This window comes from Pseudorca crassidens, chromosome 10 (assembly GCF_039906515.1).
Source record: "Pseudorca crassidens isolate mPseCra1 chromosome 10, mPseCra1.hap1, whole genome shotgun sequence".
Lineage (NCBI taxonomy): Eukaryota > Metazoa > Chordata > Mammalia > Artiodactyla > Delphinidae > Pseudorca > Pseudorca crassidens.
In genome coordinates, this window is record NC_090305.1 from 21,159,067 (window position 1) to 21,281,929 (window position 122,863).

The window sequence follows — 122,863 nt, forward strand, 5'->3', positions numbered from 1 at the left end:
TAGACCCCATAAATGTCAATTACAAATAGTGGAAAGGCCTTCTTTTCACCAGGATCTCTCTGTTTGGAAAACAGGGGTGGGAGGTCCACCCTCCCACTAGCCCAAAACCATGAATGTTGAGATGGAAAGGCCAGCACAGTCCAGTACAGATCATGTTCACTCCCTCCACAGCAGGTTTTCCTTCCTTGTTGTAATACAATGACAAAGAGTATTGGTCAAAGACTGAGTCTGTGCTGTCTTCTGTGTGAAATATGAACTTATAAATTGTCATTTTTAAAGGCAATCCAATATTTCCTGGAGTTGGGTTCAGGGGAGAAGCTCTGAGGACTCAGGTGCCTGTGGAGAAGGAATGAAGGAACAAAACTGGGGAAAATAGATATCTTTCTCACTAGCTCCCAGTGCCAAGAAGGCTTTGTAACATTCAACCTAATTCCCATGCTCTAACCCTCTTGTTGACCTGGGGTCATTCTAGACATGTGCCCTAACCAGTTGTATGGGTCTAACCTGCTGCCACAAGGTTATTTCATTTCCACCAAAGAGGACCTGAGAGCAAAAGCACAATGAAAAACTACTGTTTCTATTAAGGAGTGGGGTGGGGGAAGTGAGATCTATAGTATTTCATCATGGGAATGATCTAACTCTGAACCCATTTCACTCTTTTGAATTGCCAGAAAGCAAGTAAAGGTCCCAGCTGGGTAGGGTGCCCAGCTGGAATTGCGGGGCTGTCTCACATGTCATGTATTTCTCTATAAAACAGAGTTGTGATTGTTAGAGATTTTGGAAATATGGCCACCTAGGAGGAGGAGAGGAGGGGCGGCTTCTGCAGCCCTCTCACCTGCACAATTAAGCCCTCCCAACGTGGCCCAGGTTGCTGGGTAGGGCTTCATCCCTCCTCCTGTCTTCCAGAGAAAGATAGGATTGGCATAGTAAGACACTAGGATCCTGGACAAGGATGAGGTAGCAGAGGGAAGAGGAAGAATTTTCAAGAGAACATTGGAAACTGGAAATCAGGGCTTTTACTCAGTCTTTAATTTGAAAGAAATGAAGGAATGGTCAGGAAATATCAACACAAAATCAAGAAAAAACTGCTCAAACAAGAAAAGTTCAACAAAAAACACTGATGCTCCACAGGTCAGAATCCCTTCTCATCCTAAATATCTGTCAGATATTTTGAGTTTTCTAGTCACAATTTTAGTCAGATATAATGGTAAAGATTTAGGGGTTTGATTTTGTTTTTTTTCATCATGAAAGAAACAAAGTTTCTTTTGTTTGTTTCATTCCTAAGGTCAGTAGACAACAGGTCTGTTGCATTTGCCTTTCAAATTGCGGATATGAAACCAAGATTGTTTCTCTCCACCGTGGACGTTCTGCAGATCGGCTGCTTAAGCGTCCAGACATCCTGAGCAGTCACCAGTAGGCTGAGACCCAGCTTGCGATCAGACTGGAAAGCATCCTGCTTTTCCCAGGGAACATTCATTTTTTCAAACTCATTTAGGGCTCTTTCCTTACCCAGGGACTAAGGGAAACCTTAGCCTGTTCTTTCCAAGAAGAGAACGTTAGTGGGTTTTAATCTCAATCTGTAAATCCATTCTTCAAGCCTCTAATGAGCGCCCATAGTACAAACTCAGTGAGTAAGGACAGCACTCCACAGGCAAAAGCAGTAGCTAACGCTTGCTAATCGTTTCCTATTGTTCTGACCCTGCACCAGTTGCTGTGAACCACCTAGAGAATTCTGGAGGTCTCATCTTCCACGTGAAGAAACATGTGAAGGATGTATCAGGTACCACTATTTATCCAGCGAAGTCCACCTGCCTTATGTGCAAAAAGCTCTTGTAACCCCCGCTTGCCTGGACAGGTAAAACTGACTCTACTGACAGTGTTAGAAAAATTGGGGCGCAAGGATTTCAGCAAGCAAGAAGGAAGAAGAGACTAAAACGTATCTCAAGGTGACAACTTTCCTGAAAGCTGAACCTCCACTCTCCCAACCCCCTGATGGCCTAATGATTACCCCGCAGCAGACATCTTCTCACCTAGCTTATTATGCAGTTTTCTTATTTGCGTCTTGTCTGTGTCTCCTACGCCTCTTAACTGGGATGTAGCTCTGTAAGGGAGGCAAGTTTGAGGTTTTATTCACTCTTGAATCACTGCACCTAGAGGGGTCCACTAATAAGAAATATTTGTTGCATGATTAAGAGAATAAATGATTTTACACCTCCCCATTCCTTAACTGCCAATGGCTGACCTTCCAGGCCCAAATTTGGAAGAGAACTCTCCCCTGCTTCTTCCATCAGATGGAGAGGAAGATCAAAAGTGTGATATAACTTGTGTTTTCTGGTATAATCGAAGTGTTTTCACCAATGATTTTACTGAAGTTACTGGGAAGTGCAACAAACTCGAAATCTAATTTCACCCTTTTAAGCAAAGGCTGGCTCATTTTTCAAAAGACTATGGAAAGATAATGACCTGCCTGCCCTCTCTGAGGCTCGAACTCAGGACCTTCAGATTATGAAACTGATGCGAGGGCAGATAGCTCGAGTTTTACTCATTGAGAATAAAATAGGAGACAGTACTTTCCAACCACCACTATTTTATCAGCTGCTAGCTTTTAATAAATACAATCAATGGTACTTGAAAATCATTCCAATAAGCCAATGCCCCAAATCAGGAATGATGCAGTCTATGCCTTTCCGGAATTCACCTACAGATAAGATCATCTGGGTTTCTTGACTGGAGACAATGTGCTGTCTTTTGTTAGTCTTGTGTTCCAGTTATGTGCTTTTTCCTGCCCTCAGAGATCTCAGTCAATCTTACACCTTTCATCACCTCCTTTGTTGAAAGAAACATAGGAGCTGCCCAGTTAATATTATTTCACTGAGTGAATCAATAGTCCTCAAATTTGTCTACAGTCTGTACTTCTCTGTCTTACTCTACATCTCCATTTGTAGCTATATGACTGGAGACATTCTCCCTACAAAAACCACAAACTGAACTTAACAAAAAGCCACCTTGTTGTTTCAACCTTATGTGCTAAATCGTACTAAGAGATTTATGGAGATTATTTCATGTAGTCCAGTTGAATTTTGGCAACAAAACTCTGTATCGTATTTTGCACTTTCCAGATAAAATGGAGGCTCAGAGAAGTTAGGTAGTTTTTCTAAGGTCCCAGAGCTGCTAAACAGCAAAGTATGAACGGAGAAAAATTATTAGATTCCAAACTGTGAGCTCTTTCTCAGCTCCAGCTCACGATCTCTCTGTCTGTTCTTCTCCACAGTAGCCCATTCATCCACACACCACCTGTCTAATTCCCAATCTCTGTGCTGGACTTCTGGGCTTAGACTTCCAAGTCAACTTTGGCTTATTCTCCTCCTTCAAAACCTACATCAAATGACTTGCCAAATACTGAACATTATTCTTGTGCAGCTTTTTTGACTCCATCACCTCCTTTCCATTCATTCAGTGCATATTCGTTGGGAAGCTGCTCTGTGCCAGGCACTGCAGTAGGCTCAAGCCACTGAGAATGAATCTGACCACCCATACCTCAGGAGCAGGGAGGATAAATATGGACACGGAATGATCCACTTCCGGTTTCACCACTTTCAGTCTCCCTGGCCTTGGTAGCTAAGTAACTCTTTCTGAAATACTAGTTTTCTGCTTCACGCTGACCATTTTTGATTTCCTAATTTGGATATGATTTTGCTTTTCTCTCAACTTCTTCTACCCACATTGCAATTTTACTTAATAAGGTGATTTAGATCCAGTGGTGGTTAGTGTTTTGTCCCTTGATGTATTCCCTGATTTGTTATCTACTAGGCCCATCAGTGAAAGAGACAGGATTGTTGACATCTGCAACAATAATTGTGGATTTTTCTACTTCTCTTTTCAGTTTCATTAGCTATTGTTTATGGGTTTTGAAGCTCTGTGGTCAGAGGCATACACTTTTAGGATAGTTATTTTGTTAGTGAGCAATTTTCTTTGCTTTCAAAATCCACTTTGTCTTATATTAATATATCCACTTTATCTTTTTTGATTAATGCTCGTGTGGGGTCTCTTTTCCCATTCTTTTAATCTCCTATATCTCCTTTACTCTTGAATATAGCTTTTAATCTCACATTTAACTATATTTGAAATGGGTTTCCTATAATCAGCATATTTATTTTTAATACACTGACAAACTGTGATTTTTAATTGATATATCTGGATTGCCAGAATATATTAAAAATAAATATGCTGACTATAAGAAACTCACATCATATTATTATTAATAAGTTTGCATTTACTATTTAATAATTTATTAATGATTTGTTCCCTTTGTTTTTCATATTTCTTTGTTCCTCTTCCTTCCTACCTTCACTTGACTTATTTAAACATTGTTAGTAACTGGTCTAGTGATTACCATACACATCCTTAATATTTCACAGTATACTTAGAATCAATAAATTACCATTCAAGTTGAGTATAGAAACCTCACCACCATTTAGTCCCTTTACCATAACCCCTTTATGTTATGTATATAATACATATAGATACAATGAAAACTCCACCAGATAATGTAATAATTTTCACTTTCAAGCAACAAATATACTTTAAAGAACTGAAGAGTAACATAAGAGTCTATTATATTTACCCAGTTATTTGCTTCTTTGTTATGGTTCTGATGACAAACTGAAATCATAATGGAGTAATCATAGTTCAGGCATATAAAAATAGGGTGATGGCCACTGAGGATGTGGTCTTAGACCAGTCCCTACATCACCGAGAATTTGAACTTTGAACTGTACCAAACCCAAAGACACCAGCAGCCATATCTGGAGCAACTTCCACAAGCTGCAAACTTATAGTCTCAAGGTCCACTTGTAACTATGTAACCATTGTAGACCCTAACCAATTCTTGCTTAACAAGCAGTCTTGCTTCTTGCCAGTTCCAATTATAATTATGGACAAACAACTTAGGTAACTAACTGTGTGGCCTTGCAGTTTTTCCCTTTAATAAGCTTCCTTCATTTTGTAGTCCAGTGGAACACGACTCATGTGCTTCTTGAATCTGTGTCTCCCAGGCTGCAGTCCCAATAAACATCATTTTATTTCAAACAGGTTTCTATTTCTGAAATTTTGGTTAACTGTTCCTTCATTTATGTTCTTCTGTTTCCTTCTGGTATCATTTTTTTCTTGTCTCACGACATTACTCTTTTCTAGCACTTCTGTTAGCAATGAATTCCCTCAGTTTACCTCAAATGAGAATGTGTTTCTTTCACCTTTATGTCTGAAGGGTATTTTTGTTATATTTAGCTACTGGAGTGACAGGTCTTTTCTTTCAGCATTTAATAAAAGTCATGTCATTTCTTTATGGTTCTTACGGTTTCTGATGAGAAATCCACAATCATTCAGATTGCAGTTTCCCTTTCATTTTCTTCTGTTGCTTTCAAGCATTTTTTTCCTCTTTTGTTTACAGCAGTTTAATTGTCATATGTCTGGGTGTAGATTTATTTGGTTTTATGCTGCTATAGTGCTGCTGAATGTTTTTATTCTGGTTTGTATCTTTTGCCAAATTTGGGGAGTTTTCAACCATTAATATTTCCAGTGTTCCCCCCACCGCCTCTTTTCAAAGACCTCTTTCCCTTCCTCTGCTGGGTTTCCAATGATGTGAATGTAAGAACTTTGCTATTTTCCTATTTGTCCCTAAGGCTCCGTCCATCTTTTAAAATACACTTTTCTCTATGTCATTTTGATTGAGTAGTTACTATTGTTCTATCTATACATTCACTGACTTTTTCCAGTCATCTCCTTCTCCTATTGAGACAATCCAGTGAGATGTTCTTTATAATTTTGGTTAATATATTTTTTCAGTTCTGAAGTTGCAATTTGGATGTATATCTTCCTATTTTTTGCTAAGACTTCCTAACATTACATTCATTTCAAAGAGTTCTCACCCCTAGTTCTCACAGCATTGAAAGTATTTGTCAGAGGATTCCAATATTTGTGTCATCTCAGTATTGGTATCTGTTGATTCTCTTTTCAAGCAAATTAAGATTTTTCTTGGTTCTTCATATGCTGAATAATTTTGGATTATAACCTGGCCATTTTTGTATTACATTGTAAGGCTTTATGTCTTGTTCAAAGCTTATGGGGAATATTGCCAATCTTGCTTTTGCAGGCACCTGACTGCCTTGTGTTCAAATTCCAGGTACCGAACAGCCTTCTGTGTGTTGTGGTTTCATAGTCCAATCCATTTCCAAAGCCTTTCTGATGCTATTTGGAGATCTCTGGAGTGTGTGCAATCCAGTGACCAGTGTGGACTTGGGCAGTGCGCTATCACTTCAGTTCTCAAAGTCCATGGTAGGTTGTTTAGGATCAGAGCCACTTAGTCACAGCTCGCAGGTGCAACCAGAAGTTCACTAATAACTTCACGTGTTTGCTTTCTACGGTGTCTTTCCTGATATTTTCTGGTTACTTGGGGTACTCGGTTTCAGTCCCCGACAAGAAAGCTGGGGCTTTATTGACCCAGCTCTGCCCTGTGCTTCTCAGGACTGTACCACCTTGTGGCTAAGTAGCAGGAAGAAAGAGGAATAAAAAGGAATTGGGCATATCCCTTGAGATGACCAGCTATTCTGAAAAAACAGAGAATAAATTATAGGCTGATAGTAAAGGTACATACCAAAGGCCAGTGAGCCAGCGCTGCTCTGTCATGTCCTTGCCCAGAGCTGGGTGCAACGTGTCTAATTTTCTCATTTCTTTCTGCAGGTTAGAAGATCTGCAGTTATCAGCCAGAGCTCCTCGACTGAGAGCAAAAGCTGGAGAATGTGGGCATCGATCCCACTACCTCTCACATGCTATGCGAGCGCTCTACCACTTGAGCTAATCCCCCACACTTCACTTGCCTTTTTCCCTGAGTTTTTCAGAGTCCCATCCCCATCATTCACTTGAAACCCTGACTCTGCTAAGGGCAAGTCTTCTCAAAGATGCCCTGAGGCAAGAGCACGGTTGGTACCCATTCCTCTTCTAAGGAAAAGGAGGCGGGGAGTACCCATGGGAAAAGCTTGGCATCCCAAAATTTCACGTTTCAGATTTTCCGGGATAGAAGGGAAAACTTCCCAGTTGGGAGGAGTCACCCAGAACGGCCGGCTAACTCAACAGGTCTATCTCAGGATGTTTATGTTTCTTAAAAACGAAATGAAAACGACAAACCAACAGGAGTGGGATGACCACTGGTTCCCTTTAAGGGAGGCGGAGGGCTGATTTTCCCCGCACGATGGAAGGCAAAAAAAGCATCAGTTGTTTCCGCTCGGTTTCGAACCGAGGACCTCTCGCGTGTTAGGCGAGTGTGATAACCACTACACTACGGAAACTCACGTTTTGTGCTGTTTTAAGATATTTCTCTGTTGTTACTGAGGCAGGTCATGAGGATTTGCATATCTACACCGTAGGGTAGAACAATAAAAAATACAAGATATTACAGACAAGAGCCATCGGAAATAAGACGCGAGAGCATATCATAGTGAAGGAAAAAATACGGACATTTAGGGGTGAAGATGGAGGGAACAGCGTGCACAGGGTGGAAGGAACAGGCTTGGAGGAATTCCTGTGTTCAGAAATATACCTGTTCAATTGGAGTGCTTGTGTGTGTGTGTGTGTGTGTGTGTGTGTGTGTGTGTGTGTGTAAAATAGACATGGAGGGAAAGTGATTGAAAAGCCTGTACACATGAAGATACACTGGGGAGAAAACTGTGGAGGCTTAAAAACCTTTGAAAAAAATCCAGGCACAAGGCTTACATAATCAAGGTAACATTTTATGAAGGGTGGGGGAAACCAGAATTGAAGAGAACGAAAAAGAAGTTATAAAATATTAAGGGATTGAGGTTTATTCTTTTAGCTCCTGGGATTAGCAGTAGCATGAGTCTTTCTGCATCTCCAGCCCAGTACACTGTCTGGTACAGAATACATTTTCCATAAACATAGAATGGATAAAGGCATAGATGCATGGGTTAGCTGCAATGCTAAATCAAACAAGTTGCATAAATTAATAAAATTTTAGTACAATTTCTAGCACATGGTTCTGAAAGAGGATTTATTTCATTCCTTTTTAATCTTTCTTCACCTGTATCCCAAGTTCCCACTCCCTAAGAGAAAATCACGGAGAAATAGTTGGGATCCTACAAACTATAATCATATATGTCGTCATTTTGTCATTGGTCCCACAAAAAATAAACTGTTTTCAAGACACTTGATTACCCTGAGAAGTCTGCTACACTGTCTACATTGTCATCATTCCGAACATGACTACCGTCTCCTCTTCTTCCCTGCAGCCTCTAAGTTGCGCAATGTCAAAGATTTGTGGTCTACCTGTATAAGAATTCTCACAAGCCTCCAAATCCTCAAGCTCTCTTCATCCTGACACCTAGAAGAAGAGACAAGGGAACATTTTTGGGCTTCACTGTTGAAGAGAGAAAGAAAGTGGAAATTAAGAACCTGTGTAGAAGAAAATGTTTGGAGGAAATACATGCAAAAGGAAATAGGCTTTAAATTCAGTTCTAGTTTTCACCCAACTTCAAGCTGTTATCAGTTGTGACTGTTTTATAACAGGAGTCTTAAACATCTGTGGTCCCTTACACCTTTATTTGTTATTCACTAATTAGAAGGTAGAAAATTCTGTCTGGGAAAAATTAAAATTATGCATTATAAATAAACTGCCATTCATCAATAAAATTCAAAACATCAAATAAGTCATAAAGAAAGAGCAAAATGAATTGGAAGATGCAGGGATTAACATTTTGGAAGTTAATAAAATGATTTATTAAATTATTAACTTGTATTTGATCTGCCTATTAACTCCATTTACCTATTACTTCCATTTCAAGACAGATGCCATATTTATGCCTTAACTCCAGGCACTGAGGACACAGTGATTTGAGCCTAAAGATCTTTATATTCTAGAGGAGAGACAAGAAATTTAAAAAGAAAAATTTCATAAGACACTTTCTAAAACTTCAGAAGACACTTTCTAAAGCACTTCATAAGACACTTTGTGAGGAAGGTGGCATAAGTTGATATAATAGATTGAAATCACAATAAGAGTCATTAGCTATGGGGGTGCTGTCAGTAGTAAAGTGACATGTGATTCAGGGACTGAGTACCTAGAAGTAGATACCTTATTACTAAGTCTGATTCAAAATGAGAAGATGTATTAGTCAGGAGCTGAGAGGTGAAGAAAGGTCCTCTGTGGGCAACTGGGAAACTAGCCCAGACAGAGCCTGGTTACCAAATACCTACAACAGAGTCAAAATGTAAGACATTTTCTATCTTATTGCAAGACTGTGTGCCACTGACTTAAGCAAAAGTTGGGTTTGCTGAAGGCCCACCTATTCACAGAAGTTCTCGAAGAACTTCACCCAAAGGATTCTTTGTGTCTGAAGAAGCTTAAGCTCAAGTTGAGGGAAAGGGAAGTCTCTCAGTGAAAAGCAAAGTGCAAGGGCTGTTCACAGCTTAGCATGGCAGAATCATGATCCTCTCTTTTCTCAGTTTTTTTGGACCTCATCAGGATCTGATCACTAATGCTGATTAATATATTTCCTGCATTACCTCCTGGGATCCGCCCCCCCTCACACACACACATTTTAAACCATACTTAAGCTGCCTGTGCAAAGAGGAAAAATTCTATCTGGGGTTGTTTTTGTGGAAATTAAATACAACCTGATTGTTTCATTTTTTTTTGGAGATATTTCTGAAGGTGTTGATTTGGACTGTGATGGTTGGGTTGGGACAGATGGGTAAGAAACCTTCTTAAGGAAGAGCTACCCAAAGATCCTACTCCTATTCTTCTTTCATGAGTTTTCCCAAGAATTCCTCTGGTTTCACAATTTTTTTTTTTTTCTTGTTGTTGCTGTTTTTGTTGTTTGACCGTCTGGGTCTTTCTGATTCTCTTGCAGACCCAGGCTACTCAGACTTCAGAAGGACAAATTCTGCCGTATGCCTTGTCTCTCTAGGTGCCCCTCAACAGCCTTCCTTCTTTCCTCAGGCCAACTGCCCCATAAAATTCAAGTACAAAATAGTGGAAAGACCTTGTTTTCACCAGGATCTCTCTGTTCGGAAACAGAGGTGAGAGGTCCACCCTCCCGCTAGCCAAAAACCATGAATGTTGAGATGGAAAGGCCAGCACTGTCCAGTACAGACCATGTTCACTCCCTCACAGCTTTTTTCAGGTTTTCCTTCCTTGTCTATAAACCAATGACACGGAGGATTCATTCCCTGAAGACTGAAACTGAGCTGAATTAGAAAAACTTCGGGCACAAGGATTTCAGCAAGCATGAAAGGAGAGACTAAAAGGCATCTTCAACACAATATCTTTCCTGACTCTTCCGCTGAAAGCTGAACGTGCCACCTCCATAATCCCAAGCCCCTTTACTGCCTAATGATTACACCCCAGCACACATTTCCTCATGTGCTTATGATGCATTTTTTCTTACTTACTTCTTGTTCAGTTTTTCCCACTCCTCCCGACTGGGGTGTAGCTCCACGAGGAAGGGACTATAAGGAGATATTTGTTGTTGTTGCTTGGTAAAAGATGAAAACACCTGCCCTCTCTGAGGCTCGAACTCAGGACCTTCAGATTATGAGACTGACGCGCTGCCTACTGCGCTAAGAGGGCAGACATCTCTTGTTTTTTCCTTTGAAAATAAAATATGAAATTTTATTTTCCAGGCATGTCCATCAGTTTCCAGCATTTGAAGAATGTAATCAATGTTACTTGTAAATCGTTCCATTTAAACCAAAGCTGCACCCGAAGTGTTCCACATCCAGGAATTGTGGAGTCCACACCTTTCCAGTATACACCCAGCAATTGGACACTCTGGCTTGCTGTACCCAAGAATTGTACAGGTCTTTTGCAGCTCTTTTTCCCTCTTGGGTTCCAGTGATCTGCCTCTTCCCACCTTCAGAGATCTCAGTCACTCTTATACTTTCCTTGGTACCTTATGTTCAAAAGAAACTTTTGCACAGTGCCCAGTTAATATTAGTTCACTGACTGACTGAGTGAATGAATACTCCTCACATTTTTCTACAGTCCATATTTCTCTGTCTCACTCTAAATCTCCACTTGCATATACATGACTGGAGACATTATCCTTACAAAAAACACAAACTGAACTTAATAAAAAACCTCCTTGTTGGGCTTCCCTGGTGGCGCAGTGGTTGAGAATCCGCCTGCCGATGCAGGGGACACGGAATCGTGCCCCGGTCCGGGAGGATCCCACATGCCACAAAAAAATCTCCTCGTTTGTTTCAGCCTTACAATTATACTAAGAAATGTATGGAGATGAGTTCATATATTCAAATTGAATTTTGGTAACAAAAGTATGTATCATGATTTGCATTTCTCAGATATAATGGAGGCTCAGAAAAGTTAAGTAATGTTTCAAAGGTCCCAGAGCTGCTAAGCAGCAAAGTATGAATTGAGAAACAGACTTTTAGATTCCAAATTGGGATCTTTTTTCCTGCTCTAGCTCGTGATCTCACTGTCTGTTCTTCTCCACAATAGCTCATTCATCCACACTCTATCTAATTCCCAACCTCCTCTGTGCTGGCCTTTTGGGCTTAGACTTGCAAGTCAATTTTGGCTCATCCTCCTCCTTCAAAGTCCACATCCACTGCCCTGCCAAATACTGAACATTATTCTTGTGACGCCCTCTTGAATCTATCCCTTCCTTTCCATTCAGTCAGTACATATTCATTGGGGAGCTGCTCTGTGCTGGGCAGTAGGCTCAGGTGATTCAGAACGAATCTGACCACACAGATCTCTGGAGCCAGAAGGATAAATATGGACAAGGAATGATCCTCTTCCAGTTTCACTACTTTCAGTCTCGCTGGCATTTGCAGCTAAATAATGCTTTTGAAAATATTTATTTTCATAATGTCCCTCTGCTTCACTCTGACCATTTTTGATTTCTTAAGTTTTGATATGATCTTGCTTTTCTTTCAACTCTTTGGTAGAACCTCATTGTGATTTTCCTTTATAAGGTCAATTCCACCCATTGGTGCATGGTGTTACATTTTCAATGTGTTTTTTGATTTTTTTAATCTACTTGATTTATCATTAATGAGACATGTACATACCAAAGGCCAGCAGAGCCAGCATTGCCCCGTTTTGTCCTTGCCCAGAGAAGGGTCCAAAGTGTATCGTTTTTTCATTTCTTTCTGTACTTTGGAAGATTTGCGGTTATCAACAAGAGCTCCTCAGTTGAACCGATAAAAGGCTGGAGAATGTGGGCATCGATCCCACTACCTCTCACATGCTAAGCGAGCGCTCTACCACTTGAGCTAATTCCCCACCTCCAACCTTTTCCCTTTCCTCCCATTTTTCAGGGGACCATCTCCATCCACGTCATTCCTTCTTTTGGGGCCGGCCAGAATGTCAGGAAAAGTCAAGGCCATTAGGCTGGAGTAAGGGCACATCCTCTCAAAGATACTCTGAGGCAAGCGCACGGTTGGTACCTATTCCTCTGGTAAGGAAGGGAGAAAGTCGCCTTGGGAAAAGTCTGGCCGCAAAAGTACAGGTTTCAGATTTTCCGGGACGGAAGAGATCACGTCCCAGTTGAGAGGACTCACGCAGAACACCAGGCTAATGCGGGAGGAGTATCTCAGGTTGATTACCTGTCTCTTAAGCACGAAACTAAAGCAGCAAAGGAACATAAGTGGGAGGATCACTGGTTCCTTTTAGGGGAGGCGGTGGGCTGAATTTTCCCGATGGTGGAAAGCAAAAGGCAGCACTTGTTTCCGCTCGCTTTCGAGCCAAGGACCTCTCGCGTGTCAGGCGAGCGTGATAACCACTACACCACGGAAACCTCCACCTAGCATTGTTTCTGAGATAGTTAATTGGATTCTTGCTGAGTTGGGTCTTGAGAAGTTACATATTTACACTATATGCAAGAACAAAAATACATACTGTTACATACAAGAGCCATAGGAATTTAGAGGCGAGGCGTATCAGAGCGAAGGAAAAATATATGGACATTGAAGTGTACAGATGAAGAGTGAACACAGGATGGAAGGAACAGGCATGGAGGTAGGGATCCTGTGTTCAGAAATATACCGGTTCGGTTGGAGGGGGTGTACGTGCGTGTGCGTGTGTGTAAAATAGACATGGAGGGAAACAGTGATTGAAAAGCCTGGACACATGAAGATACATTGGAGAAAACATTGTGGAGGCTTAAGAACCCTTGAAAAAATTCCACGCAGATGGCTTACATGATCAAGGTAACATTTTATGAAAGGTTTTTAATTTTGAATGCCAAATAGGTAGGAAATAGGGAAACCAGAATTGAAGAGAATGACAAAGGAGTTATAAGATATTAAGGGATTGAATGAGGTTTATTTTTTTAGCTCCTGAGATTAGCAATAGCATGAGTCTTTCTGCATCTCCAGCCCAGTACACTGTCTGGCACAGAATACATTCTCCATAAACATTATAGAATGGATGAAGGCATAGATGAATGAGAAGAAAGAGAAAGACTCTGGAGAGCGTGTGCAGGAAAGATCTACAGTATTTGACAATGTCTCAGGACACTGCATGTAGAGATTTGAGGGAGAAGAAGGAGTCAAGGACAATTAGAAGTCTTGAACCTGGGTGTCAGACACAGAAGTGATTTTGAATTAATGTCTGATGAATGGAAAAATGAATCCACTCATTTAAAAATATTTGTTCTATGAATGTATGAAGGAAGAAAGGAAGTGGTATGGAGAAAAACTGCTTATGAGACTATACCTTAAATTAAAAGAGAACCTCACATATTTTCATACAGAAAAAAAACAACTTTTCATGTCTGGTTTTGCTCCTTGGGGCTATTAGACCTGAGAAAAATGGTTCAACTCCTCTGAAATTCAATTTCATCTTTCAAATAGAAATAATGATATTTGGGTTAGCTGCAAGGCTAAATCAAATGATTTGCATAAAAGTAATAAACTTTTAGTACAATTTCTAGAATGTGAGGTCTACAGAAGTTACCCCACTTCCTCCTCATATGTGTCATATTTCCAAAATCTCGTAACAACCACAGCTGTTTTTATAGAGAAATAAACGATGTGTGGAAGAGCTCCAAATTTCTAACTGCACCCAGAACAGTGCATTAACAAGAAATATTTGTTACATAATTAAAAGAATAAATGATTTGTGGTTGGATGACATTTAGAGCACGAATTTAGGAAAGAAAATTCCCCTGCTTCTTCCATTGGGTGGAGAGGAAGACCAAAAATATGGTATAGATTTTGTTTTCTGGTGTAATCTAAATTTCTTGTCTACTTCACTCAAACCACTGAGAGGTGCAACAAACCAGAAAGCTGATTTCATCCTCTTGAGCAAATACAGAATATTGAAACATTTATCAAATGCTTATCTGGCAGCATTTGCTAATTTTCCTTTGTGTTGATTTCTTTAAGCACAGATGACACATGCTTTGCCAGGCGGACTGTGAAAAGACTTAACGCTGCCCTCTCTGAGGCTTGAACTCAGGACCTTCAGATTATGAGACTGACGCGCTGCCCACTGCGCTAAGAGGGCAGGTACCCCATGCTTTTCGTTTTGAAAGTAAAATATGAAATAGTATTTTCCAAGAACATCTGCTTTACCTGTTTCCAGCTTTTAAAGAGTGTATGTACTCAATGTTACTTGAAAATCACTCCGTTTAAACCAATGTTACCCGGGTAAGATTCCACACCTATGAAAGGTGGAGTCCATGTCTTTCCGATATTCACCCTAAGATAGGACCATCTGGACCTCAGCACTAGGGACACTTCATTGTGTCTGTCTTTTGCTGGTCTTGTGTTGGAATGACATCGTATTTCCTGCCCTCAGAGATCTCAGTGGATCTTACACCTTTCATGATCTCCTTTGTTGAAAGAAAAGTAGGAGGTGCCCAGTTAACATTAGTTCACTGACTGAATGAATCAATAGCCCTCAAATTTGTCTACAGTCCATACTTCTCTGTCTTAGTCTACATCTCCACTTGCATCTACATGACTGGAGACATTCTTCCCTACAAAAACTTAAACTGAACTTAATGAAAAGTCTCCCTGCTTTTTTTTTTTCAGCCGTATGTGCCATTCATCACGCTAAGAGATTTATGGAGATTATTTCATGTAGTCTAATTGAATTTTGGAAACAAAACTATTTATCATAATGTTACCAAACCAAACTTGGGGCCAATGGCCCCAGTGCAGCACAGCCAGTCTGCTGACATCAGGTTGTGGTGAAGGAAAGTACAGCATTTATTGCAGGGTGCCAAGCAAGGAGAACTGGCTCAAAAGACGCAAACGCCCCAAAAGCTTTCAGAGAAGGGTTTTTAAACACAGTCTGAGGGAGACATTCACAGGATATATAATCAGCCAATGCGAAATTCCCTGATTAACTGATGGTGAGGTAACAGGGTGGTATTTCGGGAAACTCAATTATCAATTTTCTGGCTCCGACAAGTCTGGGATCTACACACTACTGGTCAGCATGCAGTCAACTTTTTCCATCTGGTGGGAGTTTTAGTATCTGCAAAATAACTGAAGGATATGGCTCAGAATATTATCCATAGCCCTTAAGGAGGAACTAAATGCTCTTGAGTTTTTTTATGGTTAAACTATCAAGATTATTATTTGTCTTGTTTGACAGCTTTTCTTTGTGTCTTCATTTTCTCACTTCTCTGATTAAATTTGCTCTTTGAACTGGGGGAAGGCCTAGGATGCTAAAGCTTTTCTACAAACAAGAGGCAGGCAGGGGATACGGGGGATGGGGGTGGGGGGAAATCTGTCCCCGGGAAGGCCCTGCAGGGTCCTGTTCGGTTTCAATAATTTGCACTTTCCAGATATAATGGAAGCTCAGAGAAGTTATGTTCATAAGGTTCTAGAGCTGCTAAATGGCAAAGCCTGAATTGAGAACCAGATTATTAGATTGCAAAACATGAGCTCTTTCTCTACTCCAGCTCACGATATCACTGTCAGTTCTTCTCCACAGTAGTCCATTCATCCACACACCAGCTATCCAATTCCCAATCTCCTCTGTACTGGCCTTTTGGGCTTAGACTTCCAAGTCAACTTTGACTCATTCTCCTCCTTCAAACCCATATCCAATGACTTGCCAAATATTGAATGTTATTCTTGTGCAGCTCTTTTGAACCTGGCACTTCCTTTCCATTCATTTGGTACATAATTCACTGCGGAGCTGCACTTTGTCAGACACTGCAGTAGATTCTGGGGTTCTGAAGGGATCATACTACCGTGACCTCAAGAGATAGCAGAAAAAAAAACGTGGATGTGGGATGCTCAACTTCCAGATTCTCCAATTGAATCTCCAGGTATTTACAGCTAAGAAACTCTTTCTAAAATATGAGTTTCATGATACCATTCTTTTATTCTCTAACCATTCTTGATTCCTTAATTCTAATATGATCTTGTCTCTCTCTCAATCACTGATCCTTGTTTCTACTTGCATTGTGATCTTGATCAACTAGATCCATTTTTTGATGGCATTGTTCAGTTCTTCAATCTCTTTGATGATTTTTTTGTCTACTAGATCTATTAATTATTGAAAGAGAATGGTTTTGAAGCTCTGTGGCCAGGGACTACACTTTTAGGATTGTTGTGTCTTCTTGGTCAATTGACCCTTTATAATTGTGTAACATTTTTCATTACTGCTGGTAAATTTCTTTGCTTTGAAGTCTACTTTGGCTGATACCAATACATTCACTTAAGCTTTCTTTTGATTAGTGATTTCATGTTGTATCTTTTCCTATTCTCTCATTTTAAACCTACTTCTATCATTACATTTGAAGTGAGTTTCTTATGGCCACTGTTTATATTTAATCCATTCTGACAATTTGTGATTTTTAATTGATGTATTTAGACCATTTACCTTTAAGGTAATTATTGCGATTTTTGAATAGAGGTCTACCATTTTATAATTTGTTTTCTGTTTGTTTCCTCTCTTTTCATTCTTCTATTTTCCTCCTCCTCCAATTCTGTACCCTGTTGGAATGGTACTGAAATGCAAATTTAGTTACCGCCCAGCCTAAATTCATTTACCAGCAAACTTTGCTTACAGAAAGTGTCCAAATACGTGCTCTAGGGATTTCCATATAAACACTTAAATTTTCACAGTGTATTTAGAATAAATATTTTATAATTCAAGTGAAATGTGGAAACCTTATCACCATTTAGGCTCTTTTACCCTAACCCCTGCTCATCACACTGAGCAGATGACATCTGAACTTTCCAGCTGTAAAGTTTCATAGTGACCAAGGTTTCAAGTTGATAATAAAAAGATGATAAAGTCTTCCAATCTTCCTAATGAATTTGAAGGGAGGAAAATACTGGAACGTGGTTTATTATTCACTTTTCTGGGAAACACTTGAGAGATCTGATTAGGGTGTTCGTTTACTTATGGTTCTGTTGGTTACAGCCTGCGGTTAACAGCCATTACCTTGTCAGTAATCTGGATAACCTAAATAGCCATTACCTTGTTAGAAATCCCCGAAACAGAGTGAAGCATAACTACAAGGTGTGTGTGGGGGTGGGGGGGGGCGGTGTCAGTACCAATGAGTTTGAAAGTAGGAAGGGAATGAGAATGCAAATTCGTAAAGACTTGTCTCCTACACGGCACACACAATTGCTATTAATAGTGGTTGTCATTGGCTCAGCAAGACGGGCAGTGGTATTGGTGGCGTCTGCCTTTTGACTCCACAATTGTATCTCCTATTCCAAGCTTTTAAAGAAAAGGTTTGAGCTGGATTATCCTAAAAGGCCACAACTCAGCAGGGATGAAAGGAGCTGCTCTCCTTCTTTTCTCTTCTTTGCTTGTCGCCCGAATTCCATCAGCCGCCTCCCACGCTCTTTCAACGTGGGTCTCAGTAGACAAGGATGGAAAAACTCGTCCATTTACTGCCCTTCTTCTGTCAGCGGACCCGGATGCTGTGCATCCTTGACCTTCACGAGAAGGTTCTTCTCGAGGGCAGAGACCACAGGAACTCCTCACCTTTGAGCCGCGAAGCTTGGGCTGCGCTTGATGCACGCCATGCGCGGCATTGGATTGATGTTCTGCAGATACCTGCGGGCAGGTAAACTTGCTGCTAGCTCTTCCCAGCAGATCCCAAACCTATCTCAGTCACTTCATAGACACAAGATCCACATCGTTCACGTTTACTGTGTGAAGGTCTCATCGCTTATGAGCGGCTTCTCCTCACTCGTGGTTCCTTTAACACCTGACTGCTGATTCCCTCCTTACTTAACGTTTCTCTCTGTTGTTTATGACATCGCTGTAGTTTGTTTCGGTGTGAACTTGGACAGCTGAACACTGGAGAAAATTTAGCAGGATTCGTCGAGGATTCTATTCACACTAACTCTCAAGAGAGCACTGTGTTCTCAAGAGGCAAGTGTTCTGAAAAGGGAGAGTTTTTCATGCAAGACGGGTGGGTACAGAAGATTTGTGCAAGATTCTTGTCCTATTCTTTGGTATATCTTTTCTAGTCCTGCCCCGCCACAGCCCCATCTTCCCTCCATTCTTCTCGGTTGTGTGGTGATCGAAGAATAACATCACAGGTTTTATAAGGACCTCCTCATAATAAAACAGCCTGAAGTGGTTTGTAAATAACTCAGTACACACCTTCCCCGAGAAGAGGGAACAACAGCACCGAGCCAGCCAGGAGTCGAACCTGGAACCTTCTGATCCGTAGTCAGACGCGTTATCCATTGCGCCACTGGCCCTGCTTTCGCCAGATTTCTTTAAACCATTATTAATTAGCCTTTACGAGGTTTTTTGCATTTTCATACCATCGAATTTCTGGATGTGGCTTGATGTGCACTGTCCTTCTGATTTGTCTGCCCTCTTCTCTCCCAGATGATAGAAAGATTCGCGGTCTACTTTGAAGCCTCATTATAGCAATAACCTGCCAGCCTCATGTCCTTGACCTCGTGGTGAGGGACCTGGAAGTAGCAAATGATGGAGTTTTTAGGGCTTTGCTAATGAAGGAAGGAAACCAGGAAACAGGGACCAGAGTAAACAAACGGAATAGGGGAAATACTCGCAAACCTAATCGAGTTATTAATTCTTCCCCAGTTTAGATGGTGTTCTTTCCTGTACTCCTAGGGTGCAGAACACACCCCTCATTTTGGCATTTATCACAGTGTTGTGAACAGCTGTTTGCTCAGCGGTCCTCCCCACTCTATTTTATATTCCTTAAGGGCAGCACGCTCGGTATCTACAATGACTAATCTTACATTAAAAGTCTGCATGCGAGAATGAAGAGTTGAGTGAGAAAAATGCCAGTGAGCAACAGAAAACAATTTAATTTATGGTACACGTAGGCATCACGAGTCTGTGATTCCATGTTATCTCAACCCGGGTGTTTAATTGGAAGAGCAGTGGAGTGCCGTATACAGCAGCAGAATCCTAGTTTCCCGAATATAGTTTTGTGGCTCACAGTGTCTGTTTATGTGCTCAGGGGCTGAGGCTGGGCATGTGTCCATTAAGTCTAAAGCCAGCTACAATCAGACGGTAGGGCTGGGCTGGAGCTAGTGGCTGAGATGTAGGCTTTCTAAGTGAAGAGAATGTCTAGTCTGCTGATATAAAAGAAACAGCTTAGTGAACCAAGTGCGCACCAGACTGATATATTTAATACCACTTAGTGGTTGGCTTCGAGTTTTTCATGATACCAGTCATCAGGAGGACTTACAACACAATGCTTATAAAACTATAAGACATCTAGCCCAAAGATCCCTCCCCAATCAAGGAAACTTTCAGTAATAGCTCTACAACAATTCAAACAACAGCATGCAATTGGCTTAAACAAAGTGGATTTATTATCGCACTTAACAAGTCTGGAAGGTAGAGAGGCTACGTGCCTCGTTAACTCGGTGGCTCCATGATGTCATCAGGACCCAGTTTTTTTGAATCTTTGTGTTCTGTCATTCTCGATATATGGATCTCATACTCCAGCTGGTTTCCTTGCAGTACCTCAAACTCTCACAATATCAAGGTAAAGTCTAGAAAAAAAACCAGACTTCTTTACTGTATCTCTTATTGAGAACAATTTCTCTGATATGCTCCCCAGTGGATTTCCCCCACATTGGCTAAATTTGTATCATATATTCTCACCTAATCCAAGTACTGCCAAGAATGTGACCGCTGTGATTAATTAGATCAATCATAATTCTGCCTCAGGAGCTGAGAATTGGGCCCACCTCCTGCAAAGCCAAGGCAGTATAGAGAAGGTTATGTGAATAAAATCATGTTTCTGTTGGAAAGGAGGAATGGGGGCACTGGTGTTGGTGACTGGTGGTGGAATAGGCAAGCAGTATTAGCTGCTATACCCTACACCATCCCCATGTTTGGAATAAAATGAAATACTTTTAAAAAGCATTTTTAAGAGCTCCATTCCTTACATTATTAACTCACATTAGACATATATAAATTTCCAGATCTAACCACCATAAAAGGCATTTGATATACAGCTTATATTCAGTATTTGTATTCAGAGCAAGTACATTAATTTTGCATGATGACATATTGACTTATAAATCAGAACTGTGTTAAGTTTGGCCATTAATAATGCCATACATCACCTATCTTCATGACTGCATAGTAAAATGACACTACAATTTCTGAATTTGGAGTGTCAGAGGCTAATACATGTATAATAGTGTAAAGATCTGAAGCTCAACCTTAAATAGTTCCAGGACAGGGCAGGAATCTTAAGTTCCTAACTCTGGAAATCAGTAGTTTATGCTACCTAAACTTGTCTGTAAGGTATATAACACTCACTGGTCCCAGGATTATTTTTGCAGCTTTTTAAATAACAGTTGGCAGTTTAAGTTTATTTCTTCATCACAATCTGTTCATTTCCAGGATAAGCATAGTTTAACATTTTCTGTCTTAATGTTTACTCTCTATTCGTATCACTGTTCACGTAGAAGAAACTTGATATGGAAAAAAAAAGAGCAGACTTAGAGAGAGACTCTGCCTTTTGCTGGAATATGTGAATTTGGACAAATCACTTTACTTTTTAGTCACCCCACTACCTTATCTGCAAAATGGGATGATACTTACTTTGCAGGTTTGTGGTGAGATTAAATTACACAAAGCAGGTAAAGTCCTGGCAACTATTTAGGCTGTCAATAAAAAGTAGCCGTCATTGATAGCAATGTCCAACTGCTTCCCAATCTCTTCTAAAGCTTAATCTTGATAACTCAAAAAGCATATATTGAATATTCATTTACCAAGCAAAATGTGAAAATCTAAGGATTCACAGGTAAAGCTTAATCCAAATTCCTCAAAAAACTAACATCAAGTCAGAGAGACAAATCTAAATTCATCATTACAATACAACAAGAGAAATGCTACTCCAGAAATAAGTGTGCCAGCAGCATGGAAGTACAGCAATTAACTCTGGAAGGGAAGTCAGGGGAAGCTCTTCATGACATCGCATTTCAACTTAATCTTGAAGGAGAAACAAATTTGACTTTGTGAAGAAGGAGGAAATAAAGGGCCAGAGGGTTCCGTACTTGTATGACTAAAAGTCACAAAAGAGGAGGTCGGAGTCTCCCGAGTGTCTGCACTTTTCGCGGTCGTCTTGAAAGTATCCGCCCCCGTTTCCGCAGAGCACCCTCCGCGTCTTCAGGATTGGTGGCCGAGTGGGGTCTGCAGCTGACCACAGTCCGCCTTTGTGCGCAAGATGCAGTTGCGGGACTCCGGGAAGGATGGAGGCACTTGTACCTTTGCGACCGGAGAAAAACTGAATATTCCTGCATAGGCGATGTAATGGGTGACCGAAAAGAAATATAGGAGCTCCAGTGGCGCAATTGGACAGCGCGCGGTACTTATATGGCAGTATGTGTGCGAGTGATGCCGAGGTTGTGAGTTCAATCCTCACCTGGAGCAGTATTTTCCAATCGGAGATTAGCATCCCTTGAAGAGACCCTTTCCCCTTTGCTTTCCTGTCTACTATACCATCTTCGATGTGTTTCTTTGAATTTGTCCTATAGCATTTATTCTTACCGCTCCCTTAGCGCCAATTAGCGTCAAGCAATTACCGACTGAATGAATCTTTTGTGCTGCCGTGGGTTAGCTTCTCTAATTCTTTATCCCCACCTTGTCTTGCAAGCTGATCTCAAATAAAGAACATTTCCTGACACCCCCTCCACCACCCCGTCTCACTTTGCTCTTATGACCATCATTCCTCAGGGATCCCCTGGTGCGTACTTAGAAATAGCTAAGTAACTTCCCCGAGGTGATAAGCATTGAACTCCATTAGAGGGAATCAAAAGTGGGAACTTGCATGGAGTTCCTGCTTGATTAAAGCTCTGGTTTGGGGGGAAAATAAAATACTGTTTTCTGAAAAGAGAGTCCCCTGTAGTATTTTTCCCACATTTAATTTCACCCTGATGAACTAACCACCATGCAGCTTTTATCAACTGAGAAACAAAACCTGGCATCCTCAAATGATCCAACTGTCTGGGCCTGGAAAAGGATTAGTGATAATGAGGCCCAGAAACCAGAAATCTGTAGAACAACATTACAGGAAAAAGCATATTGTTGTGAGTGGTGTAGGTAGTGATTTTGACTTAAAAATATACTCCCCCTTCCACAATGACACAAGGAGTATGCCTGGTCATACATCTTATCACATGCCTCCCTACTTCACCCCAAGAGGGTGATTTGAACTAAATAATTTAGAGTACTTTTCCTAGCTGCAAATATTATCCCATACTTGAAAGCATGTATGTCCCACCCAGGACAGGTCACAGAAGGTGCATGTAATAAAGCTGGGTCCAGAGAACTCTCTCTTGAGGTCTGGATTCCTAAATATGTCCTGCATGTGCCAGGACATTGTCCAGTCACAGAGTCATCTCCCTGGGAAAGATAGGGAGGTCCCATCCAGAAAAGCACCAGATAATAAAGTGGATACCTTATCACTTCATAGCTCCTGCTAAGCCACGAGAGTATCTTGGAAGCTGTCAAAGTATATATTTAGGTTATATGCAGTATTTTGTATCATACTAGACATTTTGTTTTATTTAATATGATTTTAATTCCTTAGATTTAAAAACTTAACCATTGCACCCATTGAAACATAAACTGAAGCACATTAAAATTTATAAGGGTTTATTTGAGCAAGCAGCCATTCAAATTAGGGAGTGCCAAACAAAAAGTGGTTAGGAGGCTCTGCAGGCAGAAGCTAGAGGCAAGACTTTTGTAGAGATGTCAGAAGCAAAGCAAAGCAATTATTTGATTGGCTATAGCTTAAGACTGCTTTATGTGGGAAAGCCTAGTTGGCTCATTGTGATAAGCTGTTCTTAAATTTCATTTTCTCAGATTCCAGTCTTGGTTTGCTTACCTAAGCTACCAAGGCATTTAGAGCCACCTCAGTCTAATGGTCTCCTTGTTTAATTACTTTAACAAAGCCCTACCAAATTGTGCTTTCCTTTTACAGAATAGTATTAAAACATACAGTAAACATACATTGTAAACTTAGTAAGATAAAATTGGGCTTTATAAAGTTAGAAACTTTCATGAGAAGAGTAAATATGGTGTCTCAGTTGGTTTGGGCTGCTATAACAGAAATACATAGACTGGGTGGCTTGTAAAAAAAAACAACATTTATTTCTCACAGTGCTGGAGACTGGAAAGACCAAGATTAATACACCCGCTGATCAGGTGTCTGGTGAGAGCCTTCTGGTTTTGCTGACTTCCTACATAGTGGAAGGGGCAAGCAAGCTCTCTGGGGCCTTTAAAAAATTTTTTTTATTGGGGTGTAGTTGATTTACAGTGTTGTGTTAGTTTCTGCTGTACAGTGAAATGAATCAGTTATACTCTGGGGCCTTGTAAATGAAGGCACAAATACCATGCATGAAGGCTCTGCCCTCATTAGCTAATCATCTCCTAAAGACCTCACCTCCTAATACCATCACCCTGACCATTAGATTTTCAAAATATAAATTATAGGGGGGCACAAATATTCAGACCGTAGCACCTAGAAAACAAAGTAGTTCTACTAATATATATTTTCAAATGCTTTTTTTTTTGAGAAAAAAGAAAAATGTAGTCAGAGCATAATATAGTCATAAAATAATGAAAATGAGATATCTTAAAGTTTATATGATTCTGTCAAGGCTCCACTTAGGTTTCAATTCTAATCCTTAAAAGCTTCTATAATTACAGAGAATAAAATAAATATATGCACCACGGCCTTCTTTTTTTCCTCATTAAGTGTCATCACTTGCTCTGAATTTGTTCCCCACAACTGTGCCCTTGTCTTGGGTGTTGTAGAATGGTAAACAACCTCATAGAGAAAAAACATGAATGTTTTAACTACTTCCCTTTAACACATCCAATTATTCCTGGCTTTGAATCTGCCTCATAAGCCGCTGACCCAAAAACTGGAGAATGGGGGTATCGATCCCACTACCCCTCGCACGCAAAGCAAGTGCTCTTCCACTTGAGCTAATTTCCCTTCCCCTGTGAGTTGACGTCATCGATGTCATCACTATATCCATATGTCTTTCGGGCCCTCTAGGATCCGTTGGTAATTTTATGCCCACCAAGGCCAAACTGTACGGAATGGAGTTGAGACAATTCATAAGCAGCCTCGTGCAGGAATCCCCGACCACCGAGCAAAGGAGAGTGAAAAACAGCTAGACCTGGAAGGTCGCTCTAGGAAAGCTCTAGCTTCGCCCTATTTTAACTTCCTGGACCTCTCCGCAGAGGAAGAGGAAGCCCTGAGCAGGACCACCAACTCATCACTTAGCTCTCTCCAAATGCTCTGCCTTCCTCTTTTGTAATAAAGGGAGAGCTATCACTGAATAGAGAAGTTTAGAGACTTCTGCAGGTGTAAAGAAGAGAAAAGCTCCAGCACAGCCTCACAGTCCAGGCTTTTCCATATGTGGCTTCTGAAAAAACATGAGCTACTCTCACACATTTTCCCCACAGAAGGTATTTTGATTTTCCCCAAATACATCGCTACCAAATACAGAATGCAGCCAGAGTGTGAGTGGAAGAGTGCAGGGGAGGCTGGTGAGAGAGGGCAGAGGTCTATCGCCAGGGTGTAGGTCATCGATAGTTATTAAAGGGTTTTAATCAGGCTTATAGTATGCTCAAGGTGCCAGTTTACTGTCTTGATGTCTGGGTAGACAGTGGGCTGGAGCTGGCATTCTGATTACTTAACCAGGAGACCGCTGACATCCACAGAGCATGGCCAGAGAGTGAGATAACTCAGTCAGGTTTTGAGAGTCAAGTCCCCATGAGAATAGTTGGACTGGATGCCTAAAGAGGGGAGAGATGGACGAAGGCAATGAGTAGCAACTTTAGTCTTGATTTTAAAATGCAGGAGTGGAAGAGAGCGGCAGGGCAGACTATTAGGAAGGTAGTAGTCTTGAACTTGCAAGCTTATGTTACTCAAGCCTTGCACTTTTGTAGAAATCTACTGAGAATAATTTTGCTTCTTGTTTTACACATAGACCATCTCATTTTAAACAGTGAAATCTAGAAGCATTCCTACTTTGTAGACTCTTAATGGCAATAGAAAATAAATGGAAACACAAGTAATAAACAATAGCATCATAAACAAACAAAAACTGTTGTTCTCTCCACAGCTGTTCCTGAAAATAGTGGCAGAATTGGCTGATTGAAAACTATTTATTCAACAAATTATACTGATAACTTCTAGAATTTTGAAGATGAATGAACGCCCTCTTTATCTATTAAAGATTCTTATTGAACAGATGAAAGGAAACACAAAATAATATAATGCCTGAGATTAACCTCACAATAATATGGAAAACCAGTTTGGCAAAATGTTGATGATTGTTGAAGCATATGTGATGCGTACTTGGAGATACTTGACTCTTTCCTATTCTCGCAACAATTTCTTTTGGGACTATGATTAGATATATGGTAGAACTTCTCTCCTAGCCTTCATTTTTCCTATTCCTCTTTCCTAATTTCCAACTACCTGTATCAGTGGATAGTATTTTACATAGTTCCCTCAAATCTAACTTCCAGTTTCCTAATTCTCCCTTCTGCTCTATCTAATCTGCCATCTAATAAATCTGTTTAAGTATATGTTTTCAGTGTTTTAATTTTCAAATTCCTCTTTAATAATTTCAAATACATGAGAGTTAGTGTATTACTTTCCCAATGATTCACCGTCCCTTCCTGTGAAAGGCCTATTTTTGACAATTTTCCTGTTAATTATACTGTCCTTCCTTGTGAAAGTAATATAATTCCTTTACCCTTTGCTATCAGAACTGACAACAGAATGATTCATATGATTGCTTTGTATGCCTCCTTGCCTTTGCTCAGGCCCTCTCCTCAGTCTGGGACAAACTCATTCTTCACCACCCCTAGAAAACTTGCTCGTCAAGACTCACCTTCAATGTTACCCTCTTTTCCTGGGCATTTATTATCAAACTGATTAGTCAGAATTAGTTCCTATTCTTGTTCGTTCATCTGTTCGTTGTGTTCATGCTTATGAAACAACGAGATGGAGCTGAACACTCTTTTTTCCCCTCTTTCTTCCTTCGAATTATTTTCTCGCTGGTGTTGAGTTTCTTGACGTTTTCAGTACCAGAAGGCTTGGAAAACCTAGTGAAAGTTGGACAAACTCTCCCTAGAAAACACACAGGTATCTGGTGGAGCGCGGGGGCCGTGGAGGAATCAGAATTCGTGGTTCCTCCGATGCGGATCACCCGGGAGGAGAGCCCCACGAAGTTAAAGATTCTTCTCTATGTAATGTCACCCGAAAGTATTGTAGAAGCGGCAATGACACGGAATAGAAATTGAGCCCTATTCAGATCCGTCGTCTAATTTTCCAGACTGTCTTATTAACCACGAATTAGGAGTCCACATTCGCCAGCTCCCCTGACAGCGACTCCAGTGGAACCGGCTCTGGGAACCTCTGCCCGGCTGCGCTCTCGGGCCGCGGGCCCAGGCTCCCCTGACGAGGGACGGTGACAGCAAACTGGCTCAGCCCAGGTTGGCCGCGTCACGCCCACCGCCTGCCAGGACTTGACGCTCAGGCGTCTCCTGCCGTGGACCAGGCAGCCCGAGAAAGGGGAGTGAAAGCCCAGGCAGATGTGTTTCTACCACGTCTCAACCAATTTTACGACTCCTGGGAAAGCTAAGCCCGTTTTTTGCCCCCGTCGCAGCTTTTCCATCCCAGTTCTTTGTCCATTCGTGTGAAAGCTAGCCACCTCCACGTCTCCCAGACGTCTCTAAGCCGTCTCCTAAGCGTCTTTCTCTCCGGGATAGCCAGCGAGTTCCCTAATATAAACTTTGAAATAAAGCACGCCAAAAGGTTACCGTAAGTGGACGAGGTGGCCGAGTGGTTAAGGCGATGGATTGCTAATCCATTGTGCTCTGCACGCGTGGGTTCGAATCCCACCCTCGTCGGGTGTGTGCTTTTGGTGTGAAGAATTGGGGTGCGAGTGTTTTCGAAACTTTACTAGCATTTCCAGTTATGCTCTCTTTAAGTATTTGGTCAGTATTCTGAGTTTGGCCTAATGAGGTCTGCCTTCCTCTCCACTTTCTATGAGCTCTGTCATGTTTTCCTCGCCTCTGTAAGTGTGCACGCTCTTGCATTTAAGGTGCTGACTTCTTATAACAGGTTTTGCAGATTATTCTTCAACTCTACCATGACATATTGTTCTCTTGATATTTAACAGACTTCTTGAAGGAGCTTTTGTTTTCAAGCAACTCGTATCTAGGAGAATTAATTGTTAAGGGCTTTGAACTCTATGGATCTTTTTAACAATCGACCAATTTTGTTTCCAAATTTTTTGTTTCTTTTTCCAACACCTTCACTTATACTTGAGTAAGCCAGATTCTTCAGTACAAAGGACAATCTAGTTTCACAATGATTTTAGTATTTTATATTTATATAACAATAGAGTATAGGTTACGTATGTATAAATGTCTGAGGTCTATCCAATTAGGAGAATGACTGGAGGATTTTTTCCCTCCTCAAATTTCAATTACATTATCTTACGTCGTTTTTCCAATTACCTTATCTTCTCTTTTAAAATTATTATCTTAAAGATTATTTAGTAAAAATATTTTTCCAAACTCTTCCTTTTTGAAAAAAAAAAGTAAAAACATTTTATTTTGGCAATTTTAAAACATATTGAAAATTAGACATAATGTAAAAAGTATCTGCAAACTCATCTCAGAGCTTCAGTTATCCCCTCTATTGCCTGGACTCGCCTATGAGTCTCCTCCTGGTCTGTTTTTCCCAATTCCTCTCTTTGGGAAATTAACCTCTCATCAGGAAACTGAAACTTGGCAGCCCCTCTTCCACATCCCCTAGAGCAGTTACCACCTACAAACTTCATTAGGCTTGCTTGCAAACCTACTTAGAGTCTTTGGTAATTTATGAAGAAGAGAAAAAGAAACTGCATTAATGGGAAAGGAAATCTGAATATATGACTCTTTGATGAAACACTTGGCTTCACAGAAGCAAGTGCTCTGTGGAAAGCCAATCTGAAGTAAACCTTTTTCTTTTAAATAAAAGTACTCCAGTGTATAGTATCATTTTTGGTGAAAATCATATCCAGGTTGTGGTTTATAGCAGTGCAATAAGGCAGTGTGTTTTTATACTTAAAGATGGTGGTTTCTGGCTGACTGCAATGCACCTTTCCAAACTTCTCATTTTTTTTTAAATCTTTCCTCCCTCATCTTCATACTCCAAATGATTCTTTATCCTTGTCATTTCTCTCTACAAACATTTTTAATGCTTGTCCCAAAGAGTAACTGGAAGAGAACTTTATCTTACATTACTTAGCAACCCTGTATGATATATATTTTAACTCATTCTCACATTCACTCAATAATTACTTCTTCAAGGTGGGGGATTGGGCCCTGGTGATGATGGGATGAACCAAGTGCTCCTGCCCTCACCAATCTCAAGGGCTCTAAATCTAAACCTAAAACAAGTCATTGGAAGTGTTAGGGGAAAAAAGAAAGAAAGAAAGACAAAGTGTTAGGAGGGTTTACAGAGGCATTGGAAGAGCAGAGGGTTGGGTAATATTGGAAAGTATCCAAGGAGCGAACAAGTTGGCTTCTTTAAGGTAAGGAGAGCAAGGAAGGAAGGGGTGGAAGTAAGATTTGCTGAAGGTCATTTGAACCCTGAGAGGAAAATATCCAACACATACGGGCTTTCTGAACATGGACCTACTGCTACCTCAGTGTCTTCCTTTATGACTCATAGACATTAATTTGAAGAACTGATTAAAACCCTCATCTTCCTGTGTTCTACATTGACCTGAGAAAAACCAGAAGCTTATAAAATATTCCCCTCTCTACAAGCCGCACGTGGTTCCTGCTTTTTACACTGCCTACACACTACGTTCTGTAACAGGAGGAGGTCAGTGTCCAACTCAGGTTCTGCTGCTCACTGCCAGAAAGGCTAATATTGGAGAGACAAGTGTTGGTGGAAAAGGAAAAGTTGCTTTATTCAGGAGGCCAGCAACCTGGGGAGATTGTGGACCATCTCAGGACAAAGGTTAGAGGACAAAGGTTTTAGAAGGGAGTGTCAGGGGTGCACAGGTCGGGGAACTAGGTGCCGAAGAGCACAGTCAGCTCTGATAATCATCTCGAAACTTGTCGTGGGGTGGTCTGATCAGCATCCTCTGATGGTTTTATGTGCAATTAATCTTCTATTCCAAGTTCGGCCATCTTCCACCTCTTTAAGGCCAGTCCCTGGAATTCTTAAACACGCAAGATTAATTCTCACCTAGTTAACTAGTCATTATCTAAGACATGTCAGGGTCAGCAAGAAAGGAAAACATATGTAAGTTAAAAAAATCCGTGCTGCTCAAGATAGAGCATCTTATGCTATGGCTACAGTTCTATAAAGAGCCCACAACACACCTACCACAAGAAGAGAAACTTTGGGGAACATGGGTATTGATCCTCCTGTTTCGTGCCCGCTGGCGTCTACCGTTTGAACTATTCCTTCCGAGTACCAGTTGTATCCCTTAATTTCAGAGCATTAGATGCCACGTCCCACCAGAACTTTCCAGGCAAACTCCCTCCCTTGGAAGCCTTTGCCTGACGTGGGTTCAGTCTCAGTACCATACAAACCCATCTGGACTTAAGGGGGCTTTAAGTCTTTAAAAAGGAGGTCTCGGCCAAGGCCAAGGCGACCCTTCATTGCTCAGCACTTAGCAAAGTGAAGGTGGCGGCGGGAAAGCTCTGATTCGCTAGTTTCAAGATCCTGAATTGTAAGGAGGAGCAGAGAGCAAACAGGTTCCAGCTATGGAAGACCTTGCTGGTTACTTCCGGGCTAAATAGTGCTGCAGACCCCAAAGGCTCTATTTACAATTTACAATAATATTTATAATATTATAATATTTACAATTGTAGTTGTAATGTGATTATGGCCAATGTGTCCAGAGGGTGGAGGCGGTGGCTCTGTGACTTCCTGTCGCTTCTGTCTTCCAGTTCCTCAGTCTCCAGGAGACTCTGCTCCCCTGCCAGGTCAGACCCAAACTCCCCTGCCAGGTCCCGGCAGGCTTGGGAGAGCTGTAGAGCCCCCTCAATCCTCAGCCTTCCAGAATGTGGCCCTTGAGCCTTTATATTTAATATAAAAAATGTGAAACATACACTCAAATACAGAAGAATGTAATGACTTACGACGACCATGGGCCCATCCCTCAGCATCCATCAGTAACATAATGGCAGTCCTTTTCAAGTATCCTGTCTCTTTTTTCCCTACCATGCTAGAATATTTTAAAGTAAATTCAGGATATTATTTTATTCCATAGTAAATACTTCAGGATTCATTGCTAATACATACTACAAAATAATACAATGCCAATATCACACCCAACAATTATACTAATTCTTTAATAACACCTAATACGAAGCAGACCTTCAGTAATCTTTGTAACTATATTGTTGTCATTAGTAGCAGTAGTCATATGATTTATTTGAAACAAGACTCCAGAAAGATCCAACACTGTGTTCTTTTCAATTGTCTCTTAAGTCTCTTTAACAAGTGTCTGTAAAATTTTCACTCCTCTTTTTAAATTTCATATCATTTACTTTTTTCTGAAACCAGGACTGTTGTGCAACAGAACTTTTGACATCTGAATATTATTCATTCCCATGGTGTCATTACATATGCTGTCATCCCCCATATTTCCTATAACTTCAAAACTAGATGTATAAACGTGATTGGATTCAGTGTGATGTTTTGGTTTGGGTCAGGCCCAGACATGAAGGAGGCAGATTTTCCATTAGCGGCTTATGAGATAGGTGATCTAGTTATGATCAACATGACTATGGCAGTTCAGGATGCTCTTTGGAAACATGAAAATCCTGGAACAGGTTTTAGAGCAAAGCCATCTGCAATGCAGAAACTAATTCAGAAACAGTTCCCAGATTGCTCGTGATTCCAGCTAGAGATATGCACGTGGGAATGGATCTTAAGGGTGCAGGATCAAGCTGAAAGTAATATAAAGTTAGATCAGGTAAAATGTATTGATATGGGACTACTGAGCAGAGATTATGAATTCAAAATTTTAACTTGAGGGCCTAGGAATGACTCTAAAATTAGTCTATGTTTGTTGATTAAAAAATAGACCCACATATGGCCTACACTAAATGAAGTTGAAATCTCAGGACCTTCTTACTATACTGTAGAGGGAAGTACCCAAAGTCTTAGGGATGCTGGAGACAATGTTTGTGTTGGTTCTGTTCATCCAAACCAAGGGGTTCCAGAGGAATGCCTTTCACCATGGCTGTGACTAGTAAATTCATGAGGATAGCCCCAGCATAAAAGAAGAGCTTTATCGTGGGTCTTCCCTATTGTACTGGAATCCCTAAACATAAGGGTGATGACTGGAGCTCAAGGTGACAGGGGCCAGTGGTAGCACTTAATCATCGAAGACAAAGTGGGTACAATTACAGATGTTAATCAGAATAGGCTGACTGACATAAATCTTTGGTAATGACTGGTTGATCATGGTGTCTGTAGAGCTGAAGCATATGAGAGGTCTACTGAAGTCTTACTTGAACTGTATAAGGAGAAAAGCCTCAGATCTGGTAAACAGAAATCTGACATGTATCACTAAAACAGATCATCAATCAATTCCCAGACTTGAGCCAATTCACAGATCTGGAACGCCTGGGATGAAGAAGACTGGAACCCATCCCTGCTACACTGCCAAAATTGTATACTGTTAATCTACCTCTCAGCCTTCCCCAGAAGGACCTGCAGTCATTACTAGAGCACTATGTAATGGGAAAGGAAATGTAATCAGTATTTTCAGAGATTAATAGACACTGGCTCTGAATTGACAATAATTCCTGAAGATCCATAGTGTCATTGTGGACCACCAGTTAGAGTAAGGGATTTTATAGGATCAGGTGATCAATGGAGTTTTGTCTCAGGTCCATCATTTCTTGTAAGAAATTCACTGTCATTTGAGAATTTTTGTTCCCTTATAGGTAAAAGTATTGCTTCTCTTGGGCCATTTACAAGATTTTTTCTATGTTTTAATTTTTACAAACTTGATTATGATTGGTCTGAGTATAAACAGTTTTGAGTTCTCTGAGATTTTTTATATCTGGAGCTTTATGTCTTTCACCAAATTTGAGATTTTTCAGCCATTATTTCCTTTGATTTCATGTGCGATTTCACAGGAAAAATTGATGCAGAGTTCATCGTCTTACTTCTTTCCTACTGGTAACAAAAATTAAAAATACATGAAAGGTAAGAGGCAGTTGACATGTCAACCAGCCATAGCTGTGCGTTCTAAAATTATTATCAGTTTCTGCCTCCTACCTGACACTCCTTTAGATATGTAACAATTTAGTCATGTGTTCTTCTATTTTAAATTATTTTCTTTTTAAGATTCTAGAGTTAATTTAAATTTCTAAATTCAATTCGAATTTTTAAGAGATAAGCACAGAATAGCACTTATTTGGAGAACTCAAATTTCAATTTACCATTAACCATTTTGTGCCAGCAATCACACAACATCTCCTTATTTATATAGATACTTCCTGTCTGTTCTTAGTGCTCAATAATCTTTTCTTCATGATTAAATTTTAAAATGATGCTCTTAATTTCTTCCAGGCTCTTATATCCCTTGCTTTTCTGACAATTACCAATGACCAAGTTGGAGAGTGTTTTTTCTTGTTCTCCATGCTAGATATTAGGAAAAGGTTGTGAAACTTTCACAGGAAAGCTATGAAACTAAGGTAAATAACATAGCCCTTGCCTTCAAGCAAGCCACAGTAATGTGAGGAAAATAAGCTCTTAAACAAATTTACTATAACATAGTAATATAGCTGAGTTATTCAAAAACTGTGTGGACATGTTATAATGAAGCCAAAAAGTAGGCACTTACCAATGTTAGAACAGGGATAAAAAACCTTAGTGTATAAGCACAATAATGGAATACGGTAGAGAGAGTCTTCAAAATGGAGTAAAGCCTGCTTATATCAATTCTAAGATTTTGTACCATAAATATGTGTAACAAATTTAAAAGCATCAAATATTTTTTCCAAATGGATTCGTCAGATATCTTAATGCCAGAACTATGCATTGTACCAAATACCTATATTTAATGGTTCCAATTTAAGAAATCCTTCAGTTAAATTAAGGTAGAACCGGATTACTTTGTAGCTCTTTGATAACAAAAAGGCTGATTGTATTGTAGGGAGTACCAGGGAACTATCAAATGATGTCTAAAAACCCCCCACTATTTTCAAATTATTTATTCATTAAAACAAGATACAATCATTCTCTTCAATAAGTGGTGTTGGGAAAGATGGAGAGCTGCATGTAAATCAATGAAATTAGAACACTCCCTCACACCATACACAAAAATAAACTCAAAATGATTTAAATACCTAAATATAAGACATGACACCATTGGACTCCTAGAAGAGAACATAGGCAAAATATTCTTGGACATAAATCATAGCGATATTTTCTTAAATCAGTCTCCAAAGGCAAAATAAAATAAAGGCAAAAATAAACAAATGCGACCTAATCAGACTTAAAAGCTTTTGCCCAGCAAAGGAAACCGTGAACAAAATGAAAAGACAACCTATGGAATGGGAGAAAATATTTGCAACCAATGTGACTGACAAGGGGTTAATATCCAAAAATATACAAACAGCTCATACAGCTCAACATCTAAAAAACAAACAACCCAGTCAAAAAATGGGCAGAAGACCTAAATAGACATTTCTCCAAAGAAGATATACAGATGGCCAACAGGCACATGAAAAAATGCTTCCTATTAATTTTGCAGCCTGCTTTATCTGTATATGTTCTCCCAGCTGGGTGAATGGCAGTGTTTGGGTTTTTTTTTTCCTTTTTCAGTATGAGCTGATTTTTTACTCTTTCAATCCAGACAAGCTTTACTCTTTCAAACATCAAACACTTATACAATGCTTCCTATATATTAAAATTTTAATTTCACTATCATCAATTTACTGGTGAGAAAGCACAAAGTAATTTTCCCAAGGTCTCAGAGCTAGCAATTAGTGGCATCAAACTCAGGAAAGGTAATTCTAGAGGCCATAGATCAAACCATTATTCTTTTCTGCCTGTGAATATTATATTATATTATATCATATCGTATTATATTATATTATATAAAACTAGATATTAAGTGCTTCTATTTTCCATTTTCAAGAGACCTATCCAACACATAATGAGAGATTAGGTTGACAATAAAATTATGGAATAAGATATCTTGACTAATACCAAACAATAAGAATGTTGGAGAACCCATATTAATACAAGGCAAAGTAGTTAAGATAAAAGAGCATTATTGTGATCAGAGAGGGTTTCTATATAATGGCAGTAAACTTTTAATAGAAATAAACATACAAGGAAGTACATAAATCATAAGTGAACATCTCAATTAGTTGTGTGAACTGATTCATATGCATATATCCAGCACCCAGATCAAGAACCCAGCATTCCAGAAGTTTCCTCTTTTGCTGTCTTCTAGATACTACCTATCATGGGTATCCAGTATCCTTCTTCTAACACTGGATGATTTTTCATTATCAATGAAGAGGATAGTTATAAATTTTTTTTAAATGACCACTTCTGACTCTCAGATGTTTCTTCCAGATTGTTCCTGAGCTTTGGTGGTGAGTGGAGGGCATGGCAGGAGGCTGCAGTAAAGTCTAGGAAACCTGAATCTCTCAGGGAGCTGTGCAGTGGTAACTACTCATCCTCACAGTGCCTCCTACTCATTACTGTCCACTGACTATAACTGGCTTTGGAATGTTTCTGGGCTCAGCAAATTATGGAGCATTAAGGAGAGGATAGAGATGTGCCCCAGGGATCAACACTGTGCAGAAGCTCTTTACCCCTTGTGAAGGCAAAACTTATGATGTTGACATCTTGACAACAGTGAGAGTTAGGCATGAGTACTGGGACTTTGGGAAATATAAACAGGGCCTGGCTGGCGCTGCTCTGCCAGGACACCACCCAGTGCTGCACAGAGCCACCAAAGTGAGTACACCTGACACCCGTGGATTGGGACAGCCTTTGGCTTTGGAAGAGAGACCATTGGAGCAGGGCTGGTGAGGGGCAGGCTGTAAGAGAGAAGACTCTGAGCTCTTTTGTCCCTTATGGAAGAAGAAGCTGCCAGGATCCAGAGCAAAAACAGCTGATCATTTCCCAGCTGCCATCCAGAAACATCTGGGTTTTCTTTAGTCCATGAGGGAGCTGATCCATTATGTACTTCGGGATAGTATCTGAGTCTAACCCATTTTGAAAGTCTCAAATCAGAAAAATGCTTACTAGTGAGATAGATAAATAGATAGAGATATATAGATGATGATAAATGAAGACTTTAGGTCAGAATCAGAAGATAAGTTGGGGTTTATATGTACCATGATTAAATGTTTAAAACTTCTGGAAATTCTCCTTCTTGATACTGGACCCATGTTCGTTAATTATAGGCTTGAAAAATAGTCTCACTATTGAAGCTACATCGGCAGAGGTTTAAACATCACTAGGCCTCATGGCCAGATATCTCTTCACGGTTATGCTGGTCCTCACGTAGAAAGCCTCTGCCAACAAACTCCAGGAGGAGTATACCGTGTTTGCAGATTGCCTTTAGTTGATCCTTAAATGATGGCTGTAAATGCCTTGCAAAGGTTTTTTAGAAATTTATGTAACCTCTCACCCCTCCCAGTAGCCAGAGTAGATATAAAAGTAACACCTGCTCAGTCCATTTTTCATCCTCTTGTGAATAGCGAAGAAAAAATTCTCATTCCAAAAACTGCTCTGGGTGTCTTAGAGTGGTGTGTCTGTCAAGTAACAACTATTTAATCAGAAGCAGTGAAAGGCTAAGTGTAAATTTGTCAGATTTTACTGTCCCTTGAAAGATGGCACGTGTGTCTTACTGGAGCTGATAACATTAATGGGAGCCTTGAAGTTCAAACCCACCTATTTATCTGAGGAGACACTGAGGTTCCCAATAAACGTGTCACCCAACATAGATTGACTTGAGTTCTCCAGGTCATCGACTTTTTAGATTCATAAAGAAAAAGAATCTCCTCAAGTCCCTCTCCTAATTGGCCCCTAACTTCATCTGTCATTAACATGTACTTTTACAACCATAACTCCATGCCTCATTTTGATTGTTGATTTTTTAACAGTTTATTTAATATTATTTTGCAGATACAGAGCCTGGTAATTTAGATACTAGGTGGAGAGTAAGTTAACCGTGTAGCTTACAAGTGGAGGAAGAAAAGAGAGAAGCAACAGCATCGCAGTTCAATGAATTTAGTGAGGGCTTATTAGGCAAAGGAAGTCTAAGCTGGTGTCTTAGTCTGCTCAGGCTGCTATAACAAAATACTGGAGGCCGGATGGTTTAAACAATAGAAATTTATTTACCACAGTTCTGGAGGCTGGGAAGTCCAAGATCAAGGTCCAGTTGATTCAGTGTTTGGTGAAGTCCACTTCCTAGTTTGTAGGCATCATATTGCTGTTGCTCACATGATTTCTTCTTTGGGGGTGTGGGAGAGAGAGGGGGCTATGGTCTTTTCTTATAAGGGCACTAATCCCATCATGAAGGCTCCACCTTCATGACTTCATTTAGACTTAATTACCTCCCAAAGGCCCCACTTCCTAATACCATCACATTAGGGGTTAGGATTTCAACATATGAATCTGGAGGGACACAAACATTCATAATGGCTGGTTTATGATGAACGAACAGGAGTTAGCTATGAGGTTTAGGCTATGATTATGAGGTGTCATAAGGATGTGACATAAACAGGGAAAAAGAACCATCTTTCAAAGGAGCTGGCATTTCAGATTCCTCTCTCAATCCTTACTGAAAAGCCAAAACCTTCTTCTAAAGCTAAAGAGATATACAAGAGGGAGCCAAACTAAGCATTCATCTGCCAGCATTGCCATTTTTCAGAGAAGTCTTATGAGAAACTCAGCAAGCAGGGATGCCAATCTACAAAGAATTTGAAGACAACTGCTTGCCCTGAAGAGAAGGTCTTTGCAAGCTGTTTTCTAAAGTGTTAAATCTTTGAAGGATTCTGTTCTCAGTCCTAGCAGAATATAGAGATTTCAAAGTCATAAAACAGACGCAATAATAATGACCTGTACTTGGGGTACAATCCTGTTTTAGGGGACCACATGTTGAAATAATATCTTGACAAAAATGCTTACTTATGAAAAAGCAAGTTTTAGGGGACTTGTCAAAGAAAATGTCAGAAAATTTCCGCTATGAAAGTAAAGTATAGAAAACTAACATGAATGTCACTCAAATTATTTGTCACACCACGAAGTATCAATACATAATGAAATTGGGAATATGTACTTCTTTAGATAAAAATATGGATCAAGCCTGAAACTAACATAATATTGTACTCAACTATATTTAAAAATAAGGATGAAAAATAGAGTACTGCCCTAATGTAACCTTTATTATGTAATCTTGTCAATTAAATCACAGATTAGTCTACTGATGGAATTCACTTAGGAGTGGTTATTACACAACTGACCGGAGGAAGGATGAAAAATTTAGTAACTTGAGCCTAAGCTAAGAGGTCATCATAAGGCCCCAAAATGTATATTAGTTGCAATTTAAATACAGTTATATTGATTAAATAGTCGGGAAAATTGGGGCTCATCCTTCTGACTCAAAGTGTGGAAAAAGAAATCTGATTCTAATTCTCTTTATATTAAGTATGGGCGTGCTTTTTATTTTGCAGAGGTGGCTCGTTGGTCTAGGGGTATGATTCTCGCTTCGGGTGCGAGAGGTCCCGGGTTCAAATCCCGGACGAGCCCACCTCCTTTTCGACCAATTGGAATAAGGAATCAGAAAAAGTATTTTCTCTAATACTATTGCCAGAAAGATGGACTTTCATTACATTGACAGCAGGATTGCCTTCGGAGAAGCTGGGTGCTTAATTCCAGATCTCCTTGACTGGGAGGTATCAGGAGTGTTGATGCGAGTTTGCTGGCGCCGGCCCAGTTCCAGTTCTCCAGTGGATCCCTTCCCGAAAGTCAAGAAGGAAGGCCTTGGGCATCTAGTCTGTGCGTACGTGTGTACGTGCATACGTACGTGCGTGTGCGTACTTGACTGAGTAGGGCGGGGAAGCGTGAATTATGGTCAACATGTACCTTCCTTCGTCTCGTAGAGACGTGAATATTCATTTCCGCTGCTACGTCCAGCTTGAGTGATCATTTTCGGAATCGCAGCATTTACTGCTACCGCACTGACTAAAGTAAGTCACCCCAGCTGCTGCTGCCGCGGCTCCCACTGTAATCGACCGTTTACATTTAATCCCACTGTAATCTACCTCTTTCTTTTCCTGCGTTGCCCCACGGACCTGCATTCCCTGGTCAAAGTTCATTCACTTTTTCACTCAACGAATCGATATTCAGTGAATACTGCGTGTCAGCCTCTGCTGGATGCCAGGAATGCGATGGAGGACCAGGAATTAAAAATTATAATAAAAGGTTTTGTTTCAATGGAATTTAATATCACAAGTAACTAAATGTTTACAATTATCATGCGTCCTATGAAGAAGTGTAGAATTCTCACAGAAGCACATAGCACCAGAGCCTACCTGTAGATTCCGGGGAATATTGCCGGCCAGAGTTTTTCCCCCCGGAGAGAAAAACCACGAGGAGCAATCGCTAATACTGGAAGTTCAAGGTCTTCCCCACCCCAAACGTGGAAACTTACCAGTAGCCTTATCCTTGGCCCCAGGAAAAGCTCTCACTTTGGAATTGTTGAAAACGCTCAGGTGAACTGATTAGTATGGAAATTTGGAAGATGAAAAATAGATGGAGAGGAAGGTATTAATCCAGTTACTTTGCTCATGCTAGCTAAATTATTTCCTCAGAATAACCGTGTGGTTATGTGGCCCAAACTGAAAGTGGACACACACACCACCGCAGTTTCTTCCTTGCTCTATGACACCACAGAGGCTCACCTGGCCCTGCTCATCTTGGTGTTCTGAAATAGTATGGATCTTTTTACCTTTCATTGTTCTGTTTTATCTTTCCTTGATCAGCTCTGGGAACCTATTAAGTATGAAGACACAGGTCCTTATTCAGAAGTGGTGTGTAATATATTGTCTCTTTGTATATACAAATATAAATTTATAATTTATTTGTAATTTAACTTTATAATTTGGAGTAGATGGTGTCATTCATTAAGCTTGAGATTCAAAAAGAATTTCCTCCAACTCCTGTCCTTTAAGAATTTTCTCAGAATTCAAGAAGTCAGTTTTATGCCATCTAAGCAGATTGAATGAATGATCCTTCTTCAAAGGATTTTACTATCCCAAGAAGGATGAGTTAAACATATTGTCTGATAGTAAATGGCACAGGCAGATCACTTCATCATATAGCCCACAATCAATAAACTGGACTCATAATCTCATTTTCAGTTATTTGTAGGGCCTAATTATATCTATAGATCAGGAACCAAAGATCACTAGACATCTAAAGTTAATGTCTAATATGAAAGACAGAGATAAAAGTGAACTAAAAAATAGAGGAAAATGTAATGCAGAGAGGAGAAAACATCTCAGGAAAGTTATTATAACTATTCGTGTTTTTTAAAGAGAATGCTGGGTAACTCTTAAGTACAGATGTCTCTTAAAATTGAAGTTGTGAGAGTAGATATGAAAAACGTAATGGAGTAATTGGAATAAAATGTAAAAGACATCCTCAAGAATGTGGAGTAAAAATATAAAGGCAACTCCAGCAGTCATGCTCCTTGGTATATACCCAAATGAGTTGAAAACTTATGTCCACAAAAAAACCTGCACATGAATATTTATAGCAGCTTTATTGATAACTGTCAATACTTGGAAACAACCAAAATGTCCTTCAGTAAATGAATGGCTAAACAAACCGTGGTCCATCGTACAATGGACTATTACTCAGTAATAAGAAGAAATTAGCTATCAAGCCACAAAAGGACATGAAGGAAACTTAAAAGCATATTACTAAGTGAAAGAAGCCAATTTGAAAGGCTCCATATTGTATGATTCCAACTATACGACATTCTGGAAAAAGTAAAAGTATAGAAACAAAATGTCAGGAGTTCTCAGGGTTATGGAGGCTGTAGGGATGAAGACGTGGAGCACAGGGCAGCGTAACTATTCTGTACGATGCAGTAATGATGGGTACGTGTCATTATACATTTGTCAAAATGCATAGACTGTCTAAAGGGAAGAGTAAACCCTAACATGAATCATGTTAATAATAATATTGGTTCATCAGTTGTAACAAATGTACCAAAATAATATAAGATGTAAATAATAGGAGAGGCTGTGAGGGATGGGAGGAGGTATGTGTGAACTCTGTACTTTTTTTTTTTTTGAACTCTGTACTTTTGAATTAATTTTTCTGTAAACCTGAAACTACCAAAAAAAATAGAGTCTATTTAAAAAGTATAAACAGAATGTAACTAGGAGAGAATAATAATTTTTTTTAAAAAAAGTAGTGGAGACATCCTGGAGGTTTAAAATCCAAGAATAAGAAACTCCAGAAAAAAGGTAAAGCAAGAAAATAGAGAACACATAAATGAGAAAATTAGAAACAAAAAATTCAAGCTAATTTCTCAAACTGAAATACATGATTTTCCAAATTTAATGATGTAATGGAGGTCCCAGAACAGTGAATGAAAATAGAAACATACAAAGGCATATCTTTCAGACATTTCAGAGCATTGAGGACAAAGAAATCATCCTGAAAGAGAGAAAAATTAATTGCAAATGAAGCATAGTAATTAGAATGACTTTGTAATTCTCAAAAGCAATACTGGAAGCTAGAAGAAAGAAAATATTCCCCAGCCTAGCATTCCATACCCAACCAAGTATTCAATCAAGTGTTAGAGAAACTTGAAAGATATTCTCCAATACCCAAATATTCCAAAGTCTTATCTCCAATAAACTCTTTCTCAGGAAGCTACTTACTTGGGAAATGGGGTCTCCAGAGGAAGAAAGTATGCAGATGATGGTGAAGGAAGACCTCAGGATGAAAACCGTATAGCAAGTATAAAAAACACCCAATTTCTTTTGTCAAAAATTTATGGTTATTTGTGGTAATTTGAGAAAAAAACTAATGTTCAGGAGACAAAACATCATGAGAGATCAGTGAATGATATTTGCCAATCATAATATAGGAACAGTGATACTAATTCAATACACATTATGATATAATTATATTTGGAAGAAACTTTGATAGGAAGAGTATCTGTATCTGTATATGGTGGTGTTTAAGGTGAGAAAAGAGAAGTGAATCTTCTTTTTGTATAAGGGGTAATCAATAGAAAATACTAAACTTAAAAAATCAAAAAGTAGAAATAAAAGCGTCAATATTAATTAGAATACAGTTTTGTCTTTGTAACAAAGACCCCAATGAACAGTAGCTTAAAGAAAGCAGAAGTTTACTGATCTCTCATGCAATAGTTTGAAGGTATAATCAAGAGCAGGGTGATACTTTGGCTCCAGGATGTTGGTTCCATTCTTCTATCTCATGGATCCCTCCTTTCTATGGGTTGCTGGGTCCAATCTCTTTATATTTCAGGACACCTTCATTCCTATGATGTTGCCTTTTCCAGCAAGCAGATACAGTAGGAAGAGAGAAGTGAATGGTATTTCTTTCCTCTTCTGGACATAACCTGGAAGTTTTACATCCACTTTCTCTTTAATGCCCTAGTTTAGAAATTGGCCACATGACCATACATCAAGGAAAGTTGTGCATTGTAATCTTCCCATGGGTGGCTATGAACTCTACTAAATTTCCATTTCTTGGAAGGAAAGCACAAATATTGATGGCAACTAGCCATCTCTGCCATAGCATGATATTTGGAGACATGTTGGTAAAAACAGAAACAACAACACAAACAAAAAGCCAAATGGCTGAAAATCTTTGCCTCTACCAAAGAGGGAGAGGAACGCTTTTTTACATACACATATTTCTGAATTACTTGATATTTTTAAACATGTGTGGTTAACTTTGGTTTTAAATTTTTAATTAAAAAAATAAGCTTTAGGGGCTTCCCTGGTGGCGCAGTGGTTGGGAGTCCGCCTGCCGATGCAGGGGACGTGGGTTCGTGCCCCGGTCCGGGAGGATCCCACATGCTGCGGAGCAGCTGGGCCCGTGAGCCATGGCCGCTGAGCCTGCGCGTCCGGAGCCTGTGCTCTGCAATGGGGGAGGCCACTGCAGTGAGGGGCCCTCGTAACAAAAAAAAAAAAAAAAAAGCTTTAAACTGAGAACCAGGTATGGATAAAAAAATTTATCCGGGTTAAAATGAAAAAGGTCGAGAGCACCCCGTGAGGGAAATAGGCTTGTCAGAAGAGACAGGAAATAGATTCTTGATACAAAATCATAAATTGGACTAAGCATGGAAAACAAGGTGGAGGGAAGTGGGTTAAATTGAGGTTGAAGATCCAGGCAGGACAATGCAACAAACACTAAAATATAAGGACTTTTCCAGGTTAAGAAGAGAGATTAATTCTTTGGGACAAGCAAAGGGTTGTCTTCACTCAAGAAGATGTTACAGCAACCTAAGGTAGTGTCCCCACGCTTAGAGTGTGAAAATGCCGCAAGGATCCGTTCCTACAGGATTTCCCCTGTGTTTCCTGTTGTTCATCCTGTTGTGGTTGATTTGCTTGGGCTTCAAAAGAAAAATCTTCATGACCACCTTCCATTCTCAGATTTAGTGATGTTTCCTGATCAGCCACTCACGTGCTTCAACGCTCCAGCCACAGTGATTTCCAACAGTTTTCTAGATACTACTCACCTTTGATCACGTGCTTTCCTCAGTCTGGGACACCCTCATTTTTTGCACCTCTAGAAAATTTGCTCTTCAAGACTCATCTTCGATATTACCTTCTTTTGTCAGGCATTTATGATTCATTATGATTAGTCAGAATTAGTCCCTACTCCTCGTTCCTTCATGTGCATTTTATTCATTCCATGAAACAAACGAATCAAAAACCAAAAAAAAAAGCAGCTAAAATAGCTTTTTTCACCCTTTCCCAGAATCATTTTCTCACTAGAAGTGAGTCTCAACATTTTTAGCATCTCATCCCTTGGAATATAGAATGAAAGTTGGGAAACATTTCCCCTAGAAAGCCACTCAATAACACATAGGAATTTGGAAGGAAAACAGAATTCATGGTTCCTCAGATGCGGATGACCCGGGAGGAGAGCCCCACGAAGTTAAAGATTCTTCTCTATGCAATGTCACCCGAAAGTATTGTAGAAGCGGCAATGACACGGAATAGAAATTGAGCCCTATTCAGATCCGTCGTCTAATTTTCCAAACTGTCTTATTAACCACGAATTAGGAGTCCACATTCGCCAGCTCCCCTGACAGCGACTCCAGTGGAACCGGCTCTGGGAAACTCTGCCCCTGCGGACAGCCGGCCGCGCTCTCGGGCCGCGGGCCCAGGCTCCCCTGACGAGGGACGGTGACAGCAAACTGGCTCAGCCCAGGTTGGGAGTGAAAGCCCAGGCAGATGTGTTTCTATCACGTCTCAACCAATTTTATGACTCCTGGGAAAGCTAAGCCCGTTTTTTGCCCCCGTCGCAGCTTTTCCATCCCAGTTCTTTGTCCATTCGTGTGGAAGCTAGCCACCTCCACGTCTCCCAGACGTCTCTAAGCCGTCTCCTAAGCGTCTTTCTCTCCGGGATAGCCAGCGAGTTCCCTAATATAAACTCTGAAATAAAGCATGCCAAGCGGTCATTGTAAGTGGACGAGGTGGCCGAGTGGTAAAGGCGATGGATTGCTAATCCATTGTGCTCTGCACGCGTGGGTTCGAATCCCACCCTCGTCGGCTTGGCCCTTTGTTAAGGAGAAAAGAAACCCGTCTGTCCAGATCTGAACTTTGAATCCACCTAAGAGAAACCTGTCCTCCCTTCCCTACTCCCAACTGTTATATGTGTGGTTTTTCCCATTGATGGTTCCCAGTGATAGCTGATTGGCTTCTGATATTTGATAAAGTTTCTTCATATAGGTGGAGGAGGAGAAGAAAGTGAAAGACAGATGAAGCTGGTAGAAACTGGAGTCTGATCTCTCTAGTCCCTCATTTTAGAAGTCATTACTACAATTAGCATTAAAATAAATTCATCAAAAAGATATTCAACAGGACAAACACACCAAGGTAGAATTTCAATTACTTAGATTCTCAAGAACAAATCTACTGACCAAAATTGAAGAAATATATAGCACTGAAGAGAGGAGTACACGAGTTTTTTAAACATTAAGAAATTCAGAGGTGAGTTAGTTTCAAGTGACAACCACACAAACCTCTTTCCAAGAGGCCACAGGCAGGATGCAGCTTAAGGATGGAACCAAGAACCTGTTGCTGAAGATTGATTGGGTTGGACATTCCCAGACTGTACCCCTGAGGACTTGAAAATGAAGATGCCCCATGTAAGGGCCACATGGAAAGGAGAAGCATGGTTTAGAGAGATTCAGAGGAACACAGTGTCCCAGGATTTGGTAGGGGAGATGATCGGAAAGTCTGGGAAGAGTGACTTGTAGGACCCTATCTGAGCCCAACTTTAAAGAACTGAAGGTTGAATCAATAAGAAACAATAAAGCAATATTTTACCCCATTCTGAGATTAATATTTGTTCTTTTGGGTAATAGATGCTACATACATGCTCTTCACTCTACCACGTTGCCACTAAAGTACCCCAAACTGAAAGAAAGCGTGTCCTCTTTCCCTGAGGTACACATATTTAATGTTCTTAGCCTGCTAGGAAGTGACATCCTTGACTATACAAAGGGTGGGACTCTCACAAGCCACCAAGTGGACACCAGACAAATTTTCCTGGGAGCACTTCGCAGGTTCTAATGCATTTCCACTTGTGAACTAGAGTTCTTGTTCCTTACTTGTAGGCTTTTCATAACTAATTTTAAGAAAGTATATTGCAAATTTTCCTTTTCTTATTATATTTTAAGTTGACCAAAGAATTGAGTTTTTGCTTTTATTTTAAAAAACAGCTTTATTAAAGTATAATTGGCATATGATGAACTGCATATATTTAAAGAGTACATTTTAATGAATTTTGACATATGTATACACATGAAACCATGATCCCAATCAAGATAGTGAACTTATCTATCAGCCCTAAAATCTCATTGTCCCCCCTTTTTTTTTTTTGTGGTACACGGGCCTTTCACTGTTGTGGCCTCTCCCGTTGTGGCTCCGGACGTGCAGGCTCAGCAGCCATGGCTTACGGGCCCAGCCGCTCCGCGGCATGTGGTATCTTCCCGGACCAGGGCACAAACCCGTGTCCCCTGCATTGGCAGGTGGACTCTCAACCACTGCGCCATTGTCCCCTTCTGTAATTCTTTTCTCCTGCCCCCTCTGTCCCCAATCCCCACAGGACAACTGATCTGCATTTTGTCACTATAGATTAACTCGCTTTTTCTAAAGTTTTGTATAAATATAGTTCAGTATGTACTTTACTTTGATTGACTCCTTTCATTCAGCCTAATTATTCTGAGATTTATCCATTTTATGTGTGTGGTGGACAGACCCCTCCCATGAGCCCCACATCCAGGTGTTTGGGCTTTTGTCTATGTCCTCCCCTTGAGTGAGAGTTGGACCTGGGACCTACTTTAACTAATAGAATATGGCAAAGATGATTGGATCATTCCTGTGATTATACTGAGCTATATAAGACTCATTCTTGCTAGCTGATTCACTCTAAAGAGTATCCTTGCTGGCTTCATGATGTAAATGGTCAAGGAGGGAAAGCCTACTTGGCAAGGAGCTTCAGGCACCTCTCGGAAGTGCAGGTAGCCCCTGAGAACTGAAAGATACTTCCAGCTAACAACCGGCAAGAAGCCTGTGCCCTCAGTCCTAAAGCTGCAAGGAAATAAATTCTGCCAACAACCTGAGGGGGCTTGGAAGCAGATTCTTCCCTAGCCAATGGAAGGGCAGCAGAATACGCCACCCCAAAATATGCCTCTTTGGCATAAGGATTGTTTTGAGCTGATTATTTTTGAGAAGAAAACACAGGAGATGCACTAAAAAACAGTAGACTTTACCCTTTTAAAAGGGAACTTAACATTTATAAGGGAAGTCTCCACCTGTAAGGGTGAATCCCTACCAGGAAGAGAAACTCTTATCAATGGAGAAAGTACCCGACTTAAATGTGCATAAGGACATTACCCTCGCGCACTGTGTTTTTCCTGGTAACCTCCTGTAGCTGACGTCCCCAGCCACCACCACCTTTCTTTTGTCTTTAGCTGAAGATGGCACTTAATGTAGTGGCTCGGGGCATTTCAGGGAGTTGTACTCAGTTTTCCTGGATATCTCCCATGTATATACAAGGTAAACATGTTGTAGGGGAGCCAAATTTGCCAGCCCAAGTGCATCCCTTTGGCATGAGGATTCCTTTAGGCTGATTATTTTTAAGACACAAGACTCCAGGAGTTTTCCTTGTTGCCTCTTCCTTAACTGCCTAAAAGAATTTAGATAAAAGGCCTGTTCCAGACTAGAGCTATCACCAGAGGTATCTACAGAAAAATCTGGGCTAGTTGTGGCAGTGGGAAACTTGGCAGGGCATAGAGATCAGAGCTCACTCTATTTCCCATTGTCTCTGCCTGGCCTAGCGAACATTTGTTTACCAAGCATATGTTTTCCCACCTCCATGTTAACTGCCTCCCTCCCTGCTGAAGTACCAAACCACTACCCCAACATCCTCTTTTGTCTTTAGCTGAGAATGGTATTTAAGATGAGGATTTTGACCATTTTGTCAAGTTACTCAGTTTTCCTGGGTCTCTCCCACATATACGTGTTATTAAAGTTTGGTTTGATCTTCTCTTGTTAAGCTGTCTCAAGTCCATTTAATCCTTAGACCAGCCAGAATGTTACTGGCTGGAGCCGGAACAGAACTCATATTTGGCTGCTCATCGCTCAAAAGTCAATGTTCAAGACACAGGCATTGGTGCAAAAAGAAAGATGCTTTATTTAGGAAGCCGGCAACCTGGGGAGATGGCAGACTCGCCTCGCAAAAAACCATCTCCAAGTCGCCAGTTAGAGGAAAAGCGTTCTATGGGGAAAAACTGGAAAGTTTCAGGGGTGGACTTCCTTTCCGATTTAGATGACTCTTTCTCTTTCCCATTCTCTCTCTCTTCTCCTCCCTTTCCCTCCCTCTCTCTCTCTCTCTCTGTCTCTCTCCCCTAAATAAAACAAATGAGACAATCCAGGCAACAGTTTTGTGGAAAGAAATGAGTATCAGGCAGTACTAGGCAATGCAAAAACAAAATCCTGTACAGATTCGAAGCCAACACCTTTTGCTTACCAGTAGAATGCACAACAAACAATCCCTATATTGTATTAAAATTAATTTATTTGATATGCATCATATGGACAACTTTTAAGAGCATGCCAGTAGAATTTTAGAATTTGTCATTAAGTCACATATTGTTTGGAGCAGGAAACATATCAAGACAAAGCTCCTTGGTACAAAACACTGTCAAGGCCTGAACACAGGAAGCTGTCAATTGTGGAAAAGGAAAGATACAAATTGTCTGTTTTTCATTTCCTATCTTGACATCTATAAAAAGTTGTTCTAAAACAACAACAAAAACAACAACAACAACAAAAAAAACACAGATCTTTCCACTCTCCAGGACAAATCAACAAATACTGAAGTTTACAAGCTAGGTGTTGAAAATGTGCTAGGTTACAGTGTGATAGTTACTGCTCTTGGGGAGATGGAGATGTTCAGAAAAGAAGCCACACGCACCCCCTAAAAAATATATGGTGGGAAAGTAAAAACACAAAACAAGTATAAATAAAAAAGCTGTGGGAGTTTAGAGAATAACAATATATCAGATCAAAGGAATCAAGAATGGGCATTAAAGAATAAAACTGAGGCAAGAAAAGAGTGTAGAGGCCGCAGGCATGGAAATGGGAACTTCTCTCTGAGGAAAGAAGAACTTGTTTAATTGGGTATAAAACATTCATGCCGGATAGAAATGAATTTTTAGTGAGCTCGAAAATTGTACATAATGTTGACTAATGGTTTGAAATTCAGATTAAGGGGATGGAAGATCCTTTGAAGAACTTTGAGCAGAGGAGTTACATTTCAAACTGAGTTTTGAAGTACACTTCTTTAGCTGTGTCAGAAAGATTACAAGATGGTGTGACTAGAGGTGAAGAAACCAGAAGCTATTCAAACACGGAAGGGCCCCAGATGCTGGGCCATGTTCCTTCCATCAGCCTCTGAAGTAAGAGGTGGCCTATATGGGACACAGCATTTCCTCTACAGTACTATGTACCACGAATGGCTGAAGGAATGAGTGAAAAGAAAAAGAATGTGCAGGAATAATCTACAAGATCTGGCAAGCCCTCGGAGGTGGGGATATCTCTTTAACTGGTGAAGGAATCCTCAAACTTGTAAATATGTGTTAAGAGAACTTGCAAGGACACATGGAGAAGGAACACGGAGAGAACATGAGCTGAGATGGAAGAAAGAACACACATTTTAGAGTCAAAAAAATTTGCTTTCCAGTACTGGCTTTGCCACTTACCAGCCATGTGACTTGAATTAATTTTCCCCTGAGCCTCAGCTTCACGTCTAAAAAGGGGGTAATGATATATGTTCATGAATAAATTAAATTAGATTAAATAAAACAATGTGAGTAATTCGATTTTTATCTTTCTGTGGTACACAGCACTGAATAGATAGTGGCGATTATTGCTATGAGGTCCTTTTGATGGTATTTTGAAGAGGATCTCAGGCCACGTGGTTCCAAGTGTAGATTTAAAGGCGTTTAGGCTGGAGGCAAGTTTGGCAGTAATTCGTCCCTTCATTGGTTGGACTAGATAGAATACTCCATCTACTATGGCCAGAGAGGAGACGATGGGCAGTGAAACAGTGATTGAAATTTCGGAAGGCAAGGGAGTTTGAGAAAATCGGAGCAGGTGAAGAAAAAAGACTAGCCAAATGCGAACACAACTGTCTCCACTCAGAAGTCCACAGGGTCCTACCGCTGGATGAGCAGCGAATGGCATCGACAGCACCGCCCTCTAGTGCTCGGTCCCTCTAACTGCAGGGGTGAAATGGGAGCCTTGGCACATGTGGAGAAGTCCTTAGACACCAGTGTTTCTCTACTGGGAGAAATGTTAATTCAGAAAACAGTACTTTGAGGAGAGGGAGATTTGTCATTTCCTGTTAACCGCTACCCCTGAAACCAACCAGGCTGCATGTCTTTCCTGACAGAATGACGCTAAGTTTGAAATTCAGAGAGGGCAGACTATCTTGATGTGACACAATGTGTCACTTGCCTTATTTGGCATATAAAAATAAAATAAAATAATGTATGTACCAATAATCATTAATGAAAAAAATTTATGAAGAAGCAGCAATCCGAGTTTTAACAAAAGCAAAGGTTTTTGCAGGGGAGAGAAAACTGGGAGTCACCAGAAGGAGCCCTCAGAGAATGGCAGGAAGTGAAGACAATTTGTCTTTGATCTGCTGAATCCCAAGGAAGGATTTCTTTTTTTCAGCAGGTGAAACAATTTTATTTCACAGTTGTCTTTAAAGCCACAAAGACAATATATTCTTCATATAAAAACGTTAGTTCAGATAACTATACTTTCTAGAAAATGATTATAGAGACGCTCTTAAAGAAAATGCACCCCAGGGCTTTCCTGTTGGCGCAGTGTTTGAGAGTCCGCCTGTTGAGGCAGGGGACACGGGTTCGTGCCCCGGTCCGGGAATATACCACATGCCGCGGAGCGGCTAGGCTCGTGAGCCATGGCCGCTGAGCCTGCGCGTCCGGAGCCTGTGCTCCGCAACGGGAGAGGCCACAACAGTGAGAGGGCTGCGTACAGAAAGAAAAAAAAAAATGCACCCCATTATATGGTTTTGGTGAAGTTGCTTGGAAAAAACTCACATCTGGACTGATTCCTAAAACATACCATTCCACCATTCTGCATCTTTTGGTTCAAAGTATATGTTATTGTCATCAATACATGTTCCTGCATTCTTACATGTATGATAATACATATATATACTGGTTTTTCTTTACTTTCTTTACACCCAAGGAAGTAAAGAAAATTCTTTGAGGGTCTCCCATAACAGCAGTGGAGCCAAGGAATATTACTTTATCCAGATATACTTTGTGCCAGGCACCGTTCTAGAAGCTTGGGGATACAGTAGTGATCAAAGTAGACCGAAGCAGAAAAATACATCTCTCAAGGGACTTACATTCTAGTGAAGAGGGCAGTATGGTGAAGATTATAAGCAAAAGAATAAGTAGAGTATATAGCATGCCAGATCTTGATACGTATTATGAAGAAAAATATAGTAATACGGATAGGAAATTTGCATGGGGTGGCTTAATTATTAAAGATGACAGTCAAAGAAGGCCTCACTGACAAGATGAATACTTGCATCAGGACCTCAATGTCCCTTATTACAAAGCATGGAAGTCCTATCTCAGGAAGGGAACAGGAATTCAGCCACCCCAGAGCTTTCTGTACCAGGTTCATCGAAGAGTCCCAGGCTTCCTCTCAAATAAGCATCAGGCTTATTTTCAGGGAAGATGCAGCCAGTGTAGGAAAACGTTTGGCCTCAGGTTACCCTCCTAGGGTCACTGGCTCAGGTGCACTTGCTGAGAAGTTTCACCCACTCTACTTACTAATAGGAAAGAGCTCCAAGCTAGATAATGAGAAAAGCAAGGGGCAGAACCATGAGAAGAATATAGCCATTGGCCATTTATGTTAATGGGGACAGAATAGAATCCACGCTTACATATATGTGTTTGTATAAAGAAATTCCAGATGGGTACACAGGAAACTAATAAACGTGGTTCTTTGTTATTGATGGGGGAACTGGGCAGATGAGGACTGTGTTTGAAATAGGATTGTTTATTGTATTATTTATATATGCAATTATTAAACCCTAGCAATGGACTGCCTAGTAGAAACCACAAAAAAATATTAGCTACATTTTCTTAAAGGGCCACAAGATGGCAATAGCGTTTCTTGTTTGTCGAGCCTGGGAGATGGGAGGAGGGGACCGCTGCAGCTCTGAGCTCCTCCCTTGTGCAAATGGCCTTCTTGTTCCCTTAGTTCAGTTGCCGGAATTTCTCTTTGCCAGCACTTGATTCCTCTCATTGTCACCCCTTGTTGACTGAAAGAGAATTATCTTCGTTAATTGGGCCAGCTTTTTTGAAAGCTTTTTTTTTTTGAGGGGGGGGGGTAAGGGGGAAGGAAGCGGGGAAAGGATTATGGACGTCTTGAAGTATACCCCAAAGTACACGAAAACGTACCTCCAGGTGTCCATCAGACATGCTTCAACAATTACCAACATCTGCTTTGTTTCATTATCCAGGTGTACATTGTGGGAGAGGGTAGCAGTGTAAAGAAATCATAAACATATTTTTTTCAATCATGAATATTTTCACAAACATCCTACGGATACAGAGTTAAATAAAATACAAGATTTTCTCACCTAAGAAAAATTTTAAATGATTTTTAACATCATCCAATATCTAGTACTAAAAAAAAAAATCCTCAATGGCCTCAAATATTTTTTTACAATGATTTTGTCTGAATGGTATTCCATTAGATCTACAAATGGTATTTGGTTACTGTGTCTTTTAAATCTATTTTAATTCATGACGTTTAACCAAATCTGAGTTTGCTCTTTGGAAAAGGAGTTGAGAAACTATAATCTGGGTGATGGGAATGCTCATTGTCCATGGGTGGTCATTGCTTGCAGACCTTTTCTCTGAAAAGTGATGGGGGAAATAAGGGTTTTCTTAAAAGGAAAAAAAAAAAAAAGATCATACTGATATTTTCCATTCAAATTTAAGTCAAAAGCGTTTTTTACTTAACATTTTAAAATAGATTTTATTGGAGTATAATTGCTTCACAATACTGTGTTAGTTACTGTTGTACAACAAAGTGAATCAGCCATATGCATACACATATCCCCATATCCCCTCCCTCTTGAGCCTCCCACCCACCCTCCCTATCTCACCCCTCTAGGTCATCGCGAAGCACCGAGCTGATCTCCCTGTGCTATGCTGCCGCTTTCCACTAGCTCACTATTTTACATTTTTTAATGTATATATGTCAATGCTACTCTCACTTCGCCCCAACTTCCCCCTCCCCACTGTGTCCTCAAGTCCATTCTCTATGTCTACGTCTTTATTCCTGCCCTGCCACTAGGTTCATCAGTACCATTTTTTTTAAACTTAACATCTTTAAGGTTATAATTGAAATTCTTTTATTCTGAAAATCTTAGTTTCTTATATGATAAAAAAAATGACTTGTTTTCTCTATAGACAAAATAAGAAAAGACATCTTAACACTTTAATTATTCTGAATTAGAAAGTAGAATGAAGAGAAGAAAGGTTTGAACCTACTAAAATCTGACCTTGAGTGAGGTCAAGGTCAGATTTTAGTAGAAATAGACTTTTCAACTCTTTCCTCATTTAAAATTGATATTCACTAATATTCTGTCCTTCCCAAATTAAGAAAGAACATAGAAGTCTTGATGCTGCAAAATAATTTAAAAAGAAAATGCCTCCTCTAATGAAGTGTAACATAACACTCTTATCTTCATGGTTAGAACTTTTGTTTCTTGTTTAAGAAATCCTTTGGTACTGTGAGATATTTTCTTAGCTTACCTTCTAAAAAGGCTTAATGGTTTTCCTTTTACATTTAAGGGTCTTTTTTCCTCTGTGGGTATCCAATTTTCCTGATAAATTTTTGAACAGCTTATCTTTTCCTCACTTACCTCACCATTTTCATTTCTAAAGATTCAACAAAAAATTAGATACGATCTTTGCCTTTCTATCTAATTCAGCTGGTAAATGGGTCCATTTCTGTGCAATACCACCCAGTATTATAGCTATATGACTCTTTTTTTATCACTAAATCATATTCTACCTCATCAGGAGTTTCTTGGATTTTCTTTTTTTACCCTTTTGATCCTCAAATAAATGTTAGAATTAACTTCCAAATTCCAAAACTAGGATTTTGACTGAAATTACCTGATTTTGTCAGTCCTCCTTTGGATACTAAAACTTCTTAAAAAAAAAAAAGTAAAATAAACACAGCAGAGATGCAAGGATGGAAAGTAAAACTTTTTCAAGTTGGTAATTAAGTAAGTGTAATAGCAGTGGTACCACTCCATTTCTACCTCTTAGTTTTGTTTTGTTTTGTTTTAAAGAAGATGTTGGGGGTAGGAGTTAATTAATTAATTAATTAATTTTGCTGTATTGCGTCTTCATTTCTGTGCGAGGGCTTTCTCTAGTTGTGGCAAGTGGGGGCCACTCTTCATCGCGGTGCACGGGCCTCTCACTATCGCGGGCTTTTGTTGCGGAGCACAGGCTCCAGACACGCAGGCTCAGTAGTTGTGGCTCACGGGCCTAGTTGCTCCACGGCATGTGGGATCTTCCCAGACCAGGGCTCGAACCCATGTTCCCTGCATTGGCAGGCAGATTCTTGACCACTGTGCCACCAGGGAAGCCCTACCTCTTAGTTCTTTAACAAATGTGTTTTGACAAGGGGAGAAATTACACCAATTCTTTGTCACTATTCAGCACACATACAGTATCCAGTTGAACAGGACTCCAGTAAAACTGCTAGGTGCCACTTTGAGTCTCCCAATAATTGATTAGGCTGCTTCTTTATCAACGAAGGATGTGGTACACATTAAGACTGCAGTAAAATAGGAACATACATATTGATAATTACCTTAAATGTAACTGGATTAAATGCTCCAACCAAAAGACATAGATTGGCTGAATGGATACAGAAACAAGAGCTGTATATACGCTGTCTACAAGAGACCGACTTCAGACCTAGGGACACATACAGATTGAAAGTGAGGAGATGGAAAAAGATATTCCATGCAAATGGAAATCAAAAGAAAGCTGGAGTAGCAATTCTCATATCAGACAAAATAGACTTTAAAACAAAGACTATTACAAGAGACAAAGAAGGACACTACATAATGATCAATGGATCGATCCAAGAAGGAGATATAACAATCATAAATATTTATGGACCCAACATAGGAGCACCTCAATACATAAGGCAAATACTAACAGCCATAAAATGGGAAATCGACAGTAACACAATCATAGTAGGGGACTTTAACACCCCACTTTCACCAATGGAAAGATCATCCAAAATGAAAATAAATAAGGAAACACAAGCTTTAAATGATACATTAAACAAGATGGACTTAATTGATATTTATAGGACATTCCATCCAAAAGCAACAGAATACACTTTCTTCTCAAGTGCTCATGGAACATTCTCCAGGACAGACCATACCCTGGGTCACAAATGAAGCCTTGGTAAATTTAAGAAAATTGAAATCATATCAAGTATCTTTTCTGACCACAACGCTATGAGACTAGACATCAATAACAGGAAAAAATCTGTAAGAAATACAGGCTAAACAATACACTACTTAATAACCAAGAGATCACTGAAGAAATCAAAGAGGAAATCAAAAAATACCTAGAAACAAATGACAATGAAAACATGACGACCCAAAACCTATGGGATGCAGCAAAAGCATTTTGAAGAGGGAACTTTGTAGCAATACAATCCTACCTTAACAAGAAACACCTCAGATAAACAACCTACCTTGCACCTAAAGCAATTAGAGAAAGAAGAACAAAAAAACCGCAAAGTTAGCAGAAGGAAAGAAATCATATAGATCAGATCAGAAATAAATGAAAAAGAAATGAAGGAAACGATAGCAAAGATCAATAAAACTAAAAGCTGGTTCTTTGAGAAGATAAACAAAATTGATAAACCATTAGCCAGAGTTATCAAGAAAAAAAGGGAGAAGACTCAAATCAATAGAATTAGAAATGAAAAAGGAGAAGTAACAACTGCCACGACAGAAATACAAAGGATCATAAGAGATTACTACAAGCAAATATATGCCAATAAAATGGACAATCTGGAAGAAATGGACCAATTCTTAGAAAAGCACAACATTCCGAGACTGAACCAGGAAGAAATAGAAAATATGAACAGACCAATCACAAGCACTGAAATTGAAACTGTGATTTAAAATCTTCCAACAAACAAAAACCCCGGACCAGATGGCTTCACAGGCGAATTCTATCAAACATTTAGAGAACAGCTAACACCTATTCTTCTCAAACTCTTCCAAAATATAGCAGAGGGAGGAACACTCCCAAACTCATTCTATGAGGCCACCATCACTCTGATATCAAAACCAGACAAAGATGTCACAAAGAAAGAAAACTACAGGCCAATATCACTGATGAACATAGATGCAAAAATCCTCAACAAAATACTAGCAAACAGAACCCAACAGCACATTAAAAGGATCATACACTATGATCAAGTGGGGTTTATCCCAGGAATGCAAGGATACTTCAATATGCACAAATCAATCAATGTGATAAACCATATTAACAAACTGAAGGAGAAAAACCATATGATCATCTCAGTAGATGCAGGGAAAGCTTTCGACAAAATTCAACACCCATTTATAATAAAAACTCTCCAGAAAGTAGGCACAGAGGGAAATTACCTCAACATAATAAAGGCCATATATGACAAACCCACAGCCAACATCGTCCTCAATGGTGAAAAACTGAAACCATTTCCACTAAGATCAGGAAAAAGACAAGGTTGCCCACACTCACCACTATTATTCAACATAGTTTTGGAAGTTTTAGCCACAGCAATCAGAGAAGAAAAAGAAATAAAAGGAATCCAAATTGGAAAAGAAGAAGTAGAGCTGTCACAGTTTGCAGATGACATGATACTATACATAGAGAATCCTAAAGATGCTACCAGAAAACTACTAGAGCTAATCAATCAACTTGGTAAAGTAGCAGGATACAAAATTAATGCACAGAAATCTCTTGCATTCCTATACACTAATGATGAAAAATCTGAAAGTGAAATTAAGAAAACATTCCCATTTACCATTGAAACAAAAAGAATAAAATATTTAGGAATAAACCTACCTAAGGAGACAAAAGACCTGTATGCAGAAAATTATAAGACACTGATGAAAGAAATTAAAGATGATACAAATAGATGGAGAGATATACCATGTTCTTGGATTGGAAGAATCAAGACAGTATGGTACTGGCATAGAAACAGAAATATAGATCAATGGAACAGGATAGAAAGCCCAGAGATAAGCCCACGCACATATGGTCACCTTATCTGTGATAAAGGAGGCAAGAATATACAGTGGAGAAAAGACAGCCTCTTCAATAAGTGGTGCTGGGAAAACTGGACAGCTACATGTGATAGAATGAAATTAGAACACTCCCTAACACCATACACAAAAATAAACTCAAAATGGATTAAAGACCTAAATGTAAGGCCAGACACCATCAAATTCTTAGAGGAAAACATAGGGAGAACACTCTATGACATAAATCACAGCAAGATCCTTTTTGACACACCTCCTAGAGAAATAGAAATAAAAATAAAAATAAAAATAAACCTAATGAAACTTAAAAGCTTTTGCACAGCAAAGGAAACCATAAACAAGACGAAAAGACAACCTTCAGAATGGGAGAAAATATTTGCAAATGAAGCAACTGACAAAGGATTAATCTCCAAAATTTACAAGCAGCTCATGCAGCTCAACATTAAAAAAACAAACAAACAAAAAAACCCAACCCAATCCAAAAATGGGCAGAAGACCTAAATAGACATTTCTCCAAAGAAGATATACAGATTGCCAACAGACACATGAAAGAATGCTCAACATCATTAATCATTAGAGATTTGCAAATCAAAAGTACAATGAGATACCATCTCATAACGGTCAGAATGGCCATCATCAAAAAATCTACAAACAATAAATGCTAGAGAGGGTGTGGAGAAAAGGGAACCCTCTTGCACTGTTGGTGAGAATGTAAATTGATACAGCCACTATGGAGAACAGTATGGACATTCCTTAAAAAACTAAAAATAGAACTACGATATGACCCAGCAATCCCACTACTGGGCATATACCCTGAGAAAACCATAATTCAAAAGAAGTCATGTACCAAAATGTTTATTACCGCTATATTTACAATAGCCAGGACATGGAAGCAACAGAAGTGTCCATCAACAGATGAATGGATAAAGGTGATGTGGAACATATATAAAATAGAATATTACTCAGCCATAAAAAAGAACGAAACTGAGTTATTTGTAGTGAGGTGGATGGACATAGACACTGCCATACAGAGTGAAGTAAGTCAGAAAGAGAAAAACAAATACCGTATGCTAACACATATATATGAAATCTAAAAAAAAAAAAAAAAAAAAAAAAAATGGTCATGAAGAACCTAGGGGCAAGATGGGAATAAAGATGCAGACCTACTAGAGAATGGACTTGAGGATATAGGGAGGGGGAAGTTGGGACAAAGTGAGAGTGGCATGGACATATATACACTATCAAACATAAAATAGATAGCTAGTGGGAAGCAGCCGCATAGCACAGGGAGATCAGCATGGTGCTTTGTGACCACCTAGAGGGGTGGGATAGGGAGGGTGGGAGGGAGGGAGACGCAAGAGGGAAGAGATATGGGGACATATGTATATGTATAACTGATTCACTTTGTTATAAAGCAGAAACCTAACACACCATTGTAAAGCAATTATACTCCAATAAAGATGTTAAAAAAAAAAGCCTGCAGTAAGTCTCATTGCCATTTGCACATTGCCTTACTTTTTCTCTATAATGTATTGAGATCAGTTAAAAAAATTCTGTGAGATGTGAGGTATAAAGTATTCATTAAGTCCACAGATAGTCTTGCTAGCAACAACATAAGAGAAAGTGAAGCACATCCAAATCTAGAATAAGTGTCTACCTCATTGAAGACAAATCCCTGCCTCATCCAGGACAAAATTTATTGAAATCAATGGATAGTTTGTAAATGTAGTTATTACTAATTGAGTATTTTCCATATATCATCAACAATTGAAAATAAAATTAACAGAAATTTGTATTATAATGAAATTAACTTTAACGTAACAAAGATAAAGTTATAATTGAAGAACAGATATCTGCATGGCATCTACATATAGAGCCACTAATCTTTTGACAGACTCTGTCAGTGTGTCTCTATTAACTTCTGAGGGAATGGGTGCCTTGATTTCAATAAGCGTTGTAGATTAGTTTAGAAAGAAATATGTGTACAGTAGAAAAGGAAATATAATCATTTAATGTACCTTGAAAAAAAGTCCTTTACAGCCAGCTGGTTCATCTAAGGCAATAGTCAAGGCGTCATCCTGATTTGTGACCTCTGGGGAAGACCTGGCAGTTAGTTCTAAGTATTGTGAGCAACAAATGTCTATTTCTTTTGTGATAAGATACACCACAACGTACATTTTTTCAAATGACATACTGTGTTAGTTTAGACTTGAACGATGAGATAAACTGATAGCATTTGGTTTTTCAAGCAAAGGAGTAAATCCTCCCCTTACTCATAAGGGAATTCCATCAAGGTGCAAACAGGCCCAAAGATGAAGATTTGATTTATTTACCTGGTTTATATATCTCTTAGGCAGTTTAATTTTCTGCGTAATAGGAGAATTGGCTGGGACTTTTCAACTTTATAGTTTTCAAAAATTTAGTCTTTATGAATTTTCATCTGGGGATAAAGGATGACTCACCTTTTATTCCAATCCCTCTCCTTCTTCCACAGATTTTATTCTGATTGCTATATACTAAAAGACAAAGAAACAACCAAAAAAGTATTTAGCTTGGAAATTATCATCTAATTATTTGGATTAATGGAGAAGATGGGAGGCTCACGTGACACATGACACAACAAGAAACAAAAATCATTTATGTTCTGTTTATTTACAGGACTCGGTTACCATGAGTGTGGGATGGAGATGGTGAAAGAAAATAACTTTTTTTCTTTCTTCCTTTCTTTATTTTTCATGTCATGATGAGTGTACATTCTCTATATGGAAACACACAACAAGCCAGTTAGTAGCAACTCAAATAGATATATGAGACACTAAGGAGGCAGTTTCCAAATTCTGGACAAGCTGTTAGAAAAAGCTCAAAAAAGGGAAGAAATTTCAGAGGGCAGGCAAGGCTGAAGTGGGCGTTGAAACATGGGTAGGCTTTGGGTCAACAAAGGGGAAGAGTACATTTGACAGTGGATTTAACAAACATTAATTGCTTTTAGACATTATTACTATACTAAATTTAGATCCATTTTAGATAAATTAGGTAACTTATTTACGTAAATTAAATTCATTGAAAATCACAACCTAAATAAAAAATCAGCCATAGTGGAAGCTTCCAAACTTTATAGATAATGGCTTTTGACCTAAAAGAGACACGTAAGCATTGTTGAGTGCCTGGTTCTCATTTATGACAACCTGAACGACGCGGAATTTGGTTTTCTTCACTGGTTCCAGGCAAAGTTAAAATAGCATTAAAAATACCAACCAAAGCAACTTTAAAATAGAAACAGATTTTTTTTCAGAAAAAAGTTTGAGATAAACGCCCTCAAGCTTCTCGCCTTCATCGGACCCCAAATAGTCATGTTTAGTCTTGCAATGTTTCCAATTATATGGATATAGGGCAAAACGAAAGCAATATTCTAATTAGAAATAAAGCGCTGGTATTTCTCAGGCTGAAAATCACATCCACCAAGTTCCCTTCTTTCTAAAGAAAATTTTGATTTTTAATTAAATCTCATTCTCGAAAGGGAAAAAGCACTAAGAAAAAGACAAAAATGAAAAAAGCAAGAACTACCCGAAAATGTTTATTAAAGAGCTTCTGTGTGCTAGACTGAGAAGCAGGAAGTAGATTCCTCCCGCGTACCGAAAGCCCCGGTCTCTTCCTGGATGCCGGCAACCAATCAGGCCGTGGAGGGAAAGAGCGGGCACCCAGGCAAATTTAAACTGCCCGCGCAATCTCTGCACCCCGCAGGAATCCAATTCTTTGTCCCAGAGCCATGAGTATTTGGATTTACTACGAATTTAAAAATTAACTCCTCCCTCGTTACTTAACCCTAAATGGTAACAGAATTGGTATCTGAACCCTTTTAAATATACGAAGTACCTAAACGACAATGAAAAGGCCAGGGCAGGGTTACAAGGAGTTCCAGAGCTTTGCCAGGGTCAGGTAACATTTGAGGTTAGCGTATCTCAAGCTTACCGTGACAGTAAAGTCCTAAAGGACTGTTCAGTAATTGCTCTACTTCGCAGACTAAGTACTGTAATGAGCTACGAAGGCCCAGCGCAGAAACAAAACCAGCACCAGCTCTCTCTATTGAGCATATGGTGGCTCTTAAAAGAGCCGTTAAATTGTTTGCAGCCAACTCACTGTTTACTTGGCGCTGGTGTACTTGGTAACAGCCTTGGTGCCCTCGGACACGGCGTGCTTGGCCAGCTCCCCGGGCAGCAGCAAGCGCACGGCCGTCTGGATCTCCCTGGACGTGATGGTCGAACGCTTGTTGTAATGCGCCAGGCGCGACGCCTCGCCCGCGATGCGCTCGAAAATGTCGTTGACAAACGAGTTCATGATGCCCATGGCCTTAGACGAGATACCGGTGTCCGGGTGGACCTGCTTCAGCACCTTGTACACATAGATGGAATAACTCTCCTTGCGGCTGCGTTTGCGCTTCTTACCATCTTTCTTCTGCGCCTTAGTTACCGCCTTCTTGGAGCCCTTTTTCGGAGCAGGAGCAGATTTAGCTGCTTCCGGCATGATGAAAAACTCAAAAGAATTTAAGAGAAAGAGAAATAGCGTGGTAAAAGATACGATGTGTCTCTTTTATATAGAAACTCTTATGCAAATAAGGTGATAAGTTAAAGTCTTGTGTCTCATTGGTGGCTGTTTAAGAAGCCGTAAGATATTAGTTCTACCCAATCACAACGCAAGAATCCTAATGCCGCCTTTCCATTGGTTAAAATGAAGCCACAATCCTAACCAATGACATACCTCTTTTATCGCGCCCAATAAGGGTTATAAGAAGTGCTGCCCCTACGCTTTCGTTCTGAAAGACTTCTGACGTGTTGTCGTTGGTTTCATGATGTCTGGACGAGGCAAGCAAGGCGGGAAAGCTCGTGCCAAGGCCAAGACCCGCTCTTCACGGGCGGGGCTGCAGTTTCCTGTGGGCCGAGTGCACCGCCTGCTCCGCAAGGGCAACTACGCCGAGCGTGTCGGGGCCGGCGCGCCGGTGTACCTGGCGGCGGTGCTGGAGTACCTGACTGCGGAGATCCTGGAGCTGGCGGGCAACGCGGCCCGCGACAACAAGAAGACGCGTATTATTCCGCGTCATCTGCAGCTGGCCATCCGTAACGACGAGGAGCTTAACAAGCTGTTAGGCAAAGTCACCATCGCTCAGGGTGGCGTACTGCCCAATATCCAGGCCGTGCTGCTGCCCAAAAAGACCGAGAGCCACCACAAGGCCAAGGGCAAGTAATTGCCTAGATTATAGCAACTCGGATAAATTCAAACCAAAGGCTCTTTTCAGGGCCACCCATATTTTCTGTAAAAGAGTTTTAACATTTGTTACGTTGGACGATGAAAAGGGGTAGTGAGATTCAATAAAAGCCTGAGTCCCTTTCCCATCCTCTGCTTTGTTGAAAGCAAAGTAAGAAAAACATTTTATCACGTTTTAAAGAAAGTTCGCTGCAGTGATTATCTACGGACTTAGGACTTTATCGCTAATCCTTAATAAGTGTGCGTCCACGGGTAACCATTAGCATCAGTTTCTGAGATATTTTGGTACAAAAGAAGCACTACCCTGACTCGAATTTAGCAGACGGTGCAGCAAGGGCCTGACCAGGCGGCCTAAGGCAGCGCGCCGGCCACGGGCGGCGTGAAGAAGCCGCACCGCTACCGGCCCGGCACGGTGGCCCTGCGCGAGATCCGCCGCTACCAGAAGTCCACGGAGCTGCTGATCCGCAAGCTGCCGTTCCAGCGCCTGGTGCGCGAGATCGCGCAGGACTTCAAGACCGACCTGCGCTTCCAGAGCTCGGCCGTGATGGCGCTGCAGGAGGCGTGCGAGGCCTACCTGGTGGGGCTCTTCGAGGACACCAACTTGTGTGTCATCACGCCAAGCGCGTCACCATCATGCCCAAGGACATCCAGTTCCCCTACAGATCAACGGAGAGCTTCGTGGCACGATAGTCTCCCTCACTCAAATACTGTCAGCCACATACGTTTTCCCTAACAGTACATGTGCCACGAGGCAATGTTGCTACGTTAAAATATTGGGATTACATCTGTAGATGTGACACCACTCTGGAGCACGAGAAAGGTTTCTCATATTTGGGTTGCGGCCTAAATCTCAAATGCTGTTGCCTCAGGAGAACTTGACAGGTTAGTTATTTCTAACAAACTTTAAACCTATCAAGACATTTGAGGAAATGTTTTCCATAACTATTGCTATTGAAATGTAAAGTGTTGCCAATCACGCAGACTTAAAACTTCTGCCTCGTAGACTTAAAGTAAGTGTGGGGTAAGGAAAATAATATAGAGGATTATGATATGGTTCGACAAAGTAGTTGGTAAGTAGTGGAGAAATGTAGTGTGTTGTGGGCTCCTGACAGAAACCAAGTCAGCAAAGCTGATAGGGTTACCTTTGAAAGAGTTACTTGATGTGACATGACAAGTAACTTCTGTTGCTGTAACCAAATAAGGAATACCCCTGCCAATGGTTTTTACTGCCTAGGTCGCAGAATCTAGCCTCTTACTCTCCACTCACTGAACTCTTTGAATTGATGTCATCTCAAAATAAAAGACGTTAACTTTTTTTTTCTTGAATATCATGAACACCTTTGGCTGTGTGGTGACTAAGTGGAAACTTCTCAGAATAATGTTTTAAGTGTACAAAATGCAAAAAAAATTTATTACATTACAGTTATCAAAGTATTTTTAAAAGTAAATTTGATAGAGTGACATATGCACTTATATAATTAACACAGTACATAACACAATCTTTTGGGGAGCCTAACTGCCATCAGTAATAAGATAAGTATAAAAGATGGTTTAAGATAACGCAGCAATTGTTATGAAAAATGAAACATTTGTGATTTCCACTGGGTAACAAAGTAACAGGTACTGAGGTTTGAGGCCTAAATTCATAATAAGGTGAAATGCCAATGTTCAGTTAAAGGTTAATTAAAATATATATTTTTCTCCTTCTAAACTCATGGACTTCCCCCCTCACCACTACCGCCACCGCCCCATCCACATTCTGCTGATTTTTATCCTCAGAGGCATTGTGGCATATATGGATCCCAGGTGAAAAACCGTTGCTGTAAGATTTGGTCAATCTAACCCATTCTTTTGCAACTTAATTATGATTTTTCACTGAAACTGCCTCTTCATAGCTGGAATTTCTTTAGCACTTAAGTCTTCTAATATCTCATATAATTATTCATACCCTTTTATTGTCTTTGTTTTTTGTACTTAAAATAGAACTTCTTCCAATCCTAGTATAAATAAGACTTCTTGAAATAAAAAGAAATGCCAACAACAATATCTAACAATGCTAGACACTCAAATGACCCATCAAAAAACAGTAAAATATTTGACTTTTCATAGGCTTTTTAGAAGTTATGTAACCCAAATGATTTCATTCATTATTCAATTGTTCTGTCTTTAAATATGTCTTCCAATTGTAGGGAAAAAACATACTTTTTCCACCACCCTTCCGAGTTTTTGGCTGAGAGTCTGTAGGCAGATAGGTTAGGGGGTCCCCGCACCTGACCAGGGATTGAACCCGGGCTCTTGGCAGTGAAAGCGTGGAATCCTAACCACTGGACCACCGGGTAATTCCCAGGAATGGCTTTATTTACATAAGAGAAGCCATTTTGGCCTAAGCCATTTTGTGATCTAAGCGTGATCTAATGCTTGCCCTTGAACGTGTCTCAGTAATCAATGATCTTAAGGAAAGTAAGGGAGTGCAGGAACAAAGGAAAAGCAGTCAAGAAACAATAGTTCAACAATAAAAGCCCTAGTTCCTCCTCAAGGGATATAGATAAAAATCTGATACAGTCTTTGAGTTCTGCAGGAACTAAGGCCCCCACCTAGGTGGAGAATGGAATGATAATTTTGCCCCTTCATGAATATGCATGTACCCTTAGCTTAAAACTTCCCCAGTTTTGCTGTTCAGGGAGACACTGCTTTGGGAAGATCCCCGGTGTTCTCCTTACTTGCTGCAAGTAGTAATAAATTCTTTCTTCCTTCTCCTGATCTTTGGCTTGGTTCTGTCTTTTGGTGCGACATCCACCAAGAGGCGAACCCAGTTTTCGGGTAACAAGCCCTGTAATAAAAGCCAAATTCGAAAGAGAAAAACAAGTTTCTTAACAACTATACCTCATCTATACATGGGAGAAACCCAGGGAAAAATGAGTACCTCTAGAGGTGCCTTAGAATTCCAGGGAATTCCCTGGTGGCTTTCACTGCCAAGATCTCGAGTTCAATCCCTGGTCAGGGAATTAAGATCCCGCAAGCTGTGAGGTGCGGCCAAAAAACAAAACAAAACAAATAAAAAGAACTCCAGCTTAAATACCATCTGCCGCTAAAGATGGAGATGTAGGGAGGTCAGGTACGGGGAGGTTACCAGGGAAACAAGGGTAAACTTTGTTAGGCATATTTAAATTGATGCCTTCTCCATTGATAAGGGCCTAAAGTTGTTTACTAGGTTTAACCTTTGTTCTTCCTGGGAAAGAGGAGGAGGGACATCTCTGTAAATCTGTGTCCTGCTTTTAGGGAAACAGAAGGAAAGCAAGAAGATTTTCTTGGATCTGCTTCATCTCAAACGCCTCAGTTCAGCGAAATAATCCTTATGCTAAATGGTGTATTTTGGGGTGGCCTAGTCTGCTCCCCTTCAACACCAAATACTAATATTTTGTTGATGTGTACTGTTGTCTGTATTAATATAAAAAATCTGAACTCATGCATTATATTTTAAATGATACACAGAGAATATTTCTAAACAAAAGTTTTAAAGCAAATTAAAACTCTCGCATTACAATTCTTTTAAGGGTTTTTTTTTTAATTTAAATCCAATGTTGTGGGTTAATAATGTAATTGAACATTTTTTTCTTATATTTGTAGACATTTGTATATCCATTACAGTCAGTTTGGGCATCTATTCTGCCCAAACTATTTGGGCATTTGCCCATCTATTTGGGCATTTTGAGATAGAAAGTTAAAGATCAAGTTTAAGATCAAGAATATTTAAGGAAGATCAAGAGCAGAGAAAGCAAGGGTAGAAAGTGAGTTCACAGAGATAGGCAGAGGTCAGATCATGTAGGGCTTTATGATCATGTAGGGTTTTATATGCCATGCTGTAAGTTTCTGCAAATCATTCTAAGAGTTTTGAACAGAGGAATGGCATAACCTGATTTACATTTCTTGTGAAAGTTCACTAAGGCAACTGTATGGTGAATACAAAGTTTAGAAGTAATGATATAAATTAGGAAGCTATTGCAGTGGTCTTTTTGAGAGATAATGGTGATTTGGCTTAAATTGGGGTAATAGACAATGGTTAGGTATAGGATATATTTCACAAGTGTAACCAATAGTTTGCTGCTGGATTTGATTTGTACTGTGTAGGAAAAAGAAATTTCCTTTTGAATTCTTGGCTGAGACTACCTAGAATAAAAGACAAATTAAAAAGAGAAAAACCACCAAAATTATATTAACATGTAAACCTCATGTATACAGGAGAGACACAGGAAAAATGAGTAAACTCCTCAAGATGGCCCAAGCCACCACCTTACACACCGTCTTTAGCTAAAGACAAAAGAAAGTTGTGTAGGGGAGGGGGGACACATTATCAGAAAAACGCATAATAAACAAGGGTTTGTTATGCAGGTTAAAGTGGGTGCCTTCTCCCATAAGATCTTTTTCATGATTTCGGATCATCCTTCTCTTCATAGTATACAGAGGGAGACACAAATGTAGCTTTCCTCTATACATATGTGTCTCTAACAAAAAGGTAACTTCTGTTTTCAGAGATTCACCTGTCTATGCTGTTTCTCAAAAATAATTAGTTCAAAATAACCCTTATGACAAAGAGGCATACTTTGGGGTGACATATTCAGCTGCCCTTCAACAGTGAAAGAACATAAAGCCACAAAGAAAATATTTGATTTGAACTGTTCATCTCGACATATTAAGTCAGTTACTATGTTAGAAAACGGCCCGAAGAGCATTGTATTTTTATAAAATAATATATTGTATGTTTATAGAACAATAAACCTTTGCTTATCAATTTCAGAAATTATAAAGAATCTGACAAACTTTTCAGATATCCATCCATTGCTAGTCTTATAATCACTAGTTGTTATGCAAAAACTCATGAAATCAGATAGGAAGGGAGGCTAGTAGTTGGTGGGCATTTTACCCATTTTTAAAGTAGAGAAGGGGGCCTCCCCTGTTGGTCCAGTGGTTAAGACTCCACGCTCACAATGCAAAGGGCCTGGGTTCCAGCCCTGCATGCCGCAGCTAAAGACCCCGCAGGCTGCAACGAAGGTCTGCATAAGACCTGGCTCAGCCAAATAAATAAATAAATATTTTTTTTAAAAAGTAGAGAAGGGTTTGTAAAATATATTCCAGTTAACTAATGTTGGGGAAATATAATGTAAAACAAAAGAAGAGAAAGTTTAGTATTGAATAAGCTTAATGCTTATTCAAAATATTATGCTCTACACGGGTAATCTTTTAAAGAGATTGCAAAGATAGAGAAAAAAAATCTCACTCTTTTATATAGGTAAGTAGATACTACCCATTACATTAGGTAGGTTTTGCAATCTGGAGTCAGGAAACTGGGAAAAAGAGTACTATTTTCCTTGATGATTAAAGAGAGGACTCTAAGCTCCTTGAGGAAACTTTCCTGAGTTAAGAGGCTGGCAAAGGGCTTTTTTAGCCATTTTACGTACATTTGGAAAGGACAGAGAAAGAAATTTTGAAAGAGAAAAAGGAAAGGAAAGGGACCCTCGAGGAGAATTAAGCCTCTTATTTTCAACTTGTATTTGCCCTTAAATTAACTTGTTAAATTATGCTGGATATATACCCATCTCTGTAACATATACTGAATTTTGTTCCTGTTGGTTGAATCAGTTTCGTTTTTGCAAAGGTTTTTATTTATTTTATGAAATTTATAGTTTATAGGAGTACTTTGAAAATACTGTATTGCAACCTTGCTAAAAGTAACTCTCATTGAAATAAAGGAAAGTGAAAGAAAATCATTGAATAACAATGGGATTATATGCTAATGCTGAAAGAAGGGATTAAAATTTCTCAGAATTTAAGCAATAGTAAAATAGTATATATTTTTTAAATTAAGTATATACATCCAAGAATGTTTGAAATATATAATCATTCGTTTAATAAAGGCTTTCTTAGAAAGACAAAGATAGACTTTCTTTTCTCTGCATTTGAATTTTCTACTTGTTCACTAATGACAAATTAACTGCTCTTCTAATTAATGAAAGTTAAAAAAAATTTTAATTATATGTTACCTAGAAAAAAAATCTACTGAGACATTTAAAGACCCAGATTCAGTATTTTGCAGGTTAGGACACAGTACTTCAAAAATAACAAATTTACCCTAATAAATTGTATAGATTTAATACAGTTAAGAGTACTAAAATAACTACTTTGTTGCAGCTAGATAAAATGATTTATTTTTCTATAATAGTAGAAATTAATTTGAAATAAATAATTATGAGGTATGAATTCACTGGCAAATACTTATTTTTCAACATTACAAATAATTAAATGCTAGAGCACTATACATAGACTGATCAGCAGAATAAAAACTCAAGAAATAATTTTAAGTGAAATATTCAATAAACGATCAATTAAGTTCCTCAAATAAGTGGAGAAAATATTTACTATGTTATACTGATGAGCCAGCTGGTTAATTTTTTAAAAGTTAATTCTCTATACAAGAAACCAAATCTGGATTATTATAGAGTTAAATTTTTTTAATGATTCTACCCATTATCAGTAAAATAATAATAGGAATTTATATTAAAAATGGAAATTGACACACATTTGGTGGAAGAGAATTTAGCAATATACCTGGAAGATCTTGAAATTCTCTATTTTATTAGCCCATCTTGCTCTATTTCTAGGTAGTATATTTCCCCCATATATTAGGAGAAAAACTTCACAAAATGGTATTAACCGTATGCAAATACTGGTAGAGAAAGAAGACACATGTATATAGGTAGAGATAAAAGCAGAATATTTTCTTCTCTGTGCTATTTTATGTATCATCTACAATGTTAAAGTTTTGTTGCTTAACGAGGATGAGGAGCGAAACAAATTAAATGAGAAAAGGGGAGAAAAATAGCCTAGGTCTTGAGGAATCAAAAGAATTGACTGAAAGAGAACAAACGGGAGTAGTACGGCCGGCTTGTTCCTATAGGTCTTTAGGTCCCCTCCCCCAACCCAGAGGGATTCCCGCCACAGCTCGTTTGGTTTTCACTCTGGTCCGCAGAGGTTACTTTTTAAAAGGAGCTGCGACAAGTTGAGTGCAGTTTTCTGTTCATTTCCTGAGAATGTCCGGACGTGGTAAGGGGGGGAAAGGTTTGGGGAAAGGGGGCGCCAAGCGCCACCGCAAAGTTCTGCGCGATAATATCCAGGGCATCACCAAGCCCGCCATCCGCCGCCTGGCCCGGCGTGGAGGTGTCAAGCGCATCTCTGGTCTCATCTACGAGGAGACCCGTGGGGTGCTGAAGGTGTTCTTGGAGAACGTGATCCGGGACGCCGTCACCTACACCGAGCACGCCAAGCGCAAGACGGTCACGGCCATGGACGTAGTGTACGCGCTCAAGCGCCAAGGACGCACCCTCTACGGCTTCGGCGGCTAAAAGAAAAAAGTTTAATCCTGTTTGTTTATTAAAAAGGCCCTTTTTAGGGCCCCCACGTTTTCAAGGAAAGGGCTAAAGTAATCCGTCTGTACGCTGGTGTCTTAAACCATTTAAAGTGGATCGCTCAAGGCAGTTCACATAGTTAACTCTAGGGTGTGGGAAATGGACTGAGCACAGTAGTGATCGCGGGGCAAGATTACCCCGGGCACGGGTGGGGCCTCCAACTAGCTTCTCGGCTGCGGGTTGGATTTGTCTGGAGGCCTGAGTTTTATGAGACCAGAGGCCTGGACTCAGGCTCAACTCTAAAATCTCCCTCCAGTCCTTTATATTTCTTAATGTCGGGTGAGGGATATGACCTTATTTTTCCCCATTTTACCACCCATCTGTTACTTGTTTCTCTAGCCGTATGTTTTTTAAAAACTAGTAAATTGGCCACATAAGATCTTTTTTGTGAGCCCTCATATTACATACCTTTACTCTGAAGACATGTTTCTCTTTGCCTTGCAGACTTTGTTCCTCCTGGCTGGGGGTGAGGGTGGGGGGTGCGGGGGGGCGGGGAGGGCGGCGCAGAGTTCTAGCATTGTCCTGACCCCAAATGGGCTGGACGAGGTAACTGCTGAGTTAAAAGGCTGCATTTTAGGTCATTGGAGACCAAGTTTACTAACACATAAATGCACATTAGAACACTAGTGGTGGAGAAAAAAAGGACACGTGACAGAGGCTGTTAAGGCTTAAACAGGAAGCCACTGCACTTCACACAGAAGACCCCCGAAACAAGAATGATTCTCTTTGTGTTCACGTGTTAACTTACCAGATCTAAGGGCCGTGTTACTGAAGCACTTGGTAGTATAATTGGTTTCCTTCTATTCAGAGACAATTTACGACCACAGTACGTGTGATTCAGTACAATGGAATTCTCAATACCTCACGTTATCGCTAGAACTTTATAAATTCAGAGTTCGTATTTTCAGCTCTAATACTGACAACTTAGTGGCTCTTAAAAGAGCCTTTGGGGTTAATCTAAAAATAACTTGACAAATTTACTTGGCGCTGGTGTACTTGGTGACAGCCTTGGTACCCTCGGACACGGCGTGCTTGGCCAACTCCCCGGGCAGCAGCAGGCGCACGGCCGTCTGAATCTCCCTGGACGTGATGGTCGAGCGCTTGTTGTAATGCGCCAGGCGCGACGCCTCGCCCGCGATACGCTCGAAAATGTCGTTGACGAACGAGTTCATGATGCCCATAGCCTTGGACGAGATGCCAGTGTCCGGGTGGACCTGCTTCAGCACCTTGTACACGTACACGGAGTAGCTCTCCTTGCGGCTGCGCTTCCGTTTCTTGCCATCCTTCTTCTGCGCTTTGGTCACCGCCTTCTTAGAGCCTTTCTTCGGGGCCAGAGCGGACTTCGCCAGCTCAGGCATGATCTGCAAAAACAAGCAACGTACAGCGACAAAAAACACTAAATGCGCAAAGTACCTCATTTATATAGAACCTCTTATGCAAATAAGGTAAGTCGAAGTCCTATGTCTGATTGGTGGCTGTTCAAGAAACCTTCAGAAATTAGTTCTGCCCAATCAGAACGCAAGAATCCCAATTTCACCTTTCCATTGGTTAAAATGAAGCCACATCCTAACCAATGACATACCTTCTTTTTCGCGCCCAATAAGGGTTATAAAAAGCGCTGTACTTGCACTTTCCGTTTAGTAGCTACTTGAGGTGACGTTGCTGAGGTCGTTATGTCTGGACGAGGCAAACAAGGAGGTAAGGCTCGCGCTAAGGCTAAGACTCGGTCTTCGCGGGCCGGGCTTCAGTTCCCCGTGGGCCGAGTGCACCGCCTGCTTCGTAAGGGTAACTACGCCGAGCGGGTCGGGGCCGGGGCGCCGGTGTACCTGGCGGCGGTGCTGGAGTACCTGACGGCCGAGATCCTGGAGCTGGCAGGCAACGCGGCCCGCGACAACAAAAAGACGCGTATCATCCCGCGCCACTTGCAGCTGGCCATCCGCAACGACGAGGAGCTCAACAAGCTGCTCGGCAAAGTCACCATCGCGCAGGGCGGCGTCTTGCCCAACATCCAGGCCGTGCTGCTGCCTAAGAAGACCGAGAGCCATCATAAGACCAAATAAGTAACAAGGTGAGAAAAGCTGAAATACAAAGGCTCTTTTCAGAGCCACCTACACTGTCAAAGAGAAAGCTGGTACACACAATCTTGTGTTTTGAGTGATAAGATTATAAAGTGATTCTGTCCTCTTGAGGGGGTGGAGCGCAACTCCCAATAGCAATTCGGCACGTGGTCTGAACTGAAAGGACTACTTGCAGATTCACATGGACTAGTATGTGCAGGAGAGGCTTGTTCAGAAGTTGGGAGATGAATCCGATAGGCAAGTACCTGAAGTCCAGTTAATAAAAACTAATGTTATCTAGAAGCAGTGTCCTTAGGCAGCCAAAATACGGCTGCACTGATTACTTTTAGGAAACTTAGCAATTCTGAATGTACTGTTTAGAAAAGTCCTTTGAAAGAGCATCCTGGTTAAGTGACCTAACTAAAGGATAGTTTCATCAGATGATGAAATTCTTAAAATTCCACTCAGCAGCCGTTTACATTTTCTTTAGGATTTAATTCTAATGGGAACTAGAGTTTGTCGATTAAAAATATTAAGAACTTATTTAATCCCATATTAGTAAATCCTTGGTCCTATTTCTTTGGGACTCATGTGTTCATTTAATGCACTCTTGTAGTAACTGAGGATACAGCAGTCAATTCAAACCTAGAAAATCTACCTCCCTGGAATTTACTCTAGGTGAGGGAGCCATAAATAAACATGTGAATATATAATATGTAAGATGATACACATCCTGTGAAAACCATAGGGAGGAGATAAGCCATAGAGCATTATGGGGACTCATTTTAGATAGGGGGTAAATGGAGATTACCTCTTAAAAGTATTACTTGCTCAGAGACCTACATAAATTAAAAAAACGAGACAGTCAGATACTAGAGGAAGAGTATTTCAAGTAGAGGGAACTGAAAATGCAAAAGCCTTAGGACAGAAAATGTGTTTTTCTTGGGCACAGCCAGAAGGCCCATTAGGCGTTGAACTTAAAGGGGGGTGGGGGGGAGGACACCATAATATAGGACTTCGGGTGTGTAAATTAATGTGTATAAGTAATCAAAAGCAATAGCAACCCTGATCTCTGAGATAATAAATTTGATAATACAGATTAGCTAGATAGAAAAAGCTGTGGAATCCAACCCACTTTTTAAAAAAGACACCATAAAAACAGTATTGACTGGGTGGGGGGGTCATGAATTGGGAGATTAGGATTGACATATATACACTATTGATACTACGTATAAAATAGATAACTAATGAGAACCTACAGTATAGCTCAGGGAACTCTACTCAATTCTCTGGTGACCTAAATGGGAAGGAAATGCAAAAAAGAGTGGATATACGTATGCGTACAGATGATTCACTTTGCTGTACAGTAGAAACTGACACAACATTGTAAAGCAACTACACTCCAATAAAAATTAATTTAAAAAATAATATCGAGTTTATTATGAAAGATTGAGAACATAGTTTATAATTCAATACAGGATTTATTTGCTACTCCTAGTCTTTGCTTGCAGAGCCCTGTCGAATGAAGTGATAATAAAATGCAAGACACCCAGGAAAAAAATTATGGTGATATAGTGATGTAGGTTGAGTTTTCTGGAAGCAGATGCTGAGATGGAGTTTGGGGTGCAAGATGTTTATTAGGGACCAACATCTGTGAAGGGAGGAAGGAACTAGGATTAGACAGAGAATGTCAAACTGTGATACAGGCCAGACAAACATGTGGGGAGCATTGGAGCCTGTACTGCCTGTCAGAGTTGCCCCACACTGGGTGAAAATGTCTCTGGATCAGGCTTTACTTCTGCCACTGATGACTGCCCTGAGGAAGGGCGTGCCTTGAGTTGGGTGGAGATCTGCAACTCTGGGGAACCCTGGAGATAAGAGCTGCTGCCTATCTACTAAGCGCACTCTGCAGTTGGGCAGCAAGTCTTTCCTTGGTGGGGGATCTGGATACTGCATCTCCATGTCTATGACATACATTAACATGAATATAAATATCAGTGTTGAGTAATGTCTGTGATGGTATTTGTAAAACTGACTTTAGCATACATAGTTTCTTTACCTTCATCGGGGAATTTAAAAGGGATGTGTTTTCTTTTTAGAGAAATGAGAAAACTTACTTTCTAAAAACCTTTACTAATTTCATATACTCCTGTAAGAGTTTTAGACGCCACAATCATTGCAAATGGAAGGTGATATAAAACAATAAGGAATAAGAGAGAATCTTCCACTGGCCTTTTCTCCGTCCTCCAGATCCAATAATCACTTCACTTATCCAGTCCTGGGTTCCAGTTTTGTACCATAATGTGAAGGCTTCAAAGTGAATAGTTGAGGCCCCCAAAGAGAAGAGAATGAGGCTTTAAAGAAAACATGGAAGAGATATTCAGTACAGACCATTTATGGGCTACATATGTAACATGAATGCACTTGAGGTGGGTATCGTTCCAGTTACAATTTAGAAAAGAAATGCTATGGGACTGAATGTTTGAGCCCCCTGCCCCACTTTCATATATTGAAATCCTAACCCCGCAATGTGATGGTATTTGTTGGTGGGGGCTTGGGAGGTAAATGGCTTTAGATGAGGTCATGAAGGTAGAATCTTCATGGTGGGATTAGCACTGTTGTAAGAAGAAGAAGAGACCAGAGCTCCCCACCCACTCCTGGAGCCCACAAAGAAGAAATCACATGAGCACACAGAGAGGTGGCAGCACCCGCAAACCAGGAAGCAGGTCTTCACCAGACATGGAATCTGTTGGCACCTTGCTCTTGGACTTCCCAGATTCCAGAACTATGAGAAATAAATGTTTGTTGTTTAAGCCACCCATCCTATAATATTTGTCATAGCGGCCCCAACTGAGTAAGACAAGAAAGCACAATGTAATTTATTCAATCAGATTCTCAATTTGTAAGAGATAAAGCTATAAATCAAGATATTAGCTACCTCAACACAGAACCCACACATAACTGCCTTCTCTTAACTATCTGGTCTTATACACTTTGGTCTAAGGTATGAGTAGGAATGTTAAAGAGAGATGTTGAAAAATTTGTACATGGACAATTTTGCAATCATTGATTGGTTGGGGAAAGAGATTGACTGATATCCACAGGATAGATCATCATTTCTACCCCATTCTTAAGAGCCTCCTTCACGGTGAAAGCCCTCTGGTGGTCATTTTGGGGTAACTCATATACTGACTGTGTCCTTGTACATTACACTCCACAAGACCTTCATGATAATAATTTTCTAGTCATGTTTTCCATGTCCTTGATTAGCTGGATAACTCACCAGTCACTGTCTATAAATTAGTAAAGATACATATAGACTCGCTTTTCCTGCATCAGGCCAGATTCCCTACCATAAGAAGTGGACAACCAGATGTACCACCCAATATTCTGCTGACAGGGGGATTTCTTTTCACTACTCTCTCTCAAGACCTCCCATCTCTAAGTGGAAGCATATCTTGTAGTGCACAGATATCCAATTCTACTAGTGCTAAAATGCTCTGCAAAGCCGCTCTAACAGGGCCATGATTGTTAATCCTTTGTTAACTGGTCATAGGGGGTTTACAAAGAGGTTATAAAAAAGAGTTGAAGGAGAGGTAGCAAAGCAAGAGAAACAGCACAGGAGTCTGAGCATTATACATCTTGCTCAGACCATCACAGATCTGGTCTTGTCTATAGAATTTCCTTTTAAAATGAAATGCTACTGTGATATCCATCTTTATAATTTGGTAGACCATAGGACACCCAGTTCCTGGTGAATATTTTGGGGCGCATATTTGCTTTATGTCCCACTGTCAGGCATTCAGTAATTAAAATGGCTCAGTAGATGCTAGAAGCTACTTTTCAAATAAATGATAGTTGTCATCAGAGTAAGACTTGGCCTTATTCTAAATCCCCAGGTGTGATACTCTTCATGAGTTTTGCAAGAGTCTCCTTAGAGCGTTTCTGTCTGCCATGCATAACTCCAGACCAATGACTCTTATGCATCATAAAGCCTAAGTGGCAGGAAATGGGGCCTACTGAAAACCAGCAGGCTTACAAACTATCTGATAGCTGGTGAGGGGAGCATATCCAGATATGGTACATGTCACTTTGGGGAAATAATAATGTTAGTAGCTCAAAGGGTAGCAAGAGAACATTTCAGATGAAAGGAATAAAAGCTGGTAGGAAAGATCCTACAGAGGTTATTATTATTATTACTATTACTATTATGATTTGGCCACACCACATGGCATCTTAGTTCCCCAACCAGGGATTGAACCTGGGCCCAAGGCAGTGAAAGCGTGGAGTCCTAACCATTGAACCATCAGGGAACTCCCCCTACAGAGATTTTTAAAAAATAATATAGGAAAGAGAGGGAAGGGTTGCTGGAGCTATGCCCCTGAGTAAGAGAGAATTTTAAATTTATTTTTAATAGAAAATTTAGGAAAGTCGGAAGTAGAAAAGTCCATGGCATTGATAAACATAGAGCTAGCAGGTTGGATTAGGCCACCCTGTCTCTTATCCTACTCAGAATCACTGTAGTAAAAGTGTCAGGCAAAATCCTCAGAAAGGCTTTCAAAAATAAAAAGCACAAGAAGAGAGGCCATTTTCTAGGCCTGTGCCACACCAAGGACTAACACACAGGATTGGCTTTTCTCTCTTCTTATAGAGAAGCACATGCAAATCAGTCCAATTGCCAAAACACCCCAGCAGAAAATGCAGAAAAGCACTTGTGTCCATAAATAGGGTGCTTTCTAAATAGGGTGAGAGGAAGTCCCTGAGGGAAAGAAAGGAAGGAGAAGTCCAACTCAAACAGGCCTGAGACAAAAGCAGCCTGCATTCCCTGTACAGGCAGCATTTCCTTTCCTTCAGCTAGACTGAGCTCATTTCCTTGAGACAGAAAATCCCTAGCTCTCTTCCCTGATCAAATTAATACTGGGAAGCAGGTAATTCTTCAGCAAACCTGCCAGTAATTAGGGTGGCTTTGTGTGATCTAGAAGAAAGGAGATAAAGAAAACCTCAGAAAATTAAAGACATCATTTTGGCTCTGCTGAGAAGCTTTATATGGTCAGCTGCTGAGGTAATTCTGAACTCCTTTGCCTTCATTTTCTAACGATATTTCCTACCCACAGCCTCTGCACACAATAAAGCCATTTGCCTGGCCACATACTGTTGGGAGAAGTTGCCTCCATAAAGGATTGGACTGGAATCTCTGTGCATTCATTCATTCATTGTGCGCCCGAGCAATATTCGTAAAGAGCTTACTAAATGTGGAACCCTGGCGATAGACTATTGAACACGACAGTTATCTCCCCTTGGAGCACAGTTGGGGAGGGGACGGAGGGAGGGAGGAGACTGACATTAATTTAAAATAACTCCAGTAACTAATACATCATAAGAAACTGATATGGGAACACTGACAGAAAAATAAAAAAAGGGTCATGGAACAGAGAAAATAAATTTGACTTAGACGGAGAGGAATGTGTTGTGTGGAGAGGGGAGCTCAGGAAAAGCTTCCCCAGTGAATTCAGTGGAGAGCTGAAGCATGAATGGAATTTAACCAGGTAAAGAGAAGAAAGGAAATCATTCTGTACCAAGGAAAGAGCATGTCCAGGACCCTGACTCTACAGTGCGCAGGCAGAGTTGTCTGTGACGGGGTGCGGGCGGCCCGTAGAGCTTCCAGGCCATACAAGAAGTACTGTTCCCTCTCCCCCTCGGGCAACTGGCAAAACTGGGAGAAACAAGTTTCAGTGAGATGTAAGCACTCTGAGACACTGAACATTTTCTCAGTTGGGCAGGCTGAGTCCAGGGGCGCGCCAGATTCACAGGTGTATGGGTCAGGATGGAGCCATATCCCTTCCTTTGAACTCACTCTTGGAACCTGATATGATGCCAGATTCTATGCCAAGCACCTGGAGATTCTGACTAGTTTGGCCAAAAATGGGACCCAGTAAGGTTCAATTCGAAGCAACACCCTCTGCATTCTATCGCTGGAGGTCTGAGGACCACGCTTTCTAAAACTAAGCAAGAGACCTGCATGGGCTGGAAGTGGAAGTGAGAATAGTCAGTCCGCAAGTGTTAGCAACCCCAGAGAGGAGCCATCATGTTTGGAAAATTCCATGTAGTGAAACTTAATTTTATTCCTTTTGGTTTGTTTGCCAGGAGCAACATACTGTATTAGCAAGTGGAGGAGCAGAATAGGGCAATAAACTGAGAAGGCATTTCTAAATAAAGACGGAAAACAAAGTGTATGTTTCTTTAGATGACAGAAATAGACGTTCCTGAGGAAAGAGCAGAGGTAGAGCTCTAAAGCAGATGCTTCCTGGTGCTGTGCTGTGATCATACAGTGGTTAGTACTCTGCGTTGTGGCTGCAGTAAGCTCGGTTTGAATCTGAGTCACAGCAGGATCTTTATTCCTCATATATGCATCACCGATTTCTTTCAACACTGCCATGGAGACAGCCTCTCTAAAACCTTTGCAAAATTGAAACAAATGTTCAGCATCCTGCCCCCACTGGCCAGCCAAACAGAAAGTATCCATGGTTTTGGGGGGTTTTTATGTTTTTTGGTTTTTTTCTCCAATTCTTCTCTTCCCAACCATACCCATGTCCAACACTCCTGCTGGCATTGGCTGGAAGTCCCAATGAAGAAGTTGAGGTAATAACAATAAAAATAGAAAACTTCCTTTTAAACACGATGAAATGACTGTTTAAATGCAGATCCGGTTTATTGTGGCAATCTTTTCTTGCACACAAAGGACTGATTATGAATCACACATTTCTATTTTTCTTCTTTTGGATGCATTTTATTGTTTTTTGATTTTTATTTTAGCATAGTTGATTTACAATGTTGTGTTAGTTTCTCCTGTACAGCAAAGTGAATCAGTTATACATATACATATATCCACTCTTTTTAAGATTCTTTTCCCATATAGGTCATTACAGAGTATTGAGCAGAGTTCCCTGTGCTATATATACAGTAGGTCCTTATTAGTTATCTATTTTATATATAGTAGGGTGTATAAGTATCGTGGTTAGGTCAGTGCTGAGAAACTAAACTTTGATAATCTGGGAAAAATTAGAGGAACTTTTAGGGGGTGGGATCATGACTCAGAAGAATAGCCACTATCTCTAGCCTCTTCAGTTTCTTGAGTGAGTTAGAAAGAGGCAAGTGGACTGGGTAAGGTGGGAGTGGAAGAGCGTTGGTCTGAAGTGGGGAGGTGGCTGGAAAGCAGAAGCAGTAGATGCTACCTGGGGACCACAGTGAGACGACTAAAAAGAAGCAGCTCCCCAGAGGAGCGGGGACTTCACTTTTCATAGCACAGTGCTCTGAGATACACATGGCACCTCATCTCCCTGGGCCTTATAAATTTTCAGTGCTCAAAAAAATACTGTCTTCTTTCTCATATTTTTAGCAGCTTATTAGAAGTTTCAGCATGAAGGTATCTTCTTCGATTTCCTAAAGCCTTCCCTTCATAGGACTAAAACAGCCCCCACTTCTTACCCAAGTGTCCACCTGACACGGATTCTGAAACTCGACCCAACAAAGCTTCAGAGATATTGTAATTAAGCTGAAATGTCTTATATTTTCGGTGTCATCCCTTCAGCAGCCCAGGTTTGAGGCTGCTTCCCAGTAGTCTAACAATATTCCCAGTAGTCACAATGACCATCCATGTTCATTTGGATCACATCTTCTTCAATTTTCTCTTTTGTGTGTGTTATTTCTACTCAATTTTATAAGGGTGAGTTCAGGGATCAAGTATGTATTAACCCAGACTGGCTCCTATCAATTTTTTTTCCCCACCAGTGAGTGAGGCAACTCAGATTTAGAACAGAGACAAACATCTTGATCTTTCAATTCTCTAGAACATACTCTCTCCAGCAGTTATTGGCCTGAGTAGCGGAAATGCATGTACTATGGCCCAGAGGCTACTTCTTGGTAAGAGGGTTAGGGTCCTAAATCTGGCGCAGAATTAACTTGTAGTGCCAGGCTAGTAATGGGTTAAAGAAGACCTACACTTGGTGATTTGCTCAGAAAGTAGAGAGCTTGCTTGGCATGCACCACGTGATACTTAGTGCCAATACATTTCTACTAGACATGTCAGTTTCTCTGGTTCACAGTTATATTGTGTAGCTTTGCATGACATCACTAGCAAATCGGATATAAACTGACCAGGGGAATTACAAGATTAAAAATTTGTATTTTCCAGGTGTCCTTTTATGATTGCTTGAATATTGGTTGGGAACATCATTCACAACCTGCCAATCACATTTGCAGAGGGAAAACTGCCCTCCTCTACCTATGGCACTCATGGTCTGCTTTTTAATTTCTCTGTGCCTCCTCATCCTCATCTTTCAATGGAAGTTAATGAGAGTTACCACTTTCTACAATTGTTCTAAAGATTTAAGGACATAATATGCATGGGGCACTAGCTCAGTGAGGTACAAACCAAAAACATGACAAAATAAGCCATTGTTGTTATTGTTAAATAAGTAAATAAATAGGATTGCTATCTGTGCCTTTGTAGTAGTAATGTAAACACTGATACCGAACTCAGCATCTACTTAAAGTGACTACAGTCCTCAGCTATTTTGATGGTGATAAGCTAATTCCAGCCATGGCTGGAAGAGTTTTGTCTGTCCTCAGAATTAAGGTTCACTTCAAGATTTCAGCTAGGCTATTTATTAGCCCCATGCCTGCCAAAATGTTTGCCATAGGGCTTCCCTGGTTGCGCAGTGGTTGAGAGTCCGCCTGCTGATGCAGGGGACACGGGTTCGTGCCCCGGTCCGGGAGGATCCCACATGCCGCGGAGGGGCTGGGCCCGTGAGCCATGGCTGCTGAGCCTACGCGTCCGGAGCCTGTGCTCCGCAACGCGAGAGGCCGCAACAGTGAGAGGCCCGCGTACCGCCAAAAAAAAAAAAAAAAAAAGTTTGCCATAGTGTTACCAAGGCTGTTTCCCCAGAATCATACCCCTGCCCCCTCCCTCGAATAGAAACCAACTACTCGTATCTAAGTTGCAGGAGGAAGCTGCAAAGAGAAAAAAATACAAGAACTGGTTAGAACCAACTACACGCAAGATGGCGGAAGATTTGACTTCCAGTAGACCTTGAGCCTCATTATATGTTTATTAGAATACATTAGTATGCTAAATGACACACCCACCAGCACCTTGACAGTTGACAGTTACCATGACAACAATGGGACAAGCTCGTACAAGGACTGAAAAGGAGGATTGCATCAGTTCTGGGCCTAAACCACACCGGTGTTCTCAGATGAGTCATGAATATTCCACCCACTCTTTCCAATTCCCTCCCTTCTACCTCCATTCTCCTATATACGTATTTGTTTCATTATTTGCCTTGTTCTATACTGTGCTATCTATTCTGTTCCATTGGTTTATTTATCTATCTCTGCAAAAATACCACACACATTAATTACTATCCTTTAAAATACATCTGACGTTAGAAAAGAAAGCACCACTAACATTCTTTTCTTCTCTTTTAAATTAATTTAGTTTGCTAAAGCTCTCTAGTTCTTCCAAGTATTAGAATCTGTTGGAATTTTGATTGAAATCTCATTGTATATATATAATTTTAAAGAAATTTTGTATTTTTATTTTATAGAACTTTTGCTCTCATTAATATGTTGTATCACTGCATTTATTTAGGTAGTTTTTTATCTTTCCATAATATTTTATAACTTTCCCTGTGAAAGTACTGTACATAATTTATCAGATTTATTCTTAGGTATAATTTTTAAAACCTTATTTTCTATGTATTTCTGAATTAAAATTATGAACAGTTATCTAGCAAATGTGCTAAACTCATTTATTGATTTTAAACATTTATTGATTCTCCAGTTTTCTCTGTAGATATCATCTGCAACTAATGATTACTTATTTATTCCTTTTCACTCCTTATACATATTTTCTAATTTTAAACCAGCCTAACGAACTATTATTACTCCTCCCACATGGAATAAGTAATCATATTTTTATTTGCACAATTTTCAATAGGTCTTATTATTTCAACCCCAAATCCATCCACCAGTTATTTAAATCTCTTTTCAGGGTGTTTATCCACATCCAGGTTTCTCTCAACTTCATCTCCTTGAAGAATTCTTCCCCAAACGTTTCTGAACTCTTACAGTCTGGTCTTGCTTCCCTTAACACTCCACATATATGATATTCTCGTCATCCTGGACTATCCCTTCACTTATCTCCTATGTTGCACTTGCATCTCATACTTTCTGTATCCCAAGTCTTCCTACTTCTTAACCCACACTTTCATTTTGGTAGAACGTATCCTCCCATGGATCCCAAGAAAGGAAGTACTGAAGGTAAATTATACAAGGATGTGTATATTTGAAAATATACAAATATATTTGTATATATATCTCTTTTACACTCATACTTGATGGATACTTGGGTTTCATATCGGATTCTAGGGTGGATTTCATTTCCTTTCAGATTTGAATCCATTGCTTTATTGTCATCTAGCTTCTGGTGCCAATTTTGAAAAGTCAGCTACTCTGTTAATTTATCCTTTCTGTGACTTTTCAAAAATCCCTTTTACTGACTACTCAGTGATCCCTGCCTGTCTAGATTTTTTTTAGCGTTGTGATATGTACCTAATTTTTTGAGGTTTATCATCCTTGCATTTTCCCTATTCTTTATATCAGGAAGTAATTCTACTTAGATATTGCACATCCTAGAATTTTCCTCTAATAAACTTATTATTTTCTCTGTATCACTAACTTTTTTGCTTGATATTCCAGGATATTATCACACTTTATGATCTGTTTATTAAATTTTCATTTCTAATAATATATTTTTATCTTACAAAAGCCTCTTTCCTTGTGTAAATACACTTATCTTTATTTCAGTATTCAGTGTTGTCTCCCATCTCTCTGAGTATATTAATATTGGTTTATTCTCAGCATTGTTCTACCTATGTAGCCTTTGTTCATACGTTGCTCTTTGTTTCTGTTTTTGTTATATTTCTTTAATACATTCTTCAGAAATATCATGATTCTGACTTTCTATTCATGGTTTAGAGCAGGATATGTGAAAGGCTATTGCCAGCTCTGACCCGTTGGATGGGTCGAAGAGGGTTGGGAAGATCACTGGGTAAGGTCAAGGTTTTCATAGATGTCTCTTGTCTTTAGTCTGGAACCTCAGCCATCAAACACATCAAATGCCTCTCAGGACAGCGATCTCTGTTTTATCCTTTTAGGAGCATAAACCTGGAGGCTTCTTCCTGAGACTTCCAGGCAGGAGCTAGGAAAGCTTGACTTTCTAGGAGAGAAAACCTGAGTCCTCTGAGGAATTGAGAAATGCTGGAGGGGTCAGCCTCTGTTGAGCCCCGTCCACACATTTCTCTGGCACTGTTCCCAATCTGAGGCCCAGGTTACACCCTTTTGACCTAAAATCGGATCCTCGCCCCTCCGCCCAGTTTTACAATTTTAGAAATTCTTGCTGATTAGGCTCTCTCACTCTTGAGGTGAGAAAATGTTTATTGTCCCCAGCGCTCAGGCCTCATTGAAATCTATTTCTGCTTGACTTTTATGATGACTGGAGATAACAGAAGTAACAAGACTATTTCTTGGTGACAACCCGATGCTCCACACTGCCTCAGAGAGCTAAGCAGTGTATGAAAGTGGAGCTCCCAAAGAAAAGTCGGGAAAGAATCTGCAATTCTGTTTCATAAACAGCTCTCAGAAGCCTAATCTACAAAAACAAAAACGAAAGCGAAAAGCCCACTGTGTTAGCGTTGGAGTGAGAGAAGGAAAAGGAAGAAAAAAAAAAAAAAAATGTTTACGAGTTGGTTCTACTGGGGATCGAACCCAGGACCTTCTGCGTGTAAAGCAGACGTGCTAACCACTACACTATGGAACCACAAGTGTGCAGATTTCCTGTCCCCAGACACAAAAGTTTCTAGAAAAATACATCAGAAACTACAGCTATTTGATTCAAAGATAGATGACTTGGAACACAGGAATTTTTGGAGCTTAATTACATTTCTAGTGCATCTCACTCACACACAAGCTTGAAATATGTCCTCAAGTTGCATCATCTGTGAACACATGATTCTTGATTTGTGCCCCTTTGTACACTTCTAAACTAATCTATATTTGTCCAGTCACTCAAAGAGTATTTATTTTGAGCTATGTGCCAAGCACTTGTCGAAGTGCTGCAGATAGAGAAGTGCAACAATTAAAACCCCTGTGTGTACGCATCTTTTGCTGTAGTTCCTAGCAAATAACCGGGGCTGAATAAACATATCTTTATTTCAAGGGAATTATAAAAGAAGTTAGCAGCACTCACATGACCTCCCTTTTTTTGCAGCTGGGTTAGAGCTGGCCAGTTGGGGACTGTTCATAAGTTAAACTTGGGATATTTGTGCATTAAGATGGGATGCAAAAAAAATGTTTTCAATTGTAGGGGTTCAGAGCATGCCACCCCAAAATATGCCTCTCTGGTATGTTGATTATCTTAAGCTAAAGACACTTGAAAAACAGCAGATGCAAGAAGGGCACTCTTACCTTCCTTTTTCTTTCCAAAAGCAGGAGATAAAATACCCATATGCCCTCTCTGTACCAGAGGAAGGAAGCATTCTTATCACCAGAGACTGGGGAGTCCAAGCAGAGAGAAATCTGTACCAAGAAACCTCCTTATCTTCCTAGTCCCTTTTCCACATAATTGCCCTAGTCCAAACCCTTTCGTCTTGGCATGTTTTCACAACGTTTGTCCAACCCAGTCCATAAGCGTTGGGCTCTGATTGCTTCTTTGAGTCTTCATTTTTCTTGTGAGGGCTCCCACGTACATGTAAAATTTACTTAATAAAATTTGTATGTTTTTCTCCTATTAATCTGTTTTATGCTAGTTTACTTCTCAGGCCCAGCCAGAAACCCTAAGAATAGAGGAGAAATTTTACTTCCCGTTCACAATCTCTCTCTCTTCCCTCCCTCCTTCCTTGTGATATAATATTGGTCCAACACATCTCCTTCAAACTCTGGGCCCTGATTTCCAGAGCCTTGTTGACGAGTTGGGAGCCTTCTGGAAATCGAGTCACTGGTGAGGGCCACCAGACTGAGGAGGTTGTTTGCAGGTCACATAATCCTAGTTGTTCAAGGTCTTCTCAGTTTTCATTTCTCTTTAGAATCAATTTACTTAAAAACTGTTGGGCTTGGAGTGGTTATACCAAACTGATGGTAGGCAAGGACCACAGTGGAAAGATTCAACCATGTACCTATTAAACACTGCCTACTTGGATTTTTTTTCTATGCTCTGGAGGTAAGGGGTAGGATTATAGGAGAGCGAAAAATAACCAAATAGCCTGAGCACAAAAGAGAAACTCATAAGTTTTCTGGAACAAACGTGAGGGGTTTCCAGTTCTTATCGAAAAGGACAAATTAGAAAATAAGTTCATGTGCCAGAAGCAAGGATTGAACCCAAGCAGATATGCAATTTATAAACTTTAAGTTCAAAACTTTCCCACTCACCAATCACAGCAACATAGGATTCTTGTTCTCATATCTTTTCTTATAAGAAACCAAAAAGTATTTGTTTACAATCTGGGGAGTCTAGGATTGACCTCATAGGTCCATGAAACATTGGCCCAGGCTTACAAGAATATAAACAAAAAACAAATCTTTGGAAGGTTCTTTGACGGGAAATTCATAAAACATAATTCAAACAATTATTTTCATTAAATTTACTATTTACGTGCTATGACTTGTGCTGGGTTGTTAGACTCTCCCTGACCTTGCAGACATATATTTTAACAGAAAAAGCACACAATTTTACTAAATACATAATTTCATGAAAATGTGAGGAGGCTAAGTAAAGGAAGTGTAGGATGCTACATGACCACCAACACATCCTGGAGACCCTTACTAAACCAAAGCTTAGGACACTAGAAGACACAACCCCAATAGACTATCATATAAAAACCCAGTACACTTCTCTAGATATTTAGACAGATCATGTCTCAAACATAAAAAAGAAACTCTATATTTTTTAAAAGAGAGAATATTTTTTAACCTAGTAGCAGAGAAAGACCCTTTAAGCATAACCTCAAAAGTACAAACCAGTAGGGGAAAAAACGATAAATCCTTAATAAAATCAAGGCTCTGCCATGAAGTTCTGTCAAAGTCAACAGACAGGTAACATAACAGTAGACAATACTGCAAGGTCTAAAATTCACAATAGACTAATGACTACAATATACAATGTACCCCAGGTATATCAACATGAAAAATACACCAACCTCTATACGAATATGGACAAATGATAAGAAAAGTATCACTGTACATAAGATGCAATTCGAATGACTAACAAACATATAGACAGATGCTCAAAATCTTTAGAAAACATAAATAAAATTTTAAAGAAAACAATGATGAGATGTATCACTCTACACATATTAGATTACAGAGTAGAAAGCTGAATAATGTTAAGCCTGGGCAGGGATAAAGGGATATGCAGTGCTGGTGGGAGTGTAGACTGACAAAAATAAGCTGGGATTAATTAGTATACATATATATATACACTAATCCGTGTGTGTGTGTGTATATATATATATATATATATATATATACACACACTCGCACAAGTACATAAAGGGAGATGGATGAGGAAGTGATGTTATATGGAGTGGGGGGACAATGGAGGCAACCTGTGAGCGCATCACTGGGACAGAAGAGAGGAAATACAGTGCCCATTATGGGATCTTACATAGCAATTAGAAGCAATGATTTAAGTGCACACAGAGCAACTTTGATGGATCTTAAAGTCAATGTTCTTTTAAAGGCATAAGAATATATATCATTTATATAAATTTATAATATATGTGCACAAAACAAAAATGTCAATTTTGCAAATATATATATATGATCAAAGTGATACACAATAAACAAATTAGAAAAGTTGTTTATGTAAGGAGAGGAATGGCAGCAGGACATAGGGACAAAGGGAATGAATAAATCTTGTTGTAAGAAAGGGCAAGTAGATTCGGCACAGGCTAGACAGGCAGGGAAGAGCCGAGGGGTGCCTAGAGGAAATCGGGTGTGTAGATCTGTCACAGGATCTCCTAAGTGATTTCTGTTTTCTCCAAGGTCTTGCATTTTGTGGATGTTCAGTGAATACATAAGCCCTCGTCCTTTCCCATAAAGCACAAGGCACAAGGCGGTTATTTAAACATTTCAGAATGGTGGTCTCATCTATTCTTCCCCCACGCTAAGCTGTATTCGGCCAACATGCCACAACCCCTTCTGCAATCATCAACCTGACCTGGAAACTGAGAAGAGAGGTCATGTGACTCTGCTAAGACGCGCCCTGCATCTTGCCCAAGTTAGAGGCTCCCACGGCATCCTGCGGGAGTTATTTACCACATTGTACCCTAACTTTCTCTTTAATTCTCTGCATCCTCCACTCATTTTTACAACCTATTAAGACAGGAACCAAGTCAGTTTTAACTCAACGGTGCCATGAGCAGAATCTCCTGTGCATCAGAGTGTCCTTATCTTTGCTTGCTTTCTTATGCCAGGTTAGATAAAATAGAAGGAAGCATGATAGTCTTGCTCACGTGCAGTGAATTAGCTCAGAAAGTAGCACCGTGGGCTCTTTAACCTTGCAGAATTAGTGCTTACATCTCTCGTTGTTTGGGGGGGGGAGGGTTGGAGGGAGAAATTTTTAAAACTTGCTTTATTTTCCTGCTTCTAGAATACAAATCCTATAGATGAAGACGTTTTCGTTTGGTTGGCTCTCTGCTTTATCTCCAGTACCTAGAAAACTACCTGAAATACAGTAGTGACCACATTTGTTGACAAAATGAATTAACGGAGAAAAATTTTAAATGTGTTGCAATACCAATATTTCCTCTAGAGGGCGATAGTCACCATGAAATAGGAATTTCACTTCAATTTAAAATAATTTTTAAAACCTCGCGCTGAAGAATGCATTTTTATTTTTTAATGTTGAAGTTTCTGCTTTAGTGTAGAAATATAGTTCAGAAATACAGGTGCGTTCTCTTTGTCACAAAATCAAGTACGTTTCTGGCAAAATGCTACATTTCACAGAAAATGTTACAAATGTGATATAATCGAAGCATAGTTTGAGATGGGGCCCTGTGGCTTAGCTGGTCAAAGCGCCTGTCTAGTAAACAGGAGATCCTGGGTTCGAATCCCAGCGGGGCCTTTCCCTTTCCCTTTCGGTTTTTGTATTTCAACAGTGTAGTTGCCACTAAACATGCTGGAGATGCATTGAGGAATTTATATTACTGGTAAAGTCTGTATTGAATTGTTATTCCAATTGTGGAGAGTCTTCTTCCAGATAATACCTTCACAATATGAAGAGTTGTGATGAAGGGAAAAGTGAATAAGTTTCCTGTAATTCATAGAAAGTGATGGATTTGCTAATGATTGGTATATGAATTGAGCACAAATTATCTTCCAGTACCTGATAGAGAGTAAGATTTCAAATTCTGTCTTGGAAGTTCAGTCTCAGCTCTCTTAAACTGTGACATCCAACATAGTCAGCTAAATGATGGAGTTTGGTTATCAGTGTCAGGCAAAGAATTAATAAGCCACGACATTTAGTTGGAATCAGACTCATTTTTATTTTTGAGAACAAGAGAGCAATGTCAAATGTAGACCCTCATCATTTTGGTTTTGTGCAGCCCTAGGAACTGTATTTGTTTGTGCATCAGGAGAACTTACTGAGTGCACAGGGGGAAAATTGGAGCTCAATGACATTTTGAGGAAATAAATCACAAGTAGATTACCACTTTCTTGAATCTTAAGTGACATTGTAGTTTATAGCTAAAATGTACACTGTGTAGCACTGGCCTATACATTGGGCTTTTCCCTTTTATCTAGAGAAATTTCAAAGATTATGACTGGAGTTCCACCAGAGTCACTGTCTTTTCACTTTAGTAGAAATAGTCCTGCACTATGCCTGAAATCCTGTTTATACTTCACTGGAAACCTGGTTTCATTTTCCTCAGTTTATCCATAGAGTTCTTCCCCATCTACTTCCCAAGGAATGTGAGCAAAAAAGGTAGTCATGAAGGGTAGCAGACTATGCCACCCTAAAATATACCACTTTGGCATAAGGACTATTGTGAGCTGAAGACAAAAGAGAAGAAGCAGATACAAGAAAAGCTCACTTCACTTTCCCTATTTGCCTATAAAGTGGGACATACAAAGGACATAATACATTTTAAAAGTCCCCCCCCCACCAGGAAGGGCAAAGATTAATCCCCAGAGACAACTTTAGACCCTATCAGCCTGGAATCTAAATAACAAATTTTACTAACTAGCCTTTCTGAAGTGAAAGATCTGATGAGAGTTTATAACAAGACTAATGCCACTAACAAGGAATTTTGGAAAAAGAATAGCAAGGAATAACAGAGCCATTCCAAAATAAATTTTAGGCAAAAATCTCTGTAGACATAACAATCAACCATATTTTCAAAGAAGACAGAAAACAGTGCATCTAATTTATAAATGTGAATGAACATAATCTTTACAGAGAAAAAAATCTTGATACATAACATATAATAATTCTGAGACACAATATGCCATGAATATCCAAACCATGTAATAAGAATATATAAACAATATATCAACAATATCAAGCAGAGAGATTCAATAAGTCTGGAGTAGGTCCTACACATTTATATATTAATAAGGTTTCACAGGTAAGTAATGTAAATCCTCAACTGAAAGCCAGTTGCCTAGATGTTAGATTCAAAGTGTACCAAGTTAACATTCAGAAAGATAACTGAAATTATGGCTCATTGTATTCTACTGATGTTGTCTAATATCAGGCAAAACAACACCAGGACTCTGACAAATAGAAATATGTTATGAACAGTGGGTACTGATAAATCTCTAGGAATTTCCCATTCCTTGAAGGCTGTCAGCTAGCGGTCATTCTCAGTTTCTAGTGAATGTCCACATTCCATGGCTGGTGGCTGCCTTCATCTTCAAAGTTAGCAATAACCTGTCGAGGCCTTCTCATACTTAAAATCTGTAAGTATATTATTTAATATGCAATGAAACAGTGGATGCCCTTTATTAATTAAAAACATTTTTTCAGGCGCTGGCTTTGAGCCAGTCACAGTACTTGACATGAAGGATGCAGCACTGACCAAAGCACAGCAAGGCCTTACCTTCTTGGATTTATTGAGCACTCACTATGTCCCTGGCACTGTGCTTGAGACATTACTTATGTCATTATTTAATCAATATCGTGTATGTCATTTTCAAAGTAACCCCGTACATTTAAACGAGAGAAAGAGTAAAAATATGCTGGGAGTCTGAGGGACAGTGCAAGGGTCGAGGGGAGAAACGGGAGGAGGCTCGTGCTGGGCACACGGAGACCCAGGCGCCAGACTTGAAGAAAAGGACAGACAGGGAGAGTGAGGTACTTAGACTGACAGCGGCCCCAGGGGCTCTTGCCCTCCTATCCCCCACTGCGCACCCCGTTTTCATTTTGGATTCAAATCTTAAATCCAACGCTTTTATGATAAACGTTTGAAAAAAATTTAGACGAGCTGTAAATGGCTTCTTAACTTGCAGCACCGAGGTAACGGTCAAATAAACCCAAAGTCTCACCATTGCTCCATTTTACCGCAGAGCATTCGCGGTTGCTGGTCTGAGGCTACGCCACAAGCCTGAGATATTCCCACATTGAGAAGAAGAAAACCGAAATACCACGAGGCATATACTTCAAGAGGAATCGAATCAGCGACCTTGACATTATAAAAACAATAAATACCCTAACCAAGTGAGCAACTTGCCATGAAGAGGAATGATGTTTTTACATTTCAGAAGTATAAACTATATCAAAGCATTATTGCCTGAAGTTTTTTCCAGAATGATGCAAGACATTTTCTCATTCTCCCAGTTTCCTCTTCCCCTAAATACATCCACCTTACCTCATTCAATTTTCTTTAAAAGCTCTCTATCCTGACTCTGGTACTTTATTTCTTTAAAAAGAAATACACACAATCAAATCGTTCAGTGGTAGTGATATTAGGACTGTCTGTAATTGGATGTACGGGTGCAATTTCCACCGGTCATATGGCCTATAGGTAGGACGGGGACAAGAAAATGAACGTGAAGGGTATTGGCCCGTACGGGGATCGAACCCGCGACCTTGGCGTTATTAGCACCACGCTCTAACCAACTGAGCTAACCGGCCACCCCGAGGCACGCGCCTTTACTAACGTGTTTTAAAGTTATACCTAATTAAAGTCGGCGGTCTTTGTAAAATGTTTTTAAAAATGTTCTTTTTTCTATCAAAAAGGAAAAGACAAATCCCAGTTGCCTGCACGGATGAACCGTGCTTCTCCCCAGGAAAACTCAGTCTTTCTCAAACCGACCGAGGAAGACTCAGATCAATGTCCGGGAGCAACTACCTCCTTGAAACTATTCCCAGAAGGCCTCGGGAAACGTGAAGCCCCTGCAAGCCTGAGATGGTGGCGGGCGGATCACGGAGCACAGAGCAGGGCTTGGTGGACTCGGCTTCCGCGCACGGGGTGCGGATTCTCGGCTCTTGGAGGTCATACCGGGTGGGTCATCTCTTCCCAGAGGCCTTTAGCCGCTTGGCTTCAGGGTGGTTCCGCAGTCGCCTTTAAGCTAAATCTGTAGCCGTTCGTCCGGAGCGGAGTAAGACAGGGACCTTACGCTGCAATGTCAGCCATAGACCACTTGGTGGCGCCCGAGTGCAGGGCTGAGGACTGAGGTAAAAGGACTGTGAAGACCGCCCCCCTCCTGAACCTCTGACCCCTCCCCATGCCCCCCAGATCACCAAATCTATGACAAGGGAAGTCGAGACCACAGCGAGTCCGGAGTCAGGGCCTTGTTCCGGACCAGGGAGAAACACCGGAATCTGAGAGGAGTAGGGGAACTGAAGCCAAGGTCAGGCAACTCAGAGGAAGGAGTTGGGAAACCTTTGCCCTTTTGAGCCTGCAAGCTCAACCTGCAAGCGGGTGTCAACGATGTCAGGGACCAGTAGAGCAGCGAATTTCTGCTTGCTTTCTTTTCTCTGTTGGACCCTACAACCCTCTCTCTCTCTCTCTCTTTTTTTCTATTTTTTCTGCATCTGAAGTTAATTGACTCGTTTTATATATATATAGTATATCGAGTAAGATTTGAAAGACTATTCGAAAGAGAGCTATTTCTTTTAATGAGGCAAGTTAACTATTCATTTACTTGTTTTACATTATGCAATTTATAAATTTTGTTTTTAATTGTTTAAAAAGCTGTAAGATGGTATTTCTTATCTTTAGTACATTTCTTTAACTTTGTATCAGCATCCACCATATGAACTAGTAGCTGTCTTCATTTTCTTTGTCCTCTAGTAAAAATTCGGTGGAAAGTGTGTGGAAAAACCAATTTTTAAAATTTAATTGTATGTATTTATTTATTTTTATTAAAAAAATTTTTTTACTACAGTACTTTATCTGTAGTCTTTCCCCCTCCCTTTGTGTTTTACTGCCACTCTCCCGGATTTCCAAACCTTGAGAAACCTCTCTCTGCTTAACAGCCAGAATGTCAGCTGTTTGGGTGACTGGGCATTCTCTTTTCTCTCCTGTCGTCCCCCAGGTTTCTTTGGCTGTGAGATCTCTCTCCATTCAGTAAGCCTTGGAGAGATTTCTCTCAGCTCTCCAGTCCTGGCTGTTGGCAGCTGAAACACAAAGTGCTGTTTGCTCTTAGTTTTCCTGCCGTGCTCCCCAACTTCAGAATGTTTTGAACTTGAGAGTGCCTCAGTGGGTATTTCCACTTTCTAGCCTTTTCCCTCACCCCCTTTTGACCTACTCTCCTCATCAGAGACAATCAGAACTGGTTTTGGCTACTTGAAATTCTGTTTGGGTCAAGCAAGCCCACAAGCAAACCTTAAAAATGTCTAAGTTTCTTCTGGTTTCTCCTAATCTGGTCTTCACAGGTTTTTCCTCCTCTGTGCCCGCTGCCCATCTGCCAGGAATAAGGACAGCCAGAGGCTTCTTTTCTCCTCTGAAGGCCTCTTTCTAGAATTTAGTTTATGTTGATTCTTTAGTATCCTCAGCTCCTGGTGGGTTCAGAAAATCTACTCCCCTTAAGCTTATGGCTTTGCTTTAGTTAGTAGGTTGAGAGGGACACACACTTGCAACTTCCTACAACTTAACCAAAATGGAACTCAGTGCTTTGTATTTTTAAAATATTTCCAAATGTCTGTGCCAAAAGTACTTTTGTCATTCCTTGAAACTATTTCCTTTAAAATGTATAGCAACAGACTAATCTCTCTCAATAAGGAAATTAACCATGTTGCCAGTTGCTTTTCATATTGTTTCAGGTAATCCTTATATCACATGTCATTTATTCAACTGACATTTTAAAATAGCCAGTTTTGTTCTTATATTGAAGTTGGAAGAAGTGAGATATAATATCCATACGATACCGTGAAAACTTCAAGAAGTGAAACGAGTGACCACCTGCAGGTATGTAGCCAGATTTTACTTAGACTTCCAGGTGATACTGCTGGGCACGTGCAGGGCAAAAGAATGTCACATGGAATTTGGATACATTTCAGAAAGTTACCTCGAATATTGTCCCCTGATTTGACAAATGTTTATTGAGAACTACCAATATAATGGTCCCAAAGCCACACATGATACCTTCCTCATCTTCCCAGAGCTTAAAATCCAATACCACCATGACTTCTGATTAGTTGTCTAACAGTGGAGATGGTCTTCTCCACAGAAGCGGTATCTTCATTTTACTTTAAGAAAGATCTTCTTCAGTCTTTTGCATCTGATGCAGGTGTATTTTCTACACAAATGATTAGGACAGATTAGCAACATTATCTGGTGAAAGCACTTATACTATGCGCCATGGAAAACTTCCATATATGGGCACGTATCTTCCATATGTCAGCACATCTGCTTAAACAGAATATCCTGTTTGGAATCCTATCTCTTGCTTTTTGTAATTTTGGAGAATAATATCACCAGCAATGTTGAAGACAGCTTGATAAAGCAGAGATTTTTAGAAGTTAAATGATGGAGAAAATTGTGAACCTGTTGTCAGCTAGGAAATGAGGATCCTGAGGTCAGGAGATGACAGTGGGGTGTTTTGTATAGAAATGCTGAGGTGGAAGGATTCGTTCATATAAAAGACTGCATGAAAAATCACTCCCAGTGGGGCCTCAAAAGGGTACCTTAAATTCTGTCTTGGAAACTGTAGGCTGCAGAATTCTCATTCCGTAACACCAGCATATTATGGAGAGAAGTGGAGTCTGAATGCAAGCATCAGAGCTTTAAAAAACAAACAAAAAAAAGTAAAATAAAACAAACAAACAAACAACAACAAACTCATATCCTTAATTCACCAAAAAAAAAAAAATTCTCCAGGATGCTGCCTTAGCTTTCCAAGCCTGGAATTTATTCAAGAATTGGGATTATGAAAGGTTTTTGTTTTTGTTTTCATAAATGGAGGAAAGGGGAGAGAAATGTTTTGCAACAATGAATATTTCTTCAAAAGGCATGAAGTGAGTAAACCCGGGCTATACAGGCAAAACTGAGTATACATACTCACTTATGTATAAGGGCTGGAGCAACAGTTAGCAGGTGTTTCTGTGGTGTAGTGGTTATCACGTTCGCTTCACACGCGAGAGGTCCCCGGTTCAAAACCGGGCGGAAACAAGTTTTTTTTCCTGATTATCTTATGTACTTCTACTTGATTTCAACTTGCTTATATTAAAAAATAACAAACCCCACAAATCTTCGCACTTACCCTTTGTTTGAAGGAAGAAATTATCCTGAGAGTCCCGCGCCGATGCATGGTTTCGCTGTTCACACGGGGCAGTTTTTCCCTTTCTCCCTTCTCTCCTCTGCTGGGTTCCGACGAGGCCTGTGAGGGTCCCTGGGAAAATATCAGAGGAGATGAGCCGGCGCCGCGGAAATGGTTGCTCTCTTCGGAATTTGGATTTCTACGAAAAGAGGCTTCTCCAGGAACTGACCCTGACGGCAGCTTGATCTTGGACCTGATCTGTAGCAGAAAAGTCTCCCAGACTCAAGCCAGTTTTGAATGCAGAGAATTCTGTTTCCCCTTGAGAAAGTCCACCGGCACATTGCCAAAAACGTATAATGTTATTCTTCCTCCTAGCCTTTCCTAAAGGGACCTGCGCTCATGTACCAAAGTGATTGTGCATTAGGGAAAAGGAAAAAATCAGACTTTTCAGGAATTACTAGACAATGGCTCGGAACCGGCATTACTTGCTAGAGATAAAAAACATCATTGCTGTCCGCCAGGCAGTAGGTACTCATGAAGGTCAGGCAACCAATGAAGTTTTGCCTCCTGTCCATTTCACTGTGGACACAGTGGATCCCTGAGCCCACCCTGTGGTTACTTTCCCAATTCCAGAGAGAATCTCTATATCATTTCCATGACTAATGGAGTGAAGGCCAATTAGAGGCCACCAGAAATTCCTCTGTGAAAATAATTACACAAAACACAATACTGTTATTCCTGGACCGATTTTAGAGGTTAGTGCCAACATCGAAAACTTGAAAGATACAGGGACAGAGATTCACCAAATTTCTATTCAACTCACTTACTCAACTGTAGAAGGTAAATGGGTTGTGGAAAATGACAGTTATTGTAGATCTAGTCAAGTGATTATTTCCATTGCATCTGCTATTCCAGATGTTCTTTTATTAATGGAGAAAATTAACACATGCCCTGGCCCTGGTATGCAGCTCCTGATATGGTTAGTGCTATTTTCTCTGTACCCAGTCAGAAAGACCATCAGAAGCAGTGAGCCTTCAGCTGGCTGATCCAACAGTACATCTTACCTACCCTACCTCAGGGGTATATCAGCTTTTCAATCATATGTTATAAATTAGTCTACAGAGACCTTCACCACCTTACCATATGTTCTAAAGTTGAAAGCTGATTTTTGTTGTTTTAAATATGAACACTGTAGGCAAATGTATATTGTGCAAACTGATCACAAGTGAATGGGCCTACCTTTCCAGAACTGGCTCAGTCCTGTGCGCCTCATTTGCATCTCTATCCCAGTTTTAGTCCATATGGGCTGCTGTAACAAAAATACCATAGACCAGGTGGCTTAAAGGACAAACATTTATTTCTCACGGTTCCGGAGACTAGTGTCGATTCTCAGTCTGGTGAAAGTTTGCTTCCTGGCTCCCTGTCTCATAGACAACAGTCTTCTCACTGTCCTCAGATGAAGGAAAGGGTGAAAGAGCTCTCTGACATCTCTTTTATGAGGACCTAATCCCACTCATGAGGACTCCATCCTCATGACCTAAAGCCCCCACCTCCAAATACCATCTCATTGGGGACTGAGATGGTCTCAATGTAATTTGGGGGAGAGAGGCACGTTCAGTCTATAGCAATCACCAAAACATCCATTTCCTTTTCTGACTTCAACTATGTTTAGTCAAGTATAAGTTGATATTGACTTTTTGTGCAGGGAGGCCAGTGGCCAATGGGTGATGTTGAAACCAATTATTAAAACATTTTGAAAGGAAATTATCCTGAACTGATCCTTCACATCCAGAAGTGCTGCCCCACCATACAGTCCTGACTGTCAGTTGAGTCTGAAAGAGTCTTCGTAGCCATCAAAGGAGGCATTTTCTAAGATATCTTTCTACCTCCCATTTCTTCCTGAAATTGAGAAAGGAAGTTGACTGAGAAAGACGCTTGGACAAATTTTAAAATCAAAGATGCTTTAAAGAAAATACCAGTCCGCAGGCGTCAATCCAGGAGGAAAGAGAAAGAACATCTCCTGGGGGAATGTTGATGTGTAGAAGAATGTGGTACCATTTAGAACTGAAAAGAATCCCTGACAAAAGTTAAACTCCCAAGGTGGACACAGGGAGGACGGGATGAACAGTGACTGCTTTTGGACGACGTTATTTTAAACAACCTCCTTTTTCTGTCCCCACCTCTACTTGGGGGTGAATTCCTTAGTAGTGTAGAAGTACTAGGAAGAAAATCAAGATCTAGCTGAGAAAAAAACACAAAAATTTCAAAAGAGCTTTTTCATTTGTAAGTGGATTTCACAGTCTTCACCCCAAGATTATTTAATTCTCCAAAGTGTTCTGTTGGAAGAGCTATAAAACCTCCAGAACTGTGCACTGTTTACATGACAAAACTGGGGACAGGAAACTGGAGATTTATAGAGTCACTTCACTCACTTATGAAGTGAGTGAAGGATTTCCCGTGAAAACAACTCCTGGGCACTGTCCGCTGTAAGAACTACACTCTGGTCAAGACAGAAAATAAAAAGAGAGCTATGCTCTTTTCTCTGCAAAAAACAAATCAACAAAACAAGACACACACAAAAACAACTTTTAAAGTTGTATTTCTAGACCCAAAGGAGGAAGTTTAAGCTATTTAAATTCTGCTAATTCTTCCACTTCCTTCAGAACATCCTAGAGCAAATCAAGGGCTTTGAAGTCAGGGTGTGAAGATGGTGGGTCTGACCTACTGAGCTGGTCCTGGTTGCTCACAAATGGAAGATCCAATTCAGTGTCTGAAGAACATTCCAGAATCGTTTGATCTTGGATCAGGTGATTCTCCTAGAGACTCCCAGGTCTCCCGTGCCCTGTGTGTCCAGGGCTAGACTTGGACAGCATTCCAGAACCTTCTTGCCTTTTTGCCTCAGGCTTCCTGAGTGGCTTCAAATCTTATTTGTGTGATTAGCTCCTTCTGAGGCTCGAAGTGAGGCCTCCTTCAGAGTGCTGACTATTGCTGAGTTCCAGAAAGGAAGGGCTAGTCACCATTCCAGAGGAGAACTCTGGTAAGAAAACTTTTCTCCTCCACTTCCTCATTTATACTGTTTTCTTGAGCCTTTATTTGATTTTTTAAATAGGTAACATCTAAAGTCTAATGTGACATGCAGTAAATTTCTTCCTCCTGCTTCCAAAGAATTCCACCTCCTTAGTCTCCAGCCCCTCAACTGGGAACTTTGTTGTGAGTTTACTGATTATCCTTGAGAGTTTTTTTTTTTTTTTTTGCTTTGTTTTGTTTTTGTAAAATGCATATACAATCTAACACAAATATATCTCCAATAGTATCATTCTATAGAGATTGCTCTGAACCTTGCTTCTACTTTATAGCATATGTATGTACATAGTGATCTTTATCAATTTGTTTTAAATATGCATAGCATTTCACTGTGTAGTTGTGCCATAATTTATCTAATTAATAGTTCTGACTAACTAGGTTTTTCTCAATCTTACCATTACAGTTAATCCTGCAGAGAATAAGTTAGAACACAATATAATTTCTCATGTGTTCAAGTCTATGTTTTACATTTGTGGAAATGCTGTATCAAAGAGTATATGCATTTGAAATATTGGTAGATCCTGCCACATTGTCCTCCTAGCAGTAAGGCATAGTGTATTTGTGGAGAACACAAATGAGCAGAATCGTAGACACACTTAATACAACTCTTACTTCATTCAATGCCAAGTATGAAGCTAAACCAGGCAATCCATGAAGACTGTAGAAAATTTTAGAAAATCAAGGATTCTTGTGTTGCTGGAATATTGCCTTCTCTCAAGGAGGTGAGATTTCGCAGCCTGGAGCCTGGCAGGATGGGGACAAGTTGGATGAGGCTGAGCGGAGAGATCTGATGAGGGGACTTGAGAAGTGATCTCCTTTCACGTACTGCTTAAAGTAAACATGCCAAATAAGCAAGGATGGCCAGAATTGGTAAGCAGGATTATAAATCAGGGACCTGTATGGTCTTTTTAGATTCCTAAATAGGGGATAGGGATTCAAGCTGTGATGGCCGAGTGGTTAAGGCGTTGGACTCGAAATCCAATGGGGTTATCCCCGCGCAGGTTCAAATCCTGCTCACAGCGTTTCTCAGTGCTTTTCCACTCAAATTACGAAATGACTTTCTCAGTGTGCTTCTCAATCTTCGTCTTATTACATAAACAAACTGAGGAGTAAGAAGGCAGTTTTCCGTCTCGTCCCTAGTACACTCTCAGTATTTTGGCTCTTCCATCCTCCCCCAAACTGGGCGGGCACCTGTGAATCACTTGAGCGCGGGGGCGGGGCTTCCTTCAGCCCAACTATCTGCAGCTACCCCTCAGTACCCGGGAAGCCTGAGACTTAGTGAACGCTCAAAACAGCTGCTTGTTTTGTATCCATTCTGTTAAATCTAAAAGTAGCAGCAGGTCCCAAAGGCAAAGAGAAACAAGAAATTCTGTTTTAAAAAATCTGTAATAAAATTCCCCGCTCTGTTAATGGCGATGCAGGTAGCTTCCTTAAAGAGTTCTCTGGTATTTAAACAAAACAAAACAGTCTAGTGAGAACCATGAAGGTCTAGGATCATAAATATCTCTGTGTGTGTGTGTGTGTGTGTGTGTGTGTGTGTGTGAGCGCTCTTTAAAACATTGTACTATAGAAATGAGGAAACCGAGGCAAAGAGAAGATGCACAACTTGCGCCAACGCAATAAATCTAACGAGGGAAGAGTACGGATAAAGGCTGTGGGCACCGTGACTGCACTCGGACCCAAACTATTGTACTTCTCGCTCAAAGAACTGCCCTCACTTATAAACACTTTTGTATCTCCACATACCTATTTCGCCTACATTGAGCCCTTAAATATAACTAGCCAATTTATGTAATGATACTGGTATTCTCTAATTTTATAATTATATTAACTCTGAACTTCTAAGTTCCTATATGAATTTGGTTCTTAAAGTGTTTACCTTTATTAAATTATTACCCCCATTTCGCCTAATTTGGGAGGGTGGGTGCTTCGGAATGTTTTTCTGCTGCTTAGAGTCTGAAATTATTTCCTGTGTAAAGAGTTTCAGCTCTTTGGAGAGTGAGATTGAAAAATATGATTAATACCTCAAGAATGTGTTTTATTCCACTTTCTCTTTCACTATATCAAAATTGAAAATTAAATGGATCACTAATTTTTGACCCATACTCAACATCAGTAAGTGCCAAAGGAAAATGAAATGACTTGATGAATGGACAGATGAACCGACTGTTAAAGAAGCGTTCATAAGTAGAAACAATACAGACAATCACGCACATAAATGGGGGGAAAATGCTAACCACAGTCGTTCTATCACATACATGATGCTCCAAGGCAGAAAATTCTTTCATAATTATAAATATTTTAAGTGAATGTAACTTATACAAATTGACCCCGAGGATAACCAATCAGTTTTAGTAGAATCCATAGGTCTTTCTTGTACAACTAACTTCCATCTGTGTCATGAATCAACCGTTTTCTCAATGAGTCTAGTGAATAATGAGTAATAGACAGGCTTATAACAAGGTGGGCCAGTGGCGCAATGGATAACGCGTCTGACTACGGATCAGAAGATTCTAGGTTCGACTCCTGGCTGGCTCGACTTGCCCTTGTCTTTTAGGAAAAAATATGTCTCTGTGTACATTTTTCAAATTGATAACAAATTCTTAACGTCCTTCGATCTGGTTCTTCGCCTTGCATGGGGCCCGCCACACAGTGCAATTTTGGCTGTCCGTTAAGTCTGAATGGATGCGTAGGTTGTCTCTCTTCTGAAATGTCCTTTTAATCTCGTTTCTTTTAATGATACTGAGAAGGGGAGTTGACAGAAAGGTCTTTAGAAAGACAACTTTAAAAAATTAAATACGGAATATTATTTGACCATAAAAAGGAATGAATTTCTGATACATGCTACAACATGAATGAAACTTGAAGACTTCATGTTAAATGAAAGAAGCCAGACACAAAAAGCCTTATGTTGTATGATTCCATTTATATGCAATGTCCGGAATAGGCAAATCCATAGCGGCAGTAGTAGTTGCCAAGGGCTGAGGAAAGGGTACAGAGTTGGTTTGCGGGTGATGGAAATGTTTTGAAACTCGATAATGGCGATGGTTGCACAACTCTGGGAATATACTCAAAAACACTGAATTGTACACTTTTATGTGAATATTATAGACTGTGAAGTATATCTTAGTTTTTAAAGATCAAAGAAGTGTCAAAGAAAAGAAACAAAGTCTGACCAGTATTTTCTTCATTAATTTTTCCCCCGTTGGGCAGGGCTCTCACTCTTCAGGCTCTTCCCCTGCACACTTTCTGTCTCTGAGCATCGGTCCTAGAGGAAAAAGAAGGGACATCAGCTGGAGAAACTGAAGCAGGAAAGCCACTTCTGTGGACAAACGAAATCATAGCGTCCCCCTTAGGCCCTCAATTCAGCGATCTTGGCAAAGATCTGCCCTGACACCCGAGAAAGCTATTCAGACTCTTATCTCATCGCCCAGCTCCGGATCTCAACTAGAAGAGCGCGGCAGCCTCACCGCCGAAGACAGAGACTAAGAAAGTGTTCCGAGTTGTAAGCGATCCTAGACAAAAGTTAAACAGACAAGAAGAGGGCGACGGTGTCAAAGGAGGAGAGGAAAGTGGCAGTTTGGGGGTGGTGTCTCTTTCAACAGCTGGATCTCCTTTCTAGGTCTTCCTGGGGCGTGACTTCAGACGCTTGGGGCCGAGTGGAGGAGCCTGGGAAGGAAATCAAGGTGAAGCTGGGAAAGGAACAAAAACATGCAAAGGAGACTTTCATTTGTTGGTATTCATGTATTTATCTTACAAAAGTTGATTGACTCTGGACAATGTGCGTTGTGAGGGGTGCCGGCAACCGAAAGAATGAACCTGCCACGCGTCTAGACCTCGTTTGATACCTCATCTGTTGGGCTGTTACCGAATTAAAAGGGGAGCGGGGTGGGGAGAGAAGAAAGGTCCAAAGGATTTGGAACTTCCTGATGTAAATACTTCCCAAATCTTAGCGCGGAGAAGAATCGCTTAGAAAAAGTATTAAGCCCAGTTTTCTAGGCTTCACCGCCCTCCCTCCCAGAGATTCTATATTGGTACTAGGATGCAGCCCATGAATTTTTAGCAAGGTGATGCTTCTGCTGCTATTCCGCCAACCATACTTTAAGCAGTACTGGACTAGTGCGTTGTATTTTATTACTCACTCTTTCCAGCTAACATCAACAGGGAACTTCCACGGTAGAAGAAAAAAAAATAGAACATCTATATGGAGACGCTCACAACTTTAGTATTATTCCACTAGGCTTTACCCAACAAAGATAACCGACTTTTCTACTCTCAAGATTTTTGGTTTGTTTTTCTCTTTTATAAACGTGTTTCATTGAATACTTTTTTTTTGGTGGTGGTGGTGGAGGCTTGTTTTAGAAAGAAGTCCGTTTCAACCTCCCTCTCAAATAAACAAAAAGACCTTTCTTTGATATAATAATCAAATCACTCTTGGACTTAAAGGAGATAAGCTAGGTTTTTTCAAAACTCTGCATATTGGGAACGTTCCTGCCCCCCCAAAAAAATCTACAGAGATTATACTGTGAAGTGAGTATTTTTTCCTTTCCCCCAGAATGTTGTGGAAGTGCCCGGTCCAAAACAATAGCCATTAACACATGTTTCTAAAATTTAGTTTTTTAAAAAAAGAATGTACAATATCTCATTAATTTTTTATTGATTGCATGTTGAAATGATAATATTAGGAGTTAAAACATTAAAATTAATTCCACTTGTTTACTTCTTAAAATGTGACTACTAGAAAAATTAAACTTACTTATTATGTGATATTATTTGTTAACTCTCACACCTTCTTGCGGTTATTGATGTAGCAACATCAGTAAAGTGTAATCAGTTTGCCAAGGATGTGGTTCTTTGAAGCAGACGCCATGGCAGTGTCATATTCCAAAGAATTTGTTTGTTCTTTACTTCAAAAAATATCTGTATTCTTCTCCAAACGCAATTCTTAGTATGTGAAAATGAAAACTTTCTCACACTATATTTCTTTACTGTTTTTCTTTTTCTGTTCAAGAGGGCTCTGTGGGTTGGCTGGTTGAAGAGCGTGCTTAGTAAACAAAAGATCCTGGATTGCAATTTGGTGGAGCTATCTCCATAGGTTTTATAATTTTGAAAATTGTTAGCCCTCATTTTGTTGAACACAGTTTGGGGAATTGATCCTTGATCAAACCCGAGTTGTTCAATTGCTGTATGATGTGGAGAACTAATAGCCTGATGTTTACTTTATAGATGTGGTTTCTGAAGGTGGCAGGCACTGGAAGTTTTCAAAGAAAAGAGGGAAAGACTGGATGGAGTATGTAAAAAGTTGCATGAAAAATCATTCCACACATGGCATGAATGAAGCACTGTAAATTATTATTTGGACACCAAACAGTTCAGAATTCTCATCAGATGACAATGCCCCTCTCATATGCAATGAGATTAACAGTGATTTGCTTTGCACATCATTGAATATTTTGTCTTTAATCAATGACTTTACCATCTGAGAGTTTGCAATGAGAGCTACAGCAGTTACTGGAAACCACTGTTTTTTATTTTGTATGATCCCCACAAACAGCGTTAATTCTTTTTTGCATCCTGGAATATTTACCACACATGATGTGGTCAATAAATATTTGTGAATGGATTTGTGAATATCCAGTTTCTTTTCTCTACTATTTTGGAAGTCAGTAGAATGGAGCTGGATGCTGGAGATGCTGACGGCTGCAGGAGCTCCTGGAACCAGAAAGCAAAACTCTTTCCTCCTACTGTGTCTCTCCTGCACCCCCTACTGACAAAATTTCGGTGCCAGCTGGCACAAGAAAATAAATGTTTAAAAGGCCCAGAACCCTTTTCAAACAGTAGTCTAAAAGTGTGAATGTGTGGCTGAGAAGTGCATTAGAAAAAAAACCTGTTTTTCCTCCTGTGTGTCTCCTTCACTACTCACACAAGAACACTTTGCTTCTGACACTTCTGGCCACCAACTACATGGGAGTTTTCCCCCCACCAAGCAATTCTACAGCACTAGCTGAGTGTCCTACAGTTTAACTGAATTCTGACACTATTTATCTGGAGATAGCATCAGATCCCACAGGTTACGGGCTTAGTCCCTCGAGACCGCACCCATTTCAGATGCCAATGGAAAGTAGTAGGTCCCCACGTTACCCCAACACATAAACAGATGACACATTTCAGTAGATTGTTGCAAACTAAAAGTCCAATAAATATGTTAAATTTAAACACACACACACAGTAAGACTAACTAGTCTACTAGTTAGTCTATCAAATGCCTTTGATAGACTAACTAGTAGACTCTATAGAGCTGAGAAAAGAAGTGATAAACTTGAAGGTAGGCCTAAAAACTACCCAAGCTGAAACACCAAGAAAAAAAAGAAAAAAAGAGCATTGAAGAATTATTGATTAATATATTTGTAATCAGAATCCCAGGAGGTGAAGAGAAAAGAACAGAAAAAATATTTGAAGAGTTAATGGTCGAGTATTTTCCCAAGATAATGAAATACAGATATCCCTCACTTTTCAAAAGTTCACTTTTCTGCCACTTCATTTTTAGGAAAGACCTACGTTTGTACCTGTTTTGTAGAAAGCCATTATAGAGGCAGCGTGCATCAGGAGCAGCAAGGGTGGGACCACCAAGCTCCTCCCCCAGGAACTACAGTCAGCATCTCAGCATCAAGCCGCTATAGCTTTGAACTGTGTCTGTGAGCATCTGTGCTTTACCTACATTTATTTTGTGCATCCATGTGCAAGAAGTGTCCTAAGGTAACTGCTTCTTCACTTCACACCAATTCAGCTTGTGAAAGGTTTTATAGGAATGCTCTACTTTCCGATAGCAGAGGAAACCTGTACATCAAACCTCAGCTCCAAGGTCAGAGAATTCCAATCTATCTATCTATCTATCTATCTATCTATCTATCTATCTATCTATCACCTATCTATCAATCTATCTATCTAAAACAGCAGACTTATCAGAAATTAGGTATACCAGAAGATAACGGAATGGCATTTTAAAGTGATGAGAGGCTAAAAAAAAAGAAATTAAAAAAAAATCTGTTAACCCAAGCAAAAAATATTTTCCAAAAGTGAAGAAATAAAGGTCTTTCCAGACAAACAAAAACTGAAGAGTGCATTACTATCAGACCTGAAAAATAGGAAATGTTATAAGATGAACTTCAGGAAAAAGGAATACAAAAGAATGAATATCCATTTCTGTACATATAATGGAGGTACATATAAGGAATACTTTTTCCCAATTTTCACTCTAAAAATGATAGACTGTATTAAGCAAAAGTAGTAGTGACGTATTGTACAGTTACAGCATATATGAAAGCAAAATCTATGACAATAACACACACTATAGGAGGGAGTATATTATTACAAGCTTCTTACACTGCACTGGAAGCAGCATAACATTATTTGAAGGTGGACTTTGATTAATTGTAGCTGTATATAGAAAACCCTAGGGAAACGACTAATGATTTTTTTAGACATACAAATGATAAGGCAATGCTGGAGATATCATCAAATCATGTAAAATACTCATATATTTCAAAGACAGGAAGAAGATAAAAGAAAGGAACAAAGGACAAAAGGAACACATAGAAAACAACTAAGTTAGCGGATTTTGATACAAACATGTCAATATTTGCGTTATATCTAAACTATCTAAATCACCCAATTATAGATAGATCCTATCAGATTGGATAAAAGAAGTTCAGCGACATCTACATGCTGGACTATTTTCCAACTTGTACAAGGAATTTTCATTTTCAGGTAAGACATCCGCTAAAACGGAGTTACCGGGAGTGGGGTTCGAACCCACGCGGACACACGTCCATTGGATCTTAAGTCCAACGCCTTAACCACTCGGCCATCCCGGTGGCCTGAACCACACCTGACATGTCAAGTATTACTGGGTTAAAATTAATTAGACTTCCTAGTCCCTGGATTATGAATAATTTTACACACGTGAAATCTGGGACCAAGCTTTAAAGAGAGAAAACAAATTCTTGTAATGTTTCTTGGAAAAAACTAATGAAAACGTTTATTTTCACTAGTTTATTAGTTTATCTAATCACAAGTTTGTGCCACGCTTTAACCAGCGTTAGGGAAACACTGAACCACCCCTGATCTTATGGACTTACATTAAGATGAGGAATATTATGACAAAAAAAAAAAAAAAAAAAAAGCACATGATGCTGCAGGAATACATACTTTTCCAGACCCAACTCACTATGCTCAAGAGAAGACACTTCTTTTAGTGGATCTGGAAAGAAAAACCAAAGAGGAAAGGAAGTGGTATAACAGAGGTGGTGAGAATGCAGCCTCATGAACCATGTCTCAAGACTCTACAAAGGTGGAACGTACATGTTTTATTACTCACTACAGAACACTGTTTTGCCCCATTCCAAACCCACTGAATCTAATTGTCCAGGTAAGGGCTTCAGGTTTGGAATCAGAGGACAGTTAATATCGAAACAAGTTCCTCTTGGAGTACATTTGGAAAACCCTAGTGCAAGCATATGGAATTTGGAATTTGAATACAGGACATTGGTTTTAATAAGGAAGTATTTTAAACAGAAGTTCTAACTCTCCACTAATGAAATTTCTTTCCTGAGTACTTACTATGTGCTAAGTGCTGAGCCAGGTGTACATAATCTACCAGGTCAGTAAGACGCTGCCAGACACTGGGTTGTTTAAGAACTCATTAAAACAGGTTTCAGATGGGTATTTGGGGAGTTGTGTTGAAAGTCTGTGAAGGATTCTGGAACCAGAGATGAAATTAAATCCTGAAGTAGGGTTTGGAATAGAAGTAATTTATAAACATCATAAAACATCTATTGCAAGCCACAAAAATAAATAAATACAGTCACCACTTGGTATCTGCATCTGAAGGGATTGGTTCCTGAAACCCCCTCAGATACCAAAATTTGTGGCTGATTAAGTTCCTTACAGTCGGCCCTCCCTATCTATGGGTTCTGCATCCCATACAATAATATGAGATAATATGTATATTATCTCATATATATATAATATGAGATAATATGATAATAGGATTGTGTCAGCTGTAACATACAAGCACAAAAGGTCTAAGGGCAACTCTCCTCAAGCTTAAAACCATTGATGCAGAAGGAGTCCATCCCTTGTTGGCAATGCACAATGCTTACTGAGTTCAAAAACCTATGTCCTCCATTGCTTTATAAAACCAGGAGAAACGAATATGTCACTCATTTCATTGGTCCATCCAGTGCCAGGTTCTGTCTCTGGCTTTTTAGATACTATGTGCTAATGAGCAAAGACATGGCCTGAGAGATTCTTGCCTTTGCACATTGGGAGAAATCCAGGCCTGTCAATGTCTGGGTCAGAGCTGAATTGGGAGGGGTGAGTAGTGGGTGCAAGAAAGGGCATATCAGAGAAAGGAGTCCCCATACAGAGACATACACAAGAGTTTTTCTATTGTTCTGTTATTGTAATTCTTTTTTGGTCAGTATTTTTATTGAGGTATAATTGACATAAACCTTATATTAATTTCAGGTATAAAATGTAATGATTTGATATTTGTATATACTACAAAATGATCACCACAATAAGTCTAGTTAACATCCATCACTATACATTGTTACATATTTCTTTGTGTGATGAAAACTTTTAGGATTTATTCTCTTAGCAACTTTCAAATATTCAACACAGTGCTATTAACTATTTTACCGTAGTGTACCTTACATCCCCATAACTTATTTTATAACTGGAAATTTGTACCTTTTGGCCCCTTTCATTCATTTAGCCCATCCCCCAACCCCTGCCTCTGGCAACAGCCAAACTCTTCTCTGTGTCTGTGAACTTGATTTTGATTTTGTTTTTTAGATTCCACATGTAAGTGAGATCATGCAGAATTTGTCTGTTTCTGTCTCACTTATTTTCTCTTAGCATAATGCCCTCAAGGTCATTAAAAATTAATGAAAAGTCATTAATAATAAAAATCAGTGTTTTTATTATACATTACTTGGATATTTAAACAACTAACTTTGCTTTATGCCAAAGTAAAATATTGAGAACACATACTAATCACAAACTTAGGAAAAGACTGATTGTCCTGTAGCAGTGGTGACAAGTAGCCACCAGACCTGAATTTAAACCAATTCAATCTACCCATGACAATTGTTTTGTGAACATACTTTTGCATGACAACCAATCACTGTCAACCCCTGCTTTCTGAAAGTGAGCCAGCCAGGGATGCACTCACTCCAATAAACATACCTTTGAGTGCCAACCAAACAACAGCAGTTCCTCCCAATAACCATGCTTCCGTAGAATATGTCAACCCGCTTAGCCTCCGAAAGTCTATCTTAAGCCCCTTCCCAGAAAACATCAGCCATAAGCTCTTTCAAAGGGACTGTGCCTTACCAACATCGCTCCCTCCTTAAATGAACTTTGGTTTTGTATTTCAAGTATTGAGTGATGAAAATGCACCTTTGTCAAACCTGAAACATCTAAATTTCACTTCTTGCTGGGACTATGTTTGCCGGGGGCGGGGAGGCGGGGTGGGAGGCGGGGAAAGCAGGGGGTGGTGACAAGGAATGTAGGTGCCATTGCTGAAGAACAAATTAAGTCAACATTTAATCCCAATTTTATGTCTGCGAGGTTATTTCCAATTTGATAAGTGCCTGCAGGAAGATTATTTAGTAACTGAAGAGCCAAAAACCGAGGTTGGCCCGTACGGGGATCGAACCCGCGACCTTGGCGTTATTAGCACCACGCTCTAACCGACTGAGCTAACCGGCCATGCGACACGAAGTTGTCGCTTTTCACATAAAATAACAGGTTTCACATTCTTGTGCCCACCTAGAACTAAATGATACGTCCACAAATTGGACAACCTAGAAGAAATAGATTCCTAGAAATATACAACCTACCGACACTGAATCGTGATGAAACAGAAAATCTGAACAGTCCTATTACTAACAAGGAGATTGAATCAGTAACCAAAAACCTCCCAACAAACAAATGTCTAGGACCAGACGGCTTCGCTGGTAAATTCTACCAAACATTCAAAGAAGAATTAAGACCAGTCCTTCTCAAACTCGTCCAAAAAGTAGAAGAGGGGGAGGCTCTTCCAAACACATTTTACCAGGCAAGCATTACCCTGAAACCAAACCCAGACAAGGTTGCCACCTCACATATTGCAATATGGGGAAGTCATTATGACTTATACATGATTTGGTGTGAACTTTATGCTAACCAGAACAGCCTGTCTTGTGACCCATCAAACATACCTTGTACATCTGCTTTAACCATTGAAAAGGGTGCATTGTCCAGAAGTAAAATATGTCCATTTTGAAGATAGAGATAAAGCTAAGAGGATTGTTGATAGTCCAAGTCAGAGATGATGGTGGCTAGAAGAAAGTGAGAGCGCTGGAGGTGGGGAGAAGTTGTTGGATTCTGGATAAATTTTTAGAGTAGAACCAGCAACATTAGTTGATGGATTAGTCATTCACTCAACAAACATTTATTGATTGCCCACTATGTACCCTGTAGTAAGGACCCAACATTTAGCAATGGACAAAAGAGATGAAAATCCATAGCCCCATGGAGCTTACCTTCTAGTCTGGGAGACAGATGATGAACCATATAAATAAATAAAATATGTATACTTCTGATAGTGATGTTGCTATGAAGAAGAGTAAAGAATAAAGGAGACCTACAGGTTTGACAATTTGTAAAGAGCTGACCATGGAAGACCTATCTGACCTTTGAATAGAGATCTGGCTGAGGTGAGGGAGCACGACATGAGGGTTTATGGAGAAAGAGGAATCCACAGTGAGAACAGCAGGAGCAAGCCTGAGATACTCAAAGTGTTCTAAGGACTCTAAGGAACGTGGTGAGATTGTGGGTCAGAGGGTTGGTGGGGGGGTTGATGATGGGCAGAAAAAGGGGGACACTGGAAAATAGACATGGCGAGACTAAACGAGAGAGAGACTGAAATAGAGAGAAGACTGAAAGAGAAGCGAGAAACAAAGAGAGGGACAGACTGAGTGTTGGGGCAACTGAGGGGGACTGAAAGTGTGCTGAGGGCAGAGAGAGGAAGAGGGGGTCCTGAGGTAGAAAGAAGTGGTGACTGAAGGAAAGAAGAGACTGAGGCACAGGCAGGGAGACTGAGGGCCTGTGGGGAGGGAGATCAGGGGGCAAGAGAGGAGAAAATCGGGAGCAGAGAGAGAAGTAATTGGATATCCAGGGGCCACACCAGCAGGTCTCTATATACAGACTCTGGCGTCCCTGCCTCGCTTTAGTGGTTCCAACAGAAGCTTGACCTGTCCCAGGACAGGAGTCTGGAAAGAAACCTGAGCTCCTGATCAAAGACTATAAATTTAAAGGCCAGCCCTGGGAACGTTAGATGAAGTCGAGTGAGCGGGGAGAACACAGCACCTAGAGTCCTTGCACAGAGGACTGGACACCATGGCCATTGGGCCTGTCCCGTGGCTGGGCCCTCTGCTCCTGGTTTCCCTCTGGGGGTCCTCAGCTCCAGGTAGGAGGATCCTGAGTGTCAGGCAGGGGGTCCTAAGGGGGCCTGGCCTGACTCTTTCCCCTCCATGTCCCACAGCTTCCCTCCTTAGGCGCCTAGGTGAGCACATTCAGCGGTTTCAGGAGAGCTCTGGCCTGGGCCTGAGCCTGGACACAGGAGGTGTGGCCCTCCCAAAAGAGGGGTGGCTGGAGCAACCACTGGACCCCTTCAATGCCTCCGACAGACGATCCTTCCTGCAGGTGAGGCCCGGAGAGGGGGAAACCACTGTGTCCCCTGCCCCCCTCCTTAGTCTCCCTACCCTGCCCCTCGGTCTCTGTTTTCCGTTCCTATCTCTACACCTCTGTCTCCCCATCCCTCTCCCCCTCAGTCTTATCCAATGCCTGCTGTCAGAATCACTTATGGCCCTTTAGTCTAGCCCCTCTGTTTTTTTGATTTGCCCTCTAACTCCTAATCTCCCCTTCTTTTCTTCAGCCTCCCACTTTTTTTGTCCCTCAGGTCCTGTCCTTCAGTCTTTCCTTTTCCCTGTCATTCACTCTCACTCCCTCACTGCCCCTCAACACCGCCCCCGCATCCTTCAGATTACACACTAAACCCACCACCAAGTCTCAGTATGGAGCAAAAATCTGGACCATCTTTGGAACCAGACCTGGCTACCAATAGGCACTTGAAGGTATCTACTGAATGAATGAACAGATTTACCATTTTTCACACCTACTCTATCCACAGTCTCCAGAGGTCATCTCACGTAGGCCCTATTCCTAAATCCATCTGCATTCATTACTTATTCTACAATTATTATTTCAATATATTGCAAGTGCCTACCAAGTGCTAGCCACTATTCTTGACCCTGGGGATATAAGAGTGAAAAAGCTGACAAAAATATCTGCTCTTGTAGATCTTACATTCTAGATGAGGAGACAAAGAGGAGAGAAATGAACACGTAAATAAACAAGCCTATTTCAGATACTATAGGTATACAGAGATCCATTAGGGAGAGAGACTGGAGCGAACAGGGAATAAAGAACAGGTCAGAACTCTCACAAACCCATTTCTTCTTCCCCATCCTACCTCTTAGCGGTATTGGGTAAATGACCAACATTGGACCAGCCAGGATGGGCCTGTATTCCTGCATCTGGGGGGCGAAGGCAGCCTTGGGCCTGGCTCAGTGATGAGAGGTAAGATGCAAGGGTGAGGAAAGACATAGATGAGTAGCTGGTGGAGGCCAGGAAGGGGAGTTGCATATTGCAGTGCTATGAGGTCTGAGGGTTGCAGGAGTTGACACCCACTTCACACACACCCCCTCTGGACGCTTCACAGGGCACCCTGCAACCCTGGCCCCAGTCTGGGGGGCCCTGGTGATAGGTCTGGAACATAGATTTTATGGCCTGAGTATACCCGCTGAGGGGCTCGATATGGCCCAGCTCCGCTTCTTGTCCAGCCGCCATGCGTGAGTAGGGGTAGGGAAAGTGTTTGGGGTCATGGGACTGAGGATGTCTGTGTTTTGGCATCTCTGCATCTGTGTCTCTCTCCTCCACTGCCCGAAGTTGACCTCTGAGTCTCTGGTCCCATGTTTTTGTCTCTGTCTTTCAGTGTCCTGTTCTTTCTTTCCCCATCTCTGGGTCTCTCTCCTTCCCTTTCCCCCAACCCCCCCTTCCACTGTATTCTTACGTTTTGCTGTCTCACTATGGCCTGTTGGTCCAGACCACCAGCATCTCTTACCTGGATGACAGAGCCTCCTCACTGGTCTCCTTGTTTCTGCCCTTGATCCCTCCAGTCTATTCTCCAGATGAAGCAGAGTGCTCATTAGAGCATAAACCAGATCACCTCTCTCCCGGCTCAAATCCTTCACATATCTCTCATCACACTCAGAGTAAAGACAAAAGCTTTGCAATGGCCACAAGGTCTGATTGGCTCTGGCTCCCCAGTTAACTCTCTGATCTCTCCTACAGGCTAGATTTTCACCCAAACTGCCTTGGAGGTTTTCCCTCTCCCACCTAGTCTGGAAGAGAATGGTGGAGGCTTTCCAGATGGGTCTCCCCTGACCTAGGCACTCATGAAGAAATGAGTTTGTGGGCATGCGGAGTCCTCAGAAATACCTCATGAGAAAAGAGCCCTAGCTTCTGGCCAGACTCCCTCCATTCTCCATTCCCGCCTATACAATGGGGGAATTTTCAGGGATTCCCGGTGTTGGGGACTGACCCAGCCTCCCCTGTGACCCTAGGCTGGCCGATGTGGTCTCTGCCCGCCTCGCACTCTCCCGCCTCTTCAACGTCTCCTTCTCCAGCCCCTGGCTCTGCTTCGGAGGCTCCTATGCCGGCTCCCTGGCTGCCTGGGCCAGGCTGAAGGTCCCGGGACTCCTCTGGGAGGACTGGGGGGAGGGAACTTGGACTCCGGGGTCCCCAACTCAGATAATAGAATACCTGCCCACCACACTCCCTCCTCCCACACTCTCCTTTCCGCCCAGAAGAGCTTCCTACAATCTGCCTTCACGGGAGTCCCGTGTATAGAAGGTAGGGACTTGCCTAAGATCACACAACGAGTGAGTGACACAGGGGCGGGAAGATATGGGATCCCAGTCCCTAAGCCCCCAGGCTGACAACTTCTCCTCCCTCAGTTTCCCCATCTCATTTTCGCCTCCGTCGCCTCTTCCGCTCCGGTGCGGGCCATACTGGATTTCTCCGAGTATAATGATGTAAGGATGGCGGGCGGTGGGTCCGGGTGGGAAGGAGGGCCTCAGTGGTCGGAGTCACCTGATACTCTCCGGCGGTCGGACTTTAGGTGGTGTCTAGAAGCCTAATGAACACTGCGATTGGCGGATCCCTGGAGGTAGGATGTGGGGCCCAGTCCAAGCGGGATAGGGAGAGAGAAGAGGCCTTGAGGATGGGGGCCAAAAGAAAAGGTTGAAGCTTGCAAGGTGTCGGGGTCTGAGGGACTTGGGAGCCCCGAGAGGTGGGTGGATTTGGGAAGAAGGCGGGAGCTGAAGATGGGTCCGGGTACCAAGAAAGGAGGAGACCCAACAGGGGCGGGGCTGATACGGAGGCGGGGCCTGGGGACAGACGACCCTATCAGGAGGCTGTTCCACTGTGGGGCGGGGCCTGGGGGACGACCCGGAGGAGGAGCCGGAAGAGGGCGGGGCTTCGGGTCTGAGTGGCGTTCAACAGACACCGGGATGAATCTGGCGCCGGGAAAGTGGGGAGCCCAGGGAGGATGCAGGTCGTGGAAAGGGAAAGGCCGGGGCCCGGGTCCGAGTCTTCGCCAACGCTGCCTCTCGTTCCCAACAGTGCCGGGCTGCTGCGTCCGCAGCCTTCGCGGAGGTGGAGCGACGGCTGCGCGCGGGCCGCTCGGCTCAGGCAGCGCTGCGAGCGGAGCTGGGCGCATGTGGGTCCCTGGGGCGCGCTGCGGACCAGGCAGAGCTGCTGGGGGCGCTGCAGGCACTCGTGGGAGGGGCAGTGCAGTACGATGGGCAAGCGGGAGCGCCGCTGAGTGTGCGACGGCTCTGCGGACTCCTCCTCGGGGACCGGGGCAACTGCAGCAGCCCTGCGCCCTACCGCGGGCTTCGTCGGGCAGTGCAGGTGAGCACCCCTGAGCACCGCCAGGCGTCGGCAGACAAGGGTTCCTGCTCCACCTCCGCTGTGTGATCTTCGTCAAGCGTAAAGCCTTCTGCACCTTACTTTCCTCATCTGTAAAATGGGTATGACATCTCATAGGGACCTCGGAGGTGAAATGAAGTAGGGGCATGGGAAACACTCAACAGGGAGCCTGGCACACCGTATGCAAATGTTAACGACTATGCTTACTATCTAGCTTGCCTACCTTGTTCTGGCCTCTTCCTGGAGCCTGCAACAGCGTCTAGCACACAGCAAGCTCTCAATTAGTATTTATAGAATGAAAAACGGTAGCCCTGGGGACACAGTTCTCCTAGAGACCGGGCTCCCAGCCTCGGAATCCACAGCTACAATCCAGCTGTCACTTTTCCAGCGTTTTCTGCACCAAGTACTGTGCAGTGTGCTTCACATTTATTATTTCATTGAATTCTCACAATAGTTCGAGGTAGGCACAGCTGAGGAAACTGAGATCTAAGATATTCTCACATGTCCAAGATCTCACAGGTAAGATGTTCTTGGTCATCTAGTACCTTAATCTCTAACCCACAGGGACCTAGGTCCCCACCACCTCTGACGACTGAATCCCAGGAGAACTCAGGGACTCACTCTTCTGACTGCTGACTTTTGACTTGTAGGGATCTATGGCTCCATGCCCTGGCTTGATGGGGGGAAGGGAGGAATGTATGTATGTATGTATGTATATATGTATATTGTCCCCTAGGTTGTCACACACAGCCTGGGTCAGAAGTGTTTAAGCTTTTCTCGAGCAGAGACAGTGGCACAGCTGAAGGTCACAGAAACCCAAGTGGCCGGCGTTGGCGACCGGCAGTGGTTGTACCAGACCTGTACCGAGTTTGGCTACTGTGAGTGACTGGCCTAACCCTCACCCCCAAAACATACATTCTGTGCTATGCCCAGACAAGCCATCTAACAGGTAGTCTGGACTCGTTTTCATTTCCATAGGACAACTAGCCGGACTGCTGGGCCTCGTTTAACCTGCAGGTGTGGGGTGTGGGGTGAACAGCCGTACTAGAGTGTGCATGTGTGCTTGGCCCTCACGCACCTTCTCGCTCACACACTTAGCCCTCAACATGAGTGATCGTCCCTTCAATCTTCTCTTCATCTGTGTGCCTGTCCCAGGAATGGCCCTACCCTCTCCAGTTACCAGGCTAGAAACCCTAACAGTGCTTTGCATGCCTCCTTCCCATCATCCCCATAGCTTGTCATCACTGAGTCTTGCCCACTCTTTATCCTGGACAACTCTGCAGTTCACCCAACCCCTTTCTCTTCCCACCTCTGCTGTCCTGGTAGGGACCCCCATGCTCTCCTGCCTGGATCCCTGACCCAGCCTCTTCTCTGGTCTCTAGGACTTCCCTTCACCCATACAATGCAACTTCCTCACAGGGCTTTGCATATTTTGACACCCACCCCCCCCACACCCCCACCCGGCCCGATACACCAATCTTCCTAATCCTCAGACATTTCCTTGGATTACTTATCTTCCCCTCTTCACACAGTTTACTCGTTTTCAAGTCTCAACACAAGATGTCCCCTCCTCAGGAAGGGAGGCAGATCTCTCAAGATAAGTCTGCCTCCCTGCGCCCCACCCCATTAGCTCCTTGTTCTTCTCCTTAGCACTTTCCACAGTCTTACCATACATTCTTTATTGCCTATCTCCCCTCTGGACTGTGAGTCCTGTGACAGCAAAGCCTGGGGCTGTTGTGTTGTCACTATGTTCCCAATATATTGTTCAACATATATCTGACTACATGGTAGGTGCTCAAATAAATGGTGAAGGAAGGAATGAATTAATGTGAGACTGAGAAGTTAGATTTACCCTGAAAGCACAGAGGAGCTATGGATATTAAGCAGGGGTCCAATTTGTGCTTTCAGCACTGCAGGCTCCTTCTCACCTCTAGACCTTCGCACATGCGGTTTCCTCTTTTCTTTCTTTGTTTGCCTCACTCCGGCTAATTCCTTAAGGTCTTATCCCTTGCAGGATGCTGTCCCTGAGCCCACTGTGCTCCCTCTGAGACGGCCCCACCCCTACCCCAGGCCTTTGTCCATAACAGCCCTGATCGTTCTGGGCCATCACTGTCTGGGGCTGAGTATGTCTCTGACAGGAACCATGAACTTATTGAAAGGAGGGTCTGGAGCTGTCTTGATCATCAGTGGGGAGAGCTCTGTAAATGATTATTAAAGAGGTAGGGGGCTGGCTATGTACTCCACACTTATGGATACCTCTCTCCACAGATGTCACCTGTGAGGTCCCTGGATGCCCTTTCTCCCAGCTCCCAGCTCTGCCCTCCCAACTAGAGCTATGTGAGCAGGTGTTCGGGTTTTCAGCCTCATCCATAGCCCAGGCTGTGTCGCAGACGAACTCCTACTATGGTGGCCAGACCCCAGGGGCCACCCAAGTGCTGTTTGTTAATGGTGAGCGTGCTATCAGAACCTGACTCCTTAGTGTCTACCTGGCCCCAGCTCAACACACCATTCTCTCCTTTCTTTCCAGGGGATATAGACCCCTGGCATGTGCTAAGTGTAACACAGCCTTTGGGACCCTCAGAATCAGCCCTTCTCATCCCTAATGCTTCTCATTGCTTGGACATGGCACCTGAGAGACCCTCAGACTCCCCCAGCCTCCGCCTAGCACGCCAGGTAAGCGAGAAAAAGCTCTGGGTGATTTGCACTGTCACTTGCATACTAATTTGCATGTTCCTGCTCTCTACTAGTGCTGGAGTCTGACTGTCCAAATTCTCTCCACCTCGCCACAGAACATCTTCCAGCAGCTGCAGACCTGGCTTGGTCCAGCAAAGAAGAGCCAGGTTAGGGGTGGGGTCTGAGCCCCACATCCTCACCATTCCCCGTGTGGCCACCTCAGTCCTGGATGTATACACTTATTGGACAAGAAAAAGCTTGTTTTGAAAGAGGAAATTCCCAGGAATTCGGATTTAGCACCTGTTCTGCATAAAACTGACTTGTGTCTGCAAACGTCCTCACTCCCAACTAAAAGTGCTTTGTTACAAAGAGTTATGTGAATATAAGTGATTCTTCTCATCGTGAATATTGTTATTTTAAATGTCAAAGAAATATGGCTCTTTATGCTCATCTCCTCCCCCTGCAAATCAGCTTCTGTCTCAAATTCTGCTCAGCTCCTGGACTGGGCACCTTGCTTCATGTCTCTCTCTGGACCTCAGACCCTGACCTGTCTCTGCTTCTCACTGTTTGTCTCACTGTGCCCTCCTCCCTCAGTCTCTTCCTGTCTAACTTGTCTCTGTCTCTAATTGTCTCTCAACCTCCTCCTGTTTCTCTGGATATCTTTCTTTCTGTCTCTCTCTGTGTCTTAGTCTGTTTCTGTTGATTTCTCTGTGTCTGTGTCTCTGTCCCTGTCTCCCAGTCAGCATCTCCTCTACTCTCCTCTCTTGCTTGCTCGGTCCTTAGTTATCTCCACTGCTCTACTCCTGTCTCTCATTTCTGGTGCCTGTGTCCCTTTAGTCACTTTCTCTCTCACTCTCTCTCTGCCTCTATTTCCCTCTCTTCAGACTTTCCGTCTCTCCTTCGTTATCGTCTCAACATCTCTCTCCCTCAGGCTCTGTTTCTGTTCCTTATGCTCTTCCCCACTGTCTCTATTTCTCTTCCTGTCACTTAATCTTTGTCTTTCTCTGTCTGTCTTTCAGTTTTCCATCTTTTTCACTCACCATCTTTTTCCATAATAAAATGTCACTCTCGGGCATTTCCAGCTTCCAGCCCTGGGGATTTAGGGTTCTGGTCAAACCTTCTAGATGGGGACATCCCCAAGTTCTAAGAGGTTGGGCCCAGTACCAAGGGGTCTGACCCCAGTACTAAGGGTCCCGCTTAGCCTGCTTTAGCACTGCCAACAGTGCCCTGTTCAGCACCCAGAGCCGCAGCCACCAGGAGCAGGAATTAGCAAGTCAGGGCGACTGAGTGCCTCTGCGAAGCTGGGAAGTGGAGGAGAAGTAAAGACAAGTCAGGACAAGGGTTTGGGGGCTGGGATGGTAACAGAAGCCATGAAGCCCATTCTGTGAGGAAGTCACTCCCTGCCTTTCTTGACTCCAAACCCTGAGGAGTAATTTTTTTTTTTTCTTCTGAAGATTAATCCCAGCTCACCGGGTGCTACCCTGTACCACTTACTGCTCTTTAACCACAGCCCCTCATGCTGAGGTCTAGCCTCAGTGTCTCCCTTTATATATTTAGCATGTGCACCATGGTCTGATACATCGTGGGTACTCAGTACCTATTGAGAAATGAGAGAATGAGGTCAACCCTCAATTCTTCACATACTTTTGTTTTTCCTCTTACTTTGCTGGATGCAACTTCTTTCATTCTCCTTTGCAAACTTCTTCTCCATGTATTATTCGAATGGGTTTGGGTTTGGTGCTGGGCTACCTTCCCTTAAGTATTCTCAGAGCTTCCCTACCAATGTGTCTGTGGTACCAGGGCTAGCTCTCAGGTATTCCAGAATATTGATTACCTCAGCCTTTGAGGGTTTTCTCTGGAGGCCCTTCGGCCAGTGAAAAAAGCCGGGGCTGCTCCGCACCTGACAGGTGCAGGTGTTTCTGCCTCTTTCCTCTGAAGTTGCTCAATCCGAGTCTCGACGCTGCCACCCTTCTCAGATCTAGATGTTTCTTTTCCGGTCCAGATAAAGGCCCCTGATTCTGGGGGCGTAGTTCTGCTCCGGGTCAGGGCCAACCACACAGTGCGCGGGGCGGGTGGCATTTCAGGATCACTCCGAGGCCGAGGCCGGCGGCGAGAGAGTGCAAGTTCGCATGTCTCATGTCCTGGGATCTGTCCGAAAGGGTCTCCAGGAGCGCAGTATACCCGCAAGAGGCGCGCGCAGGGGCCGAGTCCTCGGAGCCCTGCTCCGTGGCCGCTCCGTGGTCAGTTCCGTGGTCTGCCCGCCGCCAAATCTGGCTTGGAGCATCTTCTCGTTGGCCCCCGGTCTTCCCTGGGTAGGAGGAAGGACACCTCACTCCGGGGCTCTGATCGTTTGGGGTCAGAACTGTAAGTTTGAGAGGGGCCCCCAAGAAGTAGAGTTCATTCAGGCCAAATGTTAAGTTTTTCTCTTTTTCTTTTTCCTAACTCCGCGATAGGGGAGAGTGAAATAGGAAGAATGTGATGTTTTTAATGTTAATTTTGGGTTGTTTTGGTTCTTTATGTTCCCTTTTCCCCACCCCCAGAAGAATTTGAAGAAACCGTTTTATTTCGTTTTCATTTAATTATGTAAGGAGGAATGCCCTGGCTATCCAGCGGCCGGTTAGCTCAGTTGGTTAGAGCGTGGTGCTAATAACGCCAAGGTCGCGGGTTCGATCCCCGTACGGGCCAAGCTGTGTATAACGAGGTCACTTTCTTACATTTATACACAGGCGAGAGTTCTGCCAGTTTCAGCTTCACCGCGATATCACAATTAACGTGTGGAAGACAAACCTCTCGCTGAGAACTTTAAAAAACTTGAACACACGCCTTTGATGTCCCCCAAGGTTGCGGTCCTGTTTTGACTCCCATCTGCAGGGCGAAAGGTTAGCAGGGAGGGACCCAGCAAGGGAAATAGAGCTGCTTTGGGCATATTATTTTTCCACTGGGTAACTGATTCTTGCAAAGAAACTGACCCTATTGGATTATTTTCGTCCAAAAAAACCCTGGGAAACCATCCACACTTTCTACACTTCCACACTTGGATCTTAACTAGTTCTGCGAAAGATGAAACAAGATTTTTTATATGACCTGTGAAAAAATGTATTAATATCAACACTAAGAAAGAAACAGCTTTGCCAATTGTCTCTTTCTAACAGGGAAAGAGCTCCCAATGACCAAACCTGGAACAGTCTGAACAACAAAGAGTGTGGTTTTGGATTATAGAAGTTACCTTTTTGTAAGAGACACTTACATTTATACTTTGGGATAGGAGAGGGCTTCTAAAGGAATAAGACACAACCGCGCTAAACATAAGGGGAAATTTGATAAATTTAAGTGAAATGAAGAACTCTGTTAATCCAAAAAAAAAAAAAAACAACTATAAAGTAATGAAACACAGAATGGGAGAAGATATTTCCAATATAAATAACGAACAGGACTAACATAAAAATATGCTTTAAAGAACTTTTATGAGTCCATGACTCTATGAAGTCTATGACTTCTTGAGAGAGTGAGCCAGGCAGAAGATGTTTGTCTTTTATTTAGCTTAAGACGTCAAACACAGCGTCACCTCGGCTTCATTCTTTCTTAGAAGCGAATCACTAAGCCCAGCCCATAGTCAAGGAGAAGGCAATCAGACTCCACCTTTTGATAAGAGGAGTGCCAAAGAATTTGTGGAAATATATTTCTTTAAAACTACAGCAACCAGCTTTATTAGAAATTAGGAAAATGCAAGTTATCCTATAATTAAATACTACTGATCTTCCACCAGAATTACTAAAATTAATACAACAAGAAGTACTATTTGGCAAGGATGTGACATAATAAGAACTTTCATCACCACTATTGTCTAAAATGATACAACTACTTTAGAAAACAGTTGGACTCTGTCTACTAAGTTGAAGATATACATACCCTATTATCCTAGAAATATACACAAAGGAAATATGTGCACAAGGAGATTCATATAAGAATGTTCATAGTAGTATTGTTTGTATAGCCAAGAACTGGAAACAACCTGAATGAACCTTTACAGTAAATTGGATACATAATGTTGAAAACTATTCAACAATTGACAATGAACAGATCAGAGCTACACACAAAAATATGGGTGAATCTTACAAGCATAATTTTGTGAAAAGAAGACAAAGGAAACATTTAGTATGATTATACTTATATAAATTTAAAAACCACAAAATTATGATACATTGTTTAGGGATGTATGTGTAGATGGTAAAATGTATTAAGAATGTAAAAAATGATTACCATAAAAGTCAGGATTGTGGGGGGGATAAGAAGAGTGTGGAAGGCAGGGTGAGTGGAAGGGACATACTGAGGGCTTCTGGAGTGCAGCAATGCTCTTTTTGTTTTTGCTCCTGAGTAATGGTTAAATGGGTGTTCAATTTATAATTAATTGTTAAGTTGTAGAAATAAAGTTTTATTTACTTCTCTGTATGTTTATTTTGCAACAAAATGTAAAACTAAGCAAAGACAAACAAGGAAGCTTTCTATGTCATCAATGTGTAAAGATTTCCAAAATATATTGTGAGGTACCAAAAGCAAGACCCAGAACATATGAATCTATATATTTACATGCAAGTGGTAAAGAAACTCCAGAAGGTTAAGTAACAAATTAATAATAGTAGAAACCTATGGATGATGGAGAAGAGAGAAGCAACCAGGTAGGTGAGTAACAGGGATGGGAAGGAAACTTTTAACTGTTTAACTATTTATACATTTTTTAACTCTATGAGTATATTACCTTTTCAAAATACAAAACAACCAAATAAATAAAATTTCTTAAAAGCACTATTCAGAAGCCCTATAGGAAAATGTGTCCTCTTTAGAACAGATTCCCACTCCCTCGCAGCCTCATGTATTATCTTCATCCAGCCTTAGCTCCAGTAGCTCAGGAGTCAGGGTTTATTCCTGGACAGTGGAAGGTCTGGAAAGTGGAACAACTAGTGATTACACAGATGAACATCTGCAGGTCTCCAGATAGGATTAGAAGTATTAGGTGCTTAGTCCTAACTGCAGGGTCAAGCTTTAAGTCCTTGCACAAGCACTGACAGCAATGGTGGGTCACATAATTAAACAGAAGACCCACGGTTAGCAACTCAGTCAGGTTTGTACACACACCCACAACAGGGAGCTATGTGAATGGAATTCAGAACCTTTACCTATGAACAGACCATTCCTGTCCCCTTTCAGGGTTAAACACTTGAAATTTGCTTGTACATCCACCTGTGGAAAAACTCATTTATTGTACCCTGGTAGACCATCCATTCAACATGTATTCAACAAATTGTTAATGAGTAGCTGCAATTTAACATGTACTCCTCGAGATACTGGGACTAAACCTGTGAACAAAATGGGCAAAACTCTATCCTCATGGAGTTTGCATTGTAATGGGAAATGGAGACCAATGAATAAGTAAAATGTATAGTGCAGTAGATGGTGATAAGTATGAATGAAAAAGTATAGCAAAAAGATAATAGGGATGGCTTCTTTTTTCTTTTTATTGTCTTGTAATTTTAAATATGTTGAACAGGTAAGCCTGCACTGAGAGAGTGATATCTGAGCAGACCTGAAGGATATGAGGAAATGAGTTAGGCACGTATTTGGGAAAGGGTGTTTCCAGGCAGAGGAAGCAGCCTGTGCTAAGGACCAAGGCAGGAGTATGTCTGACTTGTCTGAGGAAGAGCAAGGAACTAGAGAGGATGGTGGAGGGGAGGAGGGGACGGCTCTTGCAGGCCACGAGAAGCACTTTGATTTCTTTACTGAACAGGAGGGAAACTCTTGGAGAGTTTCAAACCCTTGGGGAATTTTGCACTACTTCTGTGTGTAGAATAGACCGGAAAGGGGCAAGGATAATACAAACCAGGGGACCAATGATGGGTCTATTGCAAAAATTGAGGTGATGGACCAGAGAAACGCCTGAGGATCTACATACTGGAAATGTTCCCACTAGCCAGCTGTGGTCACAACCACTATTGGCCACAGGGCAGGCTAAGACTCTGTTCTTTCTTCAATGAAATGAGGACTGTTTGGACTTCACCTCAAATTGTGTCTTGTTGCCAGGTAGAACTGGCCTGGAGGAAAAGACAGAAGCGAAATTCCAGAGTAAAAAACTCCCTCTTTATTCACAACAGGAGCAAATTCACGTAAAACCTGACGTGCTCAATCAGTAAAATGCTTTAAAATGGTTTTGTAGAAAGGAAACAAAAATTAACGTAAGATTGTGTCAAAGGAAAAAAGGGAGAGGGGAGGAAGTTGGGATTACCATATACACGCTACTTTATATAAAATAAATAATCAACAAGGACCTACTGTATAGCACAGGGATCTCTACTCAGTACTCTGTAATAACCTATATGGGAAAAGAATCTGAAGGAAGAATACATATATGTATATGTATAACTGAACCACTTTGCTGTATACCTGAAACTAACACATTGTAAATCAACTATACTCTAATATAAAATAAAAATTTCTTTAAAATTAGGTGAGAGATTGATAGGCCTTTTAGTATGATAGCAAAGTAAATAGTAAAAGCTGGTTGAATTATGGATATATTTTGAAGGTGGAGCTGATAGATGAAATGTAAGATCTGAGCAAAAGCAAAGATTCACAGATAACTGCACAGATGGAGTAGTTGTTTACTGAGATGTGGGGAGATTGGGGAGGGGAAAGTTTGGGGGGAAGATTAGGAATTCAGTCTTTGGCAATGTTAAGTATAAAATACTTGTCGAGAAGGCAGCTGTATATGTGAATT

General features: G+C 40.9%; 6 protein-coding genes, 19 non-coding genes and 1 pseudogene across 26 annotated transcripts; 14 read left to right on the forward strand and 12 right to left on the reverse strand.

Moving 5' to 3' along the window:
- Window positions 1-7,270: 7,270 nt before the first annotated feature.
- TRNAV-AAC (transfer RNA valine (anticodon AAC)) lies at window positions 7,271-7,343 on the reverse strand. Its single transcript has one exon. It is a non-coding gene; the product is annotated as a tRNA-Val (tRNA).
- A 3,223-nt stretch (window positions 7,344-10,566) lies between these two features.
- TRNAM-CAU (transfer RNA methionine (anticodon CAU)) lies at window positions 10,567-10,639 on the reverse strand. The gene has a single exon. It is a non-coding gene; the product is annotated as a tRNA-Met (tRNA).
- Window positions 10,640-12,243: 1,604 nt separating this feature from the next.
- On the reverse strand, window positions 12,244-12,316 carry TRNAA-AGC (transfer RNA alanine (anticodon AGC)). The gene has a single exon. It is a non-coding gene; the product is annotated as a tRNA-Ala (tRNA).
- Window positions 12,317-12,757: 441 nt separating this feature from the next.
- On the reverse strand, window positions 12,758-12,830 carry TRNAV-GAC (transfer RNA valine (anticodon GAC)). Its single transcript has one exon. It is a non-coding gene; the product is annotated as a tRNA-Val (tRNA).
- A 1,639-nt stretch (window positions 12,831-14,469) lies between these two features.
- Window positions 14,470-14,542, reverse strand: TRNAM-CAU (transfer RNA methionine (anticodon CAU)). The gene has a single exon. It is a non-coding gene; the product is annotated as a tRNA-Met (tRNA).
- Window positions 14,543-18,653: 4,111 nt separating this feature from the next.
- On the reverse strand, window positions 18,654-18,726 carry TRNAR-ACG (transfer RNA arginine (anticodon ACG)). Its single transcript has one exon. It is a non-coding gene; the product is annotated as a tRNA-Arg (tRNA).
- Window positions 18,727-21,804: 3,078 nt separating this feature from the next.
- Window positions 21,805-21,898, forward strand: TRNAI-UAU (transfer RNA isoleucine (anticodon UAU)). The gene is made up of 2 exons: window positions 21,805-21,842; window positions 21,863-21,898. It is a non-coding gene; the product is annotated as a tRNA-Ile (tRNA).
- Window positions 21,899-27,324: 5,426 nt separating this feature from the next.
- TRNAS-GCU (transfer RNA serine (anticodon GCU)) lies at window positions 27,325-27,406 on the forward strand. Its single transcript has one exon. It is a non-coding gene; the product is annotated as a tRNA-Ser (tRNA).
- Window positions 27,407-38,231: 10,825 nt separating this feature from the next.
- TRNAP-CGG (transfer RNA proline (anticodon CGG)) lies at window positions 38,232-38,303 on the forward strand. The gene has a single exon. It is a non-coding gene; the product is annotated as a tRNA-Pro (tRNA).
- Window positions 38,304-44,241: 5,938 nt separating this feature from the next.
- Window positions 44,242-44,323, forward strand: TRNAS-GCU (transfer RNA serine (anticodon GCU)). Its single transcript has one exon. It is a non-coding gene; the product is annotated as a tRNA-Ser (tRNA).
- Window positions 44,324-47,838: 3,515 nt separating this feature from the next.
- On the reverse strand, window positions 47,839-61,245 carry LOC137231700 (histone H2B type 1-J-like). 2 transcript variants are annotated; one of them, XM_067752242.1, is made up of 3 exons: window positions 60,834-61,245; window positions 59,159-59,212; window positions 47,839-51,653 (listed from the first exon to the last, which is right to left on the reverse strand). In XM_067752242.1, the coding sequence occupies exon 1, from the start codon at window positions 61,215-61,217 to the stop codon at window positions 60,837-60,839; it is 381 nt and encodes a 126-aa protein (XP_067608343.1). In that variant the 5' UTR covers window positions 61,218-61,245; the 3' UTR covers window positions 47,839-51,653; window positions 59,159-59,212; window positions 60,834-60,836. The 2 variants fall into 2 exon arrangements, with proteins under 2 accessions (XP_067608343.1, XP_067608344.1); XM_067752243.1 differs by lacking the exon at window positions 47,839-51,653 and adding an exon at window positions 58,066-58,788.
- Window positions 61,246-61,530: 285 nt separating this feature from the next.
- LOC137231701 (histone H2A type 1-like) lies at window positions 61,531-62,323 on the forward strand. The gene has a single exon (XM_067752244.1). The coding sequence runs from the start codon at window positions 61,540-61,542 to the stop codon at window positions 61,933-61,935; it is 396 nt and encodes a 131-aa protein (XP_067608345.1). The 5' UTR covers window positions 61,531-61,539; the 3' UTR covers window positions 61,936-62,323.
- LOC137232803 (histone H3.1-like) lies at window positions 62,037-62,645 on the forward strand (annotated as a pseudogene).
- A 6,395-nt stretch (window positions 62,646-69,040) lies between these two features.
- Window positions 69,041-69,367, forward strand: H4C9 (H4 clustered histone 9). The gene has a single exon (XM_067755805.1). It carries the CDS (start codon window positions 69,041-69,043, stop codon window positions 69,350-69,352), a length of 312 nt encoding a protein of 103 aa, XP_067611906.1. The 3' UTR covers window positions 69,353-69,367.
- Window positions 69,368-70,347: 980 nt separating this feature from the next.
- On the reverse strand, window positions 70,348-70,783 carry LOC137232999 (histone H2B type 1-K-like). Its single transcript, XM_067755806.1, has one exon. The coding sequence runs from the start codon at window positions 70,771-70,773 to the stop codon at window positions 70,393-70,395; it is 381 nt and encodes a 126-aa protein (XP_067611907.1). The 5' UTR covers window positions 70,774-70,783; the 3' UTR covers window positions 70,348-70,392.
- Window positions 70,784-71,072: 289 nt separating this feature from the next.
- LOC137233000 (histone H2A type 1-J) lies at window positions 71,073-71,486 on the forward strand. Its single transcript, XM_067755807.1, has one exon. It carries the CDS (start codon window positions 71,089-71,091, stop codon window positions 71,473-71,475), a length of 387 nt encoding a protein of 128 aa, XP_067611908.1. The 5' UTR covers window positions 71,073-71,088; the 3' UTR covers window positions 71,476-71,486.
- Window positions 71,487-83,277: 11,791 nt separating this feature from the next.
- TRNAV-UAC (transfer RNA valine (anticodon UAC)) lies at window positions 83,278-83,350 on the reverse strand. Its single transcript has one exon. It is a non-coding gene; the product is annotated as a tRNA-Val (tRNA).
- A 4,228-nt stretch (window positions 83,351-87,578) lies between these two features.
- On the forward strand, window positions 87,579-87,652 carry TRNAT-AGU (transfer RNA threonine (anticodon AGU)). The gene has a single exon. It is a non-coding gene; the product is annotated as a tRNA-Thr (tRNA).
- A 2,938-nt stretch (window positions 87,653-90,590) lies between these two features.
- TRNAI-AAU (transfer RNA isoleucine (anticodon AAU)) lies at window positions 90,591-90,664 on the reverse strand. Its single transcript has one exon. It is a non-coding gene; the product is annotated as a tRNA-Ile (tRNA).
- A 3,408-nt stretch (window positions 90,665-94,072) lies between these two features.
- TRNAV-CAC (transfer RNA valine (anticodon CAC)) lies at window positions 94,073-94,145 on the forward strand. The gene has a single exon. It is a non-coding gene; the product is annotated as a tRNA-Val (tRNA).
- Window positions 94,146-98,256: 4,111 nt separating this feature from the next.
- TRNAS-CGA (transfer RNA serine (anticodon CGA)) lies at window positions 98,257-98,339 on the forward strand. The gene has a single exon. It is a non-coding gene; the product is annotated as a tRNA-Ser (tRNA).
- Window positions 98,340-99,782: 1,443 nt separating this feature from the next.
- On the forward strand, window positions 99,783-99,855 carry TRNAR-ACG (transfer RNA arginine (anticodon ACG)). Its single transcript has one exon. It is a non-coding gene; the product is annotated as a tRNA-Arg (tRNA).
- Window positions 99,856-105,108: 5,253 nt separating this feature from the next.
- TRNAL-UAA (transfer RNA leucine (anticodon UAA)) lies at window positions 105,109-105,191 on the reverse strand. The gene has a single exon. It is a non-coding gene; the product is annotated as a tRNA-Leu (tRNA).
- Window positions 105,192-108,019: 2,828 nt separating this feature from the next.
- On the reverse strand, window positions 108,020-108,093 carry TRNAI-AAU (transfer RNA isoleucine (anticodon AAU)). Its single transcript has one exon. It is a non-coding gene; the product is annotated as a tRNA-Ile (tRNA).
- Window positions 108,094-109,764: 1,671 nt separating this feature from the next.
- PRSS16 (serine protease 16) lies at window positions 109,765-116,279 on the forward strand. Its single transcript, XM_067755808.1, has 12 exons — window positions 109,765-109,834; window positions 109,910-110,070; window positions 110,907-111,006; window positions 111,149-111,278; window positions 112,053-112,176; window positions 112,446-112,523; window positions 112,610-112,657; window positions 113,113-113,403; window positions 114,158-114,299; window positions 115,690-115,869; window positions 115,949-116,094; window positions 116,211-116,279. The coding sequence occupies exons 1-12, from the start codon at window positions 109,765-109,767 to the stop codon at window positions 116,277-116,279; spliced, it is 1,539 nt and encodes a 512-aa protein (XP_067611909.1).
- A 2,426-nt stretch (window positions 116,280-118,705) lies between these two features.
- On the forward strand, window positions 118,706-118,779 carry TRNAI-AAU (transfer RNA isoleucine (anticodon AAU)). Its single transcript has one exon. It is a non-coding gene; the product is annotated as a tRNA-Ile (tRNA).
- The last annotated feature ends 4,084 nt before the right edge of the window (window positions 118,780-122,863 follow it).

Excerpts from the sequence above, each read along its gene's own strand:
- LOC137231700 (XM_067752242.1), bottom strand. The coding sequence starts at position 61,217 with ATGCCGGAAGCAGCTAAATCTGCTCCTGCTCCGAAAAAGGGCTCCAAG.
- LOC137231701 (XM_067752244.1), top strand. The coding sequence starts at position 61,540 with ATGATGTCTGGACGAGGCAAGCAAGGCGGGAAAGCTCGTGCCAAGGCC.
- H4C9 (XM_067755805.1), top strand. The coding sequence starts at position 69,041 with ATGTCCGGACGTGGTAAGGGGGGGAAAGGTTTGGGGAAAGGGGGCGCC.
- LOC137232999 (XM_067755806.1), bottom strand. The coding sequence starts at position 70,773 with ATGCCTGAGCTGGCGAAGTCCGCTCTGGCCCCGAAGAAAGGCTCTAAG.
- LOC137233000 (XM_067755807.1), top strand. The coding sequence starts at position 71,089 with ATGTCTGGACGAGGCAAACAAGGAGGTAAGGCTCGCGCTAAGGCTAAG.
- PRSS16 (XM_067755808.1), top strand. The coding sequence starts at position 109,765 with ATGGCCATTGGGCCTGTCCCGTGGCTGGGCCCTCTGCTCCTGGTTTCC. Across the intron at positions 111,007-111,148 it reads GCCTGGCTCAGTGATGAGAG|GGCACCCTGCAACCCTGGCC; the intron begins GTAAGATGCAAG and ends GACGCTTCACAG. Across the intron at positions 112,658-113,112 it reads CGATTGGCGGATCCCTGGAG|TGCCGGGCTGCTGCGTCCGC; the intron begins GTAGGATGTGGG and ends CGTTCCCAACAG.